Source organism: Diabrotica undecimpunctata, chromosome 5, assembly GCF_040954645.1.
Source record: "Diabrotica undecimpunctata isolate CICGRU chromosome 5, icDiaUnde3, whole genome shotgun sequence".
Lineage (NCBI taxonomy): Eukaryota > Metazoa > Arthropoda > Insecta > Coleoptera > Chrysomelidae > Diabrotica > Diabrotica undecimpunctata.
Window position 1 is genome coordinate 55,908,851 of NC_092807.1, and position 138,865 is coordinate 56,047,715.

The following is a 138,865-nucleotide window of genomic DNA, read 5'->3' on the forward strand; positions in this document are numbered from 1 at the left end:
AAAGGAAGCATTTTTCGAAAAATTATCAAGAAAGAAAAAGTGTTTATTTGGATGAGATACACCTAAAAAATTGATTCCGAAGCAATTCGGTGAAATCGCTTTTTTGTATAAGTTATTTGTTAATAACAATTGCCGGCCCACTTGTAAAAATTAAAAAAAATACATTCCATCTTGGAAAAATATATATAATCGAATAAAAAAGGTTTGGTGCATTAGAAATGCAAAGAGAATATTAGTCGGTATATTCTGTTTCTAAGCGTCTTTTGAGGGGTAAACCGCTCGCCTAATATTCACGCGACGTTTCCGGTTTTTAAGTAGTGACGTAGTCTGTATTTTTTTTTTTAATTTAAATAAGGGTAACGTAATACTCCACTTAAAAAGTCACTTAGTAATCAAGTAAACATTGGCGTAGTCAATTAAGTATTTCTTCCGAGCTGTAAAAAAAATCGGTTTTATTTTTTTATTTTGAGACCTTACTATAATATACTTTTTAAATAAAGCAATATTCTCTTGAAGTTTAATATTTCACGCCTAATCTTTAATAAACTTTACTTATCTTTTAAATACAGTAAACATAATACTACGGAAAGAATACACAAAAACATTAATTAATTTAGAAAAATCAAGTTACCTAATGTTACTTAAAAGATCAGTTAACATTTTGTGTAACATTTTTTTTTAATTTGACGTAAACTTAACTTAATGTGTAAGTTAACGGAACTTACACTCACAGGCGTATAGAGTGTAGTCAGAATCCAAAACGACTTTTCCAGACCCTTCAATTGTAAAAATGGACTGAGACAGGGAGATGGACTGTCGTGTCTCTTATTTAACCTTGCACTAGAAAGAGTAATTCGAGAGTGCCATATTAATATGAATGGCGCCATCTTTAATAAATCTGTACAAGTGGTCGAATATGCAGATGACATAGACATTATTGCTAGGTCAGCAGAATCTCTGATCGAAGCATTTCGATCACTAAGGGCATCTGCACTTAGAATGGGATTAAAAATAAATGCACAGAAAACCAAGTATATATATTGTACTAGATCAGGCAACCAGATACCTAAACTATTAATTGATGATCTGGAACTGGAAGGTGTGGACACCTTCGTCAACCTGGGCTCGCTGCTGACCAAAGACAACACATGTCAGCGAAGAAATTAAAAGAAGAATAGTGCTTGCAAAAAATTGAAAAAATTGAAAAATTGAAAATTGAAAAATTTTCGACCGAAGAGGACCAGTGGTAAGACGAGCCAGAGGAAGACCAAAACTTAGGTATCAAGATAACATAGAGGATGATCTAAAATCCATCGTAGGTAAAGCATGGAGAAGAGTGTCCAGAGACAGGGGCGAATGGAAGATTGTTCTGAAGAAGGCTTTGGCTCATAACGAGCTGTAATGCCACTGATGATGATGAAAGTTAACTTTATTTAAAGGATAATCTATTGGCATTATAAAAATGATTTCTGGTTAATGATCGCCACGGCTGGCTTTGACTTAGACTAAGCTGAATGTCCAATTTTCAATGATTTTGTGGCCACATCGACAACAACCTAATGTGCGACTGTAATCCTTCAAGTGGGCAACCGTTTCAAGCTTATCGGCGTAAACCAGCGACTTCAGTCGTCGGTGCAATGCCACATCCACGAATGTGCAAAATGAGCGTTAGCAGATATTCGACTTTTAAACTTTCAATTAGTTGCTAAAATTCAGGATTTAATGCGACATTTTTTGTACTTTTAATAACAGATGTTATTGTTATATTTTAGAAATATTATCAGGAATTTACGAAAATATCCATCAATTTTCGAAAAAAAATTACATTCGTGACTATGGCATTGTAAATTTTGTAACAAAATGCATATACGTGAAATTATACAAACTTTTATTATGGTAAAAGTGGAACAAAAAGAACTTTCTAATATTAAAAACTACAAAAATAGAAATACTTACATAGTAAAACGCTTAAATCATATTTAAGAATAATTTAATTTTCCTCGCTCGCCAATCCTCTCCTTCATTTGGCTCCGGCAAATTGTCTCTTATATTTTTATCGACAGTTATAGAATTATAAAAATTATGAGAATTTGTTAAATCATTACACATTCTCTGCAGATCTTTATATTTAGCAATCGCAATTGGCAACTACTTATCACCAGCTTTGTTTAAGTCAACATTTTTGGGTCGCCCATGACTTTACATGTGGTTTACTTGTTGAAATTCATCTCCAAAATATTTTTTATAGGACATTGTCACCTTGACATCGATTTTAATGTATCGTAACCAGCAAATTTGTTGCCAGGGAATTTTTTTTACTTTATAGTTCTGTATTCCAAAGGATTTGAAATTAAAGATGTCATCAAACATTATGAATCTGACAAAAGGACGTGGATGTGTTTGAGCATTTCTTATCATCTCAGCTCATTATCCGGTGAATAAACAGAAACATATTTTGATTTCTCTTCTATTTTCGATTGGAGTAAATCACACTCCATCTCGGTATGTCCTGATTAAAAAAACTTGTGATCGATAGTTTTTAAGTTGGTGTGATTCATAAAAAGTTTTAAGCACATAGCAGCAAAATGTAAATTTTTTGTTGCCCGCCACTCCAGTCAGACATTATTCGAACCTCAGTAATGTTTAGTTGGTTAATAATGTAATCGTAAATTCACTACGATATCTCGTTTGACCCTCTTTTTCCTTGAGTTCCGTTCCAAAGGTAACAGATTCCGTCCTGATTCCCTAAGTTGTAGACAGTCGTGTTGTAAATAGCCAGTATTCGTAGGTAAAATATTTGCCCTGTTCAACTCTTTAGAGTCGTAAGCACTACTTCGAGCTCAAAGTTAAAGAATAGTACCTCTGAATTATTCGTTGCAATTTTTTTGTCTTCTTCTCAAGCCTCACGAGTTAATTGTTTCCTTAGCACGTGTTTGTGATGAGCCTGTTCGTGTATTTTTTCCTCCTCTGTCACATTTGTATATTTTAAGCACTTTTACACTGCTCCTTTTTGGTGCTATGGAATCCCAAGTTATAAGTTTTCTACACTCGTCGATAGTTTTCGAAAGAAACTAGATAGACATTTAATTCTGAGTACTTTGATTTGTACAATTTGTGCATAATAGAGACGTTTAGTGAAGAATCCAAATACTTTTTGGTACTAGAAGCCCTACAATAATAAGAGTTCACGGCTAGAAATGAAAGAATGTGCTTACGAACTAGCAGTTCATCACCATCTTTCAATTTATTATGTAGGACAGGTTTTCCATAATATGTGGGCGTTTATTTTAACACACAAAACTGGGAATGTTTAATTGAAACAAGACAACGAATATTAAACAATTGCAAAATCCACACCGCCACAAACACGAAAGTGTCACTTTCGCTATGCGCGCATTGCAAATAAACAATACAGACTGACCTTCGTAAAAGTGCATATCTCCTCCCTACAATCTCCTAGTCTTTAATCACATTCGTGGTTGTGGCACAGTATAGGAATGACTGAGACATTATTGTTGGTGTACTTAGGTGAAAAACAAACATTTTGCATATTCGTGGGTGTGGCATTGCACCGACTACATATCCTTACAGAAAATAGTCTGGCGGTGTTTAATCACACGATTTAGGATGCTTAATTACGGGTCCCAAACGTAAAACTATGCGGTTACCAAACGTTTCTTTCAATAAGTCAATTGTGTAACGAGTTGTGTGACATATTGCGCCGTATTGTTAAAACCACAGTTCCTGCACATCATGTTTGTTCAATTAAGGAATAAAAAGCCAGTAATCATGGCTCTATAGCGGCCACCATTGACGTTCTTACCCGCATCGTTTTTGAAGAAGTACGGACCAATGATTCCACCAGCCCACAAAGTACACCAATCAGTCAGTTTTTCTGGATGTAATGGTGTTTTAACACACACTTAATGATTATCTTTACGGCAAATGCAAATACGGTAGTTTTGTTTGTTAATATAGCCAAAGTGAGCGTCATTGCTAAACAAAATTGGCTTATGAAAATCAAGATCAACGGAAATCTCGTTTTGGGCTTTTTCACAGAATCTACGCCTTGCCAGGTTATCATCTAGCTTCAATGCTTGCAAAAGTTAAATTTTGTAAATACTCAACCAAAGATCTTTCTGCAAAATCTTCCATAAAGTGGATGAACTGCTGTACACGATAGCGAAAATACTGATTCAGGTCTTCCTCTATGCTACCCTCTACATCTGCAACAACTTTCTTTGTACGAACAATTTGCACAATTTGGAAGCAATGTTCAGGCGTCAGTCTATTTATGCTGTAATTCCAAATCGAACTGAACATAAATTACTTGAAAGCTGTCAAAATGACTGTTGGTTACAAAAGTGTTACAACAGCAGACACAGTTATATCTCAATGGTTGTTATTACATTTTTAAAATAAAAAAAGAACTATCTGTACAAATTTCAGTTGCATCAAGAGCTAAAAGAATATGATCCCGATCTCCATTATGTGAAATTTTAAAGAATTTATATTCTCGCCTCCCCAGCCCCAAGAGGGGTAATTTTATTTAGACTGATACTTTTCTTTCTTCCTCTCCGGGTTACCACAGCCTTGTGATATTTGTACACTGACATAAAGCTTGCAGACCGATTTTCTTTTGTCAAGCCAATACGACTTAAATGCTTGATTAGCCTACAGTGTTTAGTCAAAAGTGCCACTATCATTCTTGCAGTCTTTTGATTGTCGATCAGTACGATTCTTGTGTTATCCCTATTAGAGCTTGCCCCTGTATTAGCCTGTGTATTGTTAACCTGGCCTTTTCTTATGTAAATATGCACAACGGTGGTAATTTAATCAACTCCTCCAATAAGTCTATAGGGGAGGTTTTCGTGATTCCCGTGACACTCAAAAAAGCACGCCCTTGTATGCCACCAAGCAGCCGAATCACTCCCACCTGTTGCGTCTTGGTCCACCATGCCATTAAACGACAACACTGATGCCTCTCCACTCCCCAGAGCAGTGGTGAGTATAATTCTTGTAGTGCCCCTTTTCTGGTAAAGGTACCAACTGCTGTTTTTTTTTGGTGTAACACTCAGACCCTTAGGTTTACAGAAGTAACTCTTCTATTTCAAGATTAACTAAATACAGATGATCTCGATCACTACATATCACTCTAAAATTATGAAGGATTTAAATAGCCGTAATCCATGTTGCATATATTGGTGTAAAGAAAATTCTCATCGAATACTTATCAACGATACTCAACACTTGTCACTTACGTTTAAGTCCTACAACCTAAAAAAAGATAAAGAATTGCTTCTTCTGATTCAGTGTCCTCTCCTCAATGGTGGTTGACTGATACAATTACAAACTCTTCAATATCTTCAACTGTTCTTATTACCTTAAAATTTAGATATGTCCATTTTTGGATGTTTCTTTAGCCTCGATAGCCTCGATTATTGTCCTTTTTCCCAATCTTTCCTTTCGCTATTAGTTGAGCATATTCTTATTCTTAGAGTGCCTGTCCGTTCCTAACGTTGGCGATCATTATGGCTATGATGACTTTGTTGGTTGTTTTATGGAATAGCTGTGTTGGGATCTTTCTATACCATGCACTCAGGTTAACAATTAAGGATATTCTTCTTCATCCTGGGACCTTTTTCCCTTCAATTTTACCTTGCAAAATAAATTGGAGTAGCTCGTATCTGCCTTGATTTCTCATTATATGTCCCAAGTACTCCAGCTTTTAGTCCTTCACGATGTTGATTAAATCCGCGGTTGTGTTTATCCTCCGCAGTACTTCTTCATTGGTAACTTTGTCTTTCTATGGTATCTTCAGGATCCTTCTGTATAACCATAGCTCAAAAGCCTGAAGTTTTGATAGAGTTTCCGCCTTCAACATCCACGTTTCTACTCGTACAGAAGAACTGAGTACACGTTACATTTACTGAGACTTATTGAGCCTTATTGGTACCTGTTACTTCTTAGGACGTGGCCTAGGTATAATGGTTTTCTCACTTTCACTGTGTTGAAAAGTTCTCTTTCATTGTCTATTCTATGTAGCACTTTTTAGTTCGAGGTACGCGATGTCCATGAAATCTTAAGAATTCTCCACAAGATCCACATTTCAAAGGCCTTGCATTTATTTACGGTTGATATTTTAATGAACCACGTTTCAACTGCGTAGAAAAGAGTCGACCAGACGTAGAAAATTTAAATCAGAAGCACTAACTTTGTAGGTCCCCCATAAATCGTGATGGATGTTTAAATCACTTCAAATAATTTTTGAATTATTCGAGTTGTTTAAAAGGTCGTTATAATTATTTGTTGTTAGTGTGACATTTGACAAAAAATAAACAGTGATAAAAGATATATTATTGACTACAACCACACAAGCTTGTAAATTGTCTGAAATATTGTTTAGAGTGATTACATTAAAATTTAAATAATTTTGTATTAATAAAGCAACACCGGTTCTACCATCGGCTCTATCTTTGCGGACAATTAAGTAACTTGTAAAAAGATCATTTTTGTGTGGGTTTAACCAGGACTCGTTTATTAAGGCTATATCAATTTTTTAATCATTTAAAGCTTTGACCAAACTAAGTTTATTGGCAACCGAAGAGCAAGAATTTCATTGTATAATATTATTTGAATTAGTATTGTTCATCATAGAATTGCTCCTCATGAGTACCAGCAATATTTAAAAAAAAACAATATCAATTTTTGAAAGAGCATCGAAGGAGAAAACTTCAATAATTACTTTTTTAAACATTACGAAAAAAGATTTCATAAACTCATTTCCAGATAATTCTTGAACCGACTGTTATCTTGGTGAAAAAGCAATTGATTTTTCAGGGACAAATCTATAAGAAAAAATAGGTTGCTCTGTTAAATCACTTCGTGGGACCGACGCAGCTTAACGTTTTTTGTTGGATTCTCTATTTTAGATTGGGTCGCATGTTTAAGCATAGAATCTAATCGGATAGGTTGTGACAATGGTTTTGGTTGTGGATGGGATCTAACTTAAGATTGTGGGAGGGGAGGAAATTATTTTTCTGTCAAGTGAGATAAAATCTGAAAATTATTTTGTAGTTTAAGTGTGTTAGCACAATGAAAAGTTATTATTACGTTTTGCTTGGGAAAAAGTTCAATTATCTTCAGCCAATTTTTTTATTGCGTTTTGTTTTTTGGAAAGTCTTTTGAAATATATTTATGAGTATTTTTTTTGCAATAAATTCAACAGCAATCTTGTCGATCGCGACATAAATGGAACTTTTTTCGTTCCTTACCACAGTTTATACAAAGTGTTGTTAACACAGCGCTGGAGGAAAGCACAGAAGGCATAAAGATAAATGGAGAAATAATTAATAACATAAGGTATGCTGATGACACTGTGATTCCAGCAAGTAGCATGGAGGAACTAAGTTGCCTAATGAGTAAGATACAAAAAACAAGTGCACAATACGGACTCAGACTAAATATCACAAAAACCAAATGGATGTTAGTAAGCAAAACCCAACAACCACCACAGCAACTGATATTAGACGATGAAAGAATTGAACACGTGGATTCGTACATCTACTTGGGAACAACAGTTAACTCAAATTGGGATCAAGCGAAGGAAATACGTATAAGAGTAGAAAAGGCAAGAGCATCGTTCACTAACATGAAGCAAATTTTCACCTCTAAAAGCCTCACCCTACCTCTCAAAATTCGACTTCTGAAATGTTATGTATTCCCGGTTTTGTTATATGGAATGGAGGCGTGGACAATGACCGCAACATTGATGAAAAAAGTAGAGGCCTTCGAAATGTGGGCTTACCGACGTATATTACGTATATCCTGGACTGAGCACGTGACCAACGAAGAGGTACTACGCCGGATAGGTAAAGAGAGAGAGGTAGGGATAAGTATAAAGAAAAGAAAGTTGGAATACTTGGGTCACGTTATGAGACACAATAAATATAGAGTACTACAACTGATCGTCCAAGGGAAAATAGACAGCAGAAGGGGTCCAGGGAGGAGAAGACACTCGTGGCTCCAAAACTTGCGGCAATGGTTCGGATTGTCATCTGCTGAACTATTCAGATCTGCCGCAAACAAAGTCAGAATAGCCATGTTGATTGCCAACGTTCGGAACGGACAAGGCACATGAAGAAGAAGAAGAAGTTGTTACGCTACGACGTTGTTTGGCTACATGGCCGTATTTCAAACACTGAAAACATTGAATAACTCTAAAAATATACTGTTTCACCAAACATGAGACCGAGTAAATGAAAATATTTGATGATAAAATTCCCTCATAGGTAACAATTACCGCTTGTCTAAGCACAAAAACTGTTTCACCATTAAACACCATTTTTCGTTTTACTCTCTAAACGTTGATGATTGGGATATGAGATAAAAATTTTTTAAAAGATATTGGTCGTCAAAAATAGTATCAATGTGTTTAATTACAAACTTTAAATAAATATGAGGTTTTTGTAAATTAAAAACTTTACTTTTTTGCTGGCTGATTAGAACTGAACTATTATTTTTATCGCTGTTGTTGGAATAGTTTTTTTCGGTGATAGAACTTTGTGTTTCGTTGTGCCCCCTTTCTCAAGAAGAGGATCTTTAATCATTGTTTATAGCTCAAAAAAGCTGTTCACTTGTATTTAATGAGTAAATATGTAAAATTAGTCGGAACTATAGTAATTTATTTTAACCACACTACGCCAAGAATCAAGTGGCAATAACAATGGCGTGTTGACCTCTCGAGTATCGTAGGTGTACTGTCATTTATAGTTGCTTTTTTACTTTAGACGGGTAAAGTAAGAAATATTTATTATGATCAATTACACTGACAGTCTTACAAAAATTTTTATATCACAGCTCAGCAATATGCAAGAATTCCTTTCTGATGTGCCTAGGCGTATTTTAAAAACTTCTTACTTGGTAATTAGTAACATTTTTCTAGACAGTCTTGTACCACCAATGATGTTGAGGCTTGTACCATTATATTTTTAAATCTATTTTTTTACCGTGAAGTATACTAGTTTTTGTGCAAATTATTGTAAGAAATACTCTCATATTCTCTTATCGCTTTAGTAAATCGTTGCTAGCTATTCAATAACAACTATTTATTAATATCATTCAATAACAGCTATTTTGACACAAATGAATGCTTTTTGTTATATAATATTACCAAATATACTAGTCCACGCTTTATTCAGCAATGCAATACAAACCGAAAATTAGGAATTGCATTTCAATGCATACCAAATTAACCAACTGATACAAATATTGACTGAACTGATATAAATTAATCTTTGTAGAAGCATTTGCTGTTAACCAGCGAATTAAGTCACATTCCAAATATGCATATGGCTTTCCGTATTAATTTTTAATCGTCCATGACCATTCAATATGTTTTAATATATATTACATCAGGTATTTTGTAAATAAAAAGGTTATAGCAAATGGTAAGTTATAATTTAACCCAAATATACTGGAGCCAAAAATAGCTCGATTGAATCAAAGATGCCATGAAACAAAGGTACAGAATGTTGAGGTTAACAAACAAAAACAACTTTTTTTCATTTAACAATGTGCACGTGGATGTCTTAACCCGTAACTGCTACCGACAGGGTCAGCGTGACCCATCAATAGTTTTAAACCGCCCTACCCATTTAAGTTTGATAGTGGGGGAGCTGTCTGTCCACCTATTCTCTGGCCAGTTAGTATTTTATAAAAAGGCAAAGTGAGCAGTTTTGTTGATCGTGTCAAATTCGAAATAATTACGTAGTTGGTTCACGGTGACCCGTCTATAGTATTTAAGTAACATAATATTTTTTGGTTATAAAGGTATGTACCTATTTTTATTCTTATTATATATATATATATATATATATATATATATATATATATATATATATATATATATATATATATATATATATAATATTATTATGTTAACGGCTTGAATAATTTAAATATTTATATCATTTGCTTAATACACATTTTTTGTTTTAGATAAAATGGCTTCTTCAAGTAAGCATTTAACTTTGTCTGAGATGAAAGACATTCTAAACAGTGAAGAGTTTTGGAAAGATTTAGAAGATGCCGATGAAACGACAGATACTCTCCAAGAAGTAGAAAATAAGGAGCAAGCTGCACACAAATTATTTAACTATTCAGGTGAAAGTGACAGCGATGAAATAGACAATGAAATTTACAGTGAACACGACTCTGATAGTGAATTTGAGGTTGAACTATTGCATGAAAACACCTTAGACAGAGATGATGCCACGAATAACGCCTCAAGTAACAAAACAGCTACTTTGAACATTTCAAAATTAGCTTGGTATGGAACAGATTCTACAAAATGGGCAAAACAATCGCCAAAAAGGTCCAAAGTAAAATCTCATAACATTATATGAGTTTTACCAGGACTGAAAGGTTCTACCCGTCAGAATCCACCACTGTGTCCTAAAGAAGCTTGGAAATTATTAATAACTGATGACATGTTGGAAATTATTGTTGAACATACCAACACAAGAATTGACTTAGTATCCTCAAATTACGCTACATTCAAACGACGTAAGAACTCTCTCTCAAAATTTGCCCCAACTTTTATTGAAAGAACAGATAAAATTGAGATGCTTTTATTGGACTTTTATTTATGCAAGGTATATTTAAGTCTAACCATGAAGATTTAAAATCATTATGGGCAACAGATGGTACAGGGAGAGATTTGTTTAGATGTTCGATGTCACTTGCACGATTCTTATTTTTGCTAAGCTGTTTAAGATTCGACAATCATCTTACATAGTCTGAAAGAGTGAAAACTAATAAATTGGCAGCTATATCCAACCTATTTGAAACTTTTGTAAAAAACTTCCAACAGAACTATGTTCCAGATCCTCACGTAACAGTAGATGAAATGCTGGTACCATTCAGGGGAACGTGTGCATTTAGAATGTACATACCTAATAAACCTGCGAAATATGGTATAAAAGTGCAGATCTTAGCCGATTCCCAAACACACTAACTACATGTATAACGCGGAGGTGTATACAGAAAAAATTCTCCAACAGAAACAAAAATCGCTATTTTCACATCCAACTGAGGTTGTTCTTCGAATGATAAAATGTATTGAAAATTCCAACCGTAATGTCACTGGAGATAACTGGTACACAATTACAGGTACACTGTAATGTAGGTACAGTGAAGAAAAATAAAAGAATGATTCCTCCAGAATTTATGGCCGACAGAAAGAAACCTGCTAGTTCTTCAGAGTTCGGATTTACATCAGACAATACTCTGGTATCATATGTCCCAAAAAAGGGAAAATCTGTTGTTTTAAAATCATCAATGCATCACGACAGTACTGTTGATCAGAGCACTGGGAAACCCGAAATAATTATGTTTTATAACCAAACCAAAGCAGGTGTAGATGCTTTGGACGAAAAATGTGCAACATATTCCACTTCTCGAAGGACCCGTCGATGGCCTATGGCAATAATATGTCAGTTTTCCCGAGGAAAAGAAATATCCCGTTACAATTTTTTAAAAGAACTAGTCATTGCACTGTACACGCCACATATGAAGAAAAGACTTTACAACGTAAATGTACCCTGGAAACTTCGATGTCTCGCAGCGAATATCCTTGGAGTAGATATAGATGACACACCTGCACCATTGCCAATACAGAATATATCTAAAAGGAAGAGATGCGCAATTTGTCCCGGAAAAAAGACCGGAAAACAAATACATACTGTTTTGTGTGCAAATTACCTATATGTTTACAATGTGCTCTAAAAATATGCCCAAATTGTAAATAGGAATTTATTTTACATTAAATTAGTTTACCGTTATATAAAAAGTGTTTATGACTTAAAATAAATGTATTAGCTAATGTTTTTTCTTTATTTCAGAATTTTAAAACTGGGTCACAGTGACCCGTCAATAGCAGCTGCGAGATAACTTTTTGTCGGTAGCAGTTACGGGTTAAGTATTTCAAGAAAATAATTATAACAACAAATTGTAAAACTTCATTTGTACTTCAATACTTTTTTGCTTTTTAATATTTAAAAAAAAAACAGTTTTTACCTAGAGGCGGATGTTTTTTTATTATACTTTAAGAACAATGTAGTTTGCTACGAAGCACTTATTGCAAGGATACTTTTCAAATACAACTCAAAAGTTGTAAGGATGACTTTTTGTAAACTTGTATTATTTTGAATTTAAAACTTTCAAGAAAAATTACATTTTTTATTGCAATAGAGTAGACGTTTTTACAAATAGCAGATGTACATTTAATATAAAACACCAAAATTTAGTCAGGCTAAAATAGGATTTCAGAATTATCAGTCACTGTCAAATAAACATCAAATCAAAAGGAGTATATTTTAAAGCTCTTCTAAACAAATATTAATTTTAAAGGTTTTTTTTTACTTTTACGGTATCACTTGTAGGGTAAAGACATATTAAACTAGTGGTTTGTAAAAAAGTGTATATTTCGTGTGTAGGAAGTGAAATCTCTAAACTGTCGACATGGAAGAAATTCCACCGAAGCCTCCAGATAGGGAAATTTTATATAAAATTAGGAGACGATGGTATGATGGAATTTGAAGAAAAAAAATAGCAATATTAAGATAAATGATAAGGTAACAAACGAAAAAAGCCAAACAGCTAGCACTACCGAGGTAGGTTACCAATTTGATTTTAATATCAATGCAACTTTGACCCAATTTAATAGAATAGATAAATCAGGTAATCCAAATTTAAATACAATTATAAATTTAAGGTTGAATAATAAATATAAATTAGGGGATAATGCGCAATATATAGCACATATAGAAAATAAAAACGATAATCTCGGCAAATTACACAGGATAGGCACGGCCCGATTAATTTTTCGGTCAGTACCTGAAATTAAAAATAATATCACACAAATTACGGTAGTTGGTAGGAATAAAATTAAGGTAGAACTTAGTAATTTTGCTAGTTATAAAAAATTAATTTAATCTGAAAATGTAAAAAGCAAACAGTACGAGGCATATATTCCAACGTTTTTTAATCAAAGGACAGGTGTTATAATATTTGTAGATAAAGAGATAGAAGAAGATGATTTGTTATCATTGATTTAACCTAGGTTTGGAATAAGGTTAAAAGTATTACATGTAAAAATAATAATGCAGAAAGTGGTACAAAAAATGGATCTACTATCTACGTAAAAACAGGAACTTTAACAGTAACTTTTAAAGGTCAGTCTATACCTACAAACGTAGTAATAGAAAAAAATATATACGAGGTTGAAAATAACACACCCAGAATCATACAATGTTTAAAGTGTTTGAGATTTGGGCATATACGTGCTCAATGTAGGGGAAAAGATAGGTGTGAAAGATGCGGTGAACATAATAAATCAAATTGTTCCAATCAGAACAATTTACTTTGTGTATTGTGCAAAGGAAAATATAGCCCTACTGACAAGGAAGCAAATTGTAAGGAAAGAGAAAAACAGGAGTATATTAAAAATATTATGAATACTGACAATATAACATATTATTATGAAGCTAATAGTAAATATAGAAAATATTATTTAACAGTAAGCAAAGAACAAGAAACTACTTCCAATAAATATACAATTTATAAACGAAAACGATCAAGTAGTAATAATTCTAGTAACGAAGACAAATAATGGAAGCGCACAGAAAAATCTTGCAAACACCAAAAGTACAATGTCAGCCTTGTTATAATTTTAACAACCATATTTATCATAATAAAACACTGATACAAAACGATAATCAAAGTAATATACAAGAAACTGTAGTAAATTTTATTTAAAAAACTTTAAATCATTGAAATTAGATGAATCACAATTTAGATGAAAAAACGTTGGAATTACTGAAAAACAATATTTCACATTTATTATTAAACCGTGATGGCTAACATATTATTTCTTCAATGGAATGCGCGGTCAAATAAAAGAAATAAGGGTTATTTAGAAAAATTTTTGTATGACAATAAAATAGATATACATACCCGAGTCGATAGCCGTAGAGAACGGTTTGTTTTGATATTGCTGTCGGTGCGAGTTTGATAGTGATCTATTGTGTTATTTTGTGAATTTTTTTAGTGCAAATTAGGCCCATAATTTGGTATTCCAAAAAATCTAAGTATGGAAGAAGATGCTATTGGAGGTCATAGACCGCCCGATGAATTACATTCCGTAAACACGTCTGAAAAAACTAATATTGATGATAACAGGTCTGTAAATACTTTAATTGATTTTGAAAACCGGTATAAACCCAGCGATAAGGCCCCATTCTTTGTATATATTGAACACAAAAATAAAAATATCGGTAGGTTATTTCCAATGAAGGTAGGACATTTTTTATTAAATGATTCGTCCATTAAAAATGATGTACTTGATATAAAAACAGTTGGCATTAATAGGGTAAAAGTCATTTTTAAAACTTATTCTATAGCAAATAAAATAATTAATCATGATTTAATAAATAAAAATGATCTTATAGCTTATATTCCAAAATTTTATACACATAGAAAGGGCATAGTCCGTATGGTTGATACTTTCTTTTCGGAGAATTATTTAAAGGATGCGATAATATCCGAGAGACAAGTGGTAAATGTTCAAAGGATGCAACGAAAAGTAACGAACAACGATGGCACAACTCAATTAGTACCAAGACAAATGATAATTGTAGAATTTTTGGGAAACGAGGTTCCACAAAACATAATAATTAATTTATGCAACTTTTCAGTAGATCCATACATACACCCGGTAGTGCAATGCTATAAATGTCTCAGATATGGTCACTCCTCAAAACAATGTAAATCTAAGGACAGTAGATGTAAAAAATGTACAGACACCACTCATACTGTAGAAACTTGTAATGAAAATAATCATTGCATATATTGTAAAACCAACGATCACACCTCGTTGTCTAGAAAATGTCCAATATACGAAAAACAGAAGAAAATCAAAGCAATAATGGCATCAGAAAATATAACATTCAGAGAAGCAGAACAATTACATAACGATCCAAGTTACGCAAAAATAATAACTAATAATAGATTTTCTATTCTAAATAACACTTCCAATTTTCCCAGTTTACCTACCTCGTCTAACAATGTCCCTAATTTCACATTAAATAAACCGGTAAGGAAAACTATTCATTCTTCTACAAATAATAAACGTAAAGCAACTTCTCCACCAATTTTACCCCATACCTCTGCGTCAACTTCTATCAAAAGACCTACCCCTAAATCTAATCCTATAATACCCAATCCCTACGGGGACGAATTTATTGACTATAAAGAGAAACTTATATTACTTGTCACTTCTCATATTAATCAACTTATGTATACCAATAATCAATCTCAACCTATATGCAATTTAGAAAATGAATTAAGAAAACTTATTTCTAATAATTTAGAAGAAACAGGTAATAACAGAGAAACGGATAATTTAGCGACGAGTGACAATGAAAGCATTCACTCGTATTATTAATTTCCAAATGCACAGTCATCTTACTCAATCTTCCTTAAATATTTTACAATGGAATTGTAGATCGTTAGTAAGTAATAGGGATAGTCTCATAAATTATATTAATAATTCTCATGTAGATATTATAATTTTATCCGAAACTTGGTTGAAAAACCAAATAGACTTTAAATTAAAAGAGTATAATTTTGTTTCAAAATGTCGTGAAAGTGGCTATGGCGGTGTAGGCATTTTCATACTAAAGGGCATTGATTATCAAATAATTAACATTAACTATAATTTTAATACCGGAATAGAAGTGTGTGCAGTCTTACTTAACAAAATTAATATATCTTTTGTGTCTATATATAAACCATCTGACATCAGAGTAGAAAAGACTGATTGGATACATTTATTTGAACAATTCGATTATAATAAAACAGTTTTTTGTGGTGATTTTAATGCCCACCATTACATGTGGGGTCCGATCCCGGATGACCGTAATGGTAGAATATTAGTCGAAAGCATGGATTTTTTCGAATTAGTTTCTCTAAACGACGGATCACCTACTAGAATCGCCGTGAGTGGCAATCATTCTGCCGTTGATTTGACTATCACCTCAGCCTCATTAACAAATCGTATAAACTGGTCAGTATATCCCGACACATTGGGATCCGATCATTTTCCTATTAAAATAGAGCTTAAAATTAATCCTACTTCTTTCCTAATTAATCCATCAACAAAATGGAACGATTGCCGCGCTGACTGGAAGCTATTTTAGACAGATTTAGACAAACAATTATCCACATTTTTATCATCTAATAATCTTTCTAACGATGAAAAGACAGCCCTACTCTTTCAGACTATCTCTCTAGCTGCTTCCAAATCTATGCCCATAAAAAAACCTTTTACTCCCTCAATTCCAAGGCCTTATTGGTGGGATGAGGAATGTACATTCATAATAAAAAAACGATCAGAAGCATTGAAAGCATATCGAACCCAAAGTAACTATAATAATTACATAAACTATAAAAATATAGCAGCCCAAACCAGACGATTATTTAAAACAAAGAAAAAAAGTAGTTGGATAATTTTTTTAAATAGTCTAAACAAAAGCACACCTCTCTCAAAAATATGGTCAACCGTCAGATCAATTTCCAATAACTATCAGTACAACAAAAAACCTCAACTTTCTGAAAATCTCATTAAACAGATGTTAGACCAACTTGCACCTTCATCTGCCTCTGGTAATGTTGGTAGGATTAAAGAATTTTTTCGTTTTAATACTAGTGTAGATTCCATGTCAAAACCTTTTACTCCTTCAGAACTTGATTTCACACTAAAAAAAAGCAGAAATACAGCCCCCGGTTTGGACGGTTTTACTTATAAGATATTGGACAAATTGCCGTCAAATGCCAAAGATGTTCTCTTACAAATCTTTAATAGTTGGTGGTTGAAACAAGAATATTGCGATACTTTAAAAAATATTATCATATGCCCTTTACTCAAATTTAACTTAAACCCAGAACTTCCATCATCTTATAGACCCATTTCTCTATTATCATGTGTGACAAAATCCTTTGAAAGGCTTATAAAATTTAGATTAGAACATTTTATTGAAAGTAGTTCAGTTTTTCCCTACTCACAGTATGGATTTCGTAGAGGTCGAGGTACCATTGATGCTCTCATACATTTAGTTACGGATATTCAACTCTGTTTTTCAAAAAACGAATTTATGCTATGTTTGTTTCTAGATTTAAAGGGTGCATATGACGTGGTTGATTTGGATATATTATATTCAAAAATGGTGGGGTGTGGTATTGATAAAAGATTATCTGTAAGTATAATAAATTTGTATGTGAATAGAAAAATATACTTACGGGACCATAGAAATGTATTACACGGTCCAAGAATATTATATAACGGTCTTCCACAAGGCTCAATTCTAAGTCCTTTATTATTTAATGTTTATACTGCAGATCTGCATGGTTTGATGGATGAAAAATGCAAAATAATTCAATATGCAGACGATATATGTTTATATACCAGCCATAAATCCTATGAAGATTGTATGTTGAATCTAAAACTTAGCTTTAGTAACTTAGATAAGTGGGTGAAACAAATGGGTTTTAGTATATCACAAGAAAAATCTTCGATTGTATGTTTCACTAGACGTAGACAAAAAGTCACAGGCAAATGCCAGATAGGTGATTATAATTTCCCCTTAGCAGAAGAGTATAAGTATCTAGGCATGATCCTAGATAAAAAACTCTTGTGGTCCAGCCATATAAAGTACGTAAAACAAAAGTGCGAGCGTGGAATTAACCTTCTGCGTTTCGTTTCTAAAAAAAGATGGGGTGCAGATCAAAATATCTCTTTAATGTTTTATAGATCCTACATACGATCCATTCTGGATTACGGCTGTGTTCTTTACGGTTCAACATGCAAAACAAATCTATTAACTCTTGACAGAATACAATTTAAATCAATAAAAATTTGTCTAGGAGCTATGATGTCTTCACCAAACCAAGCAGTTCTAGCAGAAGCCCAGGAACCACCTTTACACATACGTAGGCAAATGTTAGCCAACAAACGTCTAATAACATACAGATCGTTTAATACAACTATGGTTCACAAAATAGGTTTACTTTTGACAGAAAATTTAACAAATTCTTATTGGAGAATAAAAAATTCTCCTCCTCTTGCAGAATCTTTTATGGATACGAATTCATTTCAATCTTATATATTACAGCTCCCAAAATTTCCTTTTTACATACAAGACTTTGAAGTTCTGATAGACAAACCAACCATTATAATGCCCTCTTATTCAGACTTGCCAATTTTAACTAACATGATATTCAAATCCATACTAAGCAAATTAGGGGAAGATTTAACAATAATTTATACAGATGGTTCAAAAACTGTTGAAAGTACTGGTTTCGCTTTTTTTGTTTCAAACAGCAATTATGTTGAGAAATATCGAATTCCTGAATGTTGTTCTATTTTTACAGCCGAGGCTGCTGCTATACAGAAAGCACTAACTTGGTGTGTCACTAATTATTGTGAGAACATCGTAATAGTATCAGATTCTCAGGCAGTATTACAAGCTATTCGTAGCCATCCATTGGATAGTTTTCAAAACTCCATTATACTTGATATCAAAAAATTATTACATGATCTAAAATTCACAAAAAAACAGTTACTTTACTCTGGGTTAAAGGACATAATGGAGTAATTGGAAACGAATTAGTGGATGGTATGGCAAAAAATACATCTGAGATATCAGAAATTACAAATTTTTACTACTTTAAAGATCTTTTTTCTATTATCAGGAGTATTGGCAGGGAAAGATGGATGTCAAAATATAAAGAGGTTCAGAAGACTTCAAGAAACCATTACTTTTCTATTCATCCATGCTTACCAAAAAATATTCCCCATTTTAATTTTAACTATAATAAAGTACATTCTTCGTTAATAACCCGGTTAAAACTTAACCATGGCCTCTTTCCAGAGCATCTGCATAGGATTGGAATCTATGAAACCCCTTTCTGTCCTTGTGATGGTAAATCTGTCGGAGATTTGAACCACTTATTTTTCGATTGTCCTAATCATAGGGAACAGACTCGAAGCCTATATCTAGATTTAATTGATCTCAATATTAGCCTACCAGTTAACATCAGCAATCTGTTATCTTATTCTGACAAATCTATATATAATATTCTAATCAAGTTTATAAACGATTCTAAAATAAAAATTTAAACATCCTTATAACAATTTTCTGTGGCAAAAAGATTTTTTGTCTAATGCCATCTCTCTCTCTCACACACACACACACACACACAAAATAGATATAGGACTAATATCAGAAACATGGTTAAAGAGAAGTAACTTTATTGACTTTATAAGATCTTTATACAATCTTATATCTTTAGGAATGATAGGAATGATGGATATGGTGAAGTGGCCATACTTTTGAAAAATATAATTAATCATTATAATAGTCCCACTCTTCATTCAATCCATGACGTAATGCGTAATAGCATATCAATTAAAATTAAAACCGGTAAAAATATTAACATTTATTATGTTTATATAAAATCAAATCTCAAAATTACGGTAAATAAATGGAAAAAGTTTTTTAATAGTCTGGAGAATCCTTTATAACTGGTGGTGATTTTATTAGCCACAATTATGTTTGGGGTTGTAGTACTGTAGACACTATAGGAAAAAATCTGTTAGAAGCTGTTGAGGACTGTAATCTTGTACTTTTAAATAACGGCAAAGAAACTTTGCTGCGTAGACCTAGTAGTAATAATAAATCTGCAACAGAGCTTACAATATGCTTAGCAAATATTAGTCATTGTTTTGATTGGAATGTTGTGGACAATATTTTAGAATCAAATTATTTTGCTATTGTTATAAAGTCAAATATTATTGTTAATAAAACTGATACCACTGACAATTTTATGAAAATCGATAATAATTTAAGTTACCAACAATTTTTAAATAAATTAAACGAATATTGTAAAATATGTATACCGGAGAAAAGATCAGGGACTATCCCCCAATTTAGAAAAACTTGGTGGAATGACAATTGTAAAAAATTTTTTCAAGAACATCAACTTGCTTTACGCAAGTTTAAGTAACAGTCCAATATACAAAATTATATACATTATAATAAATGTGTAGCAGAAACCAAAAAAGTTGTATTAAAGAGTACCTAATCGTAAGCATGAAGAAATTTTTGTGAAGCTTGCTATGAATAAAAAATACACGTATAAAAAATATGTGGAATTAAGTTACACATACGTTTACGTTTACAAAACATCTTTAAACCACAAATAAATCCAGTGACCAAAGGAGAATGGGTTGAGAAGTGTATGAGAAAATTATGTCCAGATAATATATTTTGAAAAATTAATGGAATGAAAAGGAAAAACTGTCATGATCCACTTTGCGTGCAATTCAGTTTATATGGATTAGAAATAAGTCTTAAGAACAAGAAAAACACTTCTACAGGAATAGATAATATACATTATAATTGGCAAATTTATTTCAAAAAGGAATAGAAACACTATTAAAATTTTTTAATTAAAAACGGCAATCAAAAGATGTTACAGATAGTTGTAAAGAGTACCGGGTGATTCCCATACTTAAAACAAATTTAAATTATGATTCGGCAGAATCTTAGCGGGGTATTTCATTTAGCTACTGCATAACAAAAACACTGGAAGGAATGATAAAACAGGCTCGAAAGATGGTTAGAAAAAAATAATAAAATATTAAAAACACAATTTGGATTCCGAAAAAATCATTCTACTGTGGAAGCAGTGAGCCACTTGGTAACAGATATAAATTTAGCGTTTACGTCAAATTCTTCAGTAACAGCTCTTTTATTAGATGTTCAATCAGCGTACGATAACGTTAATTTAAGTACACTTTATAACAAAATGACAAGAAAACATTCAAGAAATACTGCATCGGTTGGAACAGAATGCAAATGATAAATGCTGAGATGTGTATATTTGCAGACAACATAGTATTAGTTGCGGAAACTGCAGAAAAACTAGAATACAACTTAGAGAAATGGAACCTAGAAGCAAGCAAATACAACTTAAACGTAAACAAAGAGAAGACTCAAATAATGAAAATACCAAGGAAACAAGGGACGGAAGATCAAATAGAAGTAATGATAGACCAACAAAAAATAATACAGACAAATTCATACAAATACTTAGGAACAGTAATCAACAACAAAGGAGACATCGAGGATGATCTTAACAACAGAATGGAAAACACAGGAAAACTACTCCAAGCACTAAATAGAGGATTCCTTAATAACAAAGAAATATCAACAAAGACCAAGATGACAATATACAAAACAATATATAGACCTAAAGTGACATATGGAGCAGAAAATTTGATATTAAACAAAAGACATCAGAGCAGAATTCAGGCAGCAGAGATGAAATACCTCAGAAGAACGATAGGAGTAAAAAGAACTGATAGAATCAGAAATGAAGAAATAAGAGAAATACTCAAAATCAAACCGATACTCGAGTCAATCAAAGAGAAAAAATTGGTATGGTTCGGACATCTAACCCGGATAGACAATAATAGACAAGTTAAAAGAGTGTGGGACGCCAAACCAATAGGGAAGAACAGAAGAGGAAGACCCAATAAAGAATGGAACAGTGACATCTCGCAGATACTGCAGAGTAAGGGTAAGACTTGGCAGGAAGCAACACAGATGGCATCCAATAAGAAGGAATGATAAAAGTTCGTTAAGAGCTAGGACACCTCAGAAGACTGTCAAATATTGTAATGTAATGAATTATATTTTAAACGGCCCAACACCGAAAGGTACAAATGGGTCTACTGATTAAGTAAGTAAGTATAACAAAATGACACAAATAGGTCTTCCCGATTGTTTCTGTCAAAAAATAATAAAATTATATGAATGTAGAAAAATTTATATTTCGGTAAATGGTAACAAAATTGGTCCAAGGCTAGCGATGGATGGTTTACCTCAAGGAGGAATATTAAGCCCGTTGTTATATTTAATATACTGCTAATCTAGTAAAAAAATTAAACTCACAAGAATTTTACAATTTGCAGGTGATATAGTCATTTCTCAAGAACCTATTAAAATAGAACATATAGTCAAATCCATTGAAGAAGGAGCCAAACATATTAAAACATGGAGTAAATTACATGGACTAAATATCTCTGATTCCAAAACTAAATTATGTATTTTTACAAGAAAAAAAAAAACAAAATACCCAACTATATCTTGATAAACAATGTCTCCTATCAAGTGTAAAGTTATGTTAAATATTTGTGTATTACTCTTGATAGACAGCTTCTCTAGAAAGAACATCATATAGACAATATCGTTAATAAAAAACAGAAAAGGGAATAAATCTTCTTCGATTTGTGTCACACTTACGATGGGAAGCAGATCCAAATCTTTCTTTATTATAATTTAAAAATAATACAAGAGCTATAGTCGACTATGGATCAATATTATACAGTGACGTATCACAGTGACATTTAAACAAAATAGACAAAATCGTTAATAAATGCCTTAGATTGTGTATAGGAGCACTAAGAAGTACACCCATTAGTAACCTACAAGTCGAATGCTGTGAAATACCAATGGATATAAGACAAAAAAAACTTGACATCAGATTTTAAGTTAAATTCTACGAAAAAAAGTCAAGTTTAATATCCAAAATAGACCAGCTGGTCTTAGCAGTCTTAACAGAAAAAGATTGGATAAAAAATAAAACTCTAAATATAGTAGATTTCTATTCAAAAGTGACAACATATGATAAACAACTATATAATTTTAACATAAACACAAATTACAATATTGACTTTAATACTCTGGAACAAGTTCAGGTATACTTGTTAAGGGGCTATAGTAATTTGTCTGTATCTTTAAGAAAATTAATGTTAATATCTGACAGTTCACAATTATTCAAAGATTGTTATATGCTATATACAGATTCATCCAAAAGTATCGAAGGTGTGGGATGTGCATACTGGGATAACAATAATAAAAACAGTAAAATGTTTGAAATCAATTCCATTAGTATATACACAGCTGAATTAATAGCGATAACGAAAGTACTAAAATATTTATATAATATAAATCATTTAAAGTTTATAATTTATGGTGACAGCAAAAGTTCTTTAAGTAAAATTAGTGCCATAAATCCTAAATTTAAGGTAAATTACATTGAGTTATATATAATAAATAAAATAAAAGAACTTCAGCAACAAGCCAAAACTGTGAAGTTGGCATGGATTAAAAGCTACTGTGGAATAACTGGAAACCAAATAGTAGATTAATTGGCAAAACACGCGGTGATACAAGGAATATTAACTCATTATCTATGTACGTCTAGAGATATAGAGTCAGACATATGTGAAAGAGCTTAAGAAAGCATGGAAATGGAAAGAAAGGTATATTAATGAGAATATAAATACAGGAAACCATTACAGAGCAATTAGAAACCATATTACGCATAAATCTTGGTTTTCTAAAATGGAGTCGACAAAGGATATGACAAAAACTATATGCAGAATAAGATTTAACCACTGTCTTACACCATCATATATATTTAAAATGAATCTAGCTGATAGTCCACAATGTACTTGTGGTCATCTACAACATAAAATATTGGACTGTTCGCTTATATACGATAAGGTTAATAATTTTTTAATTCGCTGTATTCTTTCACTGATGTCCACCATCCCATTAATTTAAAATATTTATTTACATTAGAAAACAATGAGTTACTCAAATTGTAATTGTAAATATAGAGTAAGTAGATAGCTGCAGAAAAGTGTGCTGTGGAACTCGGATGACCTCATCATCTATTTTATAAATAAAAAACTAAAAAAGCACCTAATAGAAAAAAAATCAGAAACATATTACCAAAAAGGAAGACTATAGATTAGAGATGAATACTAGTAATAAATTTAGGATAGGATTGAATACGAAACAATGACTAATGAATAAATGAGTAAAAATTGTAAGATTGGCGAATGGATTTAGTGTCTGCAGTCATATGAACACAAACAAACAACAAAACAACAGAATTGTTGGTAATTTTGGTAATAAAAGATAGAATACCTGCAAAGTAAAGTAGTAGCGAGGAGTGGATACAGAGAGGCGTCTATTGTATTTAGTCTATAAATATTGTTTTTTTTTATAGTCTTACAATTGTAGAAAATGAACATCACTGGTATAAATTATCATTTTCTGTAGCAATTATTTTAAATCACGCATAATGCTTGAATTACTTGAAGAGCAAAGAATTTAATTGCAAATTTATGCCACAAATGTGGCATATGTGGTTCTGTAACGGGATTTAATTAAACATCCAGAATTCAGATCTAAGTAACCCAATTCAGTTTAAAAATTTAAAATCCTTTTAATAATATTAATCATTGCTTATTGCTGAATGCGATTGTTTGTTTATGATATTGAAAATATCGGTTTTACTGGAACACGCTTACCAAGACGCTGACCTAGTGAAATTTGCAATGTAATCAAAAGCTTATTTAATATTGTGTACAAATTATATTAGTAAAACATGAATGCATAAATAAACGCACGTGAGTTAAATACCCGGAAAAATAACGGGAGTAGATCGTTAAGAATTAACAGTTAACAGTCGAAGTTAGTGTTGCCATCTGTCAACTGGGTACTCTCTCTATTATTGTACTTAGAGAACCAATAAAGTAGTTATGAGTATCCAGTGAGTTCGAGTTAATCAACCCCATGCAGGGGGTGAACTACCCCTAGAATTCTACTATATGGAACTCCTGATGGAAGCAATCTAATAAACATTATATGATTATCCAACATTATCATAGTTCTTCTATGAGCTACATCAAAGTATGCATCAAATTATAATTTCTTATACTCAAAAACTCCCAGTTATAAATTTTTATATACAAATGTCCACCAATATAAGTTATAAAAAAAATAAAATTTTAAATTTCAACTTTGACCTGTGTTTTTTTCTTATTATCAACATTTTATTAATGAAACTTGATTTAAACTTGATTATTTTAAAGTGTTAGAATCTACTAATTGTTTTTGTACAATTCGTTAAGGACCATCCTGTATAAAACAACCAAAAAATATATTTTTTTGTGATTTGTATCGATTAAATAAATTTAAAATTCTGTATTTTCGAATACCGCTTTTTGTACATTCTGTAAATACAGTAATAAACACTTAATCCAGAGTTGTACGTGATTTTCATTTCATAGTAGGGAGCATTGGTAAAGTTATGGCTGCATAATATTAATCCAAAAAAGAGCCAAGGAAGTGGAAGACTACGTGATATAAAGTTGCTGAAATCCTGTTATAAACGGTTGTTCGAAAGGGCCGTTAATCGACAACTTGTTGGAAAAGGGATACAGGTATTTTGTATTTGATAAAGAGGCGGAAAAGATCGGATATACTGATTGGTTTTAAATTTTACCTTAATCTATAAATTATCGGTTTTGAATAGGTAAAAGAAATAAGAATAAGACTTACAATCAATAATTCTTTGCATACTACAATTTGCTATGCATCATCAGGTCTTACGGTACATGGTAAATTAAATTCTGAAATTACAAAAACATGTATTAGGGTGCTGTCCAGTAAAGAAATACAGCAATTATGCCAATATTATACAGGGTGAGTCATAACTATTGGGACATAGACTAAGGACAAGTTATTTGGACCAAAATATGGCTATTGGGCCAAATATGCCTTTAATAAAATATTGCTAAGAAAAAAGATACAGGGTGTTAAGGTTAATTTTTGTTTTTCGTTTTTTGCAAATAGTTTCTCTGTATATTTATAAATTGCTATCAAAATTGACACAGAGGCATAATCTTAGACAAGAAATAGTATTTTATTTACAATTTTACGTTTTGTCATAGAGGGCGCCACGTGAATCATTCCTAATGATCAAATTGAGTTTAAACTTTTTCTGATGAAACTTTTTAGTAATTTTTATTAGAAAATATGACGTAAACATTATTTTTACGTAAAATTGGTAATCTTGTTTAAACATGATAATTTCAACCGTTTTCGATAAAAACGCAGTCGAACTGCTTAGAGTCTTAAAAAAGGATTTCAAATATTATTTCATTTATGAAAACTATGCTTGACTCTGTCAGATAATTGTTGTTGGTAAATGTCATTTGTTCAGAGTAAATTATTTTTGATGTGACAGTGTAGTGTAATGTTGCATTTTTTAAAAGTAGTGATTACTTTTTTTGATTGAAATGCCTCGTCACAATCATTTTACTAATGAAGAAATGCGAGATATGATTTGCGTATACGCACAAGAAAATTTTTGCAGTCGCTCGGCAGCCAGAAGGTATGGAACGCAAACAGAAGGCAACCAAATCATAAAACTTTCGCAAGATTATATCGTAGTTTAGATGAAACTGGGTCATTTCACACTAAAAATCGGGGTGGTCGACCGAAACAAATCACACCTAATCAAGAAGATGAACTTCTGGTTCGAGTAGATGAAAATCCTGAAATAAGTTCACGTCATCTATCAGCAGCAACAGGAGTAAGTCAGTCGTCTATTGTTAGAATTCTAAAAAAAGAGAACCTCCATCCTTATCACTTCACTCCTGTTCAAAATTTACTTCCAACAGATCTTCCACGACGGTTACAGTTTTGCCAACGTATTCTGAATAAACATCGCAATGACATACACTTTATTAAGAATATTATGTTCACCGACGAAGCAACTTTTACCAGACGAGGGGTTTTTAATTGGCGAAATAGTCATTATTGGGAAGAAGAAAACCCGCATGCTATTAAAGCTAGACATTTTCAGCATGAGTTTAAATTGAATATTTGGTGTGGCATTATAGGCGACCAACTACTAGGGCCTTATGTTCTTCCTCCGAATTTAAATGGAGATTCTTATTTATTATTTTTGGAAAATACTCTTAGTGATATTTTAGATGATCTGTCACTGGATGTAAGAACAAAAATGTGGTTTATGCACGATGTAGCTCCACCTCATTTTTGATTAGCTGTTAGAAATCATCTTAATGACGTGTTTCCTTAACGATGGATTGGCAGAGGCAGTGATTTTCAATGCCCACCAAGAAGTCCTGAGTACAACCCGCTAGATTTTTATTTTTGGGAACATATGAAGTACTTAGTTTATGCCAATGAAATGAATACACGAGACGAACTTTGAAGATACATTCAAAATGCAGCTAATCTTATAAGGGGACAGAATAATATTTTTTTACGTTCGAAAATCCTTTATAAAAAGAATTAGAAAAGGCATAGAAATCGGAGGAGACCATGTAGAACATTTGGTTTGAGTTTTTGTGAGTTCTTTTAAGTTAAAGTGTGTTTAGTTTTGATTTATCGTCAAAACGGAAACCTTACGTTAGTTGCAACTTTGTTTATTAGTTTGGTATTTGATAGTGGAATTGTAAATAAAATACTATTTCTTGTCTAAGATTATGCCTCTGTGCAAATTTTGATAGCAATTTATAAATATACAGGGAAACTATTAGCAAAAAAACGAAAAACAAAAATTAACTTGTTTAAAACTTATTTACATTTATTTAATAGGTATATTTTGGAAATGTGTGTTAATTTATTGAATTATTTATTAAAAACAGACAACTATATGATAATAAATAAAGGTAGATGTATAATTTGTGGGTATGCAATAACATTAACAAATACTTATTTGTTAGTCTGAGGACAACTTCAGATGGCATCCTACAACGTCCGGTGGTTAAGATATGCCAGCTACCTATTTATTAACAACTATCTTTTTTTTTCATTTCTATTATTATTATATTAATAGTTTAGTGTTCGTTTTTTATCCTTATCATTGTAATTGTTTTTACAAACATTCGTTTTTTGGGGCGGAGAATATTTGGGAAAGTATTCAAGACTGATTTAAATATTTTATTTTTATTATTCACAATATGACCTTATTTAGTTTTAAATCTTTTATTTAATTATAATATATTATCTAATTATAATATGGCTTTAGCTCCACATCTTTTAAATTCTCGAACTCAATTTGGCTGATTAATTAGTGACAAATTCTGAGAATTCAGTTGTCTGAAAAACAACATGTTTTTGGGAAACATTTATCAACCCAAAAGAATTATTGGAAGATAAAGTTTCTATGATTGGGACCACGAAAAAAAAATAAACTGGAAATACCGCAACACTTTTTGCCTCATAGAAGAAGGCCTATGAAATCTTTATTGTTTGAATTTCAAAATAATGTAGGATTGCCTTCCTATGCACTAAAAACACATTAAGCTGTCTTAGTGATCTCAACAATGCACGAGGATGAAGTTATATAATCATTGTCCAGTACACCTGATATCCTCTTTGAACATAACACCACTAAAGTTGGATTTGATATACCAAAGATAGAGTTGATATCATTGATAAAATATGAAATGCATACTTAGTATTAAGACGAACAAGAAGGTAGCCGTTGGATATTTTCTTCCAACTTATTAACTTCGTTAAATTCAATAAAAAACTGATTTATAATGCAAGTCATGTCGATGTAGCTTACAAGCACAAAAGAAAATATCTGAAGGATCTCTCCTTAGATTTGATGAAGCCATACCTCTTTTAACGCGCCAGTATTATATTGTACTTGTATGATATAAAATATTTTCTGACAAAATACAAAAATCAGCAGAAGGTAATAAGGAGCCACCTACAAAGATACGAGCGAGGTGTTTCGTTTGCGGTAGGAAAAAAATCGAATAACAACGATCGTCTGAGGAAGTTGCAATTGGTCAGTTTGCAAACAACATACAACAGTAGTTGTTACATGTGATTTCTGCAAAAATAATGAAGCAAACAGTAAATAAAACAAACGAACCATACACAGTTTTAATTTTAAGGTGTTTTTGTACAAGAAGTAGACAAATCCAGAAATATTTTTTCTCATAAATAAATAATTTTTAAATTATGTGGTATCGTTTATTATATAGCTTAAAGGTGTACCTTGTTCACTTAAAAAAATCACAAGTGTTAGTTGTTAAAAATCCAGATGTGGGAATCATTTAAAAACTTTAAACACCTATAACTCAGAAACATAAAAATGTGACTTCGCCACTTTTTGCACTGACCCCTTCAATTAAAGTTTTGTAATTTAATCACCATAAAATGTAAAGTAAATTGTATACAATAGGTAATATTCAATCTCATGATCATATATTAGATCACGCAGATATCTAAAATATTACTTATTAATAGACATAATATCTTAAAAACAAGGTCAAAGTTCGTAAAAATTCAACAAAGGAAAACTAATAATTATGATAAAAGGTAGAAGATTAGGAATATGGCAATGTACACGTACAGGCCTAAAATTGCTACAAATTCTGAATAAGCTTAACACAATAAAAAAAAAACCAACAATATCGGAAAATTAAGTTTGTCTACTTTTTTGTTATTATACTCAGTAATCTTCTAAATAACAATTTAAAATCTTTATAGTGGCTGGTGAGCTACAACACTCTATGAAATATTAGACCATTTAACGCTGGGTTTTATAATTTACAGCTTAATTATACTTTCAAATTATGTGTAAAATTAAGTGTTACTGTAAATTATTATAGTTAAATTACGCAGAGATGTATGGTCTATGTGCTAGCAAACCAGTTTTATGCTAAATTAAACCTGTTGGAAATCAGACAGACATATTCAGCTTTTGGTTAACGTTGTATATAGGTTACATTGACTACAGTAGAGCATAAATGTACACGGAGTTATGCATGTATATATTAAATACCATTGAGACAATCGTTTGAGACCACATGCGAGTAGAATTGTTATTAATCTCAAGTAGACAAGAGAAAATATAATACACCTATCAGTAAGGGACATGCACGAATTAATATTTAAATTGTGAGTTATAGAAATATAAGCAAAATAATACCGCAAGCTTTTTTTATCTTAGATATTTAATTTTTTACTAGGTAAAGTTAAAATATTATTTTGAAAACATTTTTTTTATTGATACGCTGCATGTTTACAATCTACTCTATACACAGAGTAATAAACAAATAGTCTGTAAGTAAATTAAGGTGAGTTAGGAACCGTCCAGTGACGGTTCTCTAAGTATTATTGCGGTAGGTTTTCTGGCCATACTCTTTTCATTCTTTTTTTGGGCAAGTGTTTGGGTCAATAAATTATTTATAAATTCGTTGTTGTGATCAGTGGTGCAATTTTTATATTTTATTAAATGATTATTTTTTACGTCATTGTCAAGTGTCTAGTTAGATACATACCATGGAGCTTTACTGATCATATGGAGTATTTTGGATTAGAACGTTTGGAGATTCTTCGTATTTGAAGGTTTACTGCAGCCCCATAGTTTCAGAAGCAATTATTTTCAGGAGATAACTAACACCTTTTGTTAAATAGCCGGTTTAGATGTAGTTGTTTTCGTTTAGTTTTAATTTGACTTCTTCATGTGAGTTTTTCATCCAGATGCAATCCCAAACATTTATTAACTGGTTTTATGGGAATCAGACTATTATTATTAGAAAAGTGTAGACATGCAGATTTTCTTGTTGTAATACTAATTTGTACTGATTTGGTGATTGGCAGTGACCTGTGGTGTAGGCAACCAAACATATACTTATTTATATTCCCACTAAAAAATTAATTTAAAACGAAGTAGCCGCTATTAGTACTTTATTGTTTAAAATTCCTTATATTTGAAAAATTAAAGGATGTATATTGACGAAGAGTTTAATTTAACTCCACCAGAATTTAACTTCTTCTATCACAGACTTTACAGAGGTCCAAGAAGACTTAATATAAATTTGTCACAATGCTATACAGCAGATAATCATTTATCAATATCTTCCTTTAATTTCAGTAATTGTACCATTTCGAATATTAATGTTTACTATAATAAAACTACCACTAAGGAAACTATGAATAAAGTCAATGAAAGCTGAAAAAATTGTTGTTTATCGTTAAGTAAATAAATATTTAAACTAAGATAATAAAAGTTTTGTAACGAACTCGTGAATTAAAATGGCGATCAACAATCTCAAACATTAACGCGTGAGCGAAGTGAGCGAATATCTCAATTGTTAATCGCCCTTATTAATACACTTGTTGGTTAAATAACAATTTCATTATTGTCCTAAATATTTATAATAAAATGACATTTAATTTGTGTTCAGTAATAATAGTCGATTATAAAAAAATTCGAAATATCCCCCTATGATGTTACCTATATTAGAAAATCTTAAAATGTTTAAACAACTCTTTTCCTAAAAAGTACTAATAACTGGGTGGTTTACCCTAATAGAAGCCTTTCTTATCCTTTGTACATAATTGGAGAAAGGCTTATAGAACGATATAAATTTGCTTGCGTTGCGGGCGTACCAGGTTTCGGAATTTTAATATCTTGAGCAAATTTTCAGTGTCTTGGAAAGTAGTGGAGACGTAATATGCTGTTATATATTACTATTATTAACACCATTGCGTTCCTTGGTAGCTTTCTAAGTGATTTTCCTAATGTCTAATCATAGTCAGAAGATTCCTTAGGATTTAGCATTTTTATTTATTGTCAAACTTATGTCGGAGTAAATGTTGGCATAGGAAAAGATAGTTGACAAGGGGCTTCGAGATACCTTCTTTTATCATCATCTTTATAGTTATTAGTATCTGGTACTGAAGATACAGTGGCAAGATGCTCTGCAGATAATGTGGTTTTTTTCTGCGTTTTTGCGAAACCAGGTCATATCTGTTTTTTTTAAAGGTCAATTTGTTATTGTCGGTCATTTACATTTTTTGTAGCTTTTTATAAATAGTGGTCTTCATGTCAGACGTTCGAAACATAAATCTAAAGAAGTAGTGCTCTATTTATTATATGACTTATTCTGTCAAAGCACGTTGTTTTTAATGGATTTCTAGTTTGTTGCCATATGTATCGAGCTCTTTTTTTTCTGATACAAGTTCTCTTATATGGAGGGGGATATTATATTTTTCTTGCACACTTCTTTATCACTTTGGTGTTGTTTGCCATTCTGCTGTTTGTAAAACTGTTGTTAAATAGTCTACTGATTTCTCTCCATCTTGGTTTCCTTTTATCCTAATATCTAGTCTAATCTTTGTATTTTTTACAGAATTTTCAAAAAATCCCAGTTTGTTTCTTCAGTTGTCAGTTTGAATAGTGGTGTTCTCCATATTATGTGTGTGCATAAAGTTATTATTGTTATGCTGTTTTCTGATGTTTAATCGAAATTTGACTGTATTACACTATGGATGTCAGCTATCTCTTTTTTTTTACAACAAAATCTACCAAATCTAGGATTTTGTTGGGGTCCCTAGGCTAGTATGTGAGTTGTCTTTTTGACAAGTATCTCAAGATATTTTGTTAAATAGTATTAAATAATGCCCGATCTTTAGGCGTGATGTGGTGTGTTTGGGATTTCAGTCTCCTGCTACTATAAATTTGGATCCAAGAGTTTGTATAAAATCATGATGCTCTTTGCTTGACAAAATGTAATAAAATGTAAGTCTAAATGGGTTGTAGATTAATGCTCTACACTAAGAGAGGTATTTGTTTCGATTAATGATTACTGCTTGGATTTTTTCCCTAATATACAGTTGGACTACACATTATTTAATTTTTTATGTATTAATAACGGCAGAGACTGCATGTGATGCTCAGTCTGGTTGGTTTGCATAATACATATAATAGTAAGGTATCTTAATAACTGATCTTTGTGTGGCATAGCTTTCAGATATAAATAAAATAACTACATTATTCATTTTGAAAAATTGTGATCTCCCTAATGGTTTGAAATTCGTAAAGCCTTGAAAGCTATTTTGTTATTTTGGTAATGACTGTAGTTAACATTACTGTAATTAATATCATGCTATTTTAAATTAAGAGTTGAGTGAACATATTTTGAGTTCATTTAGGATGATAGTTTGATAGTTTTTATTTTAGCTGGCTATAAGATATGCTTAGTTAATTCTTGCTCCTGTTCTTCCGTAAAGATGAGCTTTAGAGTGAATTTAGATATTGATCTCCGATTCATCCTTATTACGTATCAAAGAGCCGCCTATGAGATATTGAAAAGCTTTGTCTTTCTTCTTCTTCAGTGCCTTATCCGGTCCGGATGTTGGCGATCATCAATGCTATCATGGTTTTGTTGACTGCTCTGCGAAACAGCTCCGCTGAGGTCATTCCAAACCATTGTCGGAGATTTTTCAACCACGAGGTACGACGGTGTCCCGGTCCTCTTCTGCTAAATACTTTACCCTGCATAACGAGTTGAAGAATTCGATATTTTTCTTCATTCCGCATCACGTGGCCGAGGTTCTCAAGCTTACGTTGTTTAATTAAATTAAGCACTTCTTTTTCTTTTCTCATGCGCTGTAGGACCTCAACATTGGTGACATGGTCCACATAAGATATTTTTAGTATCCTTCTGTATATCCACATCTCGAAGGCTTCGATTCGTTTTTCAGTGGTTTGCGTCAGTTTCCAGGCTCCAACTCCATATAGTAACACTGGAAGAACGTAGCACCTCACTATCCGCATCTTGGTTCCCAAACTGAGATCACTGCAGCACAACAAGGATTTCAACTTAATAAATGTAGACCGTGCCATTTCAATTCTGGATCTAATCTCTTAAACGTAGTCCCATTGTACGTTGAGGGTAGTTCCGAGGTAAGTGAATCTGTCAAGTCTCTGGATCTCTTCACTACCTTCCATTAGTGCCCCGGGATCTAAATTTGTACGGCTAACAACCATAAATTTAGTTTTCTTAATATTAAGGTTCAGTCCGTATGTTACGCTCACAGTTCGCACTCGGTCTAGTAAGGCCTGCAGATCGTTTAGGCTGGTTGCTAGTAACACAGTGTCATCGGCGTAGCGGATATTATTGATGTATTCACCGTTCACTCGGATTCCCATGTCTAGGTTTATGAGGGCTTCATTAAAAATCTCCTCAGAGTATATATTGAAAAGAGTCGGCGATAGCACACATCCTTGCCTTACTCCTCGCATGATCTTCACTTGGTCGGTCAGCTGGTCTTCGACCTTGACTTAAGCACGCTGGTTCCAGTATAAATTAATGATGATCCGAATGTCCTTCTCAACCAATCCTACTCTTTGTAGTGCGGTGACCATCTTCTGGTGCTGACAACGGTCAAATGCCTTGGCGTAGTCAATAAAAGCTTTGTCCAAATTCTCTAATTATTCTGCCTGAGGCAATAACATCTAGAGTCCTTTGAAAGACCTCATATAAAAAGGCCAGAAATATTTTGATTTCCACATGAATTTGCGCCACTTTATTAATTCTTAGTGTTACTAATACATATGTCTAATTCTCCAACTTTTAATTGGATTTCTTTTTCATATATCTAGTTATAAGAGCAAATATATATTTAGTTCGATATAAATGATTCCAAATTAAAAAAAGAAAACAATAAATCAAGAGGACATTTATCTGCCGTGTAGATAATTGTGCCATTCTCAAGACTTTTATTTTATGAAATCATTCTTTAGTTAGATTTTAATGTTGAATTTATCGATTCAGTACAATCTTTTTTTTTTCCCGAGCAAATTATTTTTGCAGCGAGTGTATACATAGACATATAATATAAGATAGACTGACTGCTGCAGTACAGTCGTGTTCCCCCAGTGCAACAGAGAAAACTGACGTAAAGTAGTCCCTGCATAACTGTTCAATGGCCTGGGTTTATCGACCACGTGACCTTCTCATTGTTTATTGAGCTCACGTGGTCGACAAACATGTCAAATTAAAAAGATCTGCAGGGACTGCAAAATCTCTGTTTCTGAAAAAAAAAAAACACTAACTATTTGCAAGAAATATGACTAAAGACGAACTTTTGAGTTTGACATCATTAACCGGTTAGTATAGAACTTTGTGAAGTTGAAAAAGTAAAATGTATTAAGCAAATATTCAGGTACTAAAAGGGATTTAATAAAAAGGATAAGGAATAATTTGTATAAAGACATAAATTCCGTTTATTTTGTAAATTATTTTTTGTTTTCCTTCTTCATTAGTAGATAAACTATTGAACGGTTCTAATGATATATAAAAAATTACTGTGCAATCTGTTTTATAAATCTGGCATCCACTTGAATATTTACCTTGTCAGAAAATTTAATTTTACTCTAGAGCGAAGATTCTCTTGTAATCAATACCTTACTTCCTAAATTTCTTAATTAACGTTGTTGGCCAAACATTATTTCAAAGGTATTAGGTTACTCTTTACAATAACCTCTTAGAATTACTCTTTGGCACAACACAATTTATCATAGAAAATATTTCTTTTAATCAGTTTAATACTATTTTATGTATGCCAGAATTAATTTTATCGTAGGTAATGTGTTTCACACGTATATATATATATATACATATATATATATATATATATATATATATATATATATATATATATATATATATATATATATATATATATATTGTTGTGATCTGCTTTATGATGTTTTATTATTGACTAAGACTAATTTAATTAATCCAATTATTTAATTAATTAGTTCACTAATTTATGCAGAGTCATACAATTCAATTACTATTAAAAATTCTCAGGGTGCCTTTTTAATTTTACTTTAATCAGTTTACTTTATATATCTCTTCTAGTGGGTTCAGTATTTTCTAGTTGCTCATAATCGGGATAGAACAGGAAACGGAACTAACATTAAAACAACATAAATATGCACCCAAATTATTATTTATTTTTAATAAGCAATACGGTGAATGTTAATAAATAACTTTTTGTGGGCAATTATCTTTCCCAACAATGTTTTACAATGTTTTATAACTGTTTCCCACTGTTTTATAATAATATCTACTAAAAAATTTACCATATAAAAAATATAATTTATTCACAAAAAAATAACTCTTTAAAACTTGGAATCTTAGTTCGTATGCTTATGTTTGATTTTATCTTTAGAATGTCTTAAAGTTTTCTTTCATTCAAATTATTTGACTGACCTTTATTTTTTTTACACCAATGATGTCATGATGTCTCCTCTCGATCAAACCACAGTTCCTTCCTTGATTGATTATGTCCGGCTACCATCAAATCTTTCCCGTTCCCAGCATCGATCCAAACCGCATACCAGCAAACTACCCCTCCGAAAACACAAGCCCAAGCCTCTTTTGACCGGTACTCTTTATTCACAAATTCTCCTTTCTTTCTCAATTAGATCTCGTGGACTATGCAGACTCAAAAGAGGTATTAATCTTCTCGTTTTTGATCTGCTCTCAGCTTCCACCTTTTTCACTAACGAACGAAAAACACTCTTACTCCGATTGACTACACAAAAAAACACGTATTCTCTTCTGGTCTGCCGGTAACATAATAATCTTTTCAATCTCCCCAGACAACCTTCTCAAACTCTCTCATCCCCCATCATTCCTTTTTAACCAATCATAAGCATTCATCTTTCCCACTAATTTTCGATTCAGAAAATTTCCAACATAATATTTAAAACAAATAAACTAATTTCACTCAAATTACTTTTCAGAAACCATTAACAATTTTGCCTTTTTTAACCGAAATAAGCTTCCAAATTCTTGTTATCTCATATCTAAATCTAATTCTTATTTACTTTCGAAAAATGTCCACCGCAAAATACAATTACAAAGTTTATTCCTTAAATATATAATTACACGAATTCCATTGTCCTTTCACTATTCACTTAGTCCTTCAAGGAAAAACTAGTCCGTCACGGAAACAATGTCTTTTCTTATACTAACGATTACAAATAAGTACAGGGTTGTATTTTAACTTATATGCCCGCTATATATTAAAATAAAAAAAAAACTCTTTATTCTATTTTTGATCGATAAACTGATCCATAACAAATCCCCGCCTTGTTTTGAGATACAAATATTCTTTTTTTTGTTTTAAGTGTAACCAAAAAAAATATTATTTTCTCTCAACACAAACTTTTTCTTTTGTAGTCATTTTATCCTATCCTAAATTTTTATTACTCCATCTTAAAATCTATACTATTTTTATTCATGGTATTTGTACACATCCTGGATATTGTAAACTCCTAGTATCTTTTCTGATTCTACATGTCTAAGAACATAGCTGTTTATTCCATTTTCATTTTGTATGATGTATGGACCCTCGAAAATAGGCATTAGCTTTGCACACACATCCCCCGTGAGATTTGATACTCGTAACGCCCTTACAAGCACCTTTTCTCCCTTCTGGAAAGTCACTGGTCTTCGTTTTCTATTCTGGATTTGCCTTTGGAGATATTTTTCATTACTGCGCTGCAGCCTCCTTCGGACAGTTTCCAATACTATTTGATACTCTCTCTGCTCCGGTTCTTCCCATGGCCGTACTGGCATAATACCCTTCATGACATATTCCGGCGTCTCTTTTGTCACCGTACTTGGAGTGGTGTTCAAGTAGTTTTCGATTTCTGCCACTTTCCTATCCCATCGTCGATGTTGTCCAATGGCAGCAATGCGGAGGAATTTTGTAGTTTCTTGTATAAAACGTTCTGACGGATTACTTTTAGGATGTCGGATGCTGACAAAATTTGTCCATATTCCCCTGTCTTGCAACTGTCTCTTGAATCGGTCACTCCGGAAATACGTAGCATTGTCTAAAAGAATTTTCCTTGGTGTTCCTACGGTGGCTATAAAATTGTCTATTTTTCTCATAATTTCTTCCCCCTTTGTCGTACGGCATGTGTATAGCTTTACATATTTCGAAAAAATATCTACCATCACCAAAATATGTTTGTTCCTCTGCGTGGTCATTATCAGATCACTTTACATATCTATTGCTACAATGTCTAATTTTTAGTGGGATACAATATTTTTAGCCACATTTTTATTTCGGAAATTTCTGCTTTTATATTTTTGACATGTTTCACATCTTTGGGTAACTTCTTTTGCAATCCGGTAATCTTTTCGGCATATATAGTTTTCGCGAAAAACCAGCCAAACCTTCCTGCTGCCGACATGTCCATTGTCCTCGTGTAATTTCTGTATGATCCTTTCTGCCAATGTCTGTGTTATCACGTATAGTTCCTTTCCATCAATTCGTTTAAAAAATATACCGTTTTCACTCTCCGCTCTTCTTTTTTCTCTTTCTTCCAGGTCTTCTTGATTTGTTCTAATTTCGTTTAACGAAAATACACCTTCCTCTTGTGTCAAAATGTTCAGTCCTACATGAAAAGCAATTACTTCCTTTTTCCCCGAGTCTTCATCCCTTGTGAGAGCGTCAGCTATAATGTTGTCTTTTCCTTTTATATATCGAAACTCAAAGTCATACTCCTGTAGTAACAAAATGCCTCTATGTATACGATTGTTAACCAGACGATTTTTCATTATATGTACCAAAGCTGCATGATCAGTTTCGATTGTGAATTTTGCTCCCAACAGATAAAATCTTAACTTATTTACACAGAAAAGTACGCTAGCAAACTCTAGTTCAGTCACACTGTATTTTCTTTTGTGTGTTTTTGTCACCCGGGAAATAAAACAAATCGGCACTTCTTGATTGTTTTGTATTTGCGACAAAACTCCCGCAAATTTTTGTATGGATGCATCAGTTCGTAGTATGAAAGGCAAATTGTACATGGGATGATATATTTTCGTTCCTTTCGAGAATTCCTCTTTTAAAATTTGAAAAGATTTCTCTTGTTCTTCTTTCCAATTCCATTTAACACCCTTCTTCAATAATTTTATCAGAGGAATTTCCTTCTGGCTTAAATCAGGAATTAGTTTTTTAAAATAGTTGATCGTCCCAAAAAAACCTCTCAATGTTTTTAAATTCGTTGGTCTTGGGTATTCATCTATGAGTTTTACCCGGTCCCCGGCTAAACTAACTGTTTGTGTGCCCAATTTAAATCCCAAATATGTCACTTCTTTTTGAAAAAGATGACATTTTTCAATATTCAGTTTTAATCCGGCCTTGTCCAATTCTCCCAAAATAATCTTTATGTGTTCCAAATGACTTGATGTATCTGGTGAAAAAATGAGTAAGTCGTCGATGTAGTGCACTATGAAATCTTCATATTTATTTAATATTCTATGGAGAGCTCTTACCAATGCTGCACACGCACTTTGTAATCCAAAAGGTACTACTTTAAAACGGTATACAATACCATCGATTGAGAAAGCGGTGTAATTTCTACATCTCTCTGCTAACGGTATTAACCAAAAACTATGTTTCAAATCAATTTTAGAAAACATGTGTGTTCCCGTAATTCTCCCAAAAATAGCTTCGATGTTGAGAGGTGATTCATATTGAGATACCGTGTGTTGATTTATATTCCGGGCATCCAAACAGAGCCTCAATTCTCCACTGCTTTTTTTCACAACCACGATTGTGGTTGTGAAACGATTGGGTTGATGTACGGCGAGTCACATCTCTCTATGATTTGATCTTCTAACATTTTTTTAATTTCTCCTTTCACCTCATGTCGGTATTTATATGGGATCGGATAAGTTTTCGATCGAAAATTTCCTAAGTCTTTAACCTCAAATGAATGTTCATACTTTTTGGCTACTCTGTTTTCTTCATTTATTAAATCTTCATACTTTCTCAATATTACACGCAATTCCTTTTCCTTTTCTTCTCCACACATCAATTTTCTTTCTTTTTCCTCAATTTCTTTGCACATATTTATCTTGTATTCTGCCTCCTCCATTTCGCATACCTCTTCAAATACCACTGTTTCAATTGTACCTCTTTCGTCTTCTTTTGTTAATCTTTCTTCTTTTTCTTCTTCTGGGCTCATCTCTTCTTTTGAGGACACCCACTTTTCACTTTCTTTTGCCAATATCCTCTTTGTTCTCTCTCCTTGCTTCATTGCCAAATTCATTTTCACCGTTTGTTCTTTATCTAAATCAATTTTCCGTTTCTCATTTTCCTTTTCCATTTCCTTACTGTCCTGTTCTTCTTCTTTTTCCTCTGTGATTTTCATCGTGTTATTTTTGAAATCTATCACCACATGTTTTTCTGCCAACTCATCCACTCCTACGATTATATCATGCAACATGTTTGGCATCACAACACATTGTAGTGCATAAAATTTCTTATCTAATCGTACTTTTATTCGTATTCCTTCATTTATCGTTGCCAAAGTCCGTTTATTTGCGCCCACTAAATTTACCTTGGGAATTTTGTAAATTAAATTCGTTAAATTAACTTCCTCTATTAGTTTTCTGTTGATCAGTGTAATTTCCGATCCAGTATCAATCATAATTTTAATCGGTGTCTCGTTGATAAACCCATCTACAAATTTCAGATTTGCTCCACTTGTTTTGTCCTTATTTTCTGCCAATTTAATAAATTCCTTCGGGTGACAAAAAATTCCTGTTTGTTTCTTTGTCTTTAGTGAGCGCCTTCGTGAAAAGACGCTTGCTGTTCTTGTTCGCCTCTACTTCGGTCGCTTTGTCTCTCATCCTCACATTCCTCTATGTGTGTGTTGTTGACCGCTCTTCTATTTTCTCTTGGTCTCTCGGACCCGTATCGGTTTCCGCGATTTTCCGGTTCATTCGTTCTATTATTATTTCGTTTTTCCTGATATGTGCGAGTGTTGTTTCTATTCTGGTTCTCTCGATATCTGTTTTCGTTCCATTGCCGATTTCTTTGTTCATAGTTTACTCTTCCGTTGTCTCTACTTTCGTTTTCCCTCCTCGGGACAAATTCTCTTCTTGTGTACTCTCTCCTAAAGTTTTGTCCTCTATCTCTATAGTCTTGATTTTCTCGTTGTCTATAATTTTCTTGCGTTCTCCTCATTTTTCTTTCTCTTAATTTTGCTTCTCGTATTTGTAAGAATTGACATAAACTGTCAATATCTTTGTAGTTTTGTAGAGTTATGTGATCTTCTAACGTATCTTCAAAATGTCTGGCTATTAGTTCCACTAGCTGTTCGAACGAATAGTTGTAATGTAAGTGTCTTGCATTGTTGTATAGTTGTAGGGCATATGTTTTTTCTGATATACCCATACTATCCTGGTATCTCCCATTTTGTAATTCCTTGTTTATCTCTATCTGTTGTATTTTTCCCCAGAAATAATTCAGAAATTTTTGTTCAAATGTTTGCCAATTTTGCAATTCTTCTTCTTTGCTATCAAACCATAAACTTGCCTCATCTTTAAGATGGTTCCTTATCGTTTCCTTTGCTGTTTCGAAATTACCGATATGTCGTCCTTTCTTTTTTAAATTGTTGATGAAAATTACTGGGTGTAATTTTTTTACGTCCTCGCCAAACTGTATTTTTACCTCGCTTGTTCCATGGATAACCATTTCCCTTCTTTCCCCGGAATTTTGTTCCTTCTTGATTTCCTCCATTTTTCATTCTATTTCTCGCATATCTTCTTGTAACGCGTTTTCAAATTTTGTTTCTAATTTCTCTAGTTCCTTTTTCTGGCAATTTCGTATCTCCTTCATTTCATTTTGGATATCTTTAATCTCTGTCTCTTGTTTTGCATTGTTTAGGGTTATTTCTTCTATCTGTTTTATCAGTTCTTTCTTTATCCCCTCAACACATCCTTTAATTTCCTGTTCATAGTTTTCCAGACGCTGCTCTATATTCCTGTTGTTTTCTTCCAGTGTTTGTTTTGTATCTTGTTGATTTCTATCCATTTTATCCATTTTCTTTGATGTTTCATTCATTGTTTGTGTCTGTATTTGCATCATTGCTAATAATTTTTCTAACATCCCTGTTTCTTTTCTTTCCTCCCTTATTGTAGCATTTCCTTCATTATCCGATCCTTCTTCAACAATTGTTTCTTCTAATCTGTTATCCTCGTTTCTTTCTTGCATTTTGCTTTGACTCCTTGTGGTCGACATGTTGTTTCTTTTTGTTACTGTTTTTTTTGTCCCCGCCAAATGTGAAATTTTACAACACTCTCTATGTTGCAGAACACGACAAATATTTCTCCCCCAAATATTATCAATTTATCACATAAATTTTAAATTCATCAAAAAATTAAATCAATCAAAAATAGAATAAATGTAAAATTGTACCTAGATAAATTATCTCAAATAATTTCATAAATTTTCAAATAAATATATCAAATTCTTTCCGACGGGCAAATAAATTCTCTCAATCACCTGTTTTCCGTTTCTGATCCTTCAAATTCTCAACTAGAGATACTTTTATGCCCCACGTTGGCTCGCCATGTTGTTGTGATCTGCTTTATGATGTTTTATTATTGACTAAGACTAATTTAATTAATCCAATTATTTAATTAATTAGTTCACTAATTTATGCAGAGTCATACAATTCAATTACTATTAAAAATTCTCAGGGTGCCTTTTTAATTTTACTTTAATCAGTTTACTTTATATATCTCTTCTAGTGGGTTCAGTATTTTCTAGTTGCTCATAATCGGGATAGAACAGGAAATGGAACTAACATTAAAACAACATAAATATGCACACAAATTATTATTTATTTTTAATAACCATACGGTGAATGTTAATAAATAACTTTTTGTGGGCAATTATCTTTCCCAACAAATTCCTATACTCTAAATTTAATTTTAATTAACAAACTATCTATTGATCTGTTTTATAATAATATCTACTAAAAAATTTACCATATAAAAAATATAATTTATTCACAAAAAAATAACTCTTTAAAACTTGGAATCTTAGTTCGTATGCTTATATTTGATTTTATCTTTAGAATGTCTTAAAGTTTTCTTTCATTCAAATTATTTGACTGACCTTTATTTTTTTTACACCAATGATGTCTCCTCTCGATCAAACCACAGTTCCTTCCTTGATTGATTATGTCCGGCTACCATCAAATCTTTCCCGTTCCCAGCATCGATCCAAACCGCATACCAGCAAACTACCCCTCCGAAAACACAAGCCCAAGCCTCTTTTGACCGGTACTCTTTATTCACAAATTCTCCTTTCTTTCTCAATTAGATCTCGTGGACTATGCAGACTCAAAAGAGGTATCAATCTTCTCGTTTTTGATCTGCTCTCAGCTTCCACCTTTTTCACTAACGAACGAAAAACACTCTTACTCCGATTGACTACACAAAAAAACACGTCTTCTCTTTTGGTCTGCCGGTAACATAATAATCTTTTCAATCTCCCCAGACAACCTTCTCAAACTCTCTCATCCCCCATCATTCCTTTTTAACCAATCATAAGCATTCATCTTTCCCACTAATTTTCGATTCAGAAAATTTCCAACATAATATTTAAAACAAATAAACTAATTTCACTCAAATTACTTTTCAGAAACCATTAACAATTTTGCCTTTTTCAACCGAAATAAGCTTCCAAATTCTTGTTATCTCATATCTAAATCTAATTCTTATTTACTTTCGAAAAATGTTCACAGCAAAATACAATTACAAAGTTTATTCCTTAAATATATAATTACACGAATTCCATTGTCCTTTCACTATTCACTTAGTCCTTCAAGGAAAAACTAGTCCGTCACGGAAACAATGTCTTTTCTTATGCTAACGATTACAAATAAGTACAGGGTTGTATTTTAACTTATATGCCCGCTATATATTAAAATAAAAAAAAACTCTATTCTATTTTTGATCGATAAACTGATCCATAACAAATATATATATATATATATATATATATAATATAAAGTTTTATTTTGAGGTTGCAGTCATTAATAGGGCAGGAAAGTAAAACTCTTTGTTCTTTATTCAAGCTTTCGCAAAATTTATTTGCTTCTTCAGGATATGCTAAAATATGGTAACAGTAAATACAACGAAATTAGAACTAAATAGCATTGTATAAAACTAGTAAAAAAGAAAAACTTACAACATGAGGTTAATCCATTAAATTTTCAATTTTGCAAAACATTAAAACTTAACTTATTTTAAAAATTATACAGTTATGTAAGTACAATATTCCAATTTAATTTAATTTTGTAAAAATTCATTTTGACATTGATTGTTTGATTTATGTCAGAAAGACACTCGTTTCTGTTTATTATATTTTTTGTTGTTGATAACTAGCTCTTGATTGTTATTATGGTTACGTACAAAGTGGCGCCAAATATGAATATTTAAATTTTTTGAAATTCTAATATTTATAGTCAGAAAATCTAATATTAGATTTTCTGACTATAAATATTAGAATTTCAAAAAATTTAAATATTCATATTTGGCGCCACTTTGTACGTAACCATAATAACAATCAAGAGCTAGTTATCAACAACAAAAAATATAATAAACAGAAACGAGTGTCTTTCTGACATAAATCAAACAATCAATGTCAAAATGAATTTTTACAAAATTAAATTAAATTGGAATATTGTACTTACATAACTGTATAATTTTTAAAATAAGTTAAGTTTTAATGTTTTGCAAAATTGAAAATTTAATGGATTAACCTCATGTTGTAAGTTTTTCTTTTTTACTAGTTTTATACAATGCTATTTAGTTCTAATTTCGTTGTATTTACTGTTACCATATTTTAGCATATCCTGAAGAAGCAAATAAATTTTGCGAAAGCTTGAATAAAGAACAAGGAGTTTTACTTTCCTGCCCTATTAATGACTGCAACCTCAAAATAAAACTTTATTTTACATAACGTGTCAGTCAATAATACCTAACTACTTTATATATATATATATATATATATATATATATATATATATATATATATATATATATATATATATATATATATATATATATATATATATATATTGTTATGATGTGTTTTTTGTTTGAATGATGAGCAATGAGTATTTTTAATAATATATATATATATAGGGTTTTTATCGCGGTTCTCAAAGAATTAGTTTGTAAGTACTTTTTTAAATTATCTTTATTATAACTATTATGAAACACACATATATATCTAACCTAGCCAATGTAAATTTAAAATAAACTATCTTTAAATTGATATTCTTATAAAACTAATTAAATTCTATAGACAATGTAAAATTTAAACAAACTATCTTCAAAATTAAAATTGTTATGACACTAACTAAATTATATTAACAAAATTTTGTACCTTTCTTTCACTGAATGCCTAAATGAACTGTTTTCTACTATATAGATTCTAATCACCACTGAATGTCTTCGTACTTCAGTTATCCTTGTTTTTTGTGAAATTACTTTTTCCAGTTATCAGCTTCTACCAATTTAAGATATAGTTTTCTTCACCAGCATTTATACACCACCAACCAAACCAGCAAACAGCATTTATATTTATTCTTCTTTTCAATATACCAATATCCAATTATTATAAGTTGATTTATACTAATCTCCAATCATAATATAATTTTAATTCCTTCCAATGTCCATCTAATATTCTTCTAATATACTTTTATAATCTTCAATAATTATTTGTGTATAATTATAAATGTGCATTAAATTATATGCATAATTTTTAATCTTCATTTAACTCACTATATTAAACAATTTGACTATTTGTACCTGATTCACTGACTCCAACTAACTTTCATATTTCTTACTAAACTTTTCTGACTGACTTCTTGAAAATTCTGAACAATTTACTTCACTATTCACTAACTAAGTGTGTCTACTAACTTTCATAATGAACTGGCCTGACTTCTGACTAAAAACTGCCATCTTGAATTCAAATCACGGGTATTTATATCCTTTTGGATATTCCAGAATCATCTGGCAAGAGATCATGTTCCAATTTCGTTCTATTTCTTCGATATGGATGTTCTCGAAAAAAATATCTGTTCCATCCACCGACATAATCATTATTCCAGAATGTTCGACCGTAAACAATGGTCACACTCTGCACTCTGGAGAATTCGTTAATGTTCCATTAATAATTTTGTTGACATTTAGGCTTTTCAGATCAGAATAAACATTCAAATTAGTAACTAACACTCTAATTTAATAAAATCCACATTTCAAACAATATAACCCCACTTTATATTTCTTATAATTCTTAATTTCTATCTGTCACTTCGAGAGTATTTTTGGTTGCCTATGCACATGGCTCACTTAAATCTATTTACAACATTAAAATACAACTTTTTACAATTATTATATGCTAATTTCTTAAAATGCCCTCACATAAATATATTTTTATAAAATTCTCTAGTATATAACTTATTTAAAATAATCAAATACTTTTTTATATCTAATATTATGTAGTATATAACTTATAAATTATTTTCTATAAACCCTAATCGTATCAATATATATATATATATATATATATATATATATATATATATATATATATATATATATATATATATATATATATATATATATATATATATATATATATATATATATATATATATATATATATATTTATATATATATTTATATATATATATATATATATATATATATATATATATATATATTACGTGTTACAAAAATATTTTTTATTAAAACATACGTTTATATACATTAAATCAAAAACAGGGTATTTTTTTTTAACGTTTGAAATACTCAAAGATAAAAAAAACTCTTACGTTTTGACCTATTTATATTTAAAAATCAATAACACCGTTTTCTATAAAAACAAACATTTAAAACGTATTTGTTCTATTAAAATAATAATTAAGTTCTAATACAACACAAATTTTAACCCCAAAATTCTTTACCAGCAAAAACGACAGTGACCTAAACTAGAACTTTTTTTTTTAATTTTGGTTTAGACACTCCGCTCAATAGGCTATAATAGGCTCCAGATAAAGATGGCACTTACACAATTTACAAAAAAATTTAGGCCTTTTACAATATTTGCAGTAACCTCTTTCATTTGGTGGGGGATCTGGATGCTCTGGATCTGGTAATATAACACCCGCATATTTTGCGACAATCTGCACCTCTATTTAACGTCTAAGTTAAAAAGGCCCGTCCTCAGTAACATGTTGCCGAAACTTGTTGATAACTTTTATGTTAAACGTTGAATATTTCCATTGGCATTACAAGCATTAGGTAACATTTATTTTATATACATATGTATATATATATATATATATATATATATATATATATATATATATATATACATATATATATATATATATATATATATATATATATATATATATATATATATAGTAAACTCTTAAATATTGGGGAAATCTGCAAGAAAGACTCTAATGAGTATCAATTGTTTCGCCGAACGTTTTTGCCAAAGAGAATTAATTGATGACATAAAATGTTCTTTGTCTTTTATTTCTCCACTTTGGTACCTTAGTTTATTATATATATATATATATATATATATATATATATATATATATATATATATATATATATATATATGTTTGTTTTAAGGTTTCCGCGGGAGCTATATGTGCTGTCACTATTTTTTCCGGGTTTGACTCCGCGTTGTAAAATGCTGGTTTTCTTGAAAACCATTGCTTTGTCGACGTTTCGGCAAGGTCTCACTTGCCATTCTCAAGCCTGGTGGAACTACTTCTCGTCGTTACTCGATTAGATCACGGCCAGAGCCGGATGTTTAATAGGAAGATGATCAGTAGGAATACCACGAAAACAATGGAATGACAATTTACTGGAGGCTCATTGAAAAACAGAGTCGTGTCTACATAATAAAAAGAAAAAGAAGAGAAGACTTAATCTACTTAAGTATATCCATTTCCAGTTCGACATTCCGTTTCCAGTTCAACATTCCATGCTTTACTTGGTGTTCGACCTTATACTCAGACAAACTAAAAAGGCAGGTAGTATAGGTACAATTCCTGGAAGATGCACAATATTAGAACAAATGACAATAGAATATCTGAAAGCGATGAAGCTGATAACTGTAATCTGTATAATTATATGCGTCACTCAGTCATTGATGTAACAGTATAGATAAGTAATACCCGTGGAGAGCTATGGATTCAATGCGTTATATGAATCCAATGCGTTATAAATATGTAATCTCTGGGCATATATCGACTACACTGGATCCATACAAGAGCATTATATTTGCGAGTTTTGAAAAAGACTGCATTAATTACGTTTTATGTGAAAAGTCTGAACGATTTCCAAAGTGGACATTAAAACGTCAATAAACTTATTTTAACCTTTAATTGTGGCTTATTCGCATTAAAATAGTTATCATTTTAAAGAGTCTTATAAAATGAGATTTCTGATCTCATTACTTATTGGTTATTTGATTTCTCATTATTGCACTTGTAATGGTGTATGTTATTATTTATTTGGGGTAATCGTGTTGGAATTATTTATTGTCATAACTCTTTTCCTTCTCCTTCTCCTTCTCCTCTATTCGGATTATATTTCTTCCCTAAAAAACTAAATATTTCCTGTTTGATTATGTCATATTTATTTCTTTTAAATCCATCATTATTGCATGCATATTTTCTAATGACAATTAAATAGCTTACCACATGACAATACCCCGAAAGTTTATAGTAAGTTATCTAATTTTATACCGCAGAAGAACATTAATGAAAACTATAGTGGATAAATTATTTTCCGGAATCCCAAAATATGAAGACCATCTGTTATTACTAATCCATCAATCTCGAATGTCTCCGGTAAAGGGATATAATCTGAAAAATCGATTTTGTCTGTCCTTTACAGTCTCGTTAGTGTCACTACCCGAAGTAGCTCGTTCGGTTGAATAAAATTCTATTAAAATATGGGAAAAAACTTCCATCGCATCATAACGATGAAAACAGGTTAAATTAGGTTGTGGTAAAATAGATGACACTCAACGTACTTTTAAAATTGTGTGGTGCAAAATGTCAGACATTCTATTAGTAGGTAAATTTAATAGTAGAGATAAATTTAATGCATTTTAAACTTTATGTACTAATACATATTTATTATCAAATCAATCACTAAAAGCTATAATTTGTTTAATTTCTTATATATTGTTCCACTATAATATAATTCCACTATGAGCCCTGAAAACCTTTCTTTTCATGTTAAATTATTTTTAAAATTCTCTGTCCGTATCCGTGTTATTTGTTTAATTTTTTTATTTCTTCGAACTATAATATATTAATTGGTTGTCTGGCTGTTTCTGAGCTTTAATTTTTTTCTTTTCTCTTTACTCGATATTCTTCTACATGCTCCTAGTCTACTGCTAGGATTTTCTGTTAGTTTACGATCTAAGCTTATTTGAAAGTTTCGTTCGCCATTAGTACACTTTAATTTATCAGCGTTATATTTAACAATTTTTGATAAGTATTATCGTTCCTGGCTTTTGATATATGTACTCTGAGACTCTCAACTTTCTTATACTCAAAGCCAATATAATGCCAAACGCTATGTAAAGTTGGAAGTATAAAATTGGGAAGATCTTCTTTATCATTGATTGCTTGGAGGATAAAATTAAATGTATACAAAAAATTTTGAATAAAAAAATCATGTACTTCACGTCTAATCAACGATTGTAAGCTTTTATCGTAAGTTTTCGTACGACTGTTTTCTCGAACTTTCTTGAGTTTGCTAAATTTCTTGTAACTTGAATATTGGCTGCTTTCTATTCACTTTTATTACAGCGTATACGCAACGTTCTGTGCAACGTAATATTTGCTTGCTTTAGCCACAACATCAGTACATATTTTCATTGATTTTGCAAAGTAATTAAAAATATTAGCAATCACCAGTTTTTCTTTATGGATGAGTCTCTCGCCTTTACGTCTCTGTTCGTCAGGTTAATCAAGATCAATGTTAGAGCAAAAACATCTTAAAAAATAGAAAAAGACAGGTTAATTATATTCAAAATTACAAATGTTATTTAACCATTTCTATTCTGGGCCTTAATTTGCATGTTGGTCCCTGAATCTCAAAGGTTTTTTATGCTTAGAGTACCATTGCCTTATATATACGTCGCCTATAAATAAACAAATAAATAACCAAAAAATGTTTTTTAATGAGTTTTTTTTTAACGACTATTTCGATTTGCTACTTTTTTTCTGGTATTTTCTGTGGCTACAAACGACACATCGCTTCCCTTTCTTATCAGGAACTGAACTAGGAAAATGTCACCCTTTGAGGATCCTTAATTAAAGGGTTTATATTTCTGTTTTTTCATGTTTAAAAAAAACAATTTTTACAAATTAACTTATCAAAAAGTGCCCCTATAATGGTAAGTTAATAATCTGCAAAAGGTAGACTTTTTCCTCTCATCACATGACCAATATATTTCAACTTTCTTCTCTTGATGGTGATCAACAGCTCCCGTTCTTTGTTCATTCTTCAAAGAACTACACTATTTGTTATTTTGTCTGTCAAAGGTATTTTCAAAATTCTTCTGTATATCCACATTTCAAAGGCCTCTAGTTTATCGGTATTGCTCTTGTTTAAAGTCCAAGTCTCTACTCCGTACAGCAGTATCGAGATGTAGCAAAAAGAAGAAGAACTTTTACCGTCGAGCTGATACAAATTTTATTGAACATTGATATCGCGCACGTAACCGACATTCAAAATCACCGTTGTTTCTGCGAGAACGGTTCATTTTACACAAAAAGTGCCAATATACATTTTTGTTTAAAATTATCTCAGCTACATTTTTTGTTTGAAACATTTTTTTCTACGGCGAACAAATTCATAATAAATCGAGTTTTTTGTGTTTTTACTTCCCTACGAGGGGGATTTTAGAAAGAAGTCCGGGGGCAAAAGTGGTTAACTTTTTTGCATCTTTTTTGGTGTCCCAAAATTAATATTCGCGGCAAAATTCAGCTTGTTCGTATGATTTTTTGGGGTCGACTCTCTGACGACTGGACTATATTTATTTTTTGTTATTCTTTATAAACAATTAAGCGATTTCTTGTTTATATTGGGTAACTACTTTTAAAACTGTTCAAGTTATCTACGACGAAAAAAGATTCTGACAAACCTAACAACTTTTTGAACGGTTTGTAAAATTCATGACCTGGTACTGTTTGGCAGATCGCCATTTTTTTTAGATTACTTCTCGCCCACAGATAAAAACTGTATTTTTAATACAGTGAATGCCAAAATATAACATATTCTATAACTGTACAACACGAATGACAAATCGTGACTCAAATATTATAATCGCACACGTTTCGTAATTAGTGGGCGGAACAGTTATAAAATATTTATTCTCATTTTGTTAATGTATTAGTTATTTATCAGATAGTAATATACATAGTAATTGAAATATTATTTTGTGTTTTATAACATTAGGTAAGTTATATAAATATTAGAACAATCTGAGATTAAATCGTAAAAAGATTGAGCTATAAATCTATAAAAGTTTTAGTTTTAATTTTAATTGAACTGTTTATTTACTAAAAATCCGTACGCAGTAAAAAAAATTAGTCTAACAAAAAATTCTTGATATAAACTTGATTCTACCTGCAACTCAAAACACCGAGACAAATGTTTAATCTATACATGAATGCCTTGGTAAACTAATAATGCTGATATCAAATCAAGGTAATTTTTACAGCATTTAGCATTACATTATAGTCAAGATTTTTATTTAAAATAGCCTAATAACCTAAATTCTGAAATTTTTGAATCACCAGAAACAAATTGCTAGGTTAGTTGAAACGTTATTTTCAGAGGACTCTTTACTGTATAAAATCAAATAAACCTATGACAGAAATTAAGAGTTTAAGTAGAAAAATTGTTGATTCTGTTACTAATAAAACAAAATATTTGTTTATTTATTTAAATTAACGTGTACGCGACATCTATGGTCAATGGCCCGAGTTACAGTTTACAGTTTACACGGTATGCATATATAATTTTAATTGCAAATAATGTAGTGAACATTTAACATAAAGAGTAAAAAATAAACATTTATATAAAGTTTAGCAGTTGATTTGTCTCCAGGAATTTGATCACCGTGTTGATTTGGTCTGTGCCGTTTAGGACCTCTTTGAAGATAGAACTGATATCAAGCTGTTGGCGTATTTTGCTATTAAAAGGACGTTCGATAAGTATGTTTGATTCGAATAGTCATATTACAGTGCTGAGATATTAGTTGTGGAGATAATGTCATCAGATAGCCATGTGTTATATGGGTATGTCTATACGCAATCTCCGTATGATTACCATATTTTTGCGAGATAAACCAGGATACGTAAATAGATTCACTGAAGGTTTAATTTTATACAGCGCTGAAGTAACTTTATTCAAGTGAATTTGCCAGGTGGGTAGATTAAGCTTCTTCATTCATGCTTTTAGATAGTTGCAGATTTGTATATTAATTATAGGGTGCATGGATGATGCAGTTTTTTTTCAAGGCAATCGACTTTTTCGTTACTAATTTGGACATGGGATCATCATAATTATTATATGTGGAGAAGAGAGGAAGTTATTGATAAAAGCCTTATATGATGTTAGAAAAATGTTTATAAATAAGTATATGTTTTCAGTTAGGTTACATGGAGAAAGTTTGTCGACAATTGCGTTTCTAGAAACGGTATCAAATGTGCCTTCTATATCAAAGATAGTTGCTATCAAATCTGGTTTGCTATTAATTGCGTTGGAGATATAAGTTTGTAGTATATACAAGATTATTTCTTGCGAAGAGTTGGCTCTGTTTTTCAAAATACCTTAAAAGTCGTTTGTTGATCATTTTTTTCATTAGCTTACAGATGGTGCATGTTAGGGAGATAGAAAGTTGTGGAAAATAGTTGCCTGATTTGGCTTAAGTATTGGTATAACAATCAACTTGCTCCATTGAGATGGAAATTTATGTGATCTCCAAATTAGATTGTAAAAAGTTAGCAGTTTATTGAGACTATGACTAGACAAAATGCTTTAGAAATGCATAAGGAATATCATTAGGACCACCTGCTCTGTTTTTGCTATTAGCTAAGGCAGATATTAGCTCGTGGGTAGTGAAAGGAGAATTAAGAGATCTACTATATTTAGATGATATCAGATTATTTCTGTGAGGATATATTTAATATTGAGACAAAAATGTAAATTATTTATTTAAAGAAGCACAATTTATATCTAGCAATCTATATATAGCTGGCGCTTGAAGTCTTGTATTTACTGAATATAATGAAATGGCACTATAAATGATATGTATTTATTGCATTAAAACAGCGAGATGAATTTGCGTGTCTTTTATTCTGACTATGAACTCTGACTCTCAAAGTGCGTAGCGTCTATGCGCATAGAATTTAAACTCAATTTCGGGTATATTGACGCGTACATGCCACCCGCCTTGAAATACATTTCAATGCATTACACAAATTATTCCTTCGTCTTCTTTTTCTTTTTCTTCCTCTTTATAAGCAATTCGGCTTGTTCATTGGCGGAATAATACCTCTATGGAAGGTTGTCACTCCATATTTTGCGCGGTTGTCTGATACTTCTTCTGCCGATTGGTGACTTATCTCTTGCTATGTATTCTTCATTCTGCCTAAGTGGTCTTTTTTTTTCTATTTTGTGTCCATTCATTTATATACTCTACGTTACATTTTCTACTAATGTCTTTAATGACTTCCACAAGGATCCGTGCTGGCTCCCATGCTTTTCAGCCTCTACATAGCAGACATGCCAGAAACCACATCAAAAAATTTGGATACGCTGACGACTGGACGCTTGCCGCAAGTCATAAAGAATTCAAGGGCACTGAACGCATTGTAACAAACGATTTAAATGCCCTAGGGAATTATTTCTGCAAATGGAGATTGCAACCCAATCCAACTAAGACAGAAGTGTCCTGCTTCCATTTAAACAACAAGATGGCCAACTATCAACCTCAAATCCATTTTGAGGATAGACTCCTTAACTATAATAAACACCCAAAATACTTAGGTGTTACACTTGACAGAACGCTAAACTTTAAAGAGCATCTTACTAAGACTGCTGCAAAACTCCGAACTCGTAACAACATCCTGCAAAAGCTCTGCGGCACTACATGGGGCTCCTTAGCACCCACACCTAGATCGACAGCATTAGGACTGGTATACCCCGTAGCGGAATACTGTGCACCAGTATGGATAAACAGTCCACATACTCACCGTGTTGATGTCCAACTCAACCAAACCATGCGAACTATATCGGGCACAATCAAGGCCACGCCCACTTACTGGTTACCAGCTTTAAGTCATATAGCTCCACCACCCATCCGCTGGGAACATGCCCTTGTCAGGGAATTAACAAAAATCAATACTGATCCTGAGCTCCGCTCCCATATCGGAACTTCCGCCAGAGACATAAATAGGCTCCGTTCAAGACACCCGCCTCTAAAAACAGCAAAAAGGCTAGTAGATGAAAACTTTAATGTAACTGAACGGTGGAGAGAACAATGGGAGAATATCGCTGCACCAGCTAACTGGAACATGCCATGTATTACAAGCAAACCTGAGGGCTTCAACCAACCGAGGCGAATTAGGACTACACTCAATAGAATAAGGACGAACTGTGGCAGATGTTCGGACTCACTTTTTAGATGGAGAAAAATAGAATCACCAAATTGCGACTGCGGCGCCGAAAAGCAACAGTAAAACACATGGTAGAGGAATGCCCGATTAGATCCTATAACGGCAACCCTTCGGATTTCCTGGCTGCTACAAAAGAGTCAATCGAATATATTTATAATCTAGATGTTTGTTTGTAGAATAATATTTTTGTATTTACTGTTGTTTGTAATTTATATAATTTATACATATATATATATATATATATATATATATATATATATATATATATATATATATATATATATATATATATATATATATATATGAACCTGTGATGTAGCCATACGCTAAATAAATAAATACTAATGCCTTCACTACTCTTTCGATCTCTCAGCGTATTTCCTGTAATTCTTCTTAGTACTCTCATCTCTGCAGTTTCCAGTAGCCTTTGCGTTGTGGCTGTGTCGGGTCTTGTTTCTGAGGCATATGCCATTATTGGTCTTACAATGGCCTTATAAATTCTTAATTGCATCCCAGTGTTAATATGTCCGTTTCGCCATATAGTGTTATTAAGGCATCTTGCCAGTCTATTTGCTTTTTGTACTTTATCTCTCACTTCTTTGTCCAGGTCTCCATAGCTAGACAGTGTAACTGCCAGGTATTTTATTTCCATTACTTGTTCAATACTGATGCCATTAGTTTCTGTTTTACATCTGGTTCGTTTTTTGCTGACTACTATTGTTTTAGTTTTCTAAGATGAGATTGTCATATTAAATAATTTTGCTCTTATGTTAAATCTATGGACCAGTCTTTGCAGACTATTTTCATCTTGGGCTATCAATATTGCGTCGTCTGCGTAACAGAGTATTTTGATTTCTGTGTTTCCCATTCTATAGACTCTTCCTTTGTTAACGCTTTTAATGATTACATCCATGATCAAATTAAAGAGAATGGGGCTCAACGAATCTTCTTGTCTTATTCCGCTTACTATTTCTATAGGTTCTGTAAGTTGTCCATCTATTCTGACTTTCATTTTGTTGTTTTGGTAGATATTTTTGATCCTCCTCCTCCTCAGTCCAAATCCCTTTTGGGATGTGGTGACACCATCAAGCCCTTACAGTTTTTGCACGATTTCTCTCCATCCTTCTCTGTCCTGGGTTAGTTGTTCGGCTTCATGTAACCCTTGGTTAATCAGTATTTTTATTTGATCTATTTAACGGCTTGGAGATCTTCCCCTAGGTCTCTTTCCTTCAACTCTACCCTCATCTATCAGTTTTTCCATCGTACCTGTTCTTCTAGCAATGTGTCCAAAATACTGCAAATATCTCTGTTGTATTTGTTTAAGCAATCTACCCTTTACTTTAAGTTTTAAGTTGTTATTTTGATATTTTTGATAGTTTTTATAATATTTAGGGAAGCTTCCCTATTATTCAGAAGATGGATGATTACTCAGCTTTGAGTCTACTCTGTCAAATGCTCTAGTGATTTCTCAGTAATTTGCTTTATAACGAATATTGCACCTGTACACAATCTTCCACTACGAAAACCCTGTTGTTTATCTGCTAAATTTATCCTCTAATTTATTAGCACTTGTAAAATTTTAGATGTAGTTTTAGCGTAGTATTTAACAAGTTTATACCTCTGTAATTTTTTGGCTGTTTTTTATCTCCTGTTTTGAATAGTAGAATTATTTTGCTAGTTTGCCATTCTTCGAATATTTTATTGTGTTTTATAATTGTATTAATTAATGTTGTAAATTGTTCTGTTATTGCTGCTCCACAATATTTCAGTAACACGTTTGGTATCCCGTCTTCACCTGCTATTTGTTTGTTCTTCAGGTTTTCAAGTATTTTCCGACCTTTCTGTACATTTATATTAAGTTCTTGATTTGTGGTAATTTCTGGCGTTTCCTGTTCTAGCGTCGTTTGTTCTTCCTCTGCGTATAGCTTTTTTAGACAGTTATTCAAATCAATACAAATTATTTATATACAAAAATTATAAAATAAAATCAAAAGTTTATGAAACTAAAGTAAATGTAAAATCAAAAAGACAGAAAAGATTTGATTTCACGTTCAAAGCGTCTATGTATCTGTTGATACGTATTTCGACTTAATAAGTCTCATCAGAACAGTTATTCATAGCCATAGAACGGCTATGAATAACTGTCTGATAAAAGTTCAAATGTATGAACAGGCACTATAGACTTTCTGACTTCCATCACCAAAGGTGTTGATTTCAGAAAGGACAAAGTTATTACATCTCACATGTCTGGGAATTGTGATAGTATTGATAGTATTGAGCTCATCACGTAAATTTAACCATATTGTATGAATATATGCTGTCATAGACTCATATTATTATAAACATTCCATCTACAGTTTTTAAAGAAGCATTTTTGCTGTGGCAAAGCAAGGGCTTATTTAGCCTAATGGATCAAAATTCTGTGAGACACTGTATAGAATTATACGTTTTGTAGCAGATTTGGATAAAGTTTAATGTATCAAGTTGCACATTGGAATCTGCAATATGTATAAAAGTTTGAGGTTCGTTAGAGAAACACTTTCGTAGTTCAAAACAACCTTGTTTGAGGTTTGAAGAAACTTTCCTGCAAATATTGGACATATCTGTTAATAAATCAGAGCCTACAATTAGATCGTCTACGTAGAAGTTGTTTTGAATGACCTTGACATCCTATATTTCTGGAGCTACTACATAGACTAGAGGAATTGTATATGGAGCGTAGTTAGACAAAATCTAAATTTTACAAAAAAAAATTGAATATTGAATTCAACCTTAAATATCCTTAAAATTATAATATAAAAGGGGGTATAAGATAAGTTTTGCTCTGACTGTGAACTGCAAGATATTGCTAATAATTTATGGGACTCCGATGACGAAGAATCTCCAGAAGTAGGTGGCATTGAAAGTGACTCTGAAATTGAAGATCATCTTTCGGAAGCAAGTAAAAGTGATCAGTAAGTAGTATTGAGTGATAATGAAAAAGAATGTGTAGCTACAAGTTCCCAGATTTTAGAGTGTGTAATTTTTTAAACTAGGGATGTAATTAATTGAAAGAGTCAACCACAACCGAGAGGACGTATGGGATCCTGCGACATAATAAAAAGCAAAGGACACAAAGTAATGTTAGCCCCTGATTAAAGTGTAGATGATTCTGTAGATTCCTTTTGTTTGTTTGTTGACGAAAAAATTGTGAACGAAATAGTGAAGTGTACAAATAAAGAAGCCGAAAAGGTCCTGGGGATGGAGAACTGGAAATATTACGACTTTACAGAGCTATATGCCTTTATTGGACTACTACTAACTGCAGGGCATCTGAGTGCCAAGCTTCATAATGTAGATATACGTTGGAGTAAGTTTTATGGACCTACTATAAAAGCTACCATGTGGTTAAAACGATTTAAAACTTTACTTAGATTTGTTCGATTTGACGATAAGGACACGAGGTCTGAACGGAAAAGGAACAACAAATTAGCAGCAATACGCGATTTATCGAATCAATCAAGTTTTTATTCAGTTTGTAAAGATTGTTTTTGTCGGTACTTTATACATGAGCTGCGAATTACCATAACCTTCTCTCAGAAGGGTTTTCACACAATAATGAAATGCAACAACACCGCAATCTTTTAACAGGGTATGTGTAAACATCAACTCCTCTTTTCAAATAAAATGGCCTAGTAGATTTACAAAAGTTTTAATTTACTTATTATTTGGCTCCAAATATTTATTACTTATGAAGAAAATTATAAGAAAATTAGAAATATATGGATAAATATGAATAGTACAATCAAGAACAGTGGTGGGCTTACGGACCCGAGTTGCCCGGTTACATAAGTAAAATATGTTGCCCAAATTAGGGTTAATAACATACTTGTTTAATAATTTGGATATTAGTTTAGCACTTTACCTTAAAGATTGCGGCAATTAATCCAATAGGTAACTCGAAAAATAATATTAACATTTATTAGCTTCTTAAGAAAAACATTGTATATTAGCTCTTATTTAATAAGTGGTGGAGAAAGATGTTCCAAACTAACTTTTTTTAACAGAACACAGTAATTTGAGTACAAGTCTACTCTAAACAAGTTTTGGCGTCGAGTGAGTTATCTTTTAGTAGATGAAGTGAAAAGTTTTAACGTTCCATGCTACGTATACTTTTATAGCTACTTGTTTTATATAAAACTTTAATTTTTATTTGAAATTGAATTGAATTTAACTTATTTTCCTCAGTTGTTGGATATAGTTTCAATTTTGTCTAAATATAAAATAGCTGCAATTTATACTAATCAATATAGAAAGAAGAAACAACATCAATTTCGACTTACAGTCTGAAATACTGAAAATACAGAGAAACTTATGAGAGCGTTCCAATTCAAATTAAAAATTTTTTGTAACAATAAAAATTAACCAAATGAAATAAATGGATAAGATTATTTATCAATTTTTCTTTAATCCACTGATTCTGTCTTTCACTAACTATTCGCTACTTTGTAGTGGCTAGAGTTTACAGATTTTTTTTTACACACTACAACTTAGTACTTACATAAGCCTACACTCTTTTAGTCGTTTTGAGTCTTAGTATCTAAGGTTTGTCGACAAAAAGCTATAGCATTCAAGATTAGAATGATTATGGACCTCTCCTTACGTCTCCTAATAAACTTATTAATTTTTTTGGGGATAATTTTGACTTGGAGGTATCTATATGAACCGTCTTCCAAACATAGCAAGAAGCAATATAAAATATTTACTAATATTCGGTTTTGGACCAATTCTAGGTGTCTATAATAATTGTAATGGAATCACCCGTAACTTGATAAAAAATCATTTAATCTAACAATAAAAGACTAAAACTTTTGTTTTTAAAATTTCCAAAAAATTAATTATAATTTTTATTTTTTTTTTACCACTACAGCTATTTCGGCAGAGATAGCTTTCTCTGAGACTTTCTCAAATAGATAGATAAATCACTTGAGAAAGGCTCTCATTCGCGACTGCTGTAATAATAAAAAAATATAAATTAAAATAAATTTTGTGGAAATTTTGAAAACAAAAGTTTTCAGTGTTTTATTGATAGATATATAATTTTAATTTTTGGTAGAACCATCATCATCCTCTTTTGCTCGACAATCATCTGTGGATTCTGGCATGCTCTAAGATTCGTCGCCATTTTGTTCGACTTCTGGCGACGCGATGCTATCTTCTGATTGATACACCATCAGTTCAAGCTATTCGCAGGGGGAGTTTAATCACGTCTCTTATGGAATCTTGTCATAGATGGGCTAGCGAAAACTATGTAGTTATTCATATTTCGACGAGCTACCCCAAATTAAAATAAAAGAGACTTCTAGCTGCAATGGAAGCCGAGATATTGTAAATTTTCCTACGTGTTTCAATTTATAGTTCCGATCTTGAAAAAAAAAACGGAGCTGAAACAGTTATCCCCTCCACTTTCCTATGTCGATCTTTCGAACGTACCTTCGTTTCGAAGAGCTGTAAGTTTCGAAAAATTGGATGATTTTTATAGCTATAAGTTTCAATATAAAGACTAGATTTTCGTTCAAAATGTGTGCAAATTTTACTTCTTAATGTTTATAAACAGTGGAGGTATGATTTTTAAAAAATAGTCGCCAACTTCGTTCCTATTGGTCATAGAAGGTTTTTTTAATGTGAGTTTTTTTTTGCCAGCTATCCAATGGTTGTACGTACAAGTCTGTAGCTTAAAAAATATATAAGTTATTACAATTGTTTATAAGTAAAGAACTTTTTCAAAAGTTTATTTTGTAAATAATTTCGATGAAAATGCAAAATGCATTTAACTTCTATGATAGTTTAAGTCTTAAAGAATCCTATGAAACTTGTTAAATGAGTCTAGCGTCATTAGTAGAGCAAGTTCAATAGTTTAAATATTTAGCCTCAGGGATAAATAAATTAAATAACTTTTTCCGTCGACCATCCATTTATGATCAATTTTAATACCCTTAAAATCATTGATTAATGACACCTATTATTGAATGATTTTCTATTAATGAACGATTTTATTATAGGCAACACAACATACATTGCTTGCATAAATTAATTTAACCACATTTAATGCTTTGTGATTGGCAGTTACCTGTGGTGTAGGCAACCAAACATACCTATTTATATTCCCACTAACAAATTATTTTAAATGAAGTAGCCCCTGTAAGTACTGTCTGTCATTGTATGTCATTATTTATCGTTAAGTAAATAAAAATTTAAACTAAGATATTTTTATTTCTGAAAAGTATGGTCGACGGAAAAGTTTTGTAACGAACTCGTGAATTAAAATGGCGATTAACAATCTCCAACATTAATGCACTCGCTTTGCTCGCGCGTTAATATATCTCAATTGTTAATCGCCCTTATTAATACACTTGTTGGTTAAATAACTATTAAACTACTTGACCGATCGAGGGGAAATTTCGAACAAATTTAAAAGACGGTAATTACTCGATGTTCAAATGTATTATTAACATTTTATTTTGTTAATAAAAAAACTAATACAATTTATAAATTAGAGCAAAAAATCTGCTTTTTTGCAAATATCTCCGTAAATTATTAATTAATTTTAATTTAAAAAACGGGAAAATAAAGATATTCTTGATATAAAAAAATGGTATAAATATTGTTTATGGAACATATAATGGAAAAATCTTATAGAGAAAAAATCAAATTGTGACTATAAATTATTGTTTAAAAAAACGCAAGTTAAAAGTATAAGTACTTTTTCATCTATTCGCCGTCTAGTAACCTCCAACCGATATGCTGAATTTTTGAACATGAGAAAAGTCATATACATTGTATGGATAATAATATTTGAGAGAAATTGTTAAAGTTTATTTTTAGATATTTTATTTAATTAAAACGGTTATTGCTTTTAAACATTTTTGATTTAATTAAAGAACAATAATTCTATAGCTTATGATTTATAAGAAGTAACTGGCTATAATTTAATTTAATTTGGTCCCAAGTTTACGAAAGTTATCCTATTTAATTTAAGAAATAAATGTTCTGACAAAATCTGCTTCTCGTAAACACAAATTTATTTTAATAGATTTTAATCTAAAATTTATTCTTTAATTACAAAGCTAACGACTTCTAATTGGCTGTTTATTTTTGTGCCTTTTAATTTTAGCTGATTCTTTCTTTTAAAGACCCTTCCGCTGTGCAATTTAAATGCTGTTGTTGAAAAATATATCACGAGATAGCTTCTGTACTATTTAAAGCACAATTTAGCAAATTGAGATATTTGACTAAATGAGAAATTAAGCAGTAAAAATTGTCACTAAATGGTATTCATTTGGTACAAAGGATACACAATTTGTCGCTTCACTATTAAATAAATTATATTTAGCGGAAACAATTTACTTAAGTCGTCGGAGACGTAAATACGACTGAAACTGTAAAAATCATACAAATACGCTGAATTTTTATGAGAACGTCAATTTTAGGACTCCAAAAAGATTCAAAAAACTTTTCAATTCCTTCGGACGAGCTTCCCCTAAAATACCCTCGTAGGGGACGAAAAACGAACAGAAAAAATCGATTTACCAGAAACCTGTATGCAGTATAAAAAAGTGTTTAAACAAGAAATGTAGCTGTGATAATTTTAAACAAAAATGTTTATTAGCCTTTTTTCTGTAGTATGAGCCGTTTTCTCGAAAACAACGTTTGAAGTGACTGGCGATTTTGAATGCCAGTTATGCGCACGAAATATATTTTTTAAATAAAATGTGTATCAACTCAACGGAAAAAGATCGATATCTTTTGATTGGAGTGTCCTATCGACAAAAATCGAGATGCGTTTTAAGGGTAAACAGTGCAGCTTTTGTATGTAATTTTTGTAGTATGACGCAAAGTCAGTTTCTATAAAGCTGTTAAATATATGTGCGCGATTTTTGAAATTGTTAACGGTCTTCATGAGATTGTAGCATTTGTATTTCACCCTGTATATTGTGGGAGCCGAAAAAGAGATATTCTGAGATTGATAATCTAAACATTTTGATAATAAACAAATTGCTCTTTTGTTTGATCTCAGTTCCAGCTACAAATTTTTTAGAAAGAATTCACTGAGTTGGCACGTCGTCAAAATGCATATGAGATAAATAAACGTCCTCTTAATTTTTTTCTGTTCCAACTGAAAGTAGAACGATTTTTGCGATGACTTCACTTTCATGTTGATAGCCGTCAAGGAGGTACTATAGGTGGAGTCCAGCTCAGGCTTTGGCTGCTTATTTGTTTTGCCGCAGTTTAGTATGTGGACCGTAAGAAAAATGGGAAAATCGATATTAAAGTGCGTATAAAATCGTATAAAAAAAACGGGTGAAAAAAACAATGGGGTATATGCTTTTAGTCCCCTATCACCTATAGTTCTTGATAAGAATCCCTATCTGCAGTCACGCGGGAATCAGAAGTCAGGCGGGAAATTAAAAAAAATAAAAATTTAAATTGGAGTTCGGTCTTTTTTTTCACCAAGTATTGGTTTGGTGTATTTCACCAGAAAATGGTTTGGTTAATTTTACCAGGCATTGGTTTAGTTGAGAGTTCCTCCAATCTCATCGATACTCGAGTCATTTTAGGAATATAGCCTAAAACCGGTCCTATAATCTTAACAGTTTCGTTTTTGTTTATATAACAAAAATTTTTTTGGTGTATATTTAAATATTTAAACTTTTCAAAACATTAATTTTATCACGGCATGAATTTTTTTTTAATAATAATAAATAAATAAAATGTAATTTTATTTAATAGTAGCTATTTATTAAGTGATGCTTTTATAGCCCCATAATCTCTCTTTGTAAGATCAGTGTGTAAACAAGATATCCGAGAGTTATTTTTTCTTGATGTATTTGGGATATAACCCGTCAAAATTTATTTTCAGGTTTAACTTGCATTTAACTATTCTTATTAAAGCCGAAGTGTGGAATTATATCTTTCTAGTAGGTAAGCCGATTAGATTTTTAAAATTAAGGGTTTTATTTTTTTTATTATTCAAATTTATTGTTTATACATTGGTATACATAATAGATGCGAAAATATTTTTTTATATTTAAAAATTTCATTATATTTAACTTAGTTTTACTCTGTACATAATAAGTGAGAGGTTTAGACTTTATTTTAAAGAAGCATTTAAGAGAAGGTAAGTTAAGCTGTAGTTGTATATATGCACGTAACTAAACAGAAATTAAATTAAGTTGTATATAATATATGGTTTATTAGTACCTCGCTTTTTACAGTTTTAGCAATTACTTTAAACAACTTATACAAATCTGTTTGCTTTGCAAGATGTAGAAAGCACAGTGGTAAAGATTTGAATTCAGTTTTGCCAGATAAGAAATCTTATGATTTCTCTTGTTGATATTAGATAGCGTTGTTACGTCTGTAAATAATTATTCGATAATTATTGTCCTTAGACGGGATATATTTTGTTTCGATTCAGAGCAGTGGCATATCCCGCTCTGATAACTAAAACTAATCTGGTCGAACTGTCGGAAATTTTATCAGGATGTTATTGGACGTGTCTGTTGTTTAATTGTCAAATATAATACTCCATAACAATACTCTAAATATTAGCAATAAGCGGAAAATATTCGGCTCCTGCTTTTGATTTACATTAACTGGTAACTCCAAATCTCAAAAGCCCAGACCCACTTTATACATACAAGCAATAAATAAATTACATATTTTCAGTATGAAAGGTATTTCCCTAAAGAATCTTTAAATGAAAATTTTTAAATTCCCCTTACAAATGAAGATATTCCGTTTTATTATTCGACTAAAATCAAAATTGCTAATATTTTCATTTCCACAGTTCCGACGCTTGCATAAGAAAGTAAAATGGTCTCGTTTGCCTTTTAAATAATTTAGAAAAAATAAGAAAGTCATACGATAACACAATGTGTAACTATATTCTAATACGAGAAATTATACAATGGTAGGTATATGTTAGGATTATTTATTAAAAGAAGAATGACCATAACTAAAATATTTTAAGACAATTTAACCCAATTCTAATAGTTCGAAAAAGCTTTCTAAGGGAGCTAGAGCTACTTAAAGATAGCGCCTTATAATTAGATTTTTTTTAAATACCTACACAACGCTTATATTTAGAAAAACAAAAACGTGTACGATTATTTATCCTCTATACTGAATCGATTATATTAATTGCGAATTTCTAGTACCGGTCTAAGGCGTACGTTTTGGGTAGGTCAACGGATATTTTAACGCATAACTGTTTTGTCTTTATTTTTTAAGCATTTATAATACTCCTACTTTAAGTCTATATGATACACCGTTTCCTAGAAAAGTTTTTAAAAACAAAGTATTTATTACGATAAAACGAAACTAACACAAAAGATCATATATCAAGGGAAGATAATTACAAAAGATGCCTGATGTGATAACCATTAGGCGCATGATTTGCCCATGCAAATCGTGCGCAAGTTATTTCTAAATTCGTTGCAAGCATCGTGTATTCTTATCCAAAGTTGTGCACGATTTTCTATCGCAATAAAATAAAGAAATGCTTTTGTTTATCCCCAAATAAAATAATGGCAAGGATTCAAATCCGGCAACCTTGCTGGTCAAGTAACTGGATCGCCTATTCCAATCGAGTAGTCTTTGAAGTTATTATCAACTTAGTCTCCTACATTCCTGCTAAAGTGGGCCGGACAGCCGTCATGTAGAAACCATAAGTTTTCCGAATATTTAAAGGCACATCTTCTAGCAAATTAGGTTAAACATTTTTTAGAAAATGTAAGTAATCAGCACCATTTAAACGAACAGGCAATTCTACATGTCCAAGTATTCTCCTATTCACACGTATATGCTAAACCTATGCTGATGCTTAAATTCTTGAACAACATGATGATTTTCACCAACGTACGAATGGACTCTAATTTCTAGATTTTCCCCAACTTTTCCTAAAATGACATATTCTTGCTGTTATATCGTGAAGTCGCCCTCGTTTGATATTTTTTGGCACCACTGAACCAATTTCTCTGAATTTTTAATGAAGAGCTCTAAATGTTGAGTGAGTGGAGTGCTCACGATCAGCCTTCCACCTCATTTCGCCATAAACCAAATGTATATCAGCGTATTCCTCATTAGTAAAAACAATTTTTGTTGCAAAACATTTTTTATGTTAAAATGCTAAAAAGTAAAAAACTACAAAATTAACTTGGCGAACTAACAACAATTTAATAAAGAAAACATAATGTTATACTTCTTTTATCAGTTCAACTTTCCAGACGAAAAAGCGAAAAATTTTCAAATGGATTTTTCTAGAAAACGGTGGATCCTACAGACTTAAAGTATGAGTACCTTGTAGTACTAGAATACATAAAAATTTAATAATCTCTGATCACTAATGCCTAAAAATTAAAAATAAAAATGTTATGTGTTAAAATAACCTTTTACATCTCCGCAAAAAATTAATATAGGAACATTTAGAATCTTCATTTTAATTGGTCCTATAACTTCCATTAACCAAACTGCCTACATTTATTGCTTAATTTTGTTTAAAACTCTGTTTAAAACATATTAATTTACAACTTTTTAAAGAAAATTTTAATTTTGAACTGCTATAACTTTTATTTGCTGCGTGCTGAACGTGCTTTACCATATCTTGGTAAAAAAATCTTGGTAAAAAATTAATATAGAAACATTTAATAAAGTTTAAAATATTAAATTTTACGTGTTCTATAGCTTCCATTAGCCAGATTTTTAAAGTCTATGGCATAATTTTGTTTAAATCATTTATCTCTTATACAATAAATATATAATCTTCTAACAAATTATGTGACAAGCCTGGTTCCCTCTAAAAATCAAATCTAGATACCAAAAAACGTAATAGAATCTTAAGATACCCGGAGGATATAAAAGTGCATACTCTACTACACTGTGGCTCCTAGAGTATGATTGTTGCAATACATTTGTGTTCTCAGTGCAACAGAGAAAAGTGACGCATAGCAATCCCTGCATCTCCTTTTAATTCGGAAGTGTTGATGGACCACCTTACCTTCTCATTGGTCATTTAGTGCTTAATAAACCTGACAAATTAGAAAGAGATGCAGGGACTGCTTTGCGTCAGTTTTCTCTATCGCAATGTGGAAATGCGACTGTATTACAGCGCCTAATCTATTTGTAGGATATGTTTATGTATACAATATAAGTATAACATTATTCTAATAACTTAACTTTAACCTTAACGGAATTTTAACACATATTTTTACATCCTTAAGGTTGATCTGCACCCCCAAAAGACAGACTACAAATTAAAAAAATTTGAAAACATTTGAGAAGGTATATTATGTGAAAACTAGAAGTTTTTTGACCAACTTTGAGCAAAACCTCATGTTTTCGTTTTCAAAAAAACTACATTTTTTTTAACAAGTATAAAGCAGTAAAACCAGACATACAATTTTGTTAATTTTCTTAAAGCGTAAACATATAACCCTAAGAAATACTTATAATTTTTTTTTTAATTTTTGAATGCAGAGTCTTGTCATAATAAGAAAAAATAATGTGTTTTTCTTCTAGACATCTTCTTCCTCAATTTTAATTTGATCGAATCCGCTGACTACATCTAGGGTGGAAAAGTATTGGTAGTATCCTAATTTGTCCAGAATGTCTGTTATATTTGGAATTGGATATCTGTCATCGGTGGTTTTCTCCTTCACCTTCCTGTAGTCGACAACTATTCGCCATTTAATTTTTTCCTGTGGCATCTGGTTTTTTTGGAATAACCCAGATTGGGGATGACCAGGGTGATTGACTTGGTCTGATGATTTATTAATCGAGCATCCTTATGGATGTGTGGATACTGATATGACATGGTATAAACCTTGGTATAAACGGTTAATGTTAACAGATTGTCTGGATGATGAAATATGCATGATGCAATCTTCCTGCACTGTCGTTTTAGTTGAGATTCTTCTTCTGTATTAAAATGATCGGTTCTAAGGAGAGTATCGACATCTCTTAGATTTATTGGTTGACTTTTGATGGGATCACTTATTGCTACTTGGATATAGTTATCAGTGTTACTGACTAGCTAGGTCCAGGCTAGTTGATTAAATGAGACGGTGAGAGTTTCTCTTAGAATGGCACCTTCGACTTCCTGTCTAGAGATGACGATTTTACCTAATGCTTCTTTTACTGGCAATTTAAATTGTGTAATTGTTTAGGGCTCTTGGTGGACTGTATAGAATTGTACTTTATTTGTGACATAGTCATTAGTAGAAAAAATATAATGCTCTGTAGTAAAAGTAGCTTTGGTAAAATCGAGATTTGCTTTCATAAACCTTAAGATTAAGACCAATAAATGTCTTGTGAAATTTGAAAAGATAAAATTTTAAGTTAATATCTGAGTTAAATTCGGGAAAAATTGGAATTTCTAGACTATAATCTTCTGAATGATTCTGAAAAATTTATGTAACTATAAGTGGTTCATCTTTAATTTTGTTTTTGTAGAATGTATTGGCTATATCAGGATTAAGGAAAGATTTAGTGGCTCTTGTATCTATAATGTTTATAAGTTTATGACGGGGAACTTGAATTTTAATGTAAGGAAGCTCTCTTCTGTCAGCATAGGAAAGCAATTCTGCTATGTTTCTTTTTTTTCTTCTTGAAATATTTGAATCTTGAACTCTTCGTCCTCATATTCTTGGATTTTTTGTTCATAGTAAGAGTAATCTGGGTATGCGTCGTTTTATATACTTTCATTATAATTGCTCTTGTTGTTCGATATTAAAGAGCTTGTATTATTATAATGGAAAGTATAAAAAGAACTTAAATTAAAAATAATATTTGGGCGCCTTAGTATTATATAAAAACACATGTTCATCTGTCACCATATGTTATAAAAGGTACCAAATAATATCACTTATGTTAAAATATGTAACTTTTATTAAAAACTTACTTTACTATAGTCTTTTTATGTTTAGCCTACTCATGCGTCCGAGCAACAGACTCTGTTTGCGAAATTAATCACTTATTAAAGTAAATTTCATATTCTGTATTTGTTGAAGTAAATAAATTTACAAAGTGAATTGGTAATGAATCCTATAGGTAACCAAGTTATAATAACTTTAATTGACATGAAAATAAATGGTTTTCTCTGCGATACATGAACCTATGTCAATTCTATTTTACATATCAGACGCATGATAAGCAAATGAGAGTAAACAGAACTTAATGATAGGTGATTATATTCAAATTACTTCAATACATAGCATAGGCGTAACAAATTTAATTAGAAAGTAGAATGTTGGTAAATAACAATGTAACACAATCTATAGGCATGTTAGTAGCGGATTTGTTTTATGCCCTGATATACTAACATTAAGGAGACCATGTAATTTTTACTTTATATATCCAACTAGTGTTTTCAAATTATTTACTTCTGGAATTACTATTTATCTATTATATGTAGTAAGAATTAATTACACATTCATATGATAATATATATTTTGATATAAATATAAACGACCTATTTTGATTACTAGAAAACTATTTTATAATAAAATTTTAAGTTTTGTCAAATATACATACAGTGAGTACGTAAAGATTGGAATAAATTCGTTAACCCTTTCGCTAAGGGCTAAGTATCGGTTGCGCGTTGCTCATATACGGCGCCGGGAAAATTTTGCACTTCGCGATCGAGACGGCAACTCAGTAGTTTACATTCTTTCTATTGAAGTGGTTGAATCGTTTTTCGTTTGTCGGCAGTTTGTTTATAATCGTTTTATGAAAGTAGTGGAATTTTTTTTCGTAAAACTTTAAAAAACAAAATTGTATTCAGAAAGTACGGCGCTAGGATGGGTGATGTGTTGTCGTTTATGTACGGCATCAGTATGGTGTATTTGTGGATCTTAACGTACATGATCGATACTAAGCAATATGGACAATGTAGAACGTATAATTACGATATAGCTCTTCAAAGATGTAAATATTTTAAAATGTAAGGTAACAGAAACTGAACGATTGAGATTAATTTGCGTAATAATACGGCGCTCGCTCATCACAGCTGCAAATGAACATCGTACTTTTACGGCAACAGTATCGAATTAAACGCTTGATTAAGCCATTGGGCTAAAAAAGCTCAGGCAGGTCGATTTTATTTTTAGTTGCGCATATTTTTGTATACGAATATCATTTTCTATTGGTATGTCAGTTGTGTCGTATAACATTTCCAAAAATTAATTCGGGAATATTAAAACACGTATTTTTGTATTTTTTTCCTTGTTGCCTGTAAATAGTTTTTTAAAATTACTTTTTATTGGTTTAAATATTGTAGTAAATAAAAACATGTCTAAAAAAATAAAAGTTGGTTATGAAACAGTAACTGTTTTAAGAGTTATGGATATAGGATCCATACACAAGCTGAGGCTTGTAAGTTATTTAACAATAAATATCTCGATAGACCTATACACAATCGAGGATGACCAAAGTCGAAGCCAAATTAGAAATTTTGGTAATGTCTGTAAAGATCAATTGGTTGTAATAATCAGTGCAAAAAAATATTCATAAGCCTACCTGTGAAATTTCATTATATCAAATGTCTGTTTTAAAGTCTCTTAAAGATAATAAGTGGTACCCATATAAAGTACAAGTGATTCATGTATATACTTATGTGTGTGTGCATGGGAGAGAGATAGCATTAGACAAAAAAACCTTTTTGCCACAGAAAAATTTATGTACTTAATAAAGATAAGTTCGATCGCAGACAAGAATTTAGTTAATTAATGATGGCTCTATGTAATTATGATCCACAATTCCTACGGAAATGTGTTTTCTCAGACAAGACCTTCTTCTCCTTAACAGGTACAGTAAATAGGCAGAACTGTAGATACTGGACATAAGAGAAAACTTACTGGTCGGTAGAAGGACACATTCAGTATCCACAGACAATAAACGTGTGAGCGGGAATAGTTGGTAATAAAATTGCGATTTAATTCAACAGCGAATAATTCGCTCACTTGCGTATCTGTAATCAAATCATCACACTACAGTAGTAATGGGCAATTTTAATGCCAAAATTGGACATGGATGTGTGGACGTTTATGTGGGTGACTATGGATTAGGAGAACGAAATGAACGAGGAGACCGTATGGTACAATTTTGTCAAGCGGAGGAGTTAGTAGTTGCTAACACTCTTTTCAAGTTACCTAACAGACGACTGTACACATGGAAATCTCCGAGTGACACCAAAGGTAGAGTAGTCAGAAATCAAATTGACTTTGTCCTTGTTAGACAAAGATTCTGAAACTCTATACTCTCAGCTAAAACCTACCCAGGAGCAGATATAGGCTCGGATCACAATCCTGCAGTAGTCACATTAAGAATAAAACTAAAGATCATTCAAAAACATATACAGAAACAAATTGACGTGAGAAGACTGAGTGAACAACATATAAAAGAGAAAACAATAGTGAACATCAAAGAAAATTTACAAAATATAGAGAAACTGAAAAGAAATACTGATAACATAGACCAAAAATGGGAGAATATTAAACATGCCGTAATGCTAGCAGGGAGAGAAAATTTAACACCGAAAGAAAGGAAACATAAAGAATGGATGAATGAGGAAATAGTACAGTTGAAGTGTGAAAGAAGGGTACACAAAACAAATAACCCGATAAGATACAAAGAAACAGATAAACTGATAAAAAAGAAAATAAGAGAAGCTAGAGAAAGATGGCTAAGTGAGCAATGCCAGGAGTTGGAACAACTGGAGCGAAAATATGACTTTTTTAATGTACACAAAAAGATTAAAGAAATGACAGGAAGGAGAAGAACAACACAGACAGGACAGATCAAAGATACAGATGGTATACTCATAACAGATTTACAACAAAAAATGAATCGATGGACAGAATACATATCACAACTTTTTGATGACAAAGATAGACAAGAAATCTCAAACGAATATACAGATGATACAGGGCCTGATATAATCAGAGAAGAAATATATTATGCAATCAAACAAGCGAAAAGTGGTAAGGCCCCCGGTCCTGATGAAATTCCCGTAGAACTGCTCAAACTTATGGACGATGAATCTATTAAAATACTCCTAGATCTATTTAACACAATATATAGAACTGGAATAATACCTAGGGAATGGCTCCGTTCAACCTTTATACTACTGCCAAAAAAGGCAAATACAAGGGAATGCAGCGAACATTGTACGATAGCTTTGATGAGTCATGCTCTAAAACTGTTCCTGAAAATAATCCATAATAGGATCTATAGAAAATAAGACGCAGACATCCGTAACACTCAGATGGGATTCAGAAAAGGGCTGGGTACAAGGGAGGCTCTGTTTGCAATGAACGTTCTCTCACAGAGATGCTTAGACATGAACCAAGAAATTTACACCTGCTTTATTGATTTCGAAAAGACCTTTGACAAAGTACAACATGAACCACTAAGACAAATTCTAATAAAGAAAAATATAGACAGCCGAGATATTCGAATTATATGCAACCTATATTGGAATCAAACAGCAAATGTGAAGGTTGAGGGTAGGCTAACAGAAGAAGTTCAAATCCGTAGAGGAGTCCGGCAGGGATGCATCTTGTCGCCACTTTTATTTAATCTGTATAGTGAAGCTATTTGTGAACAAGCACTCGAGGAAGAAGATCTTGGTCTGATAATAAATGGTGAGATGATCAACAATATAAGGTATGCTGACGATACGGTTCTCCTAACGGGAAAGCTAGTAGAACTACAATATCTCGTTCAAAGTCTCAATATATACTGTAACAGTTACGGCTTGAAAATTAATTTGAAAAAAACTAAATTTATGGTAATCACGAAATCAAAGAACATCAGAGCTAATCTTGTAATAGACAATACAACGATTGAGCGTGTATCCTGTTATAAATATCTAGGTGCTTGGATCACAGACGATACTGATCAAACAAAAGAGATTAGATGTAGAATAGAAATCGCTAGATCAGTCTTTAATAGAATGCGCAAACTCTTTTGCAATCGTGATATCAACATAAAGTTACGAATACGAATGCTGCGGTGTTATGTCTTTTCTACCCTGTTGTATGGAGTAGAGGCTTGGACACTAAAACAGTTGACCACAAAAAACATCGAAGCTTTCGAGATGTGGTGCTATAGGCGCATTCTCAGAATATCATGGATGGACCGCGTCACTAACACGCAAGTACTCCAAACTTTAGACAAAAGATGCGAAATTCTAAATGAGATAAAAACTAGAAAGATGGAATACTTGGGGCACATTGTGAGAGGTGAAAAGTACGAACTTTTAAGAAATATCATGCAGGGCAAAATTAAGGGCAAAAGAAGTGTGGGAAGAAGAAAAATATCGTGGCTTCGTAATCTACGTGAATGGTTCGGGTGTAGTTCGATTGAACTTTTTAGGCGCGCTGCTAACAAAGTCGCAGTGGCCATGATGATTTCTAATCTCCGCTAGGAGTGGCACGAGAAGAAGAAGAATCAAATCATTAAAATCCTCTGTTACCGGACAATGCGCTATGATACCAGGAAGATAGAACACCACTGCATTACGCACTATGTGTATGTAAATATATAAATATTATTTTTCCTAATATATGAATTGACAGATGAGGATTTTGAGAGTGGCCAGCTAGATCTCCCGATCTGTCCTCGCAAGACTTTTTATAATGGGGATACCTTAAGTCTAAAATTTACGTTAACAGACTTATTAGTATTTACTAACTTAAAGAGAAAATTGGGACCGAAATTAATTTAATTAATTAAATAATTAGTTAATGCTAATACCCTTAACAGTGTTTTGCAAAAGTTTCAATATCGTCCTGTATGTCAAGAGACAAATGGTTTACAATTTAAGCATTCAATTTAATAGTTTTTAGGTTTATTTAGTCCTATTTATATTTTTATAAATTATGTTTACATATGAGTAAAATTCATATCTTTTATATTTCTTAAATATACAGTTATGTGACATAAGCGACAAAAGACATATAACATTTGTCTACAAAAAGATGAACTCCTTTAGATAATACTGTCAAAATAAGGTGTTACCATTTAAAAAAAGTGATAATGACGTCACAAATCAAGCAGTTAAGACGTCATCAAAATTATTACTTCAGCAAAAGATGCACAACCAAAAAATATAATTGACTTGTCTGAGCTTTTTTCCCTAATGGCTAAATCAAGCCTTTAAAGATTTATTCCAACATTTACCTGTTCACTGTATGATAATAGTTTTGTCAAATTTTCAAATTCAAATAATAACAAAGTATTAAACTTTCTTGTCTTTCTTAATTTACAAATTGACTATTTTATATTTCGACAGAAAAATAAAAGTTGTACTTTTTTACTGATCGCTGAAAATAACGAAATAAACATTGCCGGCAAAGAAGCAAAGAAAAACTTAAAATGAGAGAGGACAAAACCAGTCAGCTGAGGAAACCTTTCAACGATGTTGAGTTTGGATCCACTACCCACGTATATTATGAACAATATTACGGTTGCTGACTGAGGATCTAAACACAAAACTAATTATAAAATTTGGACAAAAAAATACAACAATGCCTAATATCCAAAGTGTGTAGACAAGCAAAGCAAAGACAAAGTTTTTGCCTTGCTTAAACCTGACAAAAACACCAACGACCACAAAAGCTATCGGCCAATATATCTATTTATTTTTTCAGCTAAAAAGTTGTACTTTTTTCTGATATTTTCTGTGCTGATTATTATCTAGCGATTCTAACCACTCCTCCGTTTTATATTTTTTTAATCGGTATATTTTACTCTGTTTTCATACATATTATTTGAGGTCGGTCCATGTTACCATTTTTATTATAAAATTTGGCTACGTTTACCCAATTAATCATAATATATGGGTTACTAAACATGAAACTTTTAGTGTGTAGCAGATTGAACGAAGTAAAAATATATCAAATCATAGATAAACATCTGGTAAATGTGTGTTTTTGCCTAGAATGTCAAGAACTCCTTCTTCTAGAATTGCAATTAATTCAGTAAATTTGTACTGTAAAGTGATACTAGTAGGAAAGTTTTGGGGAAGTTCTAATTTTTTCATTCCATATGTGTTTTGGGGTACTAAATCTGAATCTGAGGTTTGCGGACAAAATTTCGTGACGCTGAACACTTAAAAAACCAGAAGAACTCGGTTTTTTTTTTGATCTTTTCCGGTTTTTTGCTTAAAACTCGAAAACTGTTAACTTTTAGTAAATGGTCTGTTTACAGAAATTAAAGTACTTAAAGTTCTGTACAAATGTCACTATTTTGGTTATTGTACAGACGAACCGTTCGGTCTCAAATGCAAGTTGAAAATTGGCAATTTGTACCGGTGTGACTGGAAAACCCACCTTTTAGAGTTTTTGTATTGAAAGGTTTTCAGTTAATTTCCCCTAGTATTTAAGTTAATTAAAATAAAGACCGAGTCACACTGATAATTCACGTTTTGACTCAAATATTATAGCTAGACTGAAAAAAATTAAAGTAACTCAGTTAAAAAGCAGTTAAAGCCGCTTTACATTCCAAACGGCAACAATCTGCTAAACTGTTGTAGACGTTGTAGTATGTGTGTACGTGTAGCGCAGACTAGCGCACTATAAACTGGATGGCACTCGGTCGGCATTCGGCACCGCACACACACACATACACATACACACTATACGACTACCTACGCGAGTCAGTTTGAGATCGTGCGGGGCTCGGAGTAGCTGCGCCGGCGACCGTGTACCTGCGTGACTGCGTGCCTAGTCTCTTTGTATTGTTTATAAACAATAATACGATTTCTACAAGTTATGTTTACGCGTGGTGTTAAAAATGGCTTCTGACGTTTGTTTTATTTGTGATAAAGTACTGAATAATGATGTTGAAAAGGTGACAACGGTGCGGGAAAAAGGTTTGAAAACATTTATTGAGTCGAGCAAGAAGAGGAAGGATGATCATCATGTTCAGTAAGTAAGCTAAGTAAAAATCTGCAGTTGCGCTTCATGAGAAATGTCGCAAAATCTGCAATGATGTAAAAATGATTACCGCTTATTTGAAGAAAGTTGAGGAAAGTAGGGAGCAAGTTCAAAGGCGTTCTATTGAATCACCTTTTAATTTTAAAACTTAATGTTTTATGTGTGGTCTCGTCATAACACCTGAGTTTATGGAACAGCAAAGAAAAAAGAAAGCCAATCGCAATAGGGTGTATCAGGTTCGAGTTCTAAAAGTCAAAGAAACTGTTATTAGAAGACCAGAAGAACGTGGTGATAAGTATGGAAAAGCCATAATCAAACGCCTTTTGCCTGTCTCAGACTTGGTAGCTTCTACCAAGTTCTAAAAAAAGTATAAAAAAACGGGTCCATTTGCCGATGATGCTGAAAGAGCAATGGAAGATGTTTACAATTATTTAGAGAATAGTGAAGGGGAGTGCCAGTTTTTGCTCGATGAGTTGATGGACCAAATCAAGGGTGAATATCGGCCTGACAAAAAGACAGTCAAAGCTAATCTATTAAAAAAATATGGAAGCGACATAATTATTACCATGTCCCGAAACAAGAAGCCGGCAGTTTGTTTCAAAGACACAGGGTAGAAAATATTGAACGACGCTTGGTACCAGCAGGCGTTAAAAAACGAACAAGAGGAAAGACTACGGATTGTTCAGATGGCTGTTGCCATTATTGTTGAAGATATCCGGAGCCAGGTTTATGAGACAGAGCAGTACCCCGCACCTGATAAGTTTTTGGAAGGAAATGAAGAACTCATTCATGAAACACTATGTATATTTATGTAAAAAGTTGTACTTCATAAAAAACGTGGGGACTGTGACAACTGAAAGAAGAAAAGCAACGCACTTGCTCATTGTATTGTAGCGGCAGTGAGGCCCAGATCATTCGTCTCACCAGTCCTCGTAGGGTTACCCGTGTTTCTCTACAAAAAGTACGGCTCAAGAAAATTGGTTGATGTAGTTTCTTCTCTGGGGTTTTGTTCATCTTATACAGAAACTGTTCGACTAGAAGTATCAGCAATCGGCAGCGATCCGCACAAAGTTGACCAGCCATGCTTTACACAGCAGGTGTACGACAACGCTGATTTTAACGTACATACAATCGACGGATACCATACATTTTACGTCATGGGTGGCATTTCTTGTATTGCACCAAAACATGCAGTAGCTCCTAACCAATCGATACCTCGGTTAAAAATGAAAACCGTGTCAGGTTTATGGAAGTCATGGAGCTGTTCAACTTGTTCATTTTGAAAGGACAAAACCTCAAGGTTTATCTGAAATCAAGATAAAAGATCCTAAGGAAATGTTTACACCAACTGACACTGTGACTCCATCTGTGCCTGATCTTCTGTGGCTCTATGAAAAAAGCAGAGATATTGCCGGCCTTTTAGGATGGAATGGCTTCATGGAAGCTGTCACAGGAGACATACCATATGAACTAACATTCATTGCTGACAGCAATCATAAAAGTTAAATATTGAAATGTAAAAAGTAAGTTTTGGATAAATTGCTAAAAATTTACAATTTTCAACTCGCACTAGAATCCGAACGATTCGTCTGAAAAAATAATACTGGTATTTGTAGAAAATTTCAAGTACTTTAATTTCTGTAAACACACCATTTACCAAAAGTTGATAGTTTTCGAGTTTTAAGCAAAAAACCCGAAAAAAGAAAAAAGAAACGGTTTATTTTGTTTTTTTTTAATGTTGCGTCACGAAATTTTGTCCGCAAACCCCAGATTCGGATTAAGCACCCCAAAAAACATATGGAATGAAAAAATCAGAACTACCAAAAAACTCTACTAGCAAAAATACAATGTAACTGAACTAAACAGTTACGTGGATTTCTTCCCCAAGTGAAGATGAATAGTTTCAAACGCGAAAACATACTTTAAGTATTTGTTTACAATGAAAATCGTAAAAAGGAATTTTTCTTCCAGAAGTAACTTTTCGTCTGATCAACAAAGAGACCGGTTAGCTGTTCGTTGGTTATTAAAACGGTTTTTCGCCGTATGGGCGATTGTTTTGTTTGGGTGTTTGAAAAAAACTTTATCTTTGGAGATCAATTGTAGTTTTAGGCAATGGTGTTAGTGATCGTATGCAGTTAACGAAATAGTACCACGTAAATCAAAAGTAAAAATTATTTTAGTTTCAGTAGATCATCTTTAATTTCAGTGGATATAGGCAAGCCCACAAGTCAGTGTAGGTTTTTGTCTTTTTTATGCATTCTGCAACAGCAGAAAATAACTATGCTGAATAGCTCCATTTGGTGATCAGTATGAAAATGGAAATGTATTTCATTTTTTTTGTATTTCTTCTACATATACTCAGTGCCATGCAGTGTTGTTGAAATAACACTATTTAAAGAAGTAATAATCGATGTGTTTGGGGTTTCGGGAAACTGAGACTTTAGAAGCGCTAAAGAAGACATCGGTGAGGATGTGGAAAGCTCGGCGCAATGATAATCGACGCTGTTTAACCCGGAAGACTGTGAATGCTCTCATTATTTCTTATTATTTTGTTTAAAATTTTGTTTTCTTCTTATCTTGTCTTCTTTTTTCCAATTTTTAAAAAGCTATTACAAAAAAAATCGGTGGCACTTTTTCAGCAATAAGATTGTTATTTATTTCTTTGTTTTGATGATTTAATATTTTTGATTTAGTTTTATTAGCCATTATCTTTTATTTATTTCTTTTTTTTTTCTCCAATTCTACTTTAGTTTGTGTAACAACGTAAGTGTCTAAAGAACTTTTTTCCGATTCTAAGCAACGCGACCTCATTCATTTTGTGTACCTCAAACATCTCTGACGTTTGGGTTGCTACGCGATCTACGAAAAATGGGACATTAGCATCTTAAAGAGTACTCTTTACATATTCTCGTATAAATTAATATAATTTTTACAGAAACTTAAAAAAAAAAACTAAACAAAACTTAACCCTGCACTGTTGGCACCCCATATCGGAACACCAGTAGTGGCACCAAGTCTGACAAATCCAAAATTCAGCCCATTAAATATTATATTCTTCCAAAATAATTATTAAATGATGGATGTTCATGAATTGTGCAAAATAAAACAAGGGTTCATGAAAATTAACTTTTATTTAAAATTTATTTTAAAATGTAAGATTTACTTGTCAAACTTGATCTTATGAGTTATACTTTTAAAAATTTTGTACGGACAATATACAATCAGGGCACTGATACTGGGCATGTGTTAAACAAGTAAATTTTTTGCACATTTGACAAAAATATTCAGTCTTACTGTCTTTAACGCAAAAACTACATCATTTTTTAATATTTAAATTTTCGGGATTACCTCTGGGAAGTACATTTGAAGTTCCCAGCCACTTCTTGGCGTCGGTTGGAATAGTTGGAGAGATATTTTCCACTATGAAGCAACGCTTTAAATGCTGGTCGATTAGCTCTGCGGCCAAACGTTTTATGTATATTCTATAAAGCAAATTATCATTTTGATTATTGGCCAGATATTTAATTTTGGAGTTTATTACAGCTCCATTCATAAGTGAATAAAAAATCACCATTGGCCATCTACGGGTATTTCAAGCCACCTTATACGTGGCCCAAAGTTCGTCAACGGTGTCGACCCCACCTTTAGATGAGTTATAAAATATTATAATCTATTATAAAATATAAAATATAAAATATTATAATCTGTTATAAAATATTATAATCTCTGGCTTCTATTAATGATCTGTTGATTCGTCTATTTGATCATTATTGTGCATACTTGAGATCAGTATGACATTTTTTTTTTCATTCTTGGGTACATAGAATACTATTGTAGTATTTTCTTAAAATCCAAACATACTTGAATAAATAGGTCGATGTTTGTTTTTATAAACTACAATGGTAATTGTCTTTTATTTTTTCTCACTGTACCGACGTATGTCAGATTGTGATCAAAACGAAGTTTTGTAATAAGCTCAAAGCTAATAAACCAATTATTACACGTAAGGTTTTTTCAAGTACCCGATATTGGACCAAATAATCTATCGACAATACTAACTGGATCATTTTTTAAATCAAAGGGCCCCTCTGGTTGTAAACCAACATATGGTTCTAGATTAGCTGTATATCTAGTTTTTGCATCAACTAAGGCAAAGATTTTTAATTCATATTTATTTGATTTGGAAGGAATATACTGTTTAAAACTGCATCTTCCCCGAAATGCTTAAAGTTTTTCATCTATATTGCCATACTTGCTAATTGTGTAGGCATTTTTGCAATTTTTCACAAAAATTGTAAACAGTTGTCTTATAAGCATTAGCTCCCTAGACAATTTTATTTTGTCTCGAGTTTCTGAGTCATTAAATCTAAGATGTCTTAATAAAAATAAAAAACGTTGCTGTGACATGGTTAACCAAAACATTTCAACCCCGCTGCCATTTCGCTCCCACAACTCTTCTGTGCTTAACCGATTACTTTTCAAACTCCCTGCTAAATAGAGCAATCCTAGTAAATCTCTTACTTTGATTACATCAGTATTTTTAGCAGAACGAACTCTGTTATACATCTCTATCATTTGATCTATATATTTGTTCCTACTTTCAACAATAATGTTGAAAATATCTTCGGAAAAAAACAAACTCCTACAATCAATTATGGATTTAGCATTACTATCATATGCTTTTACACCCAGTAAGTGAAAAATTTTATTAAATTGGCGAGTTCTTAGCATTTGCACTGCACCGGGAAGTGTTTTCTTCCAGACTGCTTCATCTTTGCCTATAAAAGTAGCAATCCATGACACTTTTGCTGGTATTACATCCACTTAGCAACCATCGAGATCACCCTCTTATTTAGTATCTGAATCTGAAAGATGTTTCTCCATGTTATCTACTTCATCATCTGATTCAATGTCATCAAAATGTTGTTCTGTGTCAGTTTCTACTTTTCAAGCACTTGAAGTAGACGACTTGTGCTAGGAATAATAAATTTGACTAAGCAAAATATAAAATAATACATGTGTACATAATGGAATACATAATATTAGCAAAATTACTCACCTCTTGTAAAATAAATTCCAAGAAACGAAAATAAAGCAACAGTCACTTAAGTTATTTAAAGAGTGGCGCCAAGTCTAATAAACCCAAATAGGCTATAACAAAAAATATAAAAATCTGGCAAAAGTTCTCTGCAAGACGGTCGATGCAATAATAAATATTAGTAAGGTATTAAGAGCACGAAGTTCATAGGTTAAACCCCACTCTTTTTATACCGTCTAGTACGACGCTTGGATCTGACAGACTTGGCGCCACCGCTGCAGTGTTAAGAAATAAAAATCATTTAACATGATGAAATAATTACACCAGGCTAAAACTATAAAAAAGTGCTATGATTTGGATTTTGTACACTTGTTCTATGATGTTGATGCTGAGGATTTTCAATAAAATAGAAAAATGAGGTACTTATTTGGATGGTACATTATTGTCTGGGTCAGATAGAGCAGAAATGCCTCTGCTGTCTCTGCATCCAAAGTTTTAACAAAAGGTGACACACAGTATTTGACTGAATTTGTAAAGCCAAAGTTCCACGAGAAGAACTATTAGTGGGAATAGACAAAAATTTTATGTATTTTTTTTCTGGTGGACTGAGACGAAGACACACTGTATGTATCAGTTTACACAAAAGTCTAAAGTATAAAGCGAAGATGTGATTTTCCAAGTCGGCTTTCTGTCGAAAGAATTGCGTCAGATTCGTGCCATGAGACATCTTCCATCTAATCAGATAAATTAAACAAGTGACTAAATAAGATCTTAAAATTTATTGTAAACAAAACTTAGTTTGTTTTTGCGTTCAAAACCAAAACGCAATTTTTAACGCAGGTAAACTTATCAGATATTCAAAGAAACGATTTAAAGCGAAGCAATTTCAGGGCACTTAAATTGTACAAATAATCAATTATCTCTTCGTTAGAAATTCTGTTTATGATAAGGTAATGTTCAGATATATAAATAGAACCCGCAGAATTTAAAAAAAAAATATGCATGGTCGAACAAAAGTATTAAAATAAAATTATTTCAAGTTACAGGATTTTTAAATACTCAAACTAAGACCTAGAGAATTTTTAAAATCGTTACAATCGTGATGTCCAGAAATTTCAATTTAAAAAAAAATAATAAATATTATAAACGTATAAATTATACCACATGTCAACTATACCTACGCCTCTGGTCATTAGATAACGTTATCAATAAAAACTATTAAACTTGATAACTGTTTCTAGTATTACTGAATAAAACTTTATATTGTTTTCAATTTTAGAGTCCCTTATGACACTATTATTATAAAATTTAAGAAGTTAAAACAAGCATGTCACAGACACCAAGCATTATTATTATTGGAGCAGGTGCTGCAGGAATTGCAGCGGCCACAAGATTGTTGAAACACGGAATTTCCAATTTTAAAATATTAGGTAAGTGCGTTTTACTGTGGTATTAATCATAGAGAATACAAAAACTACTTTAAGATAATACAGTAATAATGAAGGATACGTTCTTTTCAAAGTAGTTTATATTTTGTTTCGTAAAAAGGCGCCACGGGTAGCGTAACGACAACGGTTCTGCACATTGATTCATTACTCTCGATCAATTCGTTTCTAGTTATTATATACTTATTAATTTTAAGCAGGATTAAATTAAAAGCTGCATAAAAATTAACTAACAAAATAGATACATTCAATAACAAATAAGAAAATTAAAAAAAAAGATTCGATTCGTAACAATTCTCAAAATTTGAAAGTCATAAATGTCATCCTTCTTCTTCTTAAAGTTCCATCTCCTATCGGAGGTTGGATATCATAACGGCTATGGTCACTTTGTTGGCTGCTGCTCTGAAAAGTTGTAGTGAACTACAGTTAAACCATTCTCTAAGGTTCTTCAGCCAGGAGATGCGTCTTCATCCTATGCTTCTTCTTCCTTGGATCCTTCCTTGCATAATAATTCTCAGCAGCTCATATTTTTCTCCTCTGGTTATGTGACCCAAATATTCTAGTTTTCGTCTTATTATGCTGTTCATAATTTCTAACTCCTTATTTAGACGTCGTAGTACCTCAGCATTGGTAATCCTTTGAACCCACTGAATTTTTAATATTCTTCTGTAACACCACATTTCGAACGCTTCTATTTTCCTTATATGTTGTTTCTTCAATGTCTAAGATTCCATTCCGTATAGTAAGATAGAAAATATGTAACATCTTAGAGCCCTCAATCTGAGATGCAACTGAAGGTCTCTGTTGGTAAGCATTGTCTTCATTTTCACAAATGCTTGCCTTGCAGTTTCAATTCGGACTTTGATTTCTCTGCTTTGGTCATTTTTGTCATCAACCCAGGTTCCCAGATATTTATATGTCTCTACTTTTTCTATTTGGGTTTGCTCTATCATTAATCTTTCATTTCCATGTTGCGTTTTTGAGACAATCATAAATTTAGTTTTTCTCTTATTTATTTTTAGTCCGTATCTAATGCAATAATCGTTAATTCTATTTACCAATTCTTGTAGCGATTCCAGGGTGTCTGCCATTATAACGGTGTCATCAGCGAATCTTATGTTATTTACTATTCTTCCGTTTACAGAGATTCCATCACCCAGATCCGCTATCGCTTCCTGGAATATGGCTTCACTGTACACGTTAAACAGTAATGGTGACAGAACACAGCCCTGTCTTACTCCTCTCTTTATATCTATATTTTCGGACTTTTGTTCTTCTATCTTTATATTGGCCTTTTGATTCCAATACAGATTGATAATGATTCGTAAGTCTCGTCTGTCTATATCTTTGTTTCTCAGTATTTCTATTAGTTTTTCATGTCGGACCCTGTCGAATGCCTTCTCGAAGTCGATGAAACAGGAATAAATATCTAGGTTCATATCTAAGCATCTTTGAGAGAGGACTTTAAAAGCAAACAATGCCTCTCTCGTTCCCAAACCCTTGCGGAACCCAAACTGAGTATCATCCATATCATCTTCTAGTTTTCTATATAATCTTCCATGAATCACCTTTAGAAATATTTTGAGGGTATGGCTTATTAGTGATATTGTCCTATAGTCTGAACAATCTTTGGCATATACTGTTTTTGGTATTGCTACAAAGGTGGACACCAACCATTCCTGTGGGATTTTTCCAGTTTTATATACTTCATTAAATAGGTCCAGAAGTACAGGTAGAGTTTCATCTTCTAGACATTTCAGTAGTTCCGCAGGTATTTCGTCTGGACCTACAGTTTTTCCGTTTTTTGCGTTTCGTATTGCTTGTTCGATTTCCTCTATTATGATCTCTGGCATCGTTTCGCTGTCGATTTCTTCCGGTTCTTGCCGATTATCCTCAAACAGATCTGTTATGTATGTCTTCCATTTTTTTAATTTCTCTTTAATTTCTATAATGATTTTTCCATTTGCGTCTTTCAGAAGGGCATCTTTCTTTTTTCTCAGTGTATTTGTCATTTCTTTTATTTTCTTATGCATGTTAAAGCTATTATACTGTTTTAGCATATGCCTCTATTTCACTGCATTGATTAGCAAGCCAGGTGGTTTTGGCCTCTTTTATTTTCTTTCCTATCAATCTCTGTAGTTCCTTGTATTCTGCTTTACTCCTGCCTTTATGTTTCCTTCTTTCCTCCATTAGATCTAAGATTTATGAAGTCATCCATCTCTGTTTTTTTTTTGTCATCCAATTAATAGCAATATTTAATCGTCTGTTTAAATTTTTATGACACTTTTAGTTTTAAAATAATTTCATATGTAATTAATATTTTAAAACATCTTATTTAGTTCATATTGTTGGCTTACAGCAAAAATCCGTTAAGTCCGTGTTTGGTCTTTTTTGGGGTTTGCTCACAGAGAGAGTATTAGAAAGAGAGAAATTATCGACTGGTAAAACCCGTTTAGTGAAAGCACTTATCTAAACGTTAATACTAAATTTGACCAAAATACTTATACAAGCAAAATACTTGTTGCTTTAAATTGATCTTACTTTTATTTATTTTTTTTAAACAAAAAAATTTTTTGTACAAAAATCCTTTATGTTTATTTAAAAGACTTACATTGTAAAATAATAGTCATATACTTTTTTTGTTTTTTAGCATCGCTTATAAACAATAATATTATTGTGAGCAAAATATGTATAGTCGAAATAATATATCAACTTTCAAACTTTAATTTTTTTTAAATAATAATTACAAGAAATTAATAGTAAAGTTTTAATGAGACAGTAAACATTCAAAGTTAATTTTCTCGAAACAAATAATTGCGTAGTTAACGAATTTTTGCAGTAAGCTCACGATATATTAACTAAATTTACTATCGACTAATATTTATTTATATTTTATTGTTAATTAATTATTTTGTCTGAATTTGACAGTTCTATCAGAAGTAAACAACGTATGCTTTGTTTATACGTTAGCAGATGACGTTAAAAAAAAGCAACCGGCGAAAGCAATAGTATATATCACCAACATCATTAACAGTATACTAAAATTAAGATACTTTCCGGATACATGAAAGGAAGCTCACGTGATCATGATAGTAAAACCGAGAAAAAACGGCACATTTCCACAAAACTACAGATCTATCAGATTACTATCATCAGTAAGCAAGATAGCAGAAAGAGTCATACTAACCAGACTCAATAAAGAAACACAAGCTTTGGGAACTGTTCCAAAGGCTCAGTTCGGATTCAGGACCGAACACTCCTGCAACTGCAGGTTTTAAGGCTGACAGGATCTATCACCAAAGGCTTCAATGAACAGTTGTACACAGCAACGGCGTTTCTCGACGTGAGTAAAGATTTTGATAGAGTGTGGCATCAAGGTCTGCTCTATAGAATGAGCAACCTAGGCTACAGTGAGGAGATGACATGTCTCCTTGCATCATACCTAGCTAAAAGGAGGTTCAGAGTTCGGATTGGACCAACCCTATTCGAGCTCGGAGCCCTGGAGGCTGATGTGCCTCAGGGGGCGGTGTTATCACCATACATATACACTATCTACACAGATGACACTCCAACATACCCCAGAACACTAGTTAGTCTGTACGCGGACGATACAGCCATCGCAGCTAGCAGTAGAGATCCTAACCTAGCTGCCAGCCACCTGCAAAGCGCTCTGAATAGGTTCCAAAGATGGTGTATTAAATAGAAAATTACCCTGAACCCCGAAAAGGTGCAGGCCGTCATGTATAGACACCGAAGAAGTAGACCAGAAAGAGAGATCACTATAGAAAATACCCCTGTAGAATGCACTAACTAGGCCAAATACCTTGGAGTCATACTAGACATAAAGCTCACATTCACTAAACACATAAAGCAAACAGTTTACAAACCAAAAGCGCTAAGAAGTCAACTCTCTTCGCTGATAGACAGAAAAAGCAAACTTCGCTTTAAAACAAAAATGAGAGTAGCTTACAGCATAATACTACCCTCTCTAACATATGCATCTAGCGCATGGGGACACACATGCAAGAGCAATCAGAAAAAGATTCAAACAGTACAAAACTGAATGATCAGAGAAGCCCTAAATGTACCTAGATATGTCCCACTGAGATACTTAATACACCTCAACAGAATACTAAGAGAGTTGGCGGACTACGATGTAAACACAAGAACGGTGCATAGACGGTCGAAACAACAACTAACTGGATATAGGGAAGAAGAATAAATGAAGAAATGAGATAGCCACAGAGTAGCTAAAAGAGTGGGTTCAGACAGTGAGCACAAAAAAAAATGGGGCAGAGTTGCTGCAACCAGAAAAGAGATGGTTGGTTGGATGAGTTTGGATGGTTGTAGCATCTTAGTCACAGTCTGGCAAGACTAAAACGATAGTATATAAAAACAATATACACCGGGGTATGTGAGGACAATATACACCTGGGAATGCACACCCCAATACACGCACACATAGTAGTAGTTTAGATTAGATAAAAAAAAACAAAACCCAAAAAAATATACACAGGGTGTCTGAGAGCAGTATACACTTGAGAATGCACACCCCATAGTTAAGTTAGATTTAGTAATGATTAAGTAAAAAAAAAAGTAAATCCGCTCACTGTTTAAGCAAAACTAAAGCCTTATCGCATCGAGAAGATCAAGCGAATACTGTATCCTATGACATAACTAATAAATGCATAAATGTAAAAGGCCCGTCAGACCTTTTATAACAGCCGCATAGGCTTAGACCCTTCAGGCAGAGCGTATGTAGATCTTAACGCGAATTTTGAGCACCGAGGTCATGTGCAGCATACATGGGCTCGGTGGACAGACGCCACTCGAACACCCAGCCGGCGAGGAGAACTAAATTTATTTTGCCAAATCGGCGACTGAGTGAACGAGCACACAATTTTTTTCGGACAGAGACCCATCAGCCTAGGCTGGTGGCTCTCTGTTCGGAACCCACACTTTTTTCTTTGTTTTTTAGGGCACAAGTCCCGATGTTAAGTAAGATTAACGTATATAGAATCAGTAAAGTAAATAGGGATAAAAGTCGATATATGTGCTACCCCTACAGTTAGGTGGCTTAACCACAGTCAATAATATTAGAGGGTCCCAATACCCGGGGCACCCAAATTAACTTTCAGATCATAAGCCTCCTCACGTAAGTCACACGATGAGGAGGGGTGGAGGAAAAGCCTGAGGGTCAGATAGGTACCACTTTAATAGTGAAGTGTGACCGGCTTGATCTTCGGACATGTGGATCCCACTTTACAATGGTATACACATGTTCCTAGGAGCAGGGTTGATTACTATCTGTATATGCCTGAAGTTGAATTTACTTTAGATCCAAATTTTGATGCAATTCGGTGGTGACATGGAAAATTACAGGGTATCGCCGTATTTTGCGTTCATTTACTATGCTAATATATTTTTACGAAAATTAAATATTAACTAAGAGATTGGAGAAAAAACTAAATTTCTGTTTATCCCAAAATAATAGAATATTATTAATAAACTTTATTCTCGTGTTTATTAATTTTCATAAAGTATTTACTAGTACTAAAATACGTGTGACTTTAGAGACTCTTAGTCAAGTTTGAATAGACACACTGTTTTGATATATAATATTTATAATAACTCAACGAACAGCGTATTTGTCTAAGGTAAGACATTGTATTGCGTTATATCCACAACTATTTATAGGTTACCAATTTTGCCCAAAAGAAGATAGCTAAAAGGAACCACAACGTTAAAGTTTCATATGGTCAATGGACCTTCAAATATAAAAACTGCGGAGTTTTTAAACGGATGAGTTTTTAAGTAAGGAGTGAATTAGTCGCTATGCACTAGAGCGCCTTTGGGTAAATTCTATGCACTTTTTGTAGATATGCATTTACAGAAAAGCTGTTCAAAATTAAATGGTCCACCAAAATGTTACTTTTCAAACTTTTTTCACCTTTTGTCAAATATAACTTTTTTGGCAAAAATATATTCAAAAAGTAAAGCAAAAAACACGAAATTACGTGGTTTTTCTATTTTGACCCATAACATTCTTCAACGGGGGTATAGGTTGCTTTGCAACATTGCTTTGCTGAAAAAAAACTTCTATACTTCCTCTTTAAAATGACATTTGGTAGAAGTTTTCACAAGGTAGAAGGATTCACAATATCCAAAATATGGTTTTTCCAAAATTCGCCACTCACGCCTTTTTTCCCTATTTTTCGCATACATTGTGCTATAACTTTTTTCTACGTAGCTTCTAGGTTATGTAATGGTAGACTAGGTTATGTAATGGTAGACAGCAGTAACATTTAGTAGAAATAAAATTGAATTACCTTTAAAATGGTCAATGGCAGAATGTTCTGGGACTATAAGCAAGATACTTTTTTCAAAGTTTTCTACTTTTAACGATTTTTTGCTTTTACGGCTATTTTTTAAATTTTACATAACCTGTATGATAATTCAATAACTAGATTTGTCACAAGAATTATTACATACTAAGAAAAAGGTTCTAAGGCAATACTCGTTGGTGTTAAGTCAATGTTTATAAAATGGAAGGGAAATACTTAAATGGAATTACATAATACATATACCTTAAAATATTAAAATATACTATAAAATTTAAAGGGATTAATGGCTGCTGGGCTTAATTTAAAATAATTTGAATTTATTTTACAACTCGACCACATAATTAGGTTTGTACACTGTAATGTAACAACATTAGTTTTTTTAACTATATTTTCCTTTTTTTTATTTATTATTTCTAATAAATATCTTATTTACTTTTGTTGTTTACCTTTTACTGTTATTACAGAAGCTGAAAATCGAATCGGAGGAAGAATATATTCTACGCAATTCGGTGGAAGTATAGTAGATGTAGGTGGCCAGTGGGTTCACGGAGAAAAAGGAAATATTGTTTACGAGATGGTTAAAGATCTTAATCTTTTAAATTCTTCTATCAATGACTATGAAGATAATACATTTTATCTTTCAAATGGTACGCAAGTTTCCAAAAAACTTAGTGACCAACTTTTTCAAATTTACAGTGAGGTAGTTGACAACGCAGAGAATGCTGAAGATATGCACCAACCCTATGGTGAATATTTCATAAAAAGGTAACATTTTTCACTTTATATTAAGATAGTCTTCCTTAAAGTTACGGAACAAAATTTTTCTTTAATCGAAAATTTTAATTCAAAAACGAGTTGACTATTCAGTTTTTACCTAACTTACTCTAACCAGTCTGCTTATACAGGGTGTTTCAAAAAGGTATGTCATAAATTAATTCACGCATTTCAAGGACAAAAATAAATTGATTAAATCCAATTTACCTTAGTAGAAAAGTGTACACAAAAAAAGTTACAGCCCTTTGAAGTTACAAAATAAAAATTGTTTTTTTGCATTATCTCCTAAACTATTTGACAATTTGTAATAAAAATGAACACAATACTTTCTTGTTCTGAAAGCATTTTTCATACAAAAGAAACAACAAAATCTAAGCGCACAGAAAAATTTTAAGGGGTGTGTGCAACCCTAAATCACCACAAACTTTTGAGTACGTTCAAATCAAATGAATTTTGTGGCATCATTAGTTTAACACTTTATTTTTAGAACTTTTTTGCCTCTTATCACTTTTTCGAAAAACTAGTTTTTTTTTTATAGTAGGCCATGAAATTACAATTAGTTTCTACGGATACAAGAATTACAAATAGTTCCATCAATAATAGTCAATAATTTGAAGCTATCGTTCATTGTGTGAATAAGATTAATAATAAAAATTTTGATATTACAATGGCCTACACATTTCAGAAATGGCAGATATGCATTTAACTTTCGGTAGGTTGGATCAGATTAAATTATGATTTCAATAAACTATCGGAAATATCGTAGGTGAATCTCAAGGAAATAGTGCAGCAGCCGCAAGGCGTTATGCAGTAAAATACTCCAATCGAAATACACCCGGTAGACGATTATTTTTGACCACGTATTGTCATTTACGTGAAACGGGTACATTCCAACCGCAAGTTGCTGGCAATAGTGGTCGTCTAATAATGGATGCAATTGATGAAGACATTTTGGAAATCATTGAAGAAGTCCCTGGAACAAGTACAAAAGTAATAGCTGCTCAACTAAATGTTCCTCACGTAAGGGTTTGGAGGCGTTTGAGGGATCATCTGCTTAAACTCTATCATTTAACAACGGTTCAAGAGTTATTGGTTGAAGATTATCATAAAAGAATAGGATTTTGCGATTGGTTGTTAATGGAAAATACTCGAAATGTTAATTTTATTAGAAATATTTTGTTTACCGACGAGGCTACCTTCAGTAGAAATGAAATAACAAACAATCATAACGAGCACATTTGGGCCGACGAAAATCCTCACGCCAAAAACGACTCATCACCGAAGGACTTTCAAAGTTAATGTTTGGGCAGGAATTGTGGATTAGGCAATTCCTGCAACAATCTAATAGGCCCAGTATTTCTTCCCAACAATTTAAATGGTGATAATTATTTGCAGTTCTTGGCAAAAAATGTTACAAGAGTATTTGGAAGAAGTGAATTTTGCAATAAGGCAAAATATTACGTGGTTTCTACAAGATGGCGCTCCACCGCATTACAGTAATGGAGTTCTTTGTAGACAGTATCCTGGTCGGTGTATTGGAAGGGGTCGTGATGCACCCATTTCTTGGCCACCCAGAAGTCCAGGTCTTAACCCCATGGACTTTTGCTTTTGGGGGTTTATGAAAGAGAAAGTGTATTCTGTTACAATAAAGGACGAACAACAGTTGAGGGTTAAAATAATTGAAGATGCAAATTAATTTCGTCAGAATTATATGATTTTTCAACCCATTCGGTTTTCCTTATTGAAACGATACTGAAGGTTTATTGAAGAAAATGGGGGTAATTTTAGTTATGGGAGGTTATAGACATTTTTTGTACTTGTTAATTCATTTTAGCCATATATTTAGTTGCACGTAATTTTTTAAATGTTAATAAAAAGGTCCGTAGCTCAATAAAAACTGTTTTTTGAAAAAAGTGATAAGAAGCAAAACATTTTTAAAAATAATGTTTTAAACTAATGAAGCCACAAGATTCATTTGATTTAAACCTACTTTAAAGTTTGGGGTGATTTAGGGCTGCACACCTAACTTAAAATTTTTTGTGCGCTTAGATTGTGTTGTTTCTTTTTTGTGAAAAATGCTTTCAGAACAAAAAAGTAGCGTGTCCATTTTTATTACAAAATATCAAGTTGTTAAGGAGATAATGCAAAAAAACAATTTTCATTTTGTAACTTCAAAGTGCTTTAACTTTTTTTGTGTACACTTTTTTACTAAGGTAAGTTGATTTCAATCAAATTATTTTTGTCCCCGAAATGTGTGATTTCATTTATGACATACCTTTTTGAATTACCCTGTATACGAGTACTAAGTGACAGAAATCTGAACACCCATTATAAAATATATTTTGTATAATTATACAGGGTAGCAAAATAAATAAATAATTAAAATGTGATTGAATGTGAGTTAATGTGATTGAAACAACTTACAGGGGTAAATGAATTATTATTGTGTTAATACACCTCGGTGGGCCACACACTCTTGGATGCGCCTGGGCTTGCTTCTGACTAGGTGGTCAATATCCTCCTGAGTTATCTCGTTTTCTGCCATAATTAAATTATCTCAAAATACTCCCAAAGTTTGTACACGATGCTCTAAATAAAGAAGTCTCCGACCGATCATGTTCCACACGTGTTCCATTGGGAATAAGTCTGGAAATATCGGGGGCCAGCGCAATAAACTGAGATGTCATGTTTCTTTTAATGAAGACTAGAGTTAAGCTTGAACCATAAGCGATGGCAGTCCTCACCATAATTCCAACAATGCGAGGCACGTGCCGTTCAACAACAAACTGTGTATTTCATTTTTCTTCACGTGGTCTTCTGACTCTGGCTGCATCATGCATCCTTTAACAGAATGGAAATTCATCACTACTAGACAGAATCCTATTCCATTTCTGGTCTCTATCTATTTGTTCTCTGTAGAATTCAAGTCAATTGAATCGATTTTTAGGGGTAAGACGTAGCCAAGAATATGGCCAAACTGAAAAGAGACCAAAGCTGCATACTCGACGATAAATTTTTCGCGTCCCAATTGGTCTTTAATTTCTGCAAAACCATTTATTCGTAATGTACCTGGTAGAGGAGAAGAAGTATCTTACAGTCAACAATCTTAGGCGAAGATCTTGGCGCTCTGTTGTTCTTCGATGGCTTAGCCCTTATCCCTTCGATATTCGAGACTGGCTTCCTTGACGCCATGTCCGATAACATATTAACACAGTATCTAAACTTCTGTGAACCATATTCAAGCCGAATCCTAAACTCGCTCAGTTAATGGAAATTTGGGCAATTTCGCACTTTAGGCATTGCAAACGACTTAAAAAAAATAAAACAGCACACGACTAAATTTTGATAGGTATTGACTTTAACGATAAATTTTTATTGGGTAGCAAATCTAAAAAAAGAAATAAAGATAAAAATCTAAACTGATAGGGTAGTCTATATCGGTGCTATCCAAGTACCTGGCCTTGTTTCGGTAAATTTCGGTACACTTCGCTTGTAGGTTCCGAAAATAGCAGATGCTTGGCATTTATTTATTTGTTTTCTGTGTTCATTTAACAGTACTTATAAGTTGCTAGTATTTTTGTTACTATATGCGTGTTTTATGTCGTAATAATGGTAAAAAGAGAACCGACTGCTAGCGAATTTAGAAGATAAGTAGATTATTCATTTTTAAAATGACCCATGAAGAACAATGGAAGTACATACAACAATTTGTAGACGATTTAGATGAGAATCTAGACAGAAATATCGAAAACCAGAAATCAGATGAGGACTATGTTCCGCAAAACAAACCAGATGAAGATGAAGCTTCTGACGCAGAGGACGTTTTTATTGATATCAATAGTAAGATTGAAATCGGTACCAATGAAAATGCTAATAGTGAAAAATATTTTGACATTTTGTAAGAAAGTTCTTCCCAAAGTGATGTTCTGGTTATAATTGATAAAATTTGGCAACAAAAGAATTTTACTGCAAGTCGAACACTGAAACATAACATTTTGCGTAAAAAGGCGGGCCCAGTAGGTTCTACTTAAATCTTTCTGGTAAAGATACATTAGGCGTTAGGTGTTACATAGTTACACGCTAAACCCATTACAAAGGTAATGACGTATCTAAAAAGTATATTACAGAAAACCCAGAAAAACCTCGAAAAGTTTGGAAGTCACCCACGACAGAAGAATTTGATTTATACTTAGTTATTTGATTATTATGCTGTTGTTCTGGAATTTATCATTGATTGGTACTTTGAGAAGAAACAAAATGTATCGTTCACAAAAAATACTGCCTTTGTCAGAGCGTGAGTCGGAATCGTTAGTATACGGATTCAATGCAGATCATGTTACCATTTTGTTCGTATATGCCAAAAAAAAGCGTTATCTTGTTGTCAATAATGTATGACAACGAAATTTTAAGTGGCCCAAAAATAAACCTGACATAGTTCAGTACTATAATAAAACTAAAGGAGGCGTAGACAACATGGGCAAAATCGTTTCTTATTATTACACTAAATGCAGAACTTTGCGCTGGTCAGCAGCCTTCTTTTACAATATTATAAACGTAGCTTACCTAGCAACCTCCATAATTTATACAGAGAATAATCCACAAAGTGCTATTGAAACTAGTAAGCATAGAGCTTTTTTGTAAGACAAAGAAAACAACTGGTGATGGCTGCAATTTCTACTAGATCTAAAGTACCAAATGTATATAGAATTTTTTTTATTATTGACTGAAATTGAGTGTATGTTAAGAAGATGTCTTCCTACTGATTTAAATAATACGTCAGAGTCATTACCTCTTGGAGGTGCCACTTAACGCCTCAAGATTGTTAGAAATTACCACATTTGCATGTCTTTAGTGAAAAAGCGGCTAAAGAAAGACACGAAACTCATGTAATGTTTGTTTGCGTCCACTATGGAACGAACACCTACTAAAGATAAGTAAGTGAGGACAATGTGTTTGAAATGTTACTTTTATGCAACTAACTGCCAGCGAATGTCTGCTGCTATTTAGTGGTTAGCTACAAAAGTGCCCTCCATTTTAATGGCCATATACAAAAACTATTTACTAATATCGTTTTGTTGCTTTTGAGCTAGACAAAATTTAAAAAAGCTTACAAAATTTCAGCAAACGGTTTGCTATCGCTTTCATTTGATGAAAAACCAAATATGTGACGGATTGAGTAAAATTCGTTAAACCTTCCGTAAATAAATTTGGATGAATAGAGTGATACCGATAGAATGATACCGATAGCAAAGTTTTTGCTAAAATCTCTAAACTTTTATAAATTTCATATTGCTTAGAAAACAATGTATGTATAATTTATAGGAGTGTTGTATAGTTATCAATGACATAAATTCCTAGTAATTTTTATCAGGATGTAAATACTAAAAGCAAATTTATGTCTAATACATACTCGATATTATTTATTTACGGATATAAGTATCAAATGTAAACGTACTTTTAAACATCCTAAATAGAAGAGTCACACAAACATCCTAAATAGAGGAGTCACACAATATTGAATATTATTCAGTTTATATTCAAATAAATTATTATTTAAAAACCAATTAAGAGTAAACTATAGAAAATTAAAATAGAGGTTAACAATTTGTGGTAATTATAAATTATAATGTGTAGGTAATTCTATATACGGAAACGGTAATTTAATTAATGGAAATTTCTAAGGATAAGAAATATAAATAAAGCTGGGAAAATAAATGGGAAAAAGGTTTGTAAAAGCAAGAATTGAAAAGATATAAATAGACGAAACTAAAAATGTAAAGAATACGATATAACAGGAACATGAAATTTTATTTTATTAATAGTTTAAGAGACAGGATTCGAAGAATTCGTCACAGAACAAAAAATTACTGATGTCGTGGAATATATAGTGAGATTCAAGCTCAGAAGATATAACAATGCTCTCAAGTAACATTGCTTTCTTATTCTGTGACTCAAGTGACAATGGCTGAGACATATTGTCTGCTTGAGAGAACTCTGAAAATGGACGCTGGGAATAACAAACTGAAAACGAAGAAATAGCAGGAGAGAAGTAGGTAGAAATTAAAAGAGGTGGATAGCTATCAGAGATAAAAACACTAAAAAAAATTGTGGGTAAAACACTATATGAGTAAGCTAGAAGTACATATATACGACGGACATATATAAGGACTAAGTAAGAAACAGAATAGCAAAATAGAACGACCATATAAGCCAAATAAAAAAAATAGAGTAATAAAGACGGCAAGAGCCGGTTCCTCAATAGGAAACGATCAGTTGCAAGACTACGAAAACGATGAAACGGCAACTTACTGAAGGCACATTGAAAACAGAGTAATGTTTACATAAAAAGAAGAAGAAAAAAAACTTAATACTAACCAATTTAACTATATTCTTCAAATGTTATATCAAAAAAAAACATACATACCAAATAGTTTCTTTGCCTTGCTTAGCCCGAACTCACCTGAAACAAATAAAAATTCGATAAATATTATTGATTTATTTTTAAGGAAACGCAAGGATTTTATATTCTATTCCTGTGGTTGAAGTATTAAAGATAGCTAAGTTATATATGATATGGTATATATGATATGTTGACTCAATATCTCAGCGTACCATAATAGTGGTAGTTACTTGGAGGACCACATTGACCCCTTAGCAGTCTCTAGGAATTTTTGAAGACTAGTAGTCGCGCGCGATCAAAACCACCGCTTCGTCTTTTACTTCTTAGCTAGTATTAATAAAATTACAAGGAATCAGTTTAAGTGAAGCACTATTTAAATAATATTTAACAAGTATAGTAACATGTTACAAAATAATATAAAAATAAACTAATGTTGTGAACGCTAGACAACACCAAAAATTCTATCCCCTACTCCGATAAAAAAGGGACCTATATTGTAGCTACGTTTGCTGAATGCATTTGCTGAAGTGGAGAAGCGGACAAACAAATGACGAATTAAATTAAATGAACTAAAATCAGCACATATAGACAAAAAGATTGAGCATAGACACACATACGTACAAACATATATAAATATATATGTATGTATATATGTATGTATATATATATATATATATATATATATATATAAAGGAGTACGACCGTCAAACAATATTCAATAAGTAAGTTCCAAAAAAATAAATCTGTTGGTCACGGGGATATCGGTCAAAGGAGAAATAATAAAAGGAAATCACAGTTCCATTCCTATATTTGAAGACGTTTCGCTTATTTAATTTACAAGCTCCATCAATTCAATCTAAAAGAATACAAAGGTGGTAGGTAATATTATAAAAAAACATGGAAAAATAACTTACGAATGGTGAGTGAAGAAAGTTAAGGTGTAAAACAAACTCTTAGTATCCGTGGTCAAAATATTAAAGTTGTAATATTAGCTTAAATGTTTATATGTAGTCGAATTCATGTATAACCATAAGAAAAAGATTACTTTAAAGGTGAAAAAAATGGATAAAAACTACTGCGAAGCACTAGAAAAACCCGTCACATTGTACGTAAAAAAACATAATATTAGTAAAGTGTAGAAATAAAAACAAAAGATCTTTCAAAACACACTGGCACAGAGCTGCTATTCTAACAAAGTTAACGTTTAAAAAACATCTTATACTTCACTTTAGGGCGCATCTCAAATTCAAAAATTCCAGCCGGAAAACCAAGTCAAGTCACCGGTATTCCCTCATCCCTCAACCCCAATCTCTCTTGGGAAGTCTTTTCTGATTTGCTGAAACTTCTTTTTGAGACAAATTATTTAATTTTTAATAATCAATTTTATGTGATAAAGAGAAAAAATGTGTAATTTTATCGTAATTGCGATAAAATGTAATATCGAAATTACACACCTATATTTTATTGCGTTTTCACTTTTAAGCGAATTAAATAATGGATGTAAGATAAAATAATATACAAAGTAAATATTTACTGAAAAAGAAAATGTATAAAAAAAATCGGTTGCCTGTAAAGTCGGTTTTACGGGTGAAGATTTTACGTGACAACGTCTTTTTCTCGGTAGAATATTTATTGATATGAATATTATTAAATTGCACAATAGGAACAAGGAATTGAATGAAAATAAGAATTGCACAAAACATTGTACATGTAAACTTAAACTTAACTAATTTCTATTTGAGTGATTTTGTTGAGGATAGGACGATGATAGGAGAAATAGCATCGCACCAGCGGACCGATCATGTTTGAGTGGGAGAGAGACACAAGGCATTCGCCGGTCCGGCGGGCCTCTCTCTCGTTCGGTGACTCATCGTAACAGACGTGAGCGGGCGTTACACTTTTTCATGAGTGACTCCGAGCCACAACCTAATTTAAGACGTTGTCACGTCAAAAATTACATGTTCAATGTACTTTTTAAAAACATTGTAGATAATACGGTTTGGTACAGATGTTGCATAATTATGAAACTCTTTTGGCTTTATTAGTAGCAGCTGCTGATGTTTCTCCTTTTTGACGAAATTCATTATATCATCCGGCACACCTATGTCTAGTAATTTTTTCATCTTTTTTATCCAGCGGTTTAAGAGAATGCTGTACTTCTGACGTGAACGGCGTAGATATGGCAGGTGTCTGGACAGCATTTATACCCAAAAGATTTTTCACAATACTCATTTCAGCCTGCAATATTGTACATTTATTTTGCTGGTTCAATTTATTGAACAAATAAACTGTATTTATGATACCCACTCCAAACAGAACATCGACAGTAACTTTTTTGAACAAGATTAAGGTCTTGCGAATTGGTGAATAGTAGCTAGCCAATTTCGTCAGAAACCAAATTCGTCAGAAAGATTGATACTTTTTTGTTTGATTATCGTATTGCAATATCATATTAGGCTTTGGACGCGGATTTCGACTTTTGCTTATCGTTTTTTCATCTGCATGACAAGTAGATATCATAAGGACGTCCCTCTTGTTCTTTTATTTTAGGATCGTTACATTATTTTTTTGTACAGCAAGTTGTTCTCCTCGCTTCAGTTTCTTGTTCTTGACCAATAAAGGTCAGTTTTTAAGATTTTTTTTTAACGTCCCACAGAAATCAGTTTTGCCTTAAAGCAAGTATTAAGCTAATGGAACACTGGTATACCAATTATCTGCAACAATCATTTTCCCCTGATCTAAAAGTTCTTCACAAAGCTTGATAATTACGCTTCCAGGTTTATCAAGATTGAAGATTTAAGGATCTTGGTCAAAATAAACTTTATATTTTCAAACATATCCGTCATTAGTTGTAGCTTTGTAAATCTTTAGTCTATACTTTTGAGTTTTGTTTGGATTATACTGACGAATCAGCGGTCGCCCCTGAAAGGAAACCATGGATTCATCTACAACAACGCAATCTTCTAGCGAAAGAAACTTTCTGCAGTTTCTCATTACAATGTCTATAACTGGTTGGATTTTATACAAGCGATTATTGGTATCTCTTTTAATTGTATTGTCAACAAAATGTCAGCAGCGTAAAATTGGTACGAAGCGATTGTAGGACATTTGTATCTGGTGCAACAAAGGATGATAAAAATGGATTTTTTTCCAGTACAATTCTAATGTAGGGTATCTGATTATACAAGTCAGCAAGTAAAGGCCCAAAAACTTTATAATTTCTTCCTTGTTTACCGATTTCCAGGGACTCAAACGACCTCTAGAATTATTTGCAATAAATTGTTCAGCGTATAGGTTGGTTTAGTTAGTTGGTTACAGCGGTCTAGTTACCGCAGATAACAATGTCAGTGAAGAACTTAAGAGAAGAATACATATCGCTAATAAAACATATAATGGACTAATTAAACATCTAAGATCTAACAACATCACAAGAAAAACCAAATGCAAAATATACAAGACCCTGATAAAACCGGTCCTTGTATATGGATCAGAGACATGGACACTGTCGAAAAGCGATGAAAACCTATAAGGCACATTTGAACGAAAAATTCTTAGACACATATATAAGGGGGTAAAGGAAAATGACATATGGCGCAGAAGATATAACTTTGAACTATACACAGCATACAATGAACCCGAGATCATAACATCCATACAGATCGGACATATGCGCTGGATAGGCCATGTTTAAGGAATGTTGGAGACTGAAACACCAAAACATATTATGAGGCAAACACCAGTAGGAAGAAGGTCAAAGGGAAGACCCAAACTTAGATACATGGAACAAGTGGAACAAGATCTGAAAACACTTAAGATTACCAACTGGAAAAACAAAGCAAGGAACAGAACAGAATGGCTGAAAATCCTAGAACAATCCAGGACCCAGAAAGGGTTGTCGAGCTACTGATGATGATGATAGGTTGGTTTGTTCTATTACCAACTCAATGAAATTATCATCAACTAAAAACGAAATATTGCAAACACATCTGCATTTTGTGGAATGTTTTCAGTATGTATATAATTTTCTGAGGTACTAAAAATTTGACGATCTAACGGCTGAATGTCGTAATTCCATCCATTTTTCTCATCATGTTGTTTCATTTGACGCTGGATAGTTGAACGTTCATGCTGAACGTTCATGTTTTCATTCATTACCTGATTATGTCGTAGACTTAAACGGTCAGGTGGCAAATCGTCATGAATAAAATCAAAATCACTACGGTCGCCGGTTACATTTTCTTCATCCGACGAATTTGACTGACTATGATTGTTCGTTATCACTCTCTTCTAACATTCACCATAACTCTTCTTCCGTATAGCCTCGTCTTTTACTCGTATAAAACACGGCTGTTTTGATTTGATTTTCGAATAATATCATAAACGTCATTTGTCAATTAAGTAGCTAATTTCACGTATTTTGTTGTCTTAGAACATAAAAAAGACCTAAGTTTATCGTAATTAATGACTTGTCTATGACATTTCTTATTCGATACACGGAAAAAACTGATAAAATGAGGAAAGTACGTATATACCACATTATGGTCTATGGACTGACCAGACAACTTTTGGTCATATTTGTTCTATAGAGTCCATAGTCCATATGTCCACATTATTTATTAATTTATAGTCAGAAAATATCAATTTTTACAAAAACATAACTGACTTATAAACAATTTCCACTATAAAACCTGGACAGTGAACCTGTTACTTTTATAATTGTTTTGCAATTTTGTATGATTATTGCTTTCAGTATATTCCTAGCATTCTTCTTATTTTTCTCTTAACTCCTTATACTCCTAGGGTCTAGTATATCAGCACTTTTAAAAACATTTAATTTAATTACATTCAGAATTTTTAAAATGATAATCATTTTAAATATAATGTGAAGATTTATAGTAAAATATTTTATAACGAATGTTCTTTATGAATTTGTAGGTACAACGACATATTAATTAAAAAGTTTAAGGACGACCCAAATGTTTTAGAATTAGCTAAATATTTTGTAGACTGGTGTCACAAACTTAGCACGTGTCTTGAGTCTTCGAAAACGTGGTACGATCTGTCAGTTCATGGATCCGCAGTAGCTTTTGTACGAAGCGAGGGAGATCAACTATTAAATTGGAAAGATAAGGGATACAAGACTATTCTCGATGTTCTAATGGTAAATATAAATAAAATATATTTAAGCTATAATAGTTAAATTATAAGGAAAATCTAGAGCAAAAAGTTATTCCGTTCAATTTGGTTATTCGGAGAAAACAAAGTATTTTAAATAACAAAACTTAACCCAAAGTTATCATATCTATTAAACGAGCATGTTCTCGATATACTCTTTGATAACAATTACTTTCTAGTTCTGATTTTTAATAGCGAAAATAAATCTAGCAATTATCATGTACCAAAAGGGCGAATCGCTAATGCAGATTGGATTGGCTTCTGCTCGTATCTGGAAACAACATATACTTCTGCCTCTTTTTGATGAAGTAGATGAATCTCTGAAAATTATTATCCACTACATTATCTCTGCAGCTGAACTACATATTGACAAAATATCTAAAACCTATACACGGAAGAAAGTACTATGGTGGAGTAAGGATTTTGAACACGCAGTTCGTCAATGCAAAGAAGTATTAAGCAGATACTGAAGAACTCGAAATAACGAAGATTTTGTGCAATTTAAAGAACTGAAGGTCAGAGCAAATTACTTGCTAAAGAAAACAAGAAAATTTCATGGAGAGAATACACTTCGTCACTAAAATCCAACACCCCTTCTGCCCAAGTATGGACGAAAATACGACAAATGCAGAGCCGTAAGAATAAGTTTCGGTATTTAAAGTATAAGTTATCAAAACAACGTTATCAATGACAACAAATTGCCAATTTACTAGCTGATACGTTTGAATAAAAAAGACTCACCTAATATATCATTAAGCACATTAACTGGAAAGTTCTCCTCAATAACATATGTACAAGAAATCGATCTTATTAGCACACCATTTACCTTAGAGGAACTACTGATGGCACTCGATTTATGAAAAATCGCAGCCTCTGGCCCAGATGACATTCCTTTCATATTCTTAAAGAAATTATCGACTCCTTGCATTATTATTTTATTAAAATTTTACAACGGTATTTGATACAGTTATAATTTTCTAAGCGATTGCTAAAATCATATATTCTACAAATCAAGAAAGTTTATAACTAAACACAAAGTTCAAATCTAATTCATATAGGCCAATATGGCGGACGTGCACCATGTAAATTAATGGAGAAAATGGTAACCAGAAGATTGGTCTGGTTTTTGAAGGAAAATAGAGTTATTTCACCGGCGCAATCCGGTTTTAGATCTCATCGTTCTACATCAGATAATTTTATAATTGTACAATCCCATATGTCCTCTTTGGCCTTTAATTAAGATTTATTTAATGTCTAAGGAGCCTATGACACTGTTTAAAAATCTGTATTACTCCAAAATCTTCAACAATGTGAATTTGGTGAAAACATATACTACTTTGTGCAGAATTGTTTAGATAATAGAACTTTTAAAGTTATTTTAAACGGAAAGCTGTCATCTACTCGTATTCAACATACTGAAGTAACACATGGTTTTGTTATAAGCACAACTTTGTTGTCAACAGTTTGACATTTAATGATGTAGGCAAAAGTATTCATCTCCTAGTTACATACGCATTATATGCTGATAACCTGGTATTTCTTTACAGAGGAAAGGATATCGAAACAGCCTGTCGACTAATGCAAATAGCCATTCATAATATAGAAAGGTGGTTGAGGCATATTGGGCTTTCCTTCTTATCTCAAAAAACTAAAAACATGAAATTTAGCAGAAAAATGACAAAAGATAATTTAACTTTGACATATAACGGAGTATTACTAGATGTTATTGATCATCATAAAGTCTTAGGACTGACCTTCGACTTTAGACTTACTTGAAATACACACATACAAAAAAAGAAAGTCAACTGCTTAAAAAATATTAATATTCTAAAAAGTATATTTCCAATGGGGAGCTGACAAACAGGTATTGCTCACAGTATACAGATCAATGATTCGCTCCAAAATAGACTACTGTAGTTTTGTCTATATGTCTGCCTCCAAGTCACATCTAAAAGCTCTTGACTCTGTGCACGATACGGGTCTTAGAATCTACATAGATGCCTTCAGATCTAGCCGAGCTCAAAGCGTCTACTGTGAAGCTAACAAACCGCCACTCTGGTTAAGAAGACAACATCTTCTTTTTTCATATACAGCTAGCTTATCAGCCAATCCACAAAATCCAGTCTACCACCTACTTATTTAACCAAATCTCATTCATCATTCAAAAAAATCCCATTGGTAAATTTAATACATGACATATATAATACACTAACGGACCATGGTGTAATTGTCACTATTGTCTGGGTAACTTCATATGTAGGACTTGTAAAAAATGAGGCTGCAGATGTAGCCGCAAAAGAAGCTTCTACTTTGGATATAATGATAATTAAAAAATGTTGAAAAAGCGTATATATGCCAAATGGCAAGCTAATTGGAACACAACTTCGAGTCGCTTAGACGATATAAGTACAACCAGTTATACCTTCCTTAGAGCTAACACCTATGCCCAGAAGACAAAAGGTTATTCTAAGAAGATTGGCATGGGATTTCTCATGGCATCTACCGATCCACTTGCATGCGGCCATTGTAACAGTCCCTTAACCGTCAAGCATTTCCTTAAAGAATGTCCACATCTTTCTACTAAAAGAAAACAACACCAGTTGGGAGGTAATATACAAGAAATGTTGAATAAAATTGAGAAATATAAGAGACATTCAAGTGCTTTATAAACTCTGAATTGTAATTATGTATAACGGTTAAATTTGTAAAAAATAAGTATTGTGTATTTTGTATTGTCAAATGTCAAACTGTATTTTTTGTAATACCCTTATATTGTATTATACTGTCATCGTGTTAATGACCTCGTCGTCGAGACACCTTAATTCAAATAAAAGAAAAAAAATAATAACGAAACTATTTTTAACCATAAATATTGCACTGCTTTTTTAATCACGATAAGTCTAAGTATAACTCTCATACAATTTGTGATATTTACTTTATTTATTAATTTATGGTTATCTTTAATATAACACGATTTAGTTAAAATCATATATGGATTGGCTTGTAAAAGATTAAATTATTTAATTAATTTTTAAAAATCTTGCAAAAATGTGCAAAATTTAAAAAAAAGGTAAACGTGAAAACATAAAATAGAATAAATAAAAAAATATATTCCCAATTATACCTATCGATGTTTATCAAGTATACAGGGTGGTCCTTAAGTAATTGTACAAACAGAAACTGTAGATTCTGCACTTTAAAATATTACGATTTAAGCCAATTTGCTTTAATAAAATGTTGATATTAAGAAAGATACAGGGTGTTAAAGTTAAAATTTACAGTTGGATGCTTTTGAGTAGGATAAATTATAATTTTACACCTACTTTAATGTAACTAATAGAGGGCGCCACATATGCCACATGGGTGGCATAAATTTGCTCTTAACTTCTTTGCTCTTTAAGTTAGCTCTATTTGTGTTAAAAAATATTAAATACATTATTTTTACAAAGAAAAGATATACGTGTTAGTAACCTGAAAATTCAACCGTCTTTTAGATAAATGCATTTTATAAGTCAGCTGCACAATAGTTATTAGTTTGATATTTGTGCGGTAAAGCACTGACTACCTGTAGATAAACATAATTCATAGTTTATTGTCTTATTGGAGAAAAGATATTTTATCTTCTTTTTTAGGTGCCGTGTCCGTATTCAGACGTTGGCCGTCATCATGTTTACAATTTCCCTTTGCTATCGCTTCTTAAGTTTCTATAATGGCGTTATATTACTTTTTCTCTATTGTAAAATGCTAAAAACCCAAAATATGTAGTTTATGCAAGATGGTACACCACCACATTCTAGAGAGATGGCAGTTAGAACATACTTAAATACAACTTTTCTGAACGTTGGATTGGTCGTGGTAGTCATATTCCTTGGCAATGTGGTGAGATATTAATATACTTATTTAATTCATAAAAAATCCGAAAAAAATACTTATTTTTCATTACGTAAATTGTTTACCCTTTTTGATTAGAACAAACAGAAACTAGAGCACAGGTATTGAATAACATATATGTGTCCTGTTTCATAATACTTTTGCTACAAATCTAACCCGAAAGACTCAGCATTTTTACAAAAACATCATCGTTGTCCTAATAACCGATATTGTTATAAATATAGTAAACACACGGGCAACTTAGTTCAGCATAATATTAGTTCGTTAGTCAATCATAATAGTCCATTTGTTCAAGATGTAATTATAGTTACTCGTAAGCTGTAACGTTAACAGTTGTAAATTTTTATACATAAATGTTTACAAACATGAAAGTTATAGTGAAAAATAAAATTTTTGCACTTTAACACCCTGTATCTTTCTTAATATCAACATTTTATTAAAGCAATTTGGAATTATTCGTAATATTTTAAAGTGTAAAATCTACTGTTTCTTTTTGTACAATTACTTAAGGACCACCCTGTATATCAACGTCTATGAATTGTTTAAACAATCGGTCCAATTAGTAAGTAAAAATATCAAGGTTCTGAAACTACTTTCTGGTGGTATGTCTAATTTAAATATTATGTTTATATGGGATTAAGCCACAATTATTGGTTGTAATGAAAATCACACTTTTGACTAAGTAGTGTTTGACGTTTCGACTTCTACTCCGGAAATCGTGTCAGTGTGACTTGTCGTCCTAGACTTTTATGCAGATACATATTTTTATGTTAATTTATATGCAAAATATATAAAAATTTTAGGATTTATAAACAAAACAGATGAAAACGTTTATATTTTAGGAGAAAATTCCAGATCCTGCGAAAACACTTCCAATTGAGGATAAAATTTTGCTCAATAAAGAAGTTAACAAAATAGTCTGGGATGAAAATACTTCTAATGAAAATAAACACACGGTTTATTGCTCCGATGAAACCTCGTATACAGCGGATCATATATTAATCACGACATCCGTGGGAGTTTTGAAGAAATTCCACAAAAGTTGGTTCGTACCTGAACTTCCGCCCTATAAAGTTAATTGTATAGAGCATATTTCGTTAGGTGTTGTAAATAAAATTTTAATTAAATTCCCTACTAAATGGTAAGTAATTTCATAAAAATATGAATTTTAAACGAAATAATTTAAAACCGAAACCATTTTTACAGTTTAAAATTGCACGTAACAATATAATAAAGAAAATATAAGTTACTGTTCTTATTTAATACGGCTCTTGAATCATGAACTTAAGACAAGCACTTTTTTTTAAATATTTATTTTAATAACAACTTTCAAAAGCAGCAATCAAAGCACCACAATATATTGTTAAACGCAATTGAGGCAGCGCAGTGAAAAATTGTTACTTCACTATTTATTTAATATCAAACGCTATTTCTAATAGTAACTAAAGTCAAACACACAATAGTTTGATCGTATACCGTACACTATTATTTCACTCTAATAATGCATGTATATTTGATCTCGTTTCATCAGCCAGCTTCAAAATTCCACTGCTACACTTAAACTTCTTCCTCGTGTCTCTAACTCCATCTTTCTTCCTCCGCTCTCATCTAGTGTTTATGTAGCATTCTTTAATCATCAGCCCATCATGTAGGTGGTCGACTTACGCTTCTCTTGTCTTCTAAACATCTTCGTCCATTGCTTATCTCTCATTCTAGGTATTTGCCCTGCCCATCTCTATTTTAGTATGGCTATCCTTTCAAGGACATCAGTCACCTTGGTTTTTTTCCTAGTCTCTTCGTTTTTTATTCTGTCTCTCAGATTTATTCGTAACATGAATCGCGCCATTCCTCTCTGTGCGACTATTAGTTTGTTTGCCGAGGCTTTGTTAGGGTAAGTATTTCTGCTCCGTATGTCAACACATGCTTTCCTCTTCAGGAATGTGGGTAGCTGAATTTTAACAGTTTCTCTCAATTTTTCGTTGCTGCCCACCCAAGACCAATTCTGCTCTTCAGTTCATTGGTCTGATTATCCCTACCAATCATAATTTTATGTCTTAGGTATATATATTTATCTATAAGGTCTTTTTCTTGTCTATCGATAATAATGTTCTGGTTGTACAAATCTGTCCGTTTTATTTTGGCAACCGTTTTCCATCCACTCCTGAATGTAGGTCTCTCCCAATTGTTTCAATCTTTCTCTATCTTGCACCAATCTAATCCACTGTTTGCCTGCCACTGCTCTTATGTCATCTACCCATCTTTTTTGAGGTCTTCTCATGCTTCTTGTTGTTATCCTTGGTCTCAATTCTAGAATTTTTGTTTTTAAGGTGTTTTAAACCTACATTTTCTATGACCATAACGAGATCCTGTACTATCTCTTTTGCCATTCCTAGATTCTCAGCTATTGTGACTATATCATTGGTAAAACGCAAATTGTTTAGATAGTCTTCATGTATTTTTATTCCCTTTTTTATCCAATCCAAATTCTTAAAAGCATGTAGCAACGTATGGAAAAGTTTAGGCGATGTTGGGTCTTCTTGTCTAACCTTCCGTTCTAATTTTATGCGATTGCTTCTTTTTAGGGTACCGGCCCATTCTGAAGGTTGGCGATCATTCTAGCTATGATTACTTTGTTGGTTGCTATACGGAATAGCTCTGTTAAAGTTTTTCTATACCATGCTCTCAGGTTATGAGGCCAGGACATTCTTCTTTGTCCTGTGGCCCCTCTTCAATAAATTTTACCTTGCAAAATGCATTGGAATAACTCATATCTGCCTTGATTTCTCATTATATGTCCTAAGTGCTGCAGCTTACGGCCCTTCGCGATGTTGACCAAATCCGCGGTTGTGTTTATCCTCCGTAGTACTTCTTCATTGGTGACTTTTTCTGTCCATGGTATCTTCAGGGTCCTTCTGTATAATCATAGCTCAAGAGCCTGAAGTTCTGATAGAGTTTCCACCTTAAGTGTCCACGTTTCTACTTCGTACAGAAGCACTGAGCACACGTAACATTCAAGAAGCCTTATTTTTGTCTCTAGGTCATGGCTCTTGAACACAGAGCTCATAGTCAACAATGCACTTTTTGCCTTTCCGATGCGACATCTAATCTCTTGGGTATTGTCCCACGACGCATTGATTATAGTTTCCAAGTAGTTGTACTGTGAGACACGTTTAATTCTCATTTGGTTCACATACAGATTTGCTCCAGTTATGTTTTCCTTGCTGATGATCATTAGCTTGGTTTTGCTGGTATTTATATCCAGTCCATATCTTCTACTTGTCTCCGTTATTTTGTTCATTAAATTTGTATCATCTGCATAGCGCAGGTTACTGAGCTTGACTTCATTTATTGAGATGCCTTCGTGAATATCTTTTAGAACCTCTTCATAAATATGCTCCGAGTACAGATTGAATATCAGTGGTCTGACTGACTTCATCGAAATGTAGATATTTGTTTAGGCCTGACATCTCTATATTTCTGAAATAATACTTGCACGATAAATAAATCTTCCCTCGTAGCAACGGCGTTCACAGAATCAAACTGATTGGGCGCAATTTGTTCTTTGCATTTCCAGTAAATTCTTTTGTAAAAAACTTTTAAAAAGAGCTTTATCAGATGGCTCATTAGGCTTATGGTCCCATAGTCTTTACAAACTTTTACTCCTGTTTTTTTTGGGCAATGGTACGAACTCCGATTTAAGCCACTCTACTGGTATTTTTCCTGCCTTATATTTATTAAATATTTTAGTTAATATTTTTATTTGTTTTGCATCTAATAGCCTCAGAAATTTTGCAGAAATTTTATCCAGTCTTTCCATTCTTCATTTGTCTGACAGCTACCGTTACTTCTTCTGGTAGAATTTCGGGACCTGAATTTTTTTCAATGGTGGGTTCTTGTATTGCTCTAAGGTCGTGAAAAAGTTTCTCTAAGTATTCTTTTCATACTTTCTTTTTATCTTCTTTAGTTATGGGAAGATTGCCTTCATCATTTGTTATTTTTCCACTGTTTTCCAAACTTTTCAGCTATTTCCTTCAACTTTGATTAGACATTAAAGTTTCCATATCGATTCTAATATTCCTTTATTTCTTGAGATTATTCTATTTTTTATTTCTCTTTGGCTTCTTTTATCTTTCTTCTGACGATGGTATGTATTCTATTATATTCCTGAAGATTTTCTGTGTATTTTCTCTGATTCATAAGTTCAAGTATTTCATCGGTCATTCAAGATTTCTGTTTCTCTGTATCTTTCTTCAGGCGTTGTTTTTTTTATTTCTTTCACTGTTTCTTGTATAATGGTCAGACCCTATAGTTCCTGTATTTCTGCATTTTAACACCTTTGTATTGAGGTTTTCACTCACCTTTAGTCGAACATTGGGATCTTTTAGTTTTCTAACATCATACTTCTTCATCGACTTACTTGTAACCTTCTTCATTCAGACTTTTAAATTACCTATAACTGGTACATGATCAGAATTTATGTCTGCCCCGGGTATGTTTTGACATATGTACAGCTGTTCCTATAGCTCTTATTTACTAGCATGTAATCAATCTTATTTCTTACAATCCCTCCCACAGAATCCTGTGGAGATTTCCGGGTGTAGAATTTCCTTGAATGTAGCTTGCGATTACTATTAGTATGCTATGCGATTACTATTAGTATGCTATGCGATTACTATTAGTATGTAATTTGACAATGGTTGTTGCCTCTGTCTCTATATTTTATACCTACAATCGAGCCGAAACTTTTTAAGCGTGTGTATTATTTTGCTTAGCTCAACGGTGTCAAAGGCTTTGTAAAAATCAATAAATATAAGCACTAAAGGTTTACTGTATTCCACTGCTCTCTTTTTTAGGGTTCTTATGCTTTGTAGATTGTCATTAGTTCGGTAATTTTTTCTTAATCATGCCTGTTTTCTTGGTTGATAAGTCTTCAATTTTCTTTCCATTATTTTAACTTTTATTTGCGTGAACAACTTATATGCTTTGTGTAATAGGTAATAGTATTATTTCCGTAAACAACTTATATGCTTTGTGTATAAGAATTATATTAGCATTTTTCCTGTAAGTTGGAATATTGGTGTTGTGAAGGCAGACATTGAAAAGTAGTTTAATCTTTTTTTTTTAATAATACATCTCGTCCAATTTTTAGTGCTTCTGACGCTCTTCCATCTTTACCCAAGATTAAATTTCTTACTTTTCTTCAGGGCCTTTTTGATTTCTGATTTTGTTATATTAGTCATTATTTCTGATTCATGGTTTAATATCCTAGTTTTTACTCTAATTGGAGCTTGTGTATTATCTTATTATCTTGACCTATATAGCTCTCTATAGAACTCTTAGACTATTGTTAACGTTTTATCTTTGTTTTTAGTTTCTTTGCCAGCTCTGTTTCTTAATTTGTTGATTTCTTTTTTTCACTTTCGCACGCTTCTGCTCAAAACTTGCATGTCCTTATTTTGCTCTATTGCTTGTTTAGTTTTTTATATTTGTAGTCTCTTATATATCTTCTTGTTGTCTTTGTTATCGTCTTATTTATTTTTTTAACGCTACTTGGCTTATACTCTTATCTCGTTTCATCTGACGCCTTAGTTTTATAAGGGTTTTTGTTGGTTGACTTAGTTTTTCAACCTTTTTGTTTATTGGCACATTATTTTATTAGTTTGAGCGTGATGCATTGTAATGACTATTTGTTTGTTTAATATATTGATGTTTGTTGTTGGTGTGCCATTAAATACAAAATCAATTTATTTTTTGTACTCCTAAATATAACTTGGTTTTGTCGATTTCTTTTTCGCTCTCGTTTTCTTTTTCGGACGATATCATAATTTTCGCTCTTTGATTACCTATGATCACTGCTTGTACTTAAATGGTTTAACATATTTATGGCTTTGAATAATTCTCTTTTATTTGTTAAGAAATAGTGAATTTCGTTCTTTGTGTTTCAATCAGGGCTTTTTCATGTACATTTGCTGTGATTTTGCTTTTTAAAGAAGCTGTTTATTTGATCGAGATTGTTTTTCAAAAGGAAAGTTTTTTTCGTCTGAATGTTTTGTACCATGTTGATCTTTATTACTATCTCTCAATACTTATGTTGATACTTAAGTTGACCACCCTTTTTGAGATTTGGTTCATTGACACAATTCTGTTGGCAAATCTTTTGTGAATAAAGAAACGGACGCTTTCCACTGTCAATTTCTCTTCTTCTTAATAGTACTATAAATGACCTGATTGGAATGTGATAAGGCTCTGTTTCTTTCTTCTAACTTTACAATAGCCCAATTAATTTTTAAGGGTTCTTTCTTCATTTCTTTAAGTATTCCCTAGGTATAGAGTCACCGATCATTATATGTGACGATGTGGAGGTTTACGTTTGAACGCACTCTGAGGTCTACAGTGCTCGGGTTTTTATTATTTAATTACCGGGCTTGCTTTGCATGGTGATTATTCATATTTATTCCCACGAGGAGCTGAGGACCGTTGGTCGGTTTCTTTAGAGCCTCGCGTACAGGAACAAGGCTGAAATTTAATGGGATTTTGCCCAGTGTCTTAAGTTCACCATTAGTGACCAGCGAATGACGTGCAACCATTCAGTTTTTAGCATGACAGCTTTCAGCTTAACTTATGGATTCTTTGCATGTGGTTTTCTCCATATCTTGATATAGTTTAATGAACAGCTACTTAGTAGTTATGGCTCTTTGTTCTGTGACAATATATGAACTTTCGTTAACTTAATTTAAGAAAACTTGAATAATGATGGTGTCAATTTTTGATGTGTGTCAAATATGTGTATTTTTTTTCTAATTGATTTCATCTGCTATCTTTTTCTATCTATTTCAGACATAGTCACTGCTTTACCACAAATACAAATGGTATGAGTGGCATTCTCAATTATAAAGTAGTCTTAACAAATACAAGACAACCAGTTGAATGTGCTTAACAGATATTAATTATTTAGTGTAATAGTTTAACTGAAACTAAACTACGCCACATAAGACATCGTTTTATTTTTTACGTTAAATCAATATTTGAAAAAAAACGCGCAGACATATGAGATATTAGCCCATGATTTTAAACATCTTTTATTTTTATAGGTGGCCCGATGGCACCAAAGGTTTTAGTTTATTATGGAGCGAAAAAGATAGTTTAAATCTAACAAATGAACTTCCAGCTCCTGGACCAATCGATGAAAATGGTAAATCTTGGTTAGAAGACGTATTTGGATTTTACGTAATTGATAGTGAACCAAATACCCTATTGGGATGGGTTGTTGGCAAAATGGCGGCAAAAGTAGAATATATGAGTGACAAAGATGTTATTGTTTTGTGCATGTTTCTGCTGCGAAAGTTTTTGGGTAAACTTTATAATATCTGCGATGCCAATGAAATTTTGAGGTGAGCATCATTAAAATTTTTTAAACCTACATCTTTTGTTTAGTATTTAAAAAAAAAATTCTGATTATGGCCTTGTGCGTTGAAGAAACTTAAAAAGCATCTCCGTCGAGACCTCTGGTGAAAAAACCGGCCATTTAGAGTTTCGTATTTTCGCGTGGATTTGACAGTCGCGTCGCCAGGTATATTTTCTTTTTCATCATATAAGCCCGCCAAGAAGATCTTAGATTAGATTAGTATTGGCGTATCAGTGCGAATTTTATTGTAAGCTATAATAATTATTAATGTAATTATGCATTGTCATAGTTGTAATTAAGTGGCTTTTAAGTACAATAAAGTAAGTTAAACTCCATTGTGCTTCACTTAATCTCTGGACCCACGAAAAACCTTAAACATAGTATACTTTATATTAAATTTAATTATTATTTAAACATTTTATATTAAATTAAATATAAGAATTCAGTATCTTAAATTCATTATCAGAACTTAATATAATACTACAAAAATTGTTTGAATTTTTTTTCCATTAAGGTCTAAAAATAATCTAGCTAACTTTAAACATTCACTAAGTCTTCCTCGTAACCAACAGAAGATCACTTTTTAAAACATTGATAAAGTTTTTTCATTGTGTGAATTCTTCATGATAAAATAAAAGTTTTCTTCAACGGCCTTACAAAAACGATACATATGTCGAAATCTTTTTTAAAAGTCTAGGTTTTCTGGCGCTAGCGTTGTATGTTAAATTACTTATAAATGAATTAAGTATCTTTGTCTATTTGGCTACTATCAGGGACTCTGGTAAAAACAATGTAATTTATCTATGGATTTATAAATTTATACACTTTATTGCACACTGCTTAGTTAAAAGCTTATTCACACCGTTTTATGACTATCGATTCACTTTTTCATCTACGTAACCTTTTAACCTCTTAACCCTTCCCATTTGGGATCATAGCAATATTTTCTGCTTTAGCGGCAAAGGACACTACTTATGTCGATTTGGCGAACGGTTTTACCTCACCTTCCTACTAAATGACGCTGCATTAGTTTATTTGACAATTCTGTCAGTAAGCCTAAGTCACATTGCAATAAAAAACTTCGTAGTGAAACAACGATAATCAATTCACTGTTAATTTCAAATCATTCTAAGGTGAGTAATTGAACGAGTAATTGCACGAAAAACTGTTTTGCTTGTTACATTGTATTTATTTGATAATTTGCATTATAGTTTGCTCATTTTTACAAGATTGTTTAAGTAAACATTATAAATATCAATAAATCCAAATGGAATCATTAGACCATTGTGGAGGTCTCCATCCAATGGCATCATTGGAAAGTCGTGTAAATTTTGTTTCTGTCAATAAAATACAACCGAAACTCAAATAGAAGAATTATTGGAAAATATTGTTGAAGTTAGCTTGAACACAAAAGTTACAGAGAATATGGAAGAAAAAACTGTTAAAGAAATTACAGAAGAGCCACAGACAAGTCATGCCAAGAAAAAAAAAAGCATAGAAAAATTAACTTGGACAGACAACAATTTAATTGATGTAAACAGCGAATACAATGGTGATTTTTTGGTCGATGAAAATATTTATACGCCTTTCCAATATTTTAAAATGTTTTGTGACAATGATATTATTCAAAATTTTGCTGAGTAGACAAACTTGTATTCTGTACAGTAAAAGTAAAAGACAGTAAAAATATTGATAGAAATGCAGCAGAGGTAGAGCATGTTCCTTCGTATAGAATATATTGGGCAGAAGAAACGCGATATAATACGATAGCTGATATCATGTCATGTAATCGTTTTGACAAACTGCGAGCATATTTTCACGTCAACGATAATTTAAAAGTCTCGTCTAGCAACAATGACAAATTATATAAAGTAAAACCTTTGATTGGAAAAGTTCGGCAAAATATGAATACGATAGAACTTGAGGAATTTAACAGAATTGATGAGTTTATTATACCATTCAAAGGACAATGTATTCTAAAGCAATATATAAAAAATAAATTTTATAAATGAGGCATAAATCTTTTTGCAAAAGAGCAGGACGCAGCGATATATTATACGATTTTGAGATATATGTGGGGAAAGGAACAGTCCAAGTCTAATGGCAAAAGGTCGTGGATCATCTGATGTAAAAATAGACAGCAAAAAAATTATTAATGTTTTCAAATGGTGTGACCATAAGTCCGTCATATTAGCATCAAACTATATAGAAAAATATCCTCTTGATAACGTGAAGAGATAGTGCAACAAGAGCAAAACCTATGTACAAATCGAACGGCCAGCAATTGCCAAAGAATATAATATTTAGATTAGGGGTGTGTGGATTTGCAGGATATGCTTGTGAAACTATATTGAATCAAAATCAAACCAAAAATATTTTATTTGAGAATGATATTTTTAATCTTATTGATACATGTATTGTCAACTCCTGGTTGCTGTACCGAAGACACTGCAAACAAAACAAATGAAACACATCACCCTTCTCCAATATAGGTCTTAAGTTGGACATGCGTTACTGAAAGCTGGAAAGTCACCTAAGAGAATACACCAAATAAGAGACAAGTAATGCGTCCTGCACCAGTACTAGATGTTCGATTTGATGGCGTAGGACACTGGACACTACATGATCAAAATCGCATAAGGTGCAAATTATATATAAAGTGTTGCTCTATAATAAAATGTTCTAAGTGCAATGTTTGTTATGTTTTAACAATAACAAAAATTGTTTTTATAGTTTCCATGTACAAAATTAAATTAACAATAGTATAAGTGCAATAATAAACGAATTTGGAATTATAGTCAATTTTTTACCATACCACTATATCAAGTGTTATAAATGGATAATTCAGGTAACACCAACGCCAGATGATTTCAAATGGGATCTAATCTCACATCAGTCAGAATGGTGATGGTTGTCTGGCAAATATTAAATAAAATTTGTTATCCGAAAATATGTTTTTTTCCTGGTTACTTTACATTGTAACAATCTGCTTATAATAACAAAAATTATACATTAGATATAGTTTATAAAATAGATTTTCATTCAGGTTAATAATGTGTAGACAGAGCGGATTAGCGGAAGTCGACTATATACCTGAAGATGTGAAATACTTAATATACGTATACTGTGTTTATTGCCCGAGGACATTAAATTACTTAGTCTGTCAGTATGTACACAATGTCTTCTAAAACAGGCCAAAACGTGTTTATTTGGAAGAAGTTATACACAGAGTCATGCATTACATCAATTATATTTTTACAAACAAAATACTCCCCGCAATTGATTCCGCGTATTAAGTTTACGAGAGTAAACAGAATTAAACGCATTTATTAATGTTCGAAGTTTATTTTTGAGAAAAATTTAATTGTCTTGAGTGTCAAGTAACCAAGAAGTTTATTGAATAACTAAATTAATCAATGTCCTGTATTATGTCGAAATGTTTTTAACCACTAAAATAAAGACACAACAGACGAATTAACAGCTGGATCAACAGATTTTTGACACTATACAACGAAGCGAATACTTTTATTTTATAAGCGTCAATAAAAAACAAAAATGTTATCAAAAAAAGAACTGGAGTACAAAGTAAACGTTTAACTTGCATGGTATGGAACAGCAATGATAACACAGCCCAACAAAATGAAAAAATTTGATGCTTGAGAAATAACGAATTTTAAATATTTTTGATGCTGTAATTGCAAAAATCACCAGACGAACTTGCATTAAATATAAAAAAATGATATTGTAGACTCAAGACACCAAGCGAATATAATAAACGTCCGCACCAGAGGAGGAGCAAATGCGGATTCTGATCACTACTGGGTCGAAAGTAGGATAGGAGCCAGAATTTTAAACATTTAAAAAAGGAAATAGGTTCTAAACATAAACGATATAATGTAGAAGAACCCAAAAATGCAGACAAAAATAGAAAATATATCCATCAAACTAGAAAACAGGCTAAAACATAAAAACATAAATGAAGAGTGGGAAGCGTGCAGAAATTATAACAGAAAAATAAAAAGATCATATTTACTAATTTAGCAGGGGTTCAAATCCCGACAGGCAAGGAGAAATATAACTAATTACGTAAAGAAGAAAAGAAAATCCATTGCCGAACAAAGAGATTAAATTTAAGCTAAGAACTTCACGAACTATAAGATCTAAGTAAGCTAATGGAGACGAGAAAATTTTACCAAACAATGAACAATAGCAAAAAAGAATTCAAACAAAAGAATTGAAGAGATAATGAGGGTAATATATTAACAGAACAGCAAGAAAAACTAAGAAGATGGAATTCCTGAATGAAACCAAAAATATTTTAGATTATTTTTGGTTTCGTTCGTTTGTAATACACTAAATATTTTGCTTTAAATTATGTTTTTTGTGTCATACGCAAAATAAAAAATAAATTCTTCGCTACTGAAACGCTCCTTGGTAAAACACATACAGACAGCTAAATTATACGAGAACTTAAGCTTGTCGTTCACTTTCGCGCCGCGAATCTCGGAGAAAAAGAAATTTTCTTCATGTAGTTAACCCGTAACCGGCGACGTCCGATTTAAGGAACATAACCGGTGACGTGGAGTCTCCAGGACTCATCATAAATATGCTGGTCTCATTCAAATTTAAAAAATTATTTTATCACATTGTTTATAATAATCTGTTCTTTAGGCATTTTTGCAATATTCTGTTGCCTTTTAGTTCTTTCTGTTACTAACTATTCTTATTATGATAAATAATAAAGTGCGGTGTTACGTCGCAAAACTTAATTTTTTTTATGTTTCTAAATTTAGTATGTACAAATGGTTTTAATATTGGGTATAACAAATATTAAATAATCTATGGTAATAAAAATTCTCATCAGTAGTCTAATCATAACAGAACGTGCAGGGGGTAAATAAGGACAAAAAAGGTGATTATTGTTTTTTTTCTTTTTCAACGTTACAGTTTCTGCATATTTTATGAGAACAAGTCAAGCAAATGGGTTTTTACAACAGACGCATATATAAGATGTCTTCCTATGAAGTTTTGATGGGCAAATGGAGCAATATTTTTGAACTGCTAACCGATCTTTTTGAATAGAAGGAGGTTCAACCACGCACAGTATTCGCTTTATGTTTTCTCTTATTTCTGTCGGGATTCTGCTGTTATACGTTATTTCATGTGTGCTTCAATTCAGCTTTTAGCCACTACCTTCATAAAATCTTTCCTATCCAAGGGTTTGGGTTGTCTATAACACTGATACATAACGAAAGCATTAACTGTACTCATATCTAGTATTTTGTAAAATATAGCCAATTGCTAGCGTTGCGTTATTCTGGACGAACTATAAACCGTTCATTTTTCATCCAAAGCAATGCCGCCTTTCCTCATATTATACAGACTATTTCTGGTTTTTGTGTTTTTTGCTCTACGGCTATACTATGATGCATGGAGGATACTAGTATGACGGCTTTGTTTTTTTAGGAACATGCAAAAGAAGGGTAATGTCTTTTGTAAAACCGTATCCAACTGAACCAATCTCTCTATGCCTTTGAGGAAGAAACTCAGGAGGAATATGTAGTTTATTCTTTTTCGTAGTTCCCACATAATTTTAGGCCATTAGATTTCAACAACTAAACTAGTTCTATAGACGTGAACCAATTGTCAGCTATCACATTACGATTAATGCCAAATAATGGCATATAAAGCCATAACACAGATTGAGTAGGATTAGCAAGCTTATTCTCAGTTATTGAAAGGCTTATTCCATCGGAATCTTGGCCTGTATATACATACGCATTGTACATCGTTTTTTACGCATAGTTGTTTCTTGCATCTGTTAATATCATAATTTTAAGTCCATATTTTCGTGGTTTGTTTGGAATATACATTCTAAAGCGTAATCTACCCCATAAACCAACTAACATTTCAATAATGCATACATATTATTCACCAACAGAAAACTCCGTTTGACAGTTTTGAATAAAATATTCAAATAGTTCTTAAATTGGTGCTAGTCAATTTACCGCTTTTCGTTGTTCTCTTGTGAAAGGGTCATCAAAACGTAAACAAGTCAATAAAATTGCAAATCTCTTGGCACGCATTACGGACCGAAAAATTTCTCTGCCTGTTCCATCTGTAGCAAATAGACATTCTACGTTTTCATCATTGGACTTAAATACTGAGGTGTAAATCAGTAAGCCTAAAAATCCTTCCATTTCGACCTGGTCGACATTTTTTAATTCTGCCCTATTTTCATTTTTGTATTTGACCCTAACACTCGCCAATTTTACATTTTTGTCCATTCGACTACAATATTTAACATTTAATTTGTAAATAAACAGTTCTAAATTTCCTTTGGAGGTGCCGAAAGACCAAGAGACCGAGCCTTTCCTTGCAGCCCCGGTAAATGTACAATAATATTATGCTGTTGAGTACGAATATTTTTTGGTGCACTAGCTGACCACTCAAATGTGTTTTTACCATAACAGTAGTTTGAAGATCTTGACGCCAATATATTATTTTCATCATGACTGGACAAGTCTTGGTTTAAAGTTTCTGGAATATTGTCTTCTGGATCAAATTCACTATCAGACTGCTCAGATGTCAACTCATGACTGCTTTCTATTATCGCATCACTGTCATTATTATCAATATCACTATATTCAGAGTCCAAATAATTGAACCAATGTAACCCTTTCTCTTCAAATTTCGGATCTGTACGTACACTAACCGATCGTGACGTACTTGGTCGATGATCTATTATAGTTTATACGAAGAAATATAAAACGCTTGATAAAAAGTAACTAACGGTGACGTTAAGTCTCGCTGACTCCAATAACGTCTGTTCTCGCAAACGGCTAAACGTAAACTAATCAAACAAAAACGCTTGGTTTATGAACTATTTTTAAAAAGGTACTTAGCTGCAGGCCATCCAGAGTCGTCCGCTTTAATATTTTAAACCGGTTTTTAATTTCGCAAGAGTCGCTTAAACTCCACGTCGCCGATTACGGGTTAAATATGTCAGGGCGTATCTGTGCGATGCAACGCGCGGCACAGCAAAGAGAAGAGGCACGGATCGGAACTGTAGAATCCTAGGCGAAGAAATTCTGTTGCTCGGTGCGCTTTGTATTAGTGAGCTGAGATCTGCAAAAGTCATGAGGACATTTTTTTGAATTTTGTTTGTCATCGACTTCTTTCGATGTGTCTCGTACTGAATAAACGTAACCACTTTCACTAATACCGCTATATGACTTACACACACCAGATTCTCTAAATCTTCAGATTATAGAACATATAGTCACCCAGACTTACTCTCAGTACGAACAGTTTGCCAGCATTGCAACAATATATTGCTCAAAGTCGAGAACGGTATTCTTCAACATTTCATTAATATTATTTACAGTTTTCTTCTCCTGTGTCACAGATTCAATATTCTGAAGAAGATCAAGATGAACTTTAATCCTTTCGCTACAGGCCAAGTATCGGTTGCGCGTTGCTCATATAGGTACGGCGCTGGAAAAAAATTTGCACTTCGCGATCTAGACGGCCACTCAGTAGTTTACATTCTTTATATTAAAGTGGTTAAATAGTTTTTCGTTTGTCGGCAATTTGTTTATATTTGTTTTATCGAAGTAGTGGAAATTTTTTTCGTAAAACTTCAAAAAAACGGTATTCGCAGTGTATGTACTGCATCAGTATGGTGTATTTGTGAATCGTAACGTAATGAACGATATTAGTAAGCAAGATGCACAATGTAAAACGTACTATTACGATTATAGCTCTTCACAGATGTAAATGAAAATCACAAGTTATATATATCTAGCAATCGAAAATCGCATGTTAATATTATTAACCGAATGCCTCTTTTAAGAGGAATTACCCAGTCTATTTTACTTTTATTCTTTGTGTTTAATTTTAGTTTTTTTGTTAAGAAAGTTTTCAAAGAGTTATTTTTGTTTTGGGATCATTAATTTCTAGTTATTTGCATATCACCTAATTATTTATCTTACTTAAACAAACGGACAGCCTTTCAATAATACCAACTGCATGACAAAATTTTTATGCTAACGCTGTATATTTGGTTGCAATAAACCGACAAATTTGGTAAATTTTCTGGGCTCATTCTATAATGCTGAAAAAAAAATATATTTTTGAGCAAATCGCAATGGTGGTAAAGTTCTCTGTAAATTTCTCTTTTTAAATTTAAGTTATGAATGCAAGGTTTTCTTTTACGATTTGTATTATGTCCTTCTTCTTTAGCCACTGCACATGCAATAACAAAGTCTTCTGAACTGTTACTCGATGTTACTACTTCAAAAACTATCGTACAATACGGGTCTATACACCTACTTCAACGCCAAAGTACAACTACCTTCGAATCTAAACTGAACAACGTACTGTACCTCGTCGTATTTAAGCGAAAAACCGTGCACATATTGGCATACATTTCAAAAGCTCGCCGTGCCGTGCTTCGCTTCACTCTGCTTCTCCGCGCTTAAGTGAGCGACAAGCTTTAAGCGATCACGCGTATGTCTCATTTTATTATTCCTTTGCTAAAGTATAGATTTTCATGGAATAATATTATGAAAGGAAATTTGCTGTAAAAGGCAGTAGATACTTTAATTGGTGTTTTCAAATAATAAATCATTCTATGTAAATATTACACATCCAATATTTTTTGTTTTAGATCAAAGTGGAGCAGTAATCCTCATTTCTGTGGCTCTTATGTCTTTAAAAGTATAGATCAAGAAAAGCACAATGCAACGGCTGAAGATTTAGCTCGACCAATTATCTCGAAAAAGTATAATAAACCTAGTTTATTTTTTGCTGGAGAAGCTACAAGTACATATCACTTCTCAACTGTTCACGGAGCTATTGAAACAGGTTTCAGAGAAGGAGATCGATTAGCGCATATATTAAAGAAGGCCTAAAATTCAGCTATTTTTTGTGACATTCTTAAATACCCTGAATAATATTAATATATAAAAATAAAAACTATTCTCTTGATATATCGCGTTGATTGTCTATCAATTATAATATATAATGAAGAATCGTTTAGAAGAATAAAAATCCTATAATTATCCACACTTAAGTGCAAAACAATTAGCTAGAAAGCGAGATTTGAGATTACGCCTCCTGTTAAGTATAAAAATAAAAATATGTAATATGCAAACACTATCTTTATTATTAAACTTGCAAAAGCTGCTATTGTATAACAACAATATGTAATACGAACGGAGTTTGTAGCATTTTTAAATTCTTTGCTATATATTTAAATCACCCCGTAGATGTGATGAAACACAGAAATAGTATTTCAATCCTTTTTGCGTCGACAAGTTAATAATAAACACATTTTTAAAAGTTTGTTTATATATCACAGATGCATATTTCCTCGGTATTCTTTGATCGCTAAGCCGATTCTTTGATTGCGCGTTAAATAAATATTTCCGTTTATATGTTTCGTTTATACCAAGATGTGCGAATAAATTTTAAAGATAAATACATCACTCTCGCTGGGGCCGCTGTCAGGGGCAGTTGGTTTCAGGTTAGTCATGAAAAATGTGTAGCAGTGTTAAGTTTTATGTGCAGTTATTGAGGTTTGGGAGAATCTTTGAAAAAAAAAGAGGCAGGCGAGTGTCCGCGTTAAGAAACGAAAAATTTAATTTCTATTCTAAAAAAGTGATTTATACTCAATGTAATGTATCAGTTTTAAAAGAGTAAACACTGTTTTTATGTTTCTAAGTATCTAAGAGATTTGTGGCGTTTACAACAACTTGGAAGGATAACCACATGTTGCTATTTTGTCCAGTTTTCCGCATTCATGGAAATGCCTTCCTAAAACATAGACACTGCCTCCATATGACACAGTTTCTCGTATACAATATTCAGCAAATCGCTCTTCTAGCCTTCTATAGACTCGATACTTCTTGTAGTTGCCGTGAAGGCAGAGACTACTTTTGTCAGAGAATAATACCTGACTCCAATAATAGTCGTCCCAAACCAGATGTTCGTGACCAAATTCTAATTGCCTTTGTTTCTGGTCTGCAGTTATCCTCGGACCAGTAGATGCCTTTTTGGTATCAGGTTGGCTGCCTTCAGTCTTCTTCTGACTGTCCAAATGCTTGTAATCACACCTCGGACCTTTCTCAGTTCCTATTTAAAATTAGCACCAGTCAAACGTCGAATTCTCAGCGATTTTGATACAAGAAACCGATCAACTCTTTCTGTTGTTATTCGTTTACGGTCTCCTCCCTGTCGGCGGACATAATCACCAGTATCTTGGTACCGTTGATACTCTCTTTTCGCAATAATGCTACTACTTGAGCTGCTTTGACCGATATGGTATCCATTTCTAATGCACTTACGAACTTCGTAAAAAGGACTGATATGTTAGTAAGTTGCTATAGAAATTGATGGGTACGATGTTAACTGAAATAAGTCGGTGCGTGTTGAATTCAATGAGTCAAATTCTGATCCCTCTCTACCTGTCGCAATCTTTACTTTTAATACGTGATTTGATTCACCCAAAAATAAAACTTTTTTAAAACTCAATAATGAAATTAATGATTGTATACTAAATATTTTTAAATTTACACGTTTTGGATTGAAACTAGACATACTTTTCTTAAAATAATTTTGCGTCGATTATTTTGCATGGATTTTTATCGTCACTAGGCCATGGTGAAGCTAAAGAAACGATCATCAATAGTAAATTATAGAATAAACAAACGAGATAAAAAAGAAAGAGATGAGAATAACTCTCCAAAGTACATCTAAAATATTTCAAACGGAATTCCTTCAATAAGTGTCGACTACAAACTCGACTACAGTCTCATAAGTAGTAGAGACCTGAATATATGTAAAATGCACATAGATGATCTATATCTCTCTCCAATGACGCTATAGCCCAAATCGAGCCTTAGCCACCATTTCCGTAACCTTCCTCTTTATCTTTTGACTGATCTAAGACAGTCTTTTTGGCAATATTTCGGTCTCCATTCTCACTACATGGCCAGAACATTAAAGTCTTTGAATTTTAATAAATTCTAAGATCGGTGCCTCCTTGAACAGTTGGTAGAGTTCATGGTTGTATCGGGATCTATATACTCCATTTTTGTTAATAGGTTCAAGTTCTAAATATGTCTACTATTCAAAAAGTGCTTAGATATAGTTTTTTGCCAAGTTAAAGCTGACTGGAGACAAAGTATTTTGCAAGGCCTGTTCCAAAATCGTGTGTTACGTTCATTTCCACATTTCAGTTCTTAAATGAGGAACTGACAAAGTATCATGTCCCATAAAAAAAATTTATAAGGAAATAATATTTTTATTGGAAAAATTCGATTTTACTTATACAAAGATTAAATTGTAGATAATTCCACTTTTATTCTTTAGCTTCTCGTGGGAAAATTAATTTCTTTCTGTGACAAAAAGTTTCAAGTCGACCAATATTTAACAATTTCGACTTTAGCTTCGAGCTAAAAAGGATTGCATTATAATCCGTTCAGCCATTGATTCATACAATTGTTTAAATTGTTTAATATCAAGATGAATCAAAACAAGAACAATGTTTATTCAAGACCTATCTAAAGCTCTGTAAGCAGCAAACATTTCGTTAGAAAAATTGCAACACATACATTTTAGGCAATTTTTATAAAAATATTGTAACTTCAATATTCCTAACGGCGCAAGTAAGTGTTAAGGAAATTAAAGATTCTTTACTCAATAACAACTTTTACATAAAGGTCGATGAAAGTACAAATGCATGTGGTCGATGTAGAGTGCATCTTAAAATCTGCGTCTTCAAAGAGGATCAACGAGGAAAACCTTATTTAATAGCTCAAAAATAACAGAAGAAAACTAATAATATGGCTGTATGCTATTTTATTCAGCAAATACTCCCTGCTTTCTTTTTGTAAAAAAAATCATCATCATCATCATCATCATCATCAATGGCGCTACAACTCTTCGTGAGTCTTTGCCGCGTTTATTATTGCCTTCCATGTTTGTCGGTCCTGTGCCAGTAATTCCCATTGTCGCACTCCCATTTTCTCTAGATCTTCTTTGACTTTCTCTTTCCACCTTTTTCTAGGCCGCCCTACAGACCTTCTTCCCTTTAGCCTTTCCCAGAACACATTATTTATAAGGTGATTGTCGTTACTGCGTATCACATGCCCTACCCATCTGAGTCTATTGGCCTTTATATATCTGACTAGATTTTCTTTTCCGAATAGGGACTCTAGATCGTTATTGTATCTGTCCCTCCATTCGTTTGTCACGCTGTCTCTGCAAGGATCATATATCATTCGAATAATTTTACGTTCTCACACCATCAATTTATTTATTTCTCTTTTTGTTAGCGTCCATGTTTAGCTTCCATACGCGACTGCTGGTCGTATTATGGTCTTATATATCCGGATTTTTGTATCTCGTGAAAAAAGTTTTGATGTTGCATTGCAAAGAAAGATCTGTTTCTTGCCTTTATTCTCGTTTCAACTTCTCGCTCTATTTTGTTGTCATTTGTGATTGTTGCTCCTAGATATTTAAATTCTTTAACCACTTCGAAGTTGTGATCATTTATAGTAATGTTTTGCCTTATTCGCTGTCGTTCTTGTTTTGAGACGACCATGTATTTTGTTTTGTCTTCATTTATTTTTAGACCGATGTTTAATGCAGCTTCTTCAAAGCACGAGAAAATATCCTTAATTTCTAATGTTGATTGTGCTACTGCGTCTACGTCATCGGCAAAGGCGAGTATGATTTTTGCTCCTCGAGCAGTTATGTCTGGTTTGATTTTTGGATATATTTTTCGCATATCAAAAAATATATATGTAAAAAAAAATAAAAAGTGAAAATGTTTTAATATTATATAAGTTAGGACAAAATTTGAAAATATTTCATCCAAATATGGTACATGTCAATAAATTCGATTCGAATGTTAGAAAAGTAATTTTTAAAGCACCTTAACGTGTAAATATATTCATAAACAAAGAAAAAAATTACCATGTGTAAGCTTGCCTCAAGAGCCCGTAATTACAAGATGGGGTACATGGTTAACATACCAGCATATGGGCGAAAAAAAATTACAGAAACAAAGAAAACAAAGCAGTTAACAGTTTTTTGTTTTGATAAAAGGCTTTGAAACAGTTTTTTTCCTCAGTGAGACAGAGCCTTGCATCACATTTTTTAAACTTTAGACTACTCGTTCCTTCTACTAATCTTCCTTTTGTGGTATGTGTTGGCCAATGTGCACAAGAATCCAATCTTGTTAAATTATTTTGCCGTTCAACTACTGGACATCTTATTTTTGGAAAACCACCCTGGCACAAACTTGGTCTTCCTCTTCTGGAACCTTTTTTAACTTGACATAATGTTTTTGCAATGTCAAATCTAAATTTTTTCAGAGACATGAACTTTATATTCAAAGCTTTAAGGTCTATTCTGTACAACAACCAAGCATTCATTACACATATGTCAACAATATAGGCAAAAATTGCAAAGTAGCCGCGTCTACGTCTCCCCTCTCTTAATTGTACTGTTTTACACTGAAAGACACTTAATATCTATTTTTGTTTTTGATTTTTACTGTATCTTTTTACTGCATCTACTGGTTCTTTTCCATGCAAAGTACTTCCTAACAATAAAACTTTATTGTCGACCCATTTTCTGACGATAATGTCTTTGTCTTTATGGCCTGTAATCGTACTTTCCTCCTCCTGCTTTTTTTCCAGACTCTATCTATTTCTAATGGACATCCACCAACTCTGGTACATCGTAATGTCCCCAAGCTATATATACCCATTTTTTATTTAAATGTAAAAAAGTGGTAAGCCTGCAAAATAATTATTGAAAAAAACTGTTGACATACTAGGAGTGTTTATTGATTTAAATAAAGCTATAACAATAGCTGCACCCACACCTAGTTCTATCTCCTCCTTCCCTAGTTTATTAGATGTGCCGTTTAATTCTTCTTAGGTGCTTAAACCTTGATTTAGAATAATATTATATTATAATATACTGACGTACATTTTCAGCTCGAGCTCCTTTGTACGCTACCATAGTTTTATCAATGGAGTATTAATTTTCAGTGTGAAACTTTTTAAAATTTTCTCTAATTTTTTCTAAAAGCGGACGTATTTTGAAAAAAACATCTGTCGTAGTTTGTGCTATATGTTCATTTTTTCATTATTATTGAAATGAATAAACTTATTAGATATTTAAAACGTTTAATCGACATCAGGCTTACAACTTGTTCGATACGTGTTCCACTGGCCCAATAATCTTCATAAGAAGGAAGATCTATTATATTCTATCAACAAAATTGACAAAAAATTTGTCATCTCATTAGCATCAGTAACAATGCTTGTGCCTTTTATTTGAGTACTATACAAATTTTTCTGCTCAATTATGTAGTCTTAAATACCTAGTGAGAACAGTTTGGTAAAATACTCCAATGGAAGAAGTAGTTCCTCATTTATTTTAAAAGCAAACTTATTGTCTCTTTAATTTTAGGGTAAGTGGCTTTTCGTCCAACTGAATGTTACTCCTGACTTTTTTCTTATTCTATGAGGTTGATCAGCAGCTTCAGGGTCGTTTATTATATTGTCTAAAATTAAAATTGGAATAAGAGTTAGTAGCTTCAAAAGTTTTATATATATTTTACCTGCAGTTTGTATCCTTATTTGATAACCAAGCTTCGCTGGCAATAAATTATCAAAAGAATCGGGGTGCTCAGAGCCACTTGGTATTTTATCTGAATCATCATCTAAAATTATTTAAACAGTACTATTTTAATTAATAAAAATAATATCAAGTTTGTAAATTATTACCAATAAATGTTCTTACTTTACAATTTTTTTTTTCGAAGGTTTCCGACAATTATTTTCTTCATCCTCCGTATCGAAGCTATCACAAACTTGAGGAGGAGGTGGGATTTTACCCTTAAATTTTATATAGAAACTACATGAAAGAATCTCATTGAACCCGTCCATAATAGAAAAATGCTGTAAAAGACAAACTTTTATTGATAATTGTTACCATATGGTTACCAATCATTTTGGATAAAGTTATATTATCAATTATCACGTTATATATAATATCATGAAACACAAATCATCAAATATAGGTTCAAGAAACTATCGTTGGATTCGTTTTGCATAGAAATATATTTTTACTTACCAAAAAAATTCTTATTAGTAGACACGTACTTAAACAACTGACCGAAGAACGCGCGAAATTTACAAACATGTGAAAAATGGCTGGCAACATTAACCATCGGTTGACTTTCTCCCACCGCAGATGACCGATACCATATGCCTACACTGAACCGCAAGTCTTGTAAAGCTTAGTTTGAGTAAAATATACATTTGAATTCAACGTAACCCTATAGTTGCATTATCTAGTACTTTATTGAAATATTTTTGAATGTGCCGGATAAACGGTTAAACTATTTATCCGTTGTGTACTTCTATAATAGTAGCGTTTACTGTTTCAATTTGAATATAATATTCAAGATTTTTTAGACATAAACAAGCATACAAAAATTCTTAACATTTTTCGCATTTTAATTTTATTTTTAGTTTACAACGAAATAAGAAAAGGTATCTAACAGTTCTTATGGTGGAGCAGTAAGGCAAGAAATAAGGGCTTGCGGCTCGGTGATACTCCTCCATAGATCCCTACCGGAAGGGCGTGACGCCTAAAATACCGGGTATATATTTATATATATATATATATATATATATATATATATATATATATAGAAAAGAAATTTAATCTTTGCAGATTAGTTAAATAGTAAACTCTTAAATATTGGGGAAATCTGCAAGAAATACTCTAATGTGTATCAATTGTTTCGCCGAACGTTTTCGCCAAAGAGAATTAATTTGGCTTCTTCAGGGCTGAAAGAGAATAAATTATAATTAGCTACCATATATTATCTATTAAAACATTATTGATCTTACCGTAACTTAGAATTGTAGAGTTAGAATATTAAAAAACTTTGCTAGTAACATAGTGGTGTTTTTTGTTACTATGTGCAAAAAAAGTTTTTTATAAGAATTGAAATGTATGGTAGCTTCGAACTTGACACGTAAAGGCTTACCCAAGGTTAATCGAAAAACCCAATGCAACTACATTTAAAAGGAGGTAATTCTTTGAAATGTCGGCAATAACTAAATTTTTGATTTTAAATAGTTAAAAGTCAAAAGATTCTTGATGTCACTCTTAACATTAATGGAGAAATCGTTAAGAAAAATATAAGACATTTCAATGAACTCTCTTTTAGATTTATTGTTCTCACGGTGGAGAATTGTGGTGTTGGTATAGTCCATGAGATGACCAGTGGAATGGACATGTTTGGCTAATGCACAACGGTCAGGGTGAAGTCGAGAATCACTTTTGTGTAGTGTAATACGTGATTTTAATAATTGAGATGTTTGACCGATGTAGGAATTGTTGCAAGAGAGACATGGAATGTTGTAGACAATATTACTAAGCCTATCTATGGGAGTCTTATCTTTTATCTTAGAATAAAGATTATTAATTGTTAGGGCTGATCTACAAGCTACATTAAGTTTAATGTTGTTATTAACTTATGTTGTTATAGCTTTGGCAATAATAATAACAACATTAAACTAGAATCTAAGCGATATATACCACCTGTTACTTAAATCAGATACCAAGAACAATACTATATCACAGATTACTAACGTGACTGATATATCCATTAACAACTAACATACCTTTATAATTAATTTTCATTAACAAAAAATATATAACATTCCCTTGCTTTTCTTAGATACGTCTCAATAAGATTCAATAATACATGAACAATATAATATAATTAAATAAAGAAAATCAAAATAATATTTCCCTTTAATGGGATTTAAATTCAATCGTTTTTTACCAATGAACCTTAACGACATAAAGATTCATTCCAATTATAATGAAGTTGTCAGCGCTTGCGTTCTGGCTTAAACAGAACCTCACTTTTAACTATTTAAAATCAAAAATTTAGTTATTGCCGACATTTCAAAGAATTACCTCCTTTTAAATGTAGTTGCATTGGGTTTTTCGATTAACCTTGGGTAAGCCTTTACGTGTCAAGTTCGAAGCTACCATACATTTCAATTCTTATAAAAAACTTTTTTTGCACATAGTAACAAAAAACACCACTATGTTACTAGCAAAGTTTTTTAATATTCTAACTCTACAATTCTAAGTTACGGTAAGATCAATAATGTTTTAATAGATAATATATGGTAGCTAATTATAATTTATTCTCTTTCAGCCCTGAAGAAGCCAAATTAATTCTCTTTGGCGAAAACGTTCGGCGAAACAATTGATACACATTAGAGTATTTCTTGCAGATTTCCCCAATATTTAAGAGTTTACTATATATATATATATATATATATATATATATATATATATATATATATATATATATATCTAACAGTTTTTTTGTATAATAACAATGGTTCGTATACAACCTAGCAACTAAATGCTAAATATAAGATGTAACGTACTGTATTAAATTTAGGACAACTGCAGAGGTAATTTTCTATAAAAATTCTTCTTCTTGTTCTTCAGCCTGTTTGCATCCACTCCTAGACAAAGGCCTCCCTAGAGATTCTTCTTCTTATTTAGCCTGTTGGCATCTACTTTTAAAAAAAGGCCTCCCCGTGAGTTCTCCACTCTTTTCAGTTTTGCGTTATTTGGTGCCAGTTTCTCCCCGCCAGTTTCTTGTGATGTATGAGAATTATGTTGTTAAGTTTGTTAATTACACGATCGGATTCTTTTCGTCTCCTCAGATTTCGAGTCAGAGTGCCTTCTCTTGTATCGTTTATCTTCAGTGTCCTCTTCGTCGCTTTTTTCTTCTTCATCTTTTACTGCTCTGAAGTCGTCGTCCAAATGTTTTTCGCTAAAGTTGGTATTACAATCGATGACGGTATCAAATATTAATCAAATTTAGATTATTAGCCTATGACCTGGGGGGACGACGGGTTGTCGTCTTTATCTGCTTCTTGTGAGGAGGGTTTGGGGGGGGGGGGGAGTTTCACTTATTTTACCGGACGGCTAAGCGATATGTACATAAGATGTTTGGAAACTTTACTCAGAAGACTGTGTTTTTGTCCTGCCGACTGGTCGTCCGAGGTGCCTGCACGGTTGTTCACTCCCTGATTTCTCAAGAAAGTTTCCTCTTGCCGTTTCTTTGTTTGTAAGAAAAGAGGTAGTTTTTGTCCGATTTAAATCACAAAAATTCTAGACCTTATAGTGTCATTCTTGTCGACACCATACAGACATCCCGTAAGTTTTCGCTAACTTACTAATTAGTAGCAACTTCTCCAAGAGAAGTCGATTAAATCAACTTTCCTCGGTGTAGCTGAGACTAACTTCACACTAGCTCTTTGTCCTATTCCACTTTCGAACGCTGTATCAACGTGGTGACTTACACTCCACCGGGTCTGACGAGACCCGTATCGACACCTACTCTTAAGTGCTGCTAGGTACGTCCGTATTACCGGATTCTGACACCCGCACCATAAACAAATTTTTAAATGTGGTTTTTGTGGAGTCTAGTGTAAAGGTTCTTTTTGTGTTTTTTGGTGAAAAATAAATAGAACCAGCTTTAAGAGAAAAATTTTCTCTAAATTTGTTATCAACTGATCTCTCTTAGTAGTGATACTTAAATAACATAAGGTAAGTGAAACATTGTAAATTTAAATTAGTTATTTATATGATTGTTTTATTGTAGCATCTCTGATTTAAATTGTTTACACACTTTGAAAATACCCTTCTTTTTTAATTTTTTGATTTGTCATAAATGTGTACCAAAACATCAGTTCTTTTCATTTATTTCATATTAATTTTCTTTTAACAATTAAAGTAAAAACAATAATTTAAATAATTAGTAAACAATACTGTTATCGAAAGAATATTAGGAATATTATAATATATTATTATGAATTAAGTAATGATATGTCTCGCAAACAGGAAAACAATAAACAAAATAGATATGTCCATTAGGGTGTCCCGTCTTTGCATAAAAATTTTTTTTGAGCTACGCTATCGCAAGAGGTATCCAAATTTGCGTAATTTTCCAGAGATTATAAAAAATGTAAAATAAATACGATAGCATGTCACCTACAGGGCTCTACTAGACTTTAGTTTTGTAAATTTTACGTTTGTACAGACCTAAATCATATACTTCAAATAATACACAAATTAAATTTAAAAGATATTTTATTATTAAAATTAATGAAAAAGTTTTAAAACAACTTAACAAATAAAATAGATCCTATATTTGATGACAAAAACTTAAAAATTTGAACTTATTTTTGTGTCCAAAATTTGGCATTTCTTCCCGAGACTCCAACCTGATTCTGATAAAGCTATCTCTAGAAGTAGCACCAGTTACATTTTGCGGGGTCTCTGTAATCAGTTTAACAAATCTTTCCACAGATTGTGTGTGGCAGGGAAAGTCAAAAATATACAAGATTTTATCTTTTACCATGATGTGAATATCCTCAGTAGAAAAATGCCGAAGAACCGGCGGTGTTGTAACTGACACTCATGACATTCGTGCCACATAATAATATCGGTGTAATCTTTAGCAGAGAAGTTAATTTTTGGTGTTTTAAATAATCTGCGTTTATCGCTACTTTTCAGTGTCTCTAGCTTTTTTTATTCTTCACCATGCCAGCTCCCTAATGTGATCTCTATCATCAAACAACATACTTACAAGTAAGTTTTCTGGGTGGACAAAAAAGGCATTTCTTTCGATAACGGTATCCACAACAGATCTTAGATTTTCGGGTAGAAATCGAGAGTACATAATTAGTTAAAAAATATGCTTTGCTTCATCCTTAAAAGACGCCTTTTGCTTAATTCTGAACCACATCGGAGCATATACTTTAACAACATAGTTTACAAGCAACTGTAAATTTTCTGATGGATTAAGCGTACTTACATAAAGTCTGAGTAAACAATTAGCAGTAGTAAGCCATCTGTAGTGTGCCATTTTTCCATGTTGACGGTTTGCCAATTCAGGAGTACAGAAACCGGTTAATACTGCTTGACATATTTCATATAGATATTTTTGATCTGTACTTAATTGATTGACCACATTTTTTTGGCAAGTAAGGCAAATTAGCATTCACAGCACAAAAAGTCACGGTGGGTTTATTTTCATAAGCAACTAACTGTTTTCCAGTAGGTCCGGAGTATTCTGTAGGACCCGAAGTAGAACCATCTATGGTCAGGAACGAGTGACGAAACGGTAACTCATTGGCATGAAGCAAACAAACGCACCATTGTAACGGTCTATTCAAATACTCCTCTAAGTATTGAATCACACCACCCTTAAAGCCAATATTAGTTGCAGTTCCATCACATCCGACGCAAATTACATCATCTAAATTCAAACTTTGACCCTCAAAAAAAGTTGTGATCGAAGTAAAAATTCCATTTGCAGTGCCACGACTAGGCGTTGTATGTCATAAATAAATTGATCCATGTTCTGATATCAATGAGACGTGTTCTTACAAAATCTCTTTGTGATGGTAACGATTCCCCATTTTCTCATTTATCAGGGTCTTGTCCTTTCTTCCATCAAATTAATGCTATTTACAACAATACCTGCAACATCGTTTGAAGTATCTCTTCGGGCTTTACATAAAGCTCTGTGGATTTTGTTTTTATCAATAACCAGTGTCAGATCTTCGGTAGAAACCAAACCCACGTCAACCAAAACGGTAGAAGCAGCAGCAGCAGCAGATCGCATCGATAAACTGTATCTATCACTATTTATATACAACGTATTTCTATTAAACGTGGAAGTCGACGGTCTCTCTGTTGAGAAAGAGTCAGGTACTGCTTCTTTTTCTTCATCACAATTTACTGATATAGAATCGGTCGTTTGAGTAGCACACAACTTTTTTGTTGCCCTCATTGATTCTTCTGATGGAACCAAAGTTCACAGAATTCTTTAAACTTTAACGGAACGTATAATACGACGCAGTATTATAAAATAGTACAGTACAATTTCAATTTATATTAGTTCAGGGGCCGAAAAAATATAATCACAAAAATGACAATTTTTCCAAACTTTGAAGATCGGTAGAACCCTTAAGATATATTTTTATTTTATTTTTAAAAATACTATTATAATCTATTGGTAATTACATAAATTTTAAGAGGTCTTGTATTAAATAGTGTTTTATATTTAGTTCAGGATGTGAAATTAAGTATAGTGAAATATTACCATAAAAATGACAATTTTTCAAAACTTTAAAGTTCGGTAGAACCCTAAAGATATATTGTTATAATTTTTGTTTTAATTATTGTGATAATTTACGAGCAATTACCCCAATTTCAAGAGGTCTTGTATTAAACAAAAACGAAAAGCGATTTTTCGGGACACCCTAATGTCCATAGAAGGTAAACGAAAACACGCATTTCTGACTGCTTGGTCATCATTAACACTGTGCAGCCAAGTTATAAAAGGAGCATGTTAAATTGAAAAAGGATCAATACAGGAGTAAGACATACTTATTTGCGAGACATTACATTTTAATTTTATTATTCACTTGCATTAACCTTTTCTATTTGTTTTAAACGGACAGCAACTATGTACTAAGCAGATAAAAGTAAATTTATTTATTTTTCGCTGACTCATATCCCAAATACCGCGATTAGTAGCAAAAAATAATTGGTTTGTCTATATATGTGAATTTAAAAACGCTTCGTAATACCGCAGTGAAGAATTTCTGAAAAAAAACTCGCTTTCAGAAAAAAACTAGTGTTTGAAATGAGAAGAGTAAGTAAGGTTATTTACAATTCGATATAGTCATACTGGTGGAACTATGTTCGTTAGTTTTGCGACGATGCCAAAGTTAAAAATATTTCTGCTAACTGAGGACTGTTAAGAACTGGATTTCTGAGCTGTTGAAGCGGGTCTAGTTTCTTTCGCGGTTTTTAGAAGCAGATATGATGAACACGGGCAGTGATGATAACGCGTCAGAAGGAAAAAAGAGAAAATATAGAGGGTGAATTTTACCTTTCCTGTAGAGCAAAAAAACTGCCAGAACCTCAAGCAAAAGAAACCAAGGGAAGAAGATTCAGAGGATGCGGACGACGTTATGAGTATGTTCGGGAAGATGCTGGGGGAACTGAAAGAAATCAGGAATGATAGGAAAGAAATCAGGAATGAAAATAAGGAATATAGAGAAGAGATGTAGACCGCAGAATTTGCACGGCTAATAGATGCTATTTTGGTCTTAATCTCCTTTTTAAATCTACAGTTATATCAAGAAATACAAAAGTAAAACTCTACAAAACAATAATACGCCCAGTCCTAACATATTGTTCAGAAACCTGGACTTTAACAAAAAGCAATGAAAACATGTTAGCATGCTTCGAAAGAAAAATACTAAGGCGAATCTATGCATGGAGCGGTAAATGAAAATGGTGTCTGCAGAAGACGATACAACTTCGAACTCTATAGAATATACCAGGAACCAGATATCGTAAAACACATTAAGATAGGACGTCTGAGGTGGGTAGGCCATGTAATGCGGATAAAGCAAACCGACACAGCTAGAAAAACGCTCCTTGATAGACCTATTGGTCAAAGAAGAAGAGGAAGACCCAGAACAAGATTTCTAAATAACATAGATCAAGATATGAGAAATATGGAAATACGTGCTTGGCGGAGGAAGGCGATGGATCGGGACGACTGGAAAAAAATTCTTGGGGAGGCTAGGAGAAGAAGAGATAATAGCGCTGAAAAAAGAAAATATAAATATAAAGCAAGAATTGGAAAGAATAGTAATTACGGGTCTACCAATAGTCGCAACAGATGAAACACTCTTAAAAATAATGTAAAAGATTTTATACAAAAGCACCTAAAAGAGAATGTCGAAATAAAATCGGCAATGAAGCTAAAACACAATATATGTTGAGAAATTGCGAAAATTTGAGGTAGTGCAGGATTATCAAAAAAATATACAAGAAACCTACGCCAAACAAGATAGTACTACTGTAAGTAACATACAACAAAAGTTCTTGAAAATGACAAACACTATAAAGGAAGCAACGTCGAATACCAAGAACAAAAAGATTTAGAAAAAACCACTGGTTCGATGACGAATGTAAAACAAAGTTAAAAAAAGATCAGATGTGAGAATAAAAAGTTTACTATCGCGAAAACAAGACGACCTAGAAAGGTATGCCGAACAACGAAAAAAAGTAAAGAAAATTCTAAGGGAGCGGAGACAAAAGTATATGTATGATAAAGTAAAGCGTATTAAAGAAAATTACAAGAAAAACGGTATTATGTCAGATAACTTAAAATGTGAGTGAGCTAATACTAGAAGTGTGGGATGCCAAAGAAATGCCTTAAGAAGGAATAAGTCGATTATAATTCCTATACACAAAAGGAGCTAAAAAAAATACGCAAACTATAGAATCCTTATTAGAGGTAATATATAAACTGCTCGCCATACTAATTAAAAAACGATTAAAAATATATGTAGAGAAGAATCTAAGAGAATACCAGGGAGGATTTCGAGAAGGAAGATCAACAACCGATCAATTTTTTATGCTAAAACAAATCCTGATCAATTGCTATGAATACAAAATTTCAGCACAAGTACTTTTTAATAATTACAAAGCCGCTTACGATACAATAGACAGAAAAAAATTAATAGAAACGCTAAACAAATTTCTAAAAATTCATTTCAACGGAATTTAACATGTATTTCTTAAGCAAAAAAGGAATAAACACCAAGTGATCCTTTAAATTGGAGGTGAAGTATGGATTAGTTGTAGAATTCGAGAAAATGGATGAATATATGTACTTAGGTCTCTTATCGATCAGGCATTTTAGGAAGAAACTGAAATCAACCTAAGACTGGTCAAGAGCAACAGGTGTGCTGGAGCAATGAACAAAATAATTAAGGCCAGAGAAATATCTCTTGATACAAAAATAAGAGTATACAAAACTATAATTAGACCCACAATGCCATACGCTGCCGACACATGGACTATGAACAAAGCCATACAGAATAGATTGGAAGCACGGGAAAGAAACATACTTTGCAAAATTTTTGATGGAGAAGTAGTAGAGAGATAATGGAGAAGACGAATAATAATAATGCAGAAGTGTACCATCTGTATGCTAACCCTACAATAATAAAAGTGGTGAAAAACTAGACTAGAATGGCTCGGACATCTAGAGAGAATGCAAGGTAATAGACTTCTTCTTATGGTGCCTATCCGTTATGGATGTTGGACACTAACATGGCTATTCTGACTTTGTTGACTGTTGCCCTGAAAAGTCCGGTAGTGGTTAAGTTAAACCATTTTCGCAGGTTATGCAGCCACGATATTCTTCTTCGTCCTGGACCTCTTTTCCCATGTACTTTACCTTGAAGTATGGTCCGAAGTAAGTTATATCGTTGTGCATTGTGCATTATATGGCCCAGGTATTCTAGTTTGCGACGTTTTATGGGTACTACTAGTTCGCGCTCTTTACCCATTCTATGTAGTACTTCTTCGTTGGTAACTCTGTCTATCCAGGAAATCCTCAACATGCGTCTATAGCACCGCATCTCAAATGCTTCGAGTCTCTTCAGTGATGCTTCAGTTAAGGTCCATGACTCCACATTATATAAAAAAACGGAGAATACGTAGCATTTTAGTAAAGGAACTTTTATTTCCAATTTTATATCGTGGCTGTTAAAGATTTTTTTCATTTTTGACGAAAGTTGATCTTGCCTTCTCGATTCTTATCTTAATTTCCGTCGATTTCCGTCGAAAGTTGGTGATTTGTGTTATAGGTTGTTGGTTAACTAGTAATTGACCAGGTGGTATCCTATTTTTGCTTATAACCATGTATTTGTTTTTTTTTCTTGGTGTTAAAATCAAGCTCAAAAATGCTACTTACTTCTGGCACCCTGGAGACAAGTGTCTGCAGACCTTTAAGACTGTCTGCAAAAATGACAGTATCATCAGCGTATCTTATGTTGTTCAACCGTTCTCCGTTTATAAGTATTCCCTCGTCTACGACCGTTAGCGCTAGGTTCATAATGTGCTCTGAATGGGTATTGAACAATAATGGGGACAATATAAATCCCTGTCGCACACTTCTTTTTATCTTTTTGTCGTCTGTTAACTGATCCCCAACTCTAACAGCTGCAGTTTGTTCATAATAGATGTTGTTTATTATACGGCGATCTCTGCTATCTAGACCAATTGAATTTAATATTTTCATCAGTTCGTAATGTTTTATTCTATCGAACACTTTCTTATAATCAACAAAACACACATAGTATACATCACAATTTACGTTTCTAAATCTTTGAAAGAGAACTTGTATTGCAAAAAGTGCCTCTCGAGTACCCAATGCATCCCTGAAGATGAAATCTGTGTTTGTCATGTGTTCTTTACACTTTTTATTATATAATATATTCTTTTGTATATATAATTTTTAAAAAAGTTTTCAGGAGATGGCTCATAAGGCTTATTATTCGATAATCTTTACATTTTTTGGCATTGGGTTTTTTAGGAATTGTTATAAAAGCTGATCTTAGCCATTGTCGGGGTATTTTTCCACTTTGGTATATATTGTTGAAGACCAAGGTAGGTCTTTTTACTTCGTCTTTATCCATAATTTTCAAAAATTCTGAGTAAAACTCATCTGGTCCTGCGGCTTTTACACCCTAATGTTGTTTATAGCAGCTTCTACTTCCGCTTCGAGAATAGGTGGTCCGGTATCGTCATTTTTATTTTGTGTGATGGTGACATTTCTATCGTCTTCAAATGTTGTTGTCACATAGTTTATCCATGTTGTTTTTGTTTCTTCAATATCAACTATTGGATTTCCTTGAGCGTCTGTTAAGTGTCACGGCCTTTTTGATTTACAGATACCTGCTGGTTCTTTGATCTTTTTGTGGAGGTTGAAGGAATCATGTTTACGTTCCAATATCTTGATTTCTTCACACTGTTCTTCCAGATTTCTATTTTTAGCTTCTCTGACAGCTTTTTTTATCTCTTTGTCTAGAAATTGATATGCAACGTAGTCTTTCTGCTTGGATTCTCTTCTTCTGTCCATCATCTGTAATATACCGTCGGTCATCCATGGTTTTTTCTTTTCTGTCTTTTTAGGTCGCAGGTATAGGTCTAATATTTCCTTCCCAATGTTTTCTTTGGGGTTTATTTCTGTGTCAACATTATTAACCACTTCTGACTTAGATATGTTGATCTTCAGATATTCCCATACTTCTTGAAATATGTCATCATCTCTTAGTTGTTTGAGATCGTATCTTATAAGATTAGGTTTGTGGATTTTTTTAAATTTCAGACGAAATTTAGCGACAAGTAGGTGATGGTCTGACTTAATATTTTCACCAAGGTAGGTTTTCACTGATGTTATTAAGTTTTTGAATCTTTTATTTATTAAAATATAGTCAATCTGGTTTCTTATGAGATTTTCTGGCATGTCATCGGGTGAGCGCCATGTGTACAACCTTATGTGTGGTAATTTGAAGAGTGCATTGGTGATTACCAACTCTTCTTCCGTAGCAAATGTGAGTAGGCGTTCTCCTCTCTTATTTCGCTCACCCAGACCCCAAAAGACGCAAACTCTCCAGTTTTGGAAGCTTCATTTATTCTGTTCCATCATCTAACAATATCTGCGTACACGTTACTCCGCCATCAAATAATACTTATGCAACCGTTTTTTGATAGTTTGACTAAATAACATCACCCTTCCAGTATCTTGCCTGAAGAAGCTATTAATCATTGACGCTGTTATTACTAACTAAAATACTATGACCACTACTCTACGATTATGCAGGTAAATTAGGAATAAACAGAATTAATTAATAAAAATATTGTTTTATAAAATTTTCACGTGAGTTATTAGTGTCAATGAATATTTGGGAATAACGTTTAATTTAAAGCACAATAAAAAGGCGACTGTAGGATTTCTAAAGTTAAAATAAATAGAGACGTAACATATTGATGAACAATT

The 138,865-nt window shown here is 32.5% G+C and overlaps 2 protein-coding genes across 4 annotated transcripts; both read left to right on the plus strand.

Moving 5' to 3' along the window:
- Positions 1 to 51,050: 51,050 nt before the first annotated feature.
- Positions 51,051 to 120,835, plus strand: LOC140441322 (spermine oxidase-like). Of its 3 annotated transcripts, none has more exons than XM_072531970.1 (7): positions 51,051 to 51,169; positions 81,692 to 81,842; positions 88,666 to 88,966; positions 100,311 to 100,536; positions 105,284 to 105,582; positions 111,533 to 111,832; positions 120,518 to 120,835. In XM_072531970.1, exons 2-7 carry the CDS (start codon positions 81,740 to 81,742, stop codon positions 120,759 to 120,761), a joined length of 1,473 nt encoding a protein of 490 aa, XP_072388071.1. In that variant the 5' UTR covers positions 51,051 to 51,169; positions 81,692 to 81,739; the 3' UTR covers positions 120,762 to 120,835. The 3 variants fall into 3 exon arrangements, with proteins under 3 accessions (XP_072388071.1, XP_072388072.1, XP_072388070.1); XM_072531971.1 differs by lacking the exon at positions 51,051 to 51,169 and adding an exon at positions 63,313 to 63,357; XM_072531969.1 differs by lacking the exon at positions 51,051 to 51,169 and having other exon boundaries at positions 81,669 to 81,842.
- On the plus strand, positions 53,437 to 54,459 carry LOC140442201 (uncharacterized). The gene has a single exon (XM_072533279.1). The coding sequence runs from the start codon at positions 53,437 to 53,439 to the stop codon at positions 54,457 to 54,459; it is 1,023 nt and encodes a 340-aa protein (XP_072389380.1).
- Positions 120,836 to 138,865: the final 18,030 nt, after the last annotated feature.

What these genes read in the sequence shown, in the direction of transcription:
- LOC140442201 (XM_072533279.1), top strand. Translation starts at nt 53,437, where the DNA reads ATGTCTTTAATGACTTCCACAAGGATCCGTGCTGGCTCCCATGCTTTT.
- LOC140441322 (XM_072531970.1), top strand. Translation starts at nt 81,740, where the DNA reads ATGTCACAGACACCAAGCATTATTATTATTGGAGCAGGTGCTGCAGGA. An exon ending in TTCCAATTTTAAAATATTAG is followed by an intron (nt 81,843 to 88,665) that starts GTAAGTGCGTTT and finishes CTGTTATTACAG; the next exon opens with AAGCTGAAAATCGAATCGGA. An exon ending in ATTAAATTCCCTACTAAATG is followed by an intron (nt 105,583 to 111,532) that starts GTAAGTAATTTC and finishes TTATTTTTATAG; the next exon opens with GTGGCCCGATGGCACCAAAG.